The sequence below is a fragment of the Triticum urartu genome, chromosome 6A (genome assembly GCF_056163025.1).
Source record: "Triticum urartu cultivar PI428250 chromosome 6A, HENAU_Tu73, whole genome shotgun sequence".
In the NCBI taxonomy this organism is placed as follows: Eukaryota; Viridiplantae; Streptophyta; class Magnoliopsida; order Poales; family Poaceae; genus Triticum; species Triticum urartu.
Genome location: NC_141878.1, coordinates 17479175 through 17622347, shown reverse-complemented (window position 1 = coordinate 17622347; position 143173 = coordinate 17479175). Strand labels below are relative to the sequence as shown.

Sequence of the window (143173 nt, the reverse complement as noted above, 5' to 3'; positions counted from 1 at the left end):
CAACATAGCCTCCATGATATTTAGGTTCATGGTGGATTATATCCTACTCATGCTTGCACTCAATGTTTATTAATTTTAATGCATGTTCATGACTGTTGTCGCTCTCTAGTTGGTCGCTTCCCAGTGTTTTTCTAGCCTTCTCTTGTACTAAGCGGGAATACTGCTTGTGCATCCACTTCCATAAACCCCAAAGTTATTCCATATGAGTCCACCATACCTTCCTATATGCGGTATCTACCTGCTGTTCCAAGTAAATTTGTATGTGCCAAACTCTAAACCTTCAAATGAAATTCTGTTTTGTATGCTCGAATAGCTCATGTATCAACTAGGGCTGTCTGTATCTTCCATGCTAGGCGGGTTATTCTCAAGAGGAGTGGACTCCGCTCCTCACTCACGAGAAAATGGCTGGTCACCAGGTTGCCCAGTTCCATGCTCGAACCAAATCAAAATAATTACAAACAAAACTCCCCCAGGACTGTTGTTAGTTGGAGGCACCCGTTGTTTCGGGCCAGCCATGGATTGATGCTTGTTGGTGGTGGGGGAGTATAAACTTTACAATTCTGTTTGGGAACTGCCTATAATGTGTGTAGCATGGAAGATATCGAGATCTCTCGGTTGTTATATTGACAATGAAAGTATGCCGCTCAAAATATTATTTATCTCTATTTCAAAATCGAGCTCTGGCACCTCTACAAATCCATGCTTCCCTCTGTGAAGGGCCTATCTATTTACTTTTATGTTGAGTCATCACCCTCTTATTAAAAAGAACCAGCTGGAAAGCACCGGTGTCATTTGCATGCATTATTATTAGTTTATATTGAGTATAACTATGACTCGATTTCTTTTACCATGAATTATAATGTTCGGTCAGTCCTTGATCTTCAGGGGTGCTCTGCATTTATGTTTTGCGGTCTCAGAAAGGGCTAGCGAGATACCATCTTGTTATATCATATTATGATTGTTTTGAGAAACTGTTGTCATCCGAGATTTATTATTATTGCTCGTTAGTTGATTATGTCATTGATATGAGTAAACATGAGACCTAAGTGTTATTGTGAATATGGTTAGTTCATAATCTTTGCTGAAAACTTGAATGATGGCTTTACATATTTACAACAACAAGAGCAAACAGAGTTTGTAAAAGTTTTTCTTTATCACTTTCAGTTTATCAACTGATTTGCTTGAGGATAAGCAAAGGTTTAAGCTTGGGGAGTTGATACATCTCCATCGTATCTACTTTTCCAAACACTTTTGCCCTTGTTTTGGACTCTAACTTGCATGATTTGAATGTAACTAACCCGGACTGACGCTGTTTTCAGCAGAATTGCCATGGTGTTATTTTTGTGCAGAAATAAAAGCTCTCGGAATGACCTGAAACTTCACGGAGAATATTTTTGGAATATATAAAAAATATTGGCAAAAGAATCAAGACCAGGGGCCCCACACCCTGTCCACGAGGGTGGGGCGCGCCTACCACCCTGGGCGCGCCCCCTGCCTTCTGGGCCCCCTGGTTCTCCACCAACCTCAACTCCAACTCTATATATTCACGTTCGGGGAGAAAAAAATCAGAGAGAAGGATTCATCGCGTTTTACGATACGGAGCCGCCGCCAAGCCCTAATCTCTCTCGGGAGGGCTGATCTGGAGTCCGTTCGGGGCTCCGGAGAGGGGAATCCATCGCCACCATCATCATCAACCTTCCTCCATCACCAATTTCATGATGCTCACCGTCGTGCGTGAGTAATTCCATCGTAGGCTTGCTGGACGGTGATGGGTTGGATGAGATTTACCATGGAATCGAGTTAGTTTTGTTAGGGTTTGATCCCTAGTATCCATTATGTTCTGAGATTGATGTTGCTATGACTTTGCTATGCTTAATGTTTGTCACTAGGGCCCGAGTGCCATGATTTCAGATCTGAACCTATTATGTTTTCATGAATATATGTGAGTACTTGATCCTATCTTGCAAGTCTATAGTCGCCTATTATGTGTTATGATCTGTTAGCCCCGAAGTGACAATAATTGGGATACTTACCGGTGATGACGGTAGTTTGAGGAGTTCATGTATTCACTAAGTGTTAATGCTTTGGTCCGGTACTCTATTAAAAGGAGGCCTTAATATCCCTTAGTTTCCAATAGGACCCCGCTGCCACGGGAGGGTAGGACAAAAGATGTCATGCAAGTTCTTTTCCATAAGCACGTATGACTATATTCGGAATACATGCCTACATTAGATTGATGAACTGGAGCTAGTTCTGTGTCACCCTATTTTATAACTATTGCATGAGGAATCGCATCTGACATAATTCTCCATCACCGATCCAATTCCTACGAGCATTTTACATATTGCTCTTTGCTTAGTTACTTTACCGTTGCCACTATTACAATTACTACAAAACTACTATTGTTACTTTTGCCACTGTTACCGTTACTTCCATACTACTTTGCTACTAAATACTTTGCTGCATATATTAAGTTATCCAGGTGTGGTTGAATTGACAACTCAACTACTAATACTTGAGAATATTCTTTGGCTCCCCTTGTGTCGAATCAATAAATTTGGGTTGAATACTCTACCCTTGAAAACTGTTGCGATCCCCTATACTTGTGGGTTATCAAACCCCATTCGAGATGGTGCCTAGATTGGATCTGGTGGTTCTGGACTCTGCGGCGGTTGGATGAATATTTCATCGACTCCCCTAGGGTTTCTGGAATATTTGGGTATTTATAGAGCAAAGAGGCGGTCCGGGGGGCACCCGAGGTGGTCATAACCCACCAGGGCGTGCCTGGGCCTCCTGGCGCGCCCTGGTGGGTTGTGCCCCCCACGGGGCACCCCCCGAGTGCAACCAGGGCCCATTGCCTTTCTTCTGGCCCATAAAAAATCATCGTGGAGTTTCATGGCATTTGGACTCCGTTTGATATTGATTTTCTGCGATGTAAAAAAAATGGAAAAAACAGCAACTGGCACTTGGCACTATGTCAATAGGTTAGTACCAAAAAATGATATAAAATGACTATAAAATGATTATAAAACATCCAAGCTTGATAATAAAATAGCATGGAACAATCAAAATTTATAGATACGTTGGAGACGTATCAACGAGGAACTCCGGAATAGTCCGGAGGTGAAGATAGATATACTGGACGAAGGGTATTGGAGTCTGGAATTTTTCTGGGGGTACCGGGTGATGACCAACGTCACCGAAAGGGGTTTCGGGGGGTCCGACAAGTGTTGGGGGGCCATGGGCCAAGGGGAGGGGCAAACCAGCCCACTAAGGGGCTAAGCGCCCCCACCCTCACCCCATCTCACATAATAGGAGGGTTGGGGGCGTTCCCCTAGGGTTTCCCACCTCCCGGCTTGGGGGGCAAGTCACCCTAGGGAAGATCCCATCTGCCCTGGCCACCGCCCCCCTAGGTGAAACCCTAGGGGCGCCTACCCCTCCTCCCTTCCCCTATATATAGAGAGAGGTAGAGATAGAGCAGTCGCACCCAAAGAGCACATCTCCATGCAACGGCATTTCCTCTCCTCTCCCTCGCATCCCTCTTCCTCTCTGTAGTGCTTAGCGAAGCTCTGCTGACATTCTGCCACCACGCCATCGTGCTACCGGAGGACTCGAGCTACTACTTCACCATCACTCGCTGGATCGAGGAGGTGAAGGCGTCATCAAGTTGTCAGTGTGTTGAACGTGGAGGTGTCGTCCGTTCGGCACTTGGATCGGGAGTTCGCGGAATGGATCTTGATTGGATCGCGAAGACGTTCGACTACATCAACTGCGCTTTTTAATGCTTCCGCTTAGCGATCTACAAGGGTATGTAGATGCAATCTCTCCTCTTGTAGATGGTCATCTCCTAGATTGATCTTGGTGAGCGTAGGAAATTTTTTGTTTCCCATGCAATGTTCCCCAACAGGTAGGAGTGGATAATGATTTATCTTGGATGTCAACATTGCGTTAAAATGATTGTGATGTACTATGATGATATGGTATCCTCCTCTGAATGTTCGAGTGGCTTGACTTGGCACATGTTCATGCATGTAGTTCAATCAAAATAACATAGCCTCTATGATATTTATGTTCATGGTGTTCATATCCAACTCATTCTAGTGTCAAATGTTACTTATGCATAATGCATGTGATACGTCTCCAACGTATCTATAATTTTTGATTGTTCCATGCTACTATATATTCTGTTTTGGATGTTTAATGGGATTTATTATACACTTTTATATTATTTTTGGGACTAACCTATTAACCCAAGGCCCAGTGCAAATTGTTGTTTTTTGCCTATTTTAGTGTTTCGCAGAAAAGGAATATCAAACGGAGTCCAAACGGAATGAAACCTTCGGGAGCGTGATTTTTGGAACAAACGTGATCCACATGACTTGGAGTGGACATCAAGAAATCAACGAGGAGGCCACGAGGCAGGGAGCCGCGCCTGCCCCCTGGGCGCGCCCCCACCCTCATGGGCCCCTCGTGGCTCCACCGACCTACTTCTTCCACCTATATATACCTACGTACCCTGAAACCATCCAGGAGCACCACGAAACCCTATTTCCACCGCCGCAACCTTCTGCACCCGTGAGATCCCATCTTGGGGCCTTTTCCGGCGCTCCATCGGAGGGGGCATCGATCACGGAGAGCTTCTACATCAACACCATAGCCTCTCCTATGATGTGTGAGTAGTTTACCACAGACCTTGGGGTCCATACTTATTAGCTAGATGGCTTCTTCTCTCTCTTTGGATCTCAATACAAAGTTCTCCTCAATCTTCTTGGAGATCTATTCGATGTATCTCTTTTTGCGGTGTGTTTGTCGAGATCCGATGAATTGTGGGTTTATGATCAAGATTATCTATGAACAATATTTGAATCTTCTCTGAATTCTTTTATGTATGATTGGTTATCTTTGCAAGTCTCTTCAAATTATAAGTTTGGTTTGGCCTACTAGATTGATCTTTCTTGCCATGGGAAAAGTGCTTAGCTTTGAGTTCAATCTTGCGTTGCTCGATCCCAGCGACAGAAAGGGAAACGACATGTATTGTATTATTGCCATTGAGGATAAAAAGGTGGGGTTTATATCATATTGCTTGAGTTTATCCCTCTACATTGATAACCCACAAGTATAGGGGATCGCAACAGTTTTCGAGGGTTGAGTATTCAACCCAAATTTATTGATTCAACACAAGGGGAGCCAAGGAATATTCTCAAATATTAGCAGTTGAGTTGTCAATTCAACCACACCTGGATAACTTAGTATCTGCAGCAAAGTATTTAGTAGCAAAGTAATATGGAAGTAACGGTAACGATAGCAAAAGTAATATTTTTGGGTTTTGTAGTGATTGTAATAGTAGCAACGGAAAAGTAAATAAGCGAAGAACAATATGTGAAAAGCTCGTAGGCATTGGATCGGTGATGGAGAATTATGCTGGATGCGGTTAATCATGTAACAGTCATAACATAGGGTGACACAGAACTAGGTCCAATTCATCAATGTAATGTAGGCATGTATTCCGAATATAGTCATACGTGCTTATGGAAAAGAACTTGCATGACATCTTTTGTCCTACCCTCCCGTGGCAGCGGGGTCCTAATGGAAACTAAGGGATATTAAGGCCTCCTTTTAATAGAGTACCGGACCAAAGCATTAACACATAGTGAATACATGAACTCCTCAAACTACGGTCATCACCAGGAGTGGTCCCGATTATTGTCACTTCGGGGTTGCCGGATCATAACACATAGTAGGTGACTATAGACTTGCAAGATAGGATCAAGAACTCACATATATTCATGAAAACATAATAGGTTCGGATCTGAAATCATGGCAGTCGGGCCCTATTGACAAGCATTAAGCATAGCAAAGTCATAGAAACATCAATCTCAGAACATAGTGGATACTAGGGATCAAACCCTAACAAAACTAACTCGATTACACGATAAATCTCATCCAACCCATCACCGTCCAGCAAGCCTACGATGAAATTACTCACGCACGGCGGTGAGCATCATGAAATTCGTGATGGAGGGTGGTTGATGATGGCGATGGCGACGGATTCCCCTCTCCGGAGCCCAGAACGGACTCCAGATCAGCCCTCTCGAGAGAGATTAGGGCTTGGCGGCGGCTCCGTATCGTAAAACGCGATGAATCCTTCTCTCTGATTTTTTTCTCCCAGAACACGAATATATATAGTTGGAGTTGAGGTCGGTGGAGCTCCAGGGGGCCCACGAGGCAGGGGGCGCGCCCAGGGGGCACGCGCGCCCCCCACCCTCGTGGACAGGGTGTGGGCCCCCTGGCCTTGATTCTTTCGCCAGTATTTTTTATTTTTTCCAAAAATAATCTGCGTGAAGTTTCAGGTCATTCCGAGAACTTTTGTTTCTGCACAAAAATAACATCATGGCAATTCTGCTGAAAACAGCGTCAGTCCGGATTAGTTCCATTCAAATCATGCAAGTTAGAGTCGAAAACAAGGGAAAAAGTGTTTGGAAAAGTAGATACGATGGAGACGTGTCATACATCATGTCATCTTACCTAATGTGTTACTCTGTTCTTATGAACTTAATACTCTAGATGCATGCTGGGTAGCGGTCGATGTGTGGAGTAATAGTAGTAGATGCAGGCAGGAGTTGATCTACTTGTCACGGACGTGATGCCTATATACATGATCATGCCTAGATATCTATCTATCTATCTATACCTCTATATCTATACCTATACTAATTCTAGACTCCCTACAAATTCCCATGTTAATTAGATTTTATGAGCCGTTAATCTAGCGTGGGACCAAGTTATTACGGTGTTGATTAACCCGTTAGAAATTGTCACCATAAGAAAAGAAAAAGAAATCCAGATCTAACCTCCGTGATTCTCAAAAAAAAAAACTAAGCTCCATGTACAGAGTCCAGGTAGGCAGCGTACAAACTCCCAAGTTAATCCAAAAAAAAAAGATCTAACGTCCGTGTATAGAGTCCAGGTGGCGTACAAACTCCCACGTCAATCCAAAAAAAATCTAACCTCCGTGTATAGAGTCCAAGCAGCGCGCAAACTCCCACATTAATCACAATTACCATGCAGTTCTTCCCAACTATGCCACGAGAGGGACTTTTCCTGGCCGTGCATGTAAACATATGTATATGTATAGCGCCCAGAGTTGCAGATCGAACGGGAGATGCTAGCCAACTAATATCCATATCTATGTTGGTCTTCTACGCCGGTGGCGGCAAGGTGTACGCCGGAGGCAGCGGCTTTTGCGGAGTGCATCTGCGAGCGGGCGGTTTGTAGGCGCTCGGCGGTGACAGCAGGATGCATGAACTGATGCACTGTTTTACACACCATTGAATTCATCATAGAATTCGCGGTGGATCAACCTACAATCAGAATAACACAATTGCATCTTCCTTCTTGGGCGGATGGAATTTTTTGTCGATGTAGTTGTTTCGTCTCCACACAACTTTCAGATTTAACCTCCCACCAACATGTATCCATACATCAGCCCCATAGGTGACCTGATTCGATCTTTAGATTAGGCATCGGCTAGCGTTAATGATGTTGTTGCTGATGTCACGAGGTTCTGTTTGTAGCTTTGCAATCAGCTTTTGCAGATACGGTTCTTAGATCGCGCAATAATTGTAGCCTCTACGTCGGGTGACTATAGTGTTGGTTGTGTCAGGCTTTTTCTTGCCGCTAGATTGCCGATCCACAATATACTTTTGTTTATTGCATAATACCTTGATTCCCTATAGGAGTGATTGAGAGGCTTCTCCTCTCATCAAGTACACTGATTTATTAGTTAGTTGCTATGATTTGATGGTTTTGCTGAATTGTTTGCTAGGTGCTCAATGAAAGGCCCACCTAAGAAAATATTATGTTCTTTTGTACCAGGGTTGCAAGGTAGAATAGGAGGAGAATTTGTGCAATAGCCTCCGACTCCTTGATGTTGTGCTGATTATATAGAGAACATATATTTGTGATGAAGTATTCACTCTAAGAATTGTTCAGAGGGAAAGGTATTCTTATATATAGTACATCTCATGCCTTGGCGGATAAGTTTTCATCTCCGGAGTGAAAATATTTCTGGTGTTCCGGTGTTTGTATTGGAGATAAGGTATTCTTTTTTTCCAAGGGACGAGAGAAGGTATTCGACTGTCTCTTCTCTCGGGTAAAACATTGCAGAGAAACCATCAGTATATTTGTAGTATATATGTTTTTCCTTCTCCTTGCTTTACGATCCCATTATAAAGGCGTTCTACATTTTATATGAGCTGGTGCATATACATCTTCCTATAGAAGTGTACGTTGCTAAGTTCTTTTCCTGTGATTTTAGTTTCCCTCTTAAGATAAGATGTCCATGATTTATAATTTGGATGATCTTTTTATCAAAATTCAGTTTTCCTCATATAAAGTAATTCGCTATTTCCTCACATGGAAAATGAAATATCAAGTACATTGGTTCACGAAGTCGTACTTGGTTCAGCCACAAACATGCCATGAACTAACTTTTGTTGAACCATAGGCCCCTTAATATAACATGCATCTTTACTTTCCATGGAGTCCCAAGTCCCAACTAAAAGACATATAATGATATCAACATTACATTATATTGGTTTCCTATGTTAACACACCCATTTTACTTGATTTTGAGAGAGCTTATACCAATTCTTTCTCTTCTATATAGCTTTTCATTAATGCATCATTTAAAAATAATATTTTTTAAAGATTTGATGTGTAAATAAAATAGCTAGCCCGTGCAGGAGCACGGGTTGACGACTAGTTCTCATAATTATGCACATTTCTATCAATTGCTCGACAATAATTTGTTCACCCACCGTAATACTTATGCTATCTTGAGAGAAGCCACTAGTGAAACCTATGGCCCCTGGATTTATTTTCCATCATATAAGTTTCCAATCTATTTTTACTTTGCAATCTTTACTTTCAATCTTTATCATAAAAATACCAAAAATATTATCTTATCATCTCTATCAGATCTCACTTTTGCAAGTGGCCGTGAAGGGATTGGCAACCCCTTTATCGTGTTGGTTGCAAGGTTCTTATTTGTTTGTGTAGGTACGAGGGACTTACGTGTGGCCTCCTACTAGATTGATACGTACCTTGGTTGTCAAAAACTGAGGAAAATACTTACGCTACTTTGTTGCATCACCCTTTCTTCTTCAAGGGAAAACCAATGCATGCTCAAGAGGTAGCAGCATGTTCATGACCGTTGTTGCTCTCTAGCTGGCCGCTTCTCAATCTATTTGCTAGCCTTCACCTGTACTAAGCGGGAATTCTTCCTGTGCATCAAAAATTTTAAACCCAAGTTATTCCAGATGAGTCCACCATATCTACCTATACATGGTATTAACTTGCCGTCCTAAGTAAATTTGCATGTGCCACCTCTAAAAACTTCAAATAAATATCTTTTTTGTGCGCCTGGATTGTTCATAGAGCGACAGGAGGTAGTCAGTATCTTCCATGCTAAGCGGGTTATTCTCATAATGAGTGTTTATTCACTCGTCATCGCACGAGAGGGGCGGTAATAGGGATTCCTAGTCCCAACCTGCAAAAAGAATAGAGCTTACAAATAATCAAACAAAAACTCCTATGGAGTATTAACCTTTTCTTTATCGCTTCAGAACTGCAGCTAATGTGTTTAGCATGGAAGATACCGATAACTAATGGTTGCGAAGTAAACAAGAAGGGTGCATTTCCCAAATTTTCATTTACCTCTGTTTTAAAATTTTGAGCTCTGGCACAGCTGCAAATCACTGCTTCCCTCTGTGAAGGGACTATCTATTTACTTTTATGTTGTGTCATCACCTTCTAAACTAAGTGCCAAAACCTGAGAGCACTGTTGTCATGCTTATGCACTATGTGTAGCTAATGTTGGGTGCATCATGACTAGATCTTTTCTACCATGAATTACAATGTTTAGTCGCTGCTTGAACTTTGGAGGTGATCTGCATTTATGTTTTGCGGTCTTAGAAAGGGCTAGCGAGATACCACTATTGTCATATTATATCATGGTTGTTTTCACAACGTGTTGTTGTTTGAGATATCTTATTATTGCTCGCTAGTTGATTATGTCATAGATATGCCACTACTAGGGAAAAGCTTATAGGCAGACGCTTACTAGTAGCGCGGGTTTATAACCCTCGCTACTGCTACTTACTAGTAGCGCGGGTTTTTACCCCTCGCTACTACTAAGTTGATACTAGTAGCGCGGGTTTTTAACCCTCGCTACTACTAAACGGTCTCTACCGTGCCCTCCCGAGACATGCCATAGTAGTAGCGAGGGGTGCAAACCCACGCTACTACTAAGTTGATAGTAGTAGTGCGGTTTTATACCCCTCGCTACTACTAAGTACGAGGTAGGTGAAATCTCCATATCCTCGGCCGAATCCCTCCTCTCTACCTCACTTTCCCCCTCTCTCACTTTCCTCCTCTCTCCCTCACTTTCCCCCTCTCTCCATGGTGCTCCTGCCCAAGAACATCTCCTCCTCCATGGCACCCAACGTCTTCCTCCTTGCATCGCTGGTCTCCAGGAGCTCGCCCATCTTCCTACTTGCCTCCATGCAACCACGGCGGAGCACCTCACCACCGGTGAGCAGCCCTGATGCGCCCTCCATCTCCTTCCTTTCTCCCCTGTTTCTCTTTTTCCCTCTCCTTTGGTTTTACTCACCTCCCATGCCCATGCCTGCACAGGTTGTCGACATGGCTAACCAGGAGCTCTCCGCCTTGACCGCGAAGAGGATCCTCACACCGTCGTCTTGCTCTACACTGGATCCGACCCTCTCCAACAGCCGTCGCCGGATCTGGTCTGCCACTACCCGTCCACACCTCCGGCGATGCCTGTCGTCGCTGGATCGAACCAATGACACCATTGACAACATGCACGGGGTCGAGATTTTTTTTGGTTTTTGAAATTAATAGTAGTAGCGCAGGTCACAGACAGGCGCTACAGATAGTTAGTAGTAGCGCGTGTGGAATCCGCGCTACTACTAACACACGTACTAGTAGCGCAGGTGGCACCCGCGCTACTACTACGAGTTAGCTGTAGCACCGTAGTAGTAGCGCGGGCACCCGCACTACTACTAGTCTTTTACCCGCGCTACTACTAGGCTTTTTCCCGCGGTCTCTACTCATATGAGTTATTATAATTTTTAAGAGTTATTGTCGACATGGTTAGTTATAATCTTGGCTAAAAACCTGGGTGATGTTTAAGCTTATTTATGAAAACAAGAGCAAAAGAGTTCGTAAAAGTTTTTCTTTTTCACTTTCAGTTTATCAACTGAATTGCTTGAGGACAAGCAAAGGTTTAAGCTTGGGGGAGTTGATACGTCTCCGTCGTATCTACTTTTCCTAACACCTTTCCTCTTGTTTTGGACTCTAATTTGCATGATTTGACTGAAACTAACCCGGACTCCATGGTGTTTTTTTGTGCAGAAATAAAAGTTTTCGGATTGGAACGAAACTTTGCGAGGAATTTTTATACAAATAAAGAGAATTTCTAGAGCCAAGAACAACCGAAGGGGGCACCTAGATGGGCACAACCCACTAGCCCCCCCCCCCCCCCGTCCAAGCGCACCCAGGTGGGTTGTCTCCACCTGGTGGCCCCGGAGACCCTGAAACCAACGCTATAAAATCCTATTTTTTAGAAAGAAATCAGGGAGAAAGAATTATTGCGTTCCACGAGATGGAGCCGCCGCCATCTCCTGTTCTTCATCGAGAGGCCAGATTTGGAGTCTGTTTGGGGCTCCGGAGAGGGGCATCTTCGATCTTCGTCATCACCAACCCTTCTCCATCATCAATTCCATGATGCTCCCCACCGTGAGTGAGTAATTCCTTCGTAGGCTCGCTAGGCGGTGAGGAGTTGGATGAGATTCATCATGTAATCGAGTTAGTTTTGTTAGGGCTTCATCCCTAGTATCCATTATGTTCTGAGATTGATGTTGCTATGACTTTGCCATGCTTAATGCTTATCTCTTTGGGCTGTTTATGTTATCACCATTATATCTATGTTCTAGATCCGATCTTGCAAGTTATAGTCACCTACTACGTGTTATGATCCGGCAACCCCGGAGTGACAATAGTCGGGACACTTTCCTGTGATGACCGTAGTTTGAGGAGTTCATGTATTCACCGTGTGTTAATGCTTTGTTCTGGTTCTCTATTAAAAGGAGGTCTTAATATCCCTTAGTTTCCAATAGGACCCCGCTACCACAGGAGGGTAGGACAAAAGATGTCATACAAGTTCTTTCCATAAGCACGTATGATTATTTACAGAATACATGCCTACATTATATTTATGAACTGGAGCTAGTGTCGTAGCGTCCTAGGTTGTAACTTTCACATGATGAATATCATCCGCAAATCACCGATCCAATGCGTATGATTTTCATACATATTGTTCTTGCTAAGTAACCACTGCTGCTGTTACTATTGTCACTGTTACAAAACCATTGCTACCACTATTACCGTTATTATTGATGTTGCTACTACTATCAAAACTATCATACTACTATGCTACTGATCACTTTGCTGCAGATAATTAATCTCCAGGTGTGGTTGAATTGACAACTCAGCTGCTACTACTTACAAATATTCTTTGGCTCCCCTTGTGTCGAATCTATAAATTTGTATTGAATACTCTACCCTCAGAAACTGTTGCGATCCCCTATACTTGTGGGTTATCAGGCGTCAAGACCTACACGCATTGTATGCAACCCTTCGTTAAGACAAGAAAATATAACTTTGTGGCCGGTAACGATAATCACAACCACTTGACATATACAGTAAACATATAACTTTCTTACAATCATCGAAAGGACGATGGATGACTCAATTTGACAGTCAGTTACGGGAATAAATCTGAAGTGCCCAGCCACTGTCTCATCACAACCACTTGGGCCTCCTTTGATTTGGAGGAATCTTGTAAGAATTTCATAGGATAGGATTTCTATAGGAAAAATTCCTTTAGAGTCCTTTGGTTTGTAGGAATGGAATCCTAATCCTATGGATGAATTCTTCCTATCTTTCACATTTCATAGGAAAATAAACATTAGCCTAGATTCAATGAAAAACTCCTATGATGTCAATCAAAGGGCATCTCCTTTCCTATTCCTACTCATAGGATTTGAGATACATGTCATCTCATTTCCTATGACTTTCCTATTCCTATGATTTTTCTACCATATGAACCAAAGGAGGCCTTTACATATACAGTAAACATGTGACATTGAGGCGGTTTTTAGGTAGAATCAATGGGGAGAAAAATCAAAGATGGGAGAAAAAAATCAAAATAGGAAGGATTGGTAGGGAGGTTGGATGAAGGGCAGATGTATGACGAAACCTTAAGTTCTTTTTGAAGTAGTGAAGATATATCATATAACATCTTGCTGCTCCATGGACCATAATACATTGACGAGCAAGACATTGAACACATAAACCCTCAAGAAGTGGTAGGCAGGACGAAGCCAGCCACGTCGCCCCTAAATCTCCATGAACAGTGTTGCTGCCACCGCCTGTAAATTTCGTGCCCTGCCGAGGGCATTTTTGTCTTCTCATGTGCAGGGGTATAAATCTCAGCGACCGCACAAAGCACCGCGCGACGGAGAGCAGCACGAGGAAAAAACAGAGAAAAAGGGCAGCAGGGAGTGGGTGTGTCTCCCCCGTCTCCCCCGCGACCCTCATCCGTTCTTGCCGCCGCCGGCTCCTCTCCTCTCCCCACATCTCGTCTGCCTCCCTCTCCCTCGTCTCCTCTCTCGCACCGCCAGCCCCTTTTCTCTCTCGCCCCAGCCGTCTTTGTCCTCTCCTGCGCCGCCAGCCCCGGATCTGGAGGAGGAAGAGGAGAACCGGGCGTCTCGGCGGTGGCTCGACCGGCGGGCACGGAGGCGTGCTTCTCCGGTGGCGGCCAACAGCGGCGTCGGCGGCGCGGGTTGATTCACCGCCTGAAGCGACCAACGGCCAGCGAGGAAGACAACTTGAGGTGAGCCGCCACACCGGTATGCTCACCCTCCCCTATCCCTCTTTCCCCTCCTGTACTCCATCCCGATCTATCTCTTCATCTACCTTGCCTCTCTCTCAACTAGGTGCTTCTGCTTGAATCTCTTCAGCGGGGTTTCCAGCGCAGCAAGAACATGATGACCAAGTTCAACAGCCTCATATCACGCTACATTAGGTGATTCCCCTCTCAATTTTGATGTAGGCGTCTCTTTAGGGTGAACACTATTTATTGCAGTCCGTTTGACATATAAAGTACCTAAGAAGGACACACATCAGATATTGTTAGATGTTTCCACTTTTGTAGTTCCATAGATGAGATCTCTAAGTCACCAAAAAGGAGATTTCTAGCCTTCACAGGCCATGATATATCACATATTTGAGAATGGGCTTTCCATGTCTCCTTGTTATGCTCATTGAGACTTCAATCTGGGTGCAGGAGCTTGAGAGAGTCCGGAGGCCTTCCCAATCCAATGATGCCTCATCCTCTTCGCCACGTTGTCGCCCTGGCCACCTCTTCGCAGACCATGGGCAGCCTGACGTGAGTGCAGTTGACGGCTGGCCACTCCAAGCACTCTACTTTCCATCGACGCTGACAGCCACAGCGGGATGGATACAACCGCCAAGATGCAGAGTGGTTGTCGACGGCGGTGGTTTGCTGCCAAGCTGCAGGTGAGAAGGTGATGCGACGGTGATTAGTTTAACATTGATTTGTTTAATGCATGCCATTTTTGTTTGAGCATCTTCAGTATTAACTTGAGTTAATGGCTTGTCAGTTTGCTAATTGGAGTCTTCTGATTGTTAGGCAGATTGTAGATTAGTAAATCTTATGTGCGTCACCAGTTAAATCTCGAACGTTAGAGAATGATCCTGATAATGCACACTATTTTTTCTCATTTACAAATAGTTTTTTTAGGGGTCACACTTACACATGTTGTGTTCAGATGTTAATTGAACATTGGGTGAATTAAATATATATCTCTCAACTACTATTGATATTCATGGCTAAAACCAAATTTCTTATTCAAATTTATTGCCCATGTACATGCGGCGCTGCTTGTGGATCTCCACAGTTCACGACAACTTTGCTGCAACTCACAATAGAGCTCAGATGCCACCAAATATTGTTGCTGAGCTGAATAAATGTTGAAGAATCTTTACGGGAGAGAAAATTGATACCATTCAAATTTATAACACTACAAACCCGAAAACACATACACTATTTGTTATCCTAGAAATTCCATTCCTATAAAGAAAGGACTACCATTCATGGGTATGTAAGCCTTTGTATGTTTCTACTCCTGCATGAAAAAATGTGTTAATACTTGGTACTTTTCTTCTAACTGAAATATAGCTCCAGTTCAGATATTAGTTACTTTATGACTGCTTCTTAAATTTAGTACATTTGTTTTTTATGCCCTCTTTCTGGGGTTGAAAATATGTAAATCGATTCATCTTGAGCTAGCTTGTCATTGTGTTTCTAAATTGAAAGGTCTGTGATTGATTTTATATTCATCCAAACATGTGTGTGGTCTATTTCCTTTGCATGCGTCAGCATATGTATGTTGTTCTTACTGTCTTTACAATGCTTATTTTGTGAAGGACCCACTTGCCTGATGGTGATCGTGATGAAATATTGCTTTTTTCATACAAGTTGATGATACAGTTTGCACATGGCAAAAATAAATAAATTGTAACGCTATCTATTTTACCAGGTAAAAACAGCAGCATGTTTACAGGTGCATGTATCAGTTGTAGGCTACTAGAAGATGTGTGTGACGTAGATCACTAATGATGGTGCACAGATGACTTGATTAAATTTAGCAAAAGAAGTTGTCATTGCAAATCTCTTGATAGACATGCTATTTGCTAATGGTCGGCGTGCTTCAGTGGTAGTTAGTGCAATAGCAAGGTAGTAGTTGCTTATATGTCAGCATACATATCAACCATTAGGGATGCATCAGTTCTTTTCATTATAAATTTCTTATCTGTCATTTGCAGAGTGACCATCTATTAGTTATGCAGGTCGTGAGCGTGGTTGCAAATTATGCACTGCTCCTGCTGGTTACAAGCCTTCATCTCTACAAAAATATGCAGTGAGGTTGCTTGGTTCCTGACAGGGATTGATGTAGTTTGCTTCCCGTCAGAGATTGAAGTTCCTAGGAGATTACTATCGAGAAACTCAGGTTATCCATCACATATTTATGCAAATATCTCGGTAGAATTAGATGTCAGATTATATATGTTACTTACAAATTGTTTGTTTCCTTGAAAGTTACTCATTTTTGTTACCACCGTTGCACAAGATCAACTGTATTTCCATTTTTGTCATCCTTTTTCCGTGAGCTAATTTTGCAAGATGATCGATCAAACTACTCGGAAATGTATTGTACCCTTTAGAGCTCACATAATCTTTTGTACTTTTAGAATGATAGAATTTATGAATTTTGGGTGCAAATAACTCGCCATTTAAATTTGTAACTTGCGCCATTTGGTACAACAATATATATTTTCTTCATTCCAAATACTCTGCATTGCCTTTTTATTCTACCTTCTGAATATTACCGCCAAAAAAAATTCAGTTTATTTATGAATAACCAACCTTAACAGCAGGCTGCTAAGTTTATTTCTTGTTGTTCCAAAAGCCGTTCATTCAATTCTACATTTGTTGGAGTATTTGTTAAAGACATACTTAGGAAAATGCCTTTGAGACTGAGCTTTTGTCAGGATAACTACCTAACACTCATTTTGGCTTTGTGGAAATATGAGTTGCCAGGTTATTTGTTTTCCTGCTTGTCCTTTATCTTCTCTGGCTGGTTGGGCCAGGACTTTGAGTTTCTTCTTATAGGGAAAAATGTGTGCTTTTCCAGTATGTTGGCTGATAGCTTTTCTTCCTTTAGTGTTTCTTCATGGCCTTCTTGAAAAAAAATCTGAACGACTACCTAATGAGTTTGGTCTTGAGCCGTTGGAGCTATAGGCTGTAACATCACACGACCGCTTGCAGCCAACAAATAGTTGGTCCAGCCATTCTTTCAGGAAATATTGCTCCTTTGTATCCTTTTCGGTTCTCATTCCACTTGGTCTGCACATTGAATTGGGGATGTCCAAGCACTTGTGAAATTGACCACGTGCCACTAATGTCGGGTGCGGTGCTGTTCTAACTCCCATTGCTGGATTGCTCCTTGGCCACCAGTAGTAATAGTAGAATAGTCAAGCCCTGATGTCAACTAGATTTGTGCCCTTGCACCTCAAGGTTCCACTCCCTCGTCTGCCCCTTCCCCTCTCTCCTTTTCTATACGTACACCTGTCTTTTTAGTTGAGTAGTTCTATTCTTGTGGTAAGAGCATCAATTAGTACAGACTTTGCCATTTATGCAAGATGATATATATGTTGTTGTCTAGCCTACTCACTGAACCACTGCGATCACCGGAGACAAGGAAGAAACAAGAGAGAGAGAGAGGACACGAGGTTTCCCGGCGCACAAACGCTTCCGGCCGCATGAACATCCCCTTTTATTTCCGGCGAGCTCGAACTCTGCCACACGCACACCACCCCACCGTGAGCGCACATACACTCCCAGAGGCTACATCATCTCTCTCTAGCTACTTTAGCTTTACCACCTGCCAGCACCTTAAGTAGTAGACGTGCACATACACAGCTCATGCACCGGCCACTAAGCCATGCCCACACGCATTAGCTAACCACTAACTACATGCACGCCCACGCACGTCCGCACTACATGCACGCCAACGGCTTGGCTGACCCAGCTGCTCCACTTACGGCGGCACGGCACGAATGACCTGGCCAAGTCTTCGCGTGAACCATCCAGCCACGAACGGCCAGCTCCGTGAGTCCAACCACGAGCGCACGCGTCAAGATTAATGCTGTCAATTTCCTTCCTAATCTTGACATGCCTTGCCGTCGACCGTCGTCATGAACGCCTTCGCTTGACATCATCACGCGCCTCCGCGCCCGCTGCGACGTGGCGTGTGCTTACCGTCGCCGGAGTTGATGCAGCTCGCGTCGTTGTCGTCGTCACAGCCATGAGCCTGCCCGTGGACCCGACCTGGCGCACCGACGCCGGTTGCACCGTGCTCCGTCACAACTCCGGCGACACACGCCTGGCGTCCCTCTGTGCCCCGCACGCCCCGCGCGCACCCGACGCCCCCGATAAGCCCGACCTCATCAGTGCGTCCCGCACGTCCCGCGCGCATCCGACGCACCCTACGAGCCCGACCTGCACTAGTGCGTCCCGCGCGCACCCGACGCGCCCGACAAGCCCAACCATAGCAGTCGCTCACGGCGCGCCCGCGGTCCCAACGCGCCCGACGTGTCCCGTGCGTATCCATAACACGCACCGCTCGCGCCCGGCTCGCCGCTGCGGCTTATTGCCCTGCACCGCCACGGCCTCCATGCCGCCATGCAATGCCTCCACGCCGCCACGTCGTGCTGCGCCCCGCGCCACCACGCAGCGCCTCGGCGGCCTCCGCGGTCGCCGCACGTACGACGTCACCGCCCGTCGCCTCCACCACGCGCCATGACAGCCACAGCGCCGCCCACCTTCATGGGCCGACACACGGCCCGGAGCTCCATCGCGCATCTGCCGGCGAGCGCCGCCATCGCTGCCATGCCTCCGGCACGGCAAGCACGCCCAAGACACCAAGCTTTGATACCAATTGTTGTTGTCTAGCCTACTCACTGAACCACGGCGATCACCGGAGACAAGGAAGAAACAAGAGAGAGAGAGGACACGAGGTTTCCCGGCGCACAAACGCTTCCGGCCGCACGAACAGCCCCTTTTATTTCCGGCGAGCTCGAACTCTGCCACACGCACACCACCCCACCGTGAGCGCACATACACTCCCAGAGGCTACATCATCTCTCTCTAGCTACTTTAGCTCTACCACCTGCCAGCACCTTAAGTAGTAGACGCGACATACACAGCTCATGCACCGGCCACTAAGCCATGCCCACACGCATTAGCTAACCACTAACTACATGCACGCCCACGCACGTCCGCACTACATGCACGCCAACAGCTTGGCTGACCCAGCTGCTCCACTTACGGTGGCACGGCACGAATGACCTGGCCAAGTCTTCGCGTGAACCATCCAGCCACGAACGGCCAGCTCTGTGAGTCCAACCACGAGCGCACGCGTCAAGATTAATGCTGTCAATATAAAGCTTGGTTCAAGATGCTATTCGCTGGTTTGTACAATATTTGTCCCCTTATTTCTGATCTTTTTAGTTTCAGTTTCTGTTGCCGCAGACTAGCAGTTCGAATGCAGAGCTACATCAAAGATCCGCGTCAAATAATTAGGCCAATATAAATAACAAAATTTGGGCATAGTATCGTAGTCGCCTCCATCCTATAGCATCTTAGCTCTCTGTACATTTTGATTGTTCATTTTACTGGCTCCTTCATTTTTGTCTGCTAGCTCAATGATTTGTCATTGTTATAATTGGTTCTTTTCTGTCACTGCTGGTCTTGATCAGATACTGGTGGCATCCGATGGGACAAATTCGGCTGGTCTCTATCCGAGAGGAGAGATCCGGGGAATGTGTGTTGAGGTATGTTAACTCGTCAGAGGAATGCCTCTTTATTTGGTTCCCCTTATTTTATTTATTGCTGCTGGAGCTTCTGTGGTTTCCACTGAAACATATATACTACTTTTGGAGGTAGAAAACGATACGGCTTTGTTTGTACTGAGGCCTGAGTCTGATCATTAGGCATCAATTTCTGGATTACTTTTCAACAAATTTGATAAGTTGGCTGTTCTTTGGTATCCATTTTCGCAACTGGTGAATAATGCTAGATGTATGTAATACAGGCTCTCATCATGTTGGTACATTGTGAATGTTCCATCAAGTTGTGGATGGCTCTGAGGCATGTGACACCAATGATAGATACTCCTGCTGTGTCATGAAGCATTAAGTGCTACAAAAATATTTCACAGGGGTAATTGTTTCTATTCTTTACCAATCTACCATGTCAGATGTTGTTTTATTATTGTTTGTTCTTCGTAGGCATAGCCTATTAATTATTCACTTGTCCGTAGGTATGTATCATGGCTCTAAGTCACGCACATGAGATTTGAGACTTTTTTGGGGGCTAATGATAAATATTGTTGGTGATAAGGAGTGTATGCTTATGTGTTGTACTTTTCATTATCCAATATATGGTTAATATTTATCATTGTCAAAAGAGTGCACCTCGGGATAATGGCTGCGAAATATTTTTCCTATATTATTATGTACTTCAACCTTTTCATATTTCAAAGTGGTTGTGAGAATGGCTATGAAATTGAAGAGGCGGCCAGAGGAGGTAGTGAGGGAGCTGCTCCTTCATCCTCCCCTCCATACTGTCGCTAATACATTATTTTCTCTCATAGATTTAAAGTGATTTTCTCTGTTGTTGCAAAGAATGGTTATTTAAAAAGCTGCAACCCAGTAACTTTGATTTTCACAGGCTACTCTGCCTTCTGCGTCTACCTTGCTGTATAAGAGACCAGTCAGCACTATGTATACCAATGATAACCACACACATGAATTCTGATTTGTGCACAAGGAAGCTCACAAATTTGTGTCCATCCTTTTCGTAGTAATCATATGGCTTGCATATTTTATCAGACTGATCATAGTCACGAAGATCAGACAGATAATATTAGGTAGAGAAGATCAGAAGAAACATTTATATCATATTTTTTTATGATTTTTCTGTAGAAAAGGTACCATGGGTTGATTGTGTTGGATCCCATTACTATATGATGTATTTGACTGCTATTCCTAAGAACTGCTCCTGGACACAGTGCTCTATGTTGACATGCCTTACATTTTATCGTTTCGCCTATCTGTATATTTACTCGGATCTTACATTTTTGTATTTTTGTCAATGCAGGTGTGTTCTTCCTACTATAAAGCAACATGGATTTCTTTAAATTAAATTGTGCATATTGTGGAAAATAAATCTTCTGTGTCCATAGTCATGTTCATGTATGTTCTGAACTGAGACAAATATTCTTCATTGTCTATGCTTTTTCCTTCTGTTAATGATGATAGTGCAGCTCTCCATCTTATTAATTCCTTACCCATTCACTTGAAATATTGCCTAAATATTATTGTTTTTGTAGTTGGTTTAGCAGCCTGACTTAGATCTTCTACATTGCCCATAGAGACTTCAAAAGTGTAGTCATATAGAGAATCTTCAAAAGTGTAGTCATATATTTCACTTGATAAATTCCAGGACATTAATCTATACTGCTTCTATGTGTTTCAGCTGTCACCAGTCCATGGTGAAATAAACAGGAGAATACATGCTTGCAGAAGTTGTCAAGAGGCTCCATTTAACCATCAAAGACCATGAGACCTACCAATCGAGTGATAGAGATGGACACAATCTCTCCTTGTGGAAGAACAATGTATCAATTGCCAACAAATCCAAACATTTCATCCTATCTTACCATGTAGTACTAACTTAACTGCAATGTATCGCTTGTGTCAAAAACTATTTGAATCGCGTATTTGGCTATCTATGATATCAAATCTTTATGTTCTTTCAATATCATGTACACTCGAAAGCAAGGCCATTATATGATAAAAACCCACTTGCACTCCTAAGTTTATCAAAATAATTGCTTTCAGTTCATAGTGGGCTTTCGCCTTTCCTACACAACAAACAATCCAAAATATTTCTATATTGATTCATAGCACTTGATAAACAAATATACATCAAAACTGTATGCTAAAAAAAGGCAAAGAGATCTCTTTTAGTTCTTGGTTCAAGTTTGTCTTGCGCGCCAAATGGCGCGACAGGTCATCTAGTTACTACTAAAAGTAAAACAAGCAAGACAATAAAACATGATTCGCCGCTCCATGGATCCATAAGGGATGTACAATGGTTGATAAGATAGTCTTATCTTAAATCTTACATGTAATTTAGAGATGACAAAAAAGGATGTCTACAATGGGTCATTTCTTAGCCTTATGTTCAATAACTAGTCATTTCTAAAAACATGGTGAGACATATTGTGCTAAGAGATCATCTTTTGTCTTCTCTTAAATAAGAGAAGACGAGCCTTTTCTTACGAGTTCTCGCTCCTCCACCTCATCATTTATCCTACGTATCACTCCTAAGATAGCACCATTGTACATGCCCTAACACATTGACTCGTCCAATTTTGTGTATTGGATGTCTGCATTGATTGCACCCAAAATATGACAAAAAGACACAAATTGCGGTGGAACTCATATTATTAATTTTCAGATGATACATGTATACATCGATTGTTGTATTTTTTTAAAGCAAGTCAAGCGTGTCTTACTACTAAAAATAAAACAAGCAAGACATTAATACATGATTCATAATGCGAACGTTTAAACAAAGCATGCATGCATGAGAATTAGCATAACGTGGTATCTCAATGCTGCTATTTTGCGTGCATGGTAGTATGTACATGATGTTGCGCGTGAATAGGTGTTTAAGGAACCACTTAGGCACCATTTTTGCCGGCGGCCTGCTGAGAGATGGCCCCGTACTGCATTGCATCAGCCTCAGATTTCGCGGCATCCTTCTTAGCGGGTGCTGCCTCTTCAGGTCTGGTGGCGGTTTCAGCCTTCTTGATGGACTTCTCGGCAGCAGCTATGCGAGCATCTGCCAAGGTACCGGCAGCTTCTTTCCTGCTAGGGGAGGTAGAAGAACTTGTACCAGCTACTTGCTGAGAACTGACACCATACTTTGATGCAGCAGCGGTAGACTTGGCTGCAGCTTGCTTGGCATTCGCGGCCTCTTCAGGTGTGGTAGCGGTTTCAGCCTTCTTGGTGAACATCTTAGCAGCATCAGTGGTGCCTTCTTTCCTATTGGGGGAGGTAGAAGAACTTGTACCAGCTGCTTTCCGAGAGATTGCATCATACTTTAATGCATTGTCAACAGACTTTGTTGCGTCTCGCTTGGCAGCCACGGCCTTTGCAGGTGTCTTGGCGGTTTCGGCCTTCTTGATGGACTTCTCGGCGGCGGCATAGTGTGCGGCGGCTAAAGTACCGGCTGCTTCTTTCCTGCCTAGGGAGGTAGAAGAACCTTTACCATTTGCCTGCTGAGAGATGGCATTGTACTTTAATGCAGCAGAAGCAGATTTTGCTCCATCTTGCTTGGCAGTCGCGGCCTCTTCTGGTGTGGTGGCGCTTTCAGCCTTCTTGATGGACTTCTCGGCGGCAACAACACGTGTAGCTGCTAAGGTAGCGTCAACCCCTTTCGTGCTGGGGGTAGCCATCTTCAATGTGTTCTCCTCCGCAGCGCCATAGGTCTCGGCTGGCCTTGTGGCCGCCACCGCCACAATGGTGGTGAGAAACAACATGGCCATGACATTCTTTCCGTTGGCCATTAGTAATTTCTCAAAGTGGTATTTTAAGCGCGCGGAGGATTTGAAATGGTGGAGACACATGATTCATAGAGGTGATAGGCTTTTATAGAGACAGTGTGAGGTCATGACTCTCCCATGAATGTGAGGTCATAAGGGGTCAACAATGAATGTGAGGTCACCAGAGCCCCAGAAAGGTATGTGGTAACCCATTTGTGGAAGCATGCATGCTTGTATGCGTGTTTTGCGTTTTCTTTTCTAGTTTCTCTCTATGTATGGACCGTGGGAACAAAAATAGTTTTCTAAGTGCGAGCTCAGATGCTCTCGAAATCCAGGCCTTCTACTCTTTTCGAGATTGTTGTAGGTACCATTACGTGACTTCCAGCCCAGACCAGGAGGTCCTTCTCGTCGTACTGGAATGGGAGCCCCTAGGGACGCGCGTGAACTCTGAGGGACACCATGCACGACTGTAGGTGCATGTGTATCCGTGTGGTGCATTAATGTGGTGGCAAGTGACGTGACATGAAACAGCTTGTTGCCATGGTGAGCAAGGTGTGACATGAGCAACGACCACGAGAAGTCGTCTCCAATGTTGAAGTCAACCACGTAGATGAATGGGTTGTCCATGATGGCTTAGGATGACCTGGTTGGTGATGAAGCACACAAACTTCACGAAGGACGCTACCTCTTGTAGCATCTAGTAAGCTAGCAATCTGTTGGCCGACGTCGGTCGTGGATGACATTCGGTGTGCGTACCGACGATCCTACACCACAGGCCCCAACTGGAGCTACACAAATCTTTAGGCCATGACTCGGATTCAAAGTTTCAAAGTCATGCCACGGGCAGCAGAGTGAGCCACGACTTAGATGAATGCAGACGATTAGGTGCCATGGATCAGAATCCAACCAAGATGGCACCGTCTGTCCTTCGTTCGAACCCTCCTCGTGTGCTACACGATAGACCCACATGTATCGCACTATTCATGCATGTATAGTTCGTTTTGGGGATTTTCCACTCCCTAGCAATGCCACCTCATGCCCCATTTCCCGAATCTCCATGCAGCAATGAACAAACATAATAGCAAGTGCATCTAAGCTTAGGCACCTAAATCACTGCTCCCACGTGGGATGCCTCCACTCTGGCTTGCCACATGGATCTGGCTGTCGTCGTCGCCTCCTCTAAGCTACCTCAAGCTCCTCCTTCACGCGGTTGGCCCCGATGAGCTCTCTTTGCCAGAAGAGGTGGATGAGTAATGCCTCCAAGACCGTGCACCCTCTTTTCCCCTGCATCCACGTGTATGAGGCCCCCTTCCCCGAGGTCCACCACCATCACCGAGTGCGTCCCCGAGCCCTCGACACAATATCCACCAAGCCCACTACCGATGTTGTTGAGTTCGTCCTACGGCCCCCTTCTCCGACATCCTTTAGTGTGGCCTGAAATCACATCAGCGTCGCGTGGAGTCACCCATCACTAATTCTCCTGTCGTCAAGAAAGGCGATTTCCCTGATCAGCTCTCCTCCCGTGCTCTAGTGCTACGTGTTTGTTGCTATTGCGGGCTTGGACGGCAAGGTCATAGAGATGGAGGCACCAGCAGCATTGGCGGTCATTTCTTCTTCTACACAACAAGATGATGAGATGTGGCCAATGGCGCCCACGCAATGTCACTCATGATAGGTCCCCTATGCAGTTTCTTCGTTGGTCGGCTTTCCTTTTCGCTGGCTTCATGTGATGTTATAAAAAGTAGATGTACCACTTGATACTTTCGCCAACTTCTCTTCTTTTCTTTTTCCCTCGGTTATACGAGAGTTATTGATCTACTATCGCTCCTCACATTCGGTCAATCAATAGAAACAACAAGAGATTTGGGGGGATTTGCCTAGGGTTCGGCACCAACAGAGGTGCGAGATTGAGCCAGCCATGGAGCCGGGTCACGACGGCTAAGGTTTAACCCTTTGAAAAATGAGATGCCTCTACTACCAACAAATCATTGCCTTTACTAGGTGAATGGCCGTGCATTGCAACGGGGAACATTCATGAATCCGTGAGTGATATATTCAGGTGATGCTATCAAGAATCAATCAACTTTACGCTCTTGTTAGAACATCGTACATGTGCAATGTATGTATTTCTGCCAACATCTTGCAATGTTTATCTGACTATTTTCAAGGCTGGTCTGTATGCTGGCATGTCTCCTCACCTTGAATCTACGAATATGCCCAGAGAGGGTTTGCTATCAAGAATATTTAGTTCAGTCAAGTAGTAGACGCATTTTCTTAGCACTGCAATAAAAAGTGTTTTTGTCATGACAATAAATTGCAAGCACAAAAGGAAAGGAACCATTTTTTACCTAATAACCCAACTTTTAAGTAAACTTTGAAGAAAAGGCTCATGAACCACAAAATTGAACAATGTTTAAATGAGTCATTGTTCTTCAGTTTTTTTCATTAGAAACAGGGTGACAGTACGTGTCACTTAGCAGCAAGATTGCAGCCACTATAGCGTCCTTCAACATGTAGCACTTGAAAACTTCCCATCAAACAATGGCAAACTTGACTCACAATGGCATGCTGCGGGTGCCTCGGCTCATCAAGAGTTCTGCCCACATCCAAGAGTTCGGAAGACAAGAAACTTTTCCGCAGAAAAGAAGAAATACTCATAAGAAATATCTAAGGACATCATGATTTACTCATTATGTAAAATATCATCCCTTTTGAGGGTCACCAAGTCTACGTTTTACTCGTTGGACCAAAGAAAATATTGATTACAAAAATTCAGATTGCGAGCTACCTGATCACAAGACTACTTAAAGTGTGAGGAAATTAAACTGACGGAAGCGTGAAAGGCATACAATGGATTGTACCAGTAAATTATATCCGATCATTCTTTGTAAAATAGTAAATATGATAGCCACGATATAATCACCGTATATAGTCTCCTCAGGTTAATGAATGCATCTAGTCCTCGTTGTAATGTAACAACCACACAAGATCAGGGAAGAGAAAAATACCATGTCCAACTCTGGACCTTGATGGGCTTTGTCCTGCCCATTCATCTTTTCCAAACCTATATAACGCATGGCTGTTCCAAATCTGTGTATCCCATAGATTCATGAGAATGCAATTAAAAGGAAATGAAATTGCATCGCTCCCTCCAAGGACCATCTAGGGAGACCACACGATTGTCCTTTTAATGGTTCTTATGAGCTTCTTTTCTGTGAGAAATCATTCGATCTATTCATTTTCAATCATGACAATACAATAAACAATAGGAATAATAAAAATCACATCCATCCTTAGACCATCTAGCAAAGACTACAAGCATTAAAGCGAGCCGAAGACGCGTCGTCGTCATCGCCCTTCCCTCGCCGGAGCCGGGCGGAACTTATTGTAGTAGACAGTCAGGAACTTGTCGTGCTAAGGCCTCGTAGGACCAGTGCACTAAAATAGCAACCCCCGCCGATGAAGAGACCCATAGATCGGAAGGATCCAATCTAGCAACACACAAACGTAGACGAACAAAGACCGGGTCCGAGTAGATCCACCAAAGACAAACCACCTACCGAATCCTGCGAGATCCACCGGAGATACACCTCCACACACTCTTCGACGATGTTAGATGCGCCATCGAGACGGGGGCTAGGCGGGGAGAATCTTATTCAATCTTCAGGAAGCCGTCGTTGTCTTGCCCTCCTTAATTAGCAACACACAACCCTAACAAAATTCAAAGAAACATCTAAAAACGAAGCCCTCTGGTAAGGGATGAGATCCACCATGTCCCCATGGCCCTAGGGCCACCGGAGACGAGGTGGACCGGCAGCGGCGCCAGCGGGAGGCATAGGAACCCTAAGCTTTTTTGGAGAGGAAGCGACGGCTATGGTTCCTCTGAGCTACCTATGCACCGAACTACAACCCTAAAATTATTATAAAAATTGATCATTTACAACATTTATATAAGATGCATAATTCGATGAGCAAAGGGACAATTATGGGTATGAATAGTATCAAATTCAAATGTGACGTCAAATATTAGATGTTGGTACGGTCTACGTTGGTCTTTTTATTTCTCGAGTAGCACATCTACTTTAGGCTTCGAATTTTAAGAGGAGCATTGATCGACCCACTTGGCTGACCATCGCATCTCAACTGACTCCATATAGATCTCTAGACCATAATTAGCAGGGCACGATTACTATACGTGCCGTGCCGTGCCGGCCCGCGTGCTGCGCCCCCAGGCCAACGGGCCGGCACGATGGCCCGTTTAGCACAGTGGGCCGCATATTTTTAGCCTGTTATTTGACGCATTGAGCATTTTTTAGCTTATTTTTACATGTTGGGCCATATATAGATGTATAAAAAAAATAAAAAAACATAATCGGGCCGTGCCGTGCCGGCCCGCATGCCCAGCCTCCAGCACAGGCACGGCCCAGGGCGTGCCACGTGCCGGGCCTAGCTCGTTTAGCCCGTGTCATGCCTGGCTCAAGGTGGGCCGTGCCGGCGTGCTCACGGGCCGGCCCGAAAAAACCGGCCCATTTGGCCAGCTATACTCTAACGACCAACCACTAGCTAGACTAAGAAGGTTGATCGATCATCAATGGGATGCTAATTGTTCTTAGATATACTACTAACTAGAAGGGTTGTGCGCGCTTTGCTGTGCCATTCATGTTGTTGGGTATCTTAAAAAAACTAATCACACTATTTCACAATATAAGGTGTATTTTTTTTTGAAAAGCCAAACCTTTTAAGTTTTTTCAAATTTGAGAGAAATATATCAAAATTCATAAGATTAAATCAGTATTTATAGATTCATCATGAAATGAATTTCCATACTTTTTTTGTTTAATATTGTGGATGTTGATATTTTTGCTCTGAACTTGGTCAAAGTTAAAGAAGTTTTACTTTCTACAAAATTAATACCCTTCATATTTTATAACTGATGGAATATTAAGTTAGGCGGGTGGGGAGATGACTGTGTCATCCGCTAACCAACCTATATTTATGTGGGAAAATTTCTGCGTCGGTGGTTGCATGTACTATATTGATACTACAATATCACATGGTGACGTTTCTTTTTTCTATGTGGTGGAAGGGTGCATGGGATTGATATGTTTTTATAGGTCAGTTGCAGCTGATTGATTTGAAAATCATTGGCCCACTCAAAATCGTCAACCAAATCAAAATTGAATACCTCAATTGAATGAAAGAGATTCAAATTTTTGGAATATAGTGAATTAAAAGAATTCAATTGGAGAGGTTGAGAAATTGTTGACCCAGTCAAAATTGGATGATCAATCTATATTGAATACCTTAATTAATTGTGAGGCCTTAAAAATTAGGAAGCATATTGTATAGTATAATAGAATTGGATTATGAAGCTTTGAGAAATTGTTGATCCAATCAAAATCGGATGATCCAATTCTAATTGGAGACCTTAATTGAGTGTGGGCTTTTTAAAACTAGGGAGCTTAGTGTTATAGAGGATTCGTGGACACGATGCAATTTATCTCGACTCTAGGATAGCTATACACATAAAACTAAAGAATAATAACCTTCTCAATTCTCACCTTGCAAAAGTTAGAAAAGATAGGTAGGAGTCCACTGAAAAAGGCAACAATGTCAATGTGAGAACAGAGTGAGGTGGGGGAAAAGAGGCTAGAATGAAGAGAGAGAAAAAGAAACATGAACGCACACAAAATGCTAAAACAAACATAGTTCACATATGATTTTTTTTACTTGTAGAAATCATACTTTCAAGTTTTGAGAAAATATATATCCGTATGAACTTTTCTGCTCCATCCGATCCATATTAATTAGATACATCCGTTTGAGCGACATATAATTTGGATTGGATTGGTTAGCAACCATAACCATTTAAAAAATCGGAAAAAGTAACCATTTACTACGTACAAAAAAAACATAGCCATTTACTCCCTCCGTTTTTATTTACTCCCCATATTAGTTTTGGTCAAAGTCAAACTTTATAAATTATGACGAAGTTTATAGTCAAAAATATTAACATGTACAATAACAAATCAATACCATTACATTCATTATTGAACATACTTTCACATCATATAAGCCAATTTGGCTCCCGGGCTCAACTGCACCCGCTCCGACGAAAAATATCAAAACAAATACTAGAAAAAATCAAAAAAAAATCCATTTTTTGTGTGGTGGATAATTTGATGCGTGGGGTTTGCTGCAAAGTTCAACTCGTTTGGACATTTGAACAGCTCTCTGCAAAAAGACAAAACCGGGGTCTGTAAAAAAGTTTATTGTTCATGAACTGTTTTGATCCGATTTGTCTTTTTTGCCGAGAGCTGCTCAGATATCCAAATGAGTTGAAATTTGGAGCGGACCTCACGCATCAAATTATCTACCACACAAAAAAATAGATTTATTTGATTTTTTCTAGAATTTGTTTTGAATTTTTTTCTGAGCGGGAGCATCTGAGCCCGGGCTCAGGTGCGGATTTTCGTTTGTTAGGGTAAATATTTATATTCTTTTCTATAAACTTGGTCAAACTTTACAAAGTTTGACTTCAGTCAACTCTAATATGCAAAGTAAATAAAAACGGATGAAGTACTATACCTACAAAAAAAATCATAGGATAAGTACAAGTCGTATAATAGCTTATTTTGTGATATAATCTTATCGCTCAAAGCCATTTTCCTTATTATACCGATTGCATAATGATTGCATGTAGATTTTTTGAAAAGTCAAATCTAACAAAATTTGACCAAGTTTCTAAAGAAAAACATTTACATCTAGAATGTCAAGCATATATCATTAGATTCATCATAAGATGTAGGTTCATATTTTATATATTTGATAATGTAGGTATAAGTAGTTCTCTTTATAAATTTGATCATAATTTGCAAAGTCCGACTTTCAAAAATCTATATGCACTACATTATTAAACGGAGGGGATATCTATTTTCCATGTGTATATGAAAGTTTCCATAAGGCTCAATGTATTATGTATGTTTTTTTAAATGTATTTTGTATGTTTGAAAGACGTAAAGACCCCTGGGATTCAGTGATATTGCAATTTGGGGAGCCTCCATTCGCATCGCACCTGCCATTTCCCATTTTTCCTCTCCACTCACAGCGGACCGGAAAATCTCTCCGGCGGCCGCCGCCGCCGAAGTGCCATCCTCTTCGATCTCTCCTCCTCTTCTCTTCCTCCGTTCCTCACCTGCCTCACCGGGGCGCCGCATCCCCGCCTCCGAAGCACCATCCCATTCGCACCCGCCTCCATAGGGAATCAATCTCTCTGCCGCCGCCGCCATGCTCCGCCTCCATGGCTGCATCCTCGTGCGGCTCCTCTCTTCCCCCGCCACCTCTCAGGGCCCCCCTCTCCACCGCCCCCTCTCCGCGGCCGCCGCGCCCGGCGTTTCCCCAAACCCTAGCTTGGTCGTCGACGACTACCTCGTCTCCACCTGCGGCCTCACCCGACCCCAGGCACTCAAGGCCTCCGCCAAGCTCTCCCACCTCAAGTCCCCGTCCAAGCCCGACGTCGTCCTCGCCTTCCTCGCCGGCCTCGGCCTCTGCGGCGCCGACGTCGCCGCCCTCGTCGCCAAGGACCCGCTGTTCCTCTGTGCCAAAGTAGAGAAAACTCTAGCCCCCGTCGTCGTTGGGCTCACCGGCCTCGGCCTCTCGCGTACTGAGATCGTGCGCCTCGTCGCGCTCTCCTTCGCCCACTTCTGTTCTAGGTCCATTGTTTCCAAGTTGCGGTACTACCTGCTCCTATTCGGCTCCTCGGAGAACCTCTTCCGGGTGCTCAAGCAAGGCTACCTCGCCGGCGCTGACATCGAGGGGATGGTCAAACCCAACGTCGCGCTCCTACGGCAATGCGGGCTAGATGATTGCAATATCACCAAGTTGTCCCTCCGTGCGCGGGGTGTCCTGAGCAATAAGCCAGAACGCGTCCGGGCGATGGTGGCATGCGCCGAAGGCCTTGGCATGCCTCGTGGCTCGGGGATGTTCAGGCACACGTTGGATGCTGTCAGATTCCTCAGCAAGGAGAAGATCGCCGCCAAAGTGGCCTACTTGAATAAGATGTTCAGGTGGTCAGACGCTGAGGTGAGCATTGTTGTGCGTAATGCTCTGTGTCTGCTGAGGAAGTCAAAGGAATTACTGCAGCGCAGGTCTGATTTCCTCATCTCTGAGGTGGGGTTGGAACCTACCTACATTGCTCAACGGTCAGTAATTATCAATTACAAGCTGGAGGGCTGGATCAAACCCAGGTACTACGTTGTAAAGTTTCTCATGGAAAATGGATTGCTCAAGTGCAACCCAGGCTACTGCTATACCGCTTTCAAGGTGAGAGAGAAGGTATTCATGGAGAAGTTCATTTCCCCTCACACGGAAGTTGCGCCGCACCTCGCCGAAGACTATGCAACAGCTTGTGAAGGGGTAGTGCCGGCTAGATTCAGATTTACATGAACCAAGGACTGGAGAGCAAAAGAGATGTAGATTCAATTTTCTCATTCATGAGGTGCCCGAATATGGTCTTCATCTTTTCATAAGTATCTACGGCATCCTCTTCAAGAAAGCCTTCTTGAAATATAGAATCTAAGACATGCTTACACGAAGAAGGTAGGGCAACATAAAAGCTCTTCAAGTAAACTTCAATTTGGTATTGGGGCACATAGTTAGCCCGGATCCTTAACAGTCTATCCCAAGCATCTTTCAAAGATTCATCGACTAAATAACAAAAAATTCCGAAATCATCTTCATCAAAATTATTAAGACTCTCATTGACAACTCCGGCAGGTTTTACCATAACATTATTTATGAGTTTAGATAGAATAGAAGGATCGTCCAAAGTACTAAAACTCGGGAGAGAACCCCCAACTCTTTTTGGTTTCGACATGGCGAAGGAAAGGCGAGCGGAAAAGAGGGCGAATAAAACGGCAAGGCTGAAGTGGGGGAGAGGAAAACGAGAGGCAAATGGCAAATAATGTAATGCGAGGGATAAGAGTTTGTGATGGGTACTTGGTATGTTGACTTTTGTGTAAACTCCCCGGCAACGGCGCCAGAAATCCTTCTTGCTACCTCTTGAGCACTGCGTTGGTTTTTCCCTTGAAGAGGAAAGGGTGATGCAGCAAAGTAGGGTAAGTATTTCCCTCAGTTTTGAGAACAAAGGTATCAATCCAGTAGGAGGCCACGCTCAAGTCCCACGCACCTGCACAAAACAAATAAGAACCTCGCAACCAACGCGATAAAGGGGTTGTCAATCCCTTCACGGTCACTTACGATAGTGAGATCTGATAGATATGATAAGATAATATTTTTAGTATTTTTATGATAAAGAGAAATAAAGATGCAAAGTAAAATAAAAGGGTAATAGGAAAGGCTAAGTGTTGGAAGATTAATATGATGGAAAATAGACCCGGGGGCCATAGGTTTCATTAGTGGCTTCTCTCAAAAGCATAAGTATTATGGTGGGTGAACAAATTACTGTTGAGCAATTGATAGAATTGAGCATAGTTATGAGAATATCTAGGTATGATCATGTATATAGGCATCACGTCCGTGACAAGTAGACCGACTCCTGCTTGCATCTACTACTATTACTCCACACATCGACCGCTATCCAGCATGCATCTAGAGTATTAAGTTCATAAGAATAGAGTAACGCTTTAAGAAAGATGACATGATGTAGAGGGATAAACTCATGCAATATGATATAAACCCCATCTTGTTATCCTCGATGGCAACAATACAATACGTGCCTTGTTGCCCTGCTGTCACTGGGAAACGACACCACAAGATTGAACCCAAAGCTAGGCACTTCTCCCATTGCAAGAAAGATCAATCTGGTAGGCCAAACCAAACTGATAATTCGAAGAGACTTGCAAAGATAACCAATCATACATAAAAGAATTCAGAGGATATTCAAATATTGTTCATAGATAAACTTGATCATAAATCCACAATTCATCGGTCCCGACAAACACACCGCAAAAAAAGATTACATCGAATAGATCTCCACGAGAATCGTGGAGAACTTTGTATTGAGATCCAAAGAGAGAGAAGAAGTCATCTAGCTAATAACTATGGACCCGAAAGTCTGAGGTAAACTACTCACACATCATCAGAGAGGCTATGGTGTTGATGTAGAAGCCCTCCTGATCATGCCCCCTCCGGCAGGACGCCGGAAAAAGGCCCCAAAAGGGGATCTCATGGGTACAGAAGGTTGCGGCGGTGGAATTAGGTTTTCATGGATGCCCCTGATGGTTTGGGGATACGTAGGTATATATAGAAGGAAGAAGTACGTCGGTGGAGCAACATGGGCCCCACGAGGGTGGAGGGCGCGCCTAGGGGGGTAGGAGCGCCCCCTGCCTCGTGCCCTCCTCGTTGATTGCTTGACATGGACTCCAAGTCTTCTGGATCACGTTTGTTTCAAAAATCATGTTCCCGAAGGTTTCATTCTGTTTGGACTCCGTTTGATATTCTTTTTCTGCGAAACACTGAAATAGGAAAAAAAACAGCAATTTGGGCTGGGCCTCCAGTAAATAGGTTAGTCCAAAAAATAATATAGCAGTGTATAAATAAGCCCATTAAACATCCAAAATAGAATATAATATATCATGGAACAATAAAAAATAATAGATACGTTGGAGACGTATCAATTTCCCAAAATTTCATTTACCTCTGTTTTAAAATTTTGAGCTCTCGCATCGCTGCAAATCACTGCTTCCCTCTGGGAAGGGACTATCTATTTACTTTTATGTTGTGTCATCACCTTCTAAAATAAGTGCCAAATCCTGAGAGCACTGTTGTCATGCTGATGCACTATGTGTAGCTAATGTTGGGTGCATCATGACTAGATCTTTTCTACCATGAATTACAATGTTTAGTCGCTGCTTGAACTTTGAAGGTGCTCTGCATTTATGTTTTGCGGTCTTAGAAAGGGCTAGCGAGATACCACTATTGTCATATTATATCATGGTTGTTTTCACAACGTGTTGTTGTTTGAGATATCTTATTATTGCTCGCTAGTTGATTATGTCATAGATATGCCACTACTAGGGAAAAGCTTATAGGCAGACGCTTACTAGTAGCGCGGGTTTATAACCGTCGCTACTGCTACTTACTAGTAGCGCGGGTTTTTACCCCTCGCTACTACTAAGTTGATACTAGTAGCGCGGGTTTTTAACCCTCGCTACTACTAAGCGGTGTCTACCGTGCCCTCCCGGGACATGCCATAGTAGTAGCGAGGGGTACAAACCCACGCTACTACTAAGTTGATAGTAGTAGCACGGTTTTATACCCCTCGCTACTACTAAGTACGAGGTAGGTGAAATCTCCATATCCTCGGCCGAATCCCTCCTCTCTCCCTCACTTTCCCCCTCTCTCACTTTCCCCCTCTCTCCATGGTGCTCCTGCCCAAGAACATATCCTCCTCCATGGCACCCAACGTCTTTCTCCTCGCATCGCTGGCGTCCAAGAGCTCGCCCGTCTTCCTCCTCGCCTCCATGCAGCCCCGATGCGCCCTCCATCTCCTTCCTTTCTCCCTTTTTTCTCTTTTTCCCTCTCCCTCTCCTCTCCCTCTCCCTTTGGTTTTACTCACCTCCCATGCCCATGCCTGCACAGGTCGTCGACATGGCCAACCAGGAGTTCTCCGCCTTGACCGCGAAGAGGATCCTCACACCGTCGTCTTGCTCTACACTGGATCCGGCCATCTCCAATAGCCATCGCCGGATCTGGTCTGCCACAACCCGTCCACACCTCCGGCAACCCCTGTCTTCGTTGGATCGAACCAATGACACCATTGACAACATGCACGGGGTCGAGATTTTTTTTTGGTTTTTGAAATTAATAGTAGTAGCGCGGGTCACAGACAGGCGCTACAGATAGTTAGTAGTACTGTGTATAGAATCCGCGCTATTACTAACACACGTACTAGTAGCGCGGGTGGCACCCGCGCTACTACTATGAGTTAGCTGTAGCGTCGTAGTAGTAGCACGGACACCCGCGCTACTACTAGTCTTTTACCCGTGCTACTACTAGGCTTTTTCCCGCGGTCTCTACTCATAAGAGTTAATATAACTAGTCATCAACCCGTGCACCCACACGGGCTAGTGCATATTTATTTTTTATGATTATGACACTATAATATGGACAATTTGAGGACAACTACAATAATATTTTAAATGTGTAATATGTTTTTAAGTGATCTGACGGAAAGAGGGATTACATTGTTTGATCAATATATGATTAGATCATACATAGTTCTCAAATATGATTACATTGTTTGAACGTGCATGAATTATCATTATTTGGACGTCCCATGTCTCATAATTCTCAAATATGATACATAGTTCACATTAATATTAAGAACTATTGGTGGGCAACATAGTTGCAAATGTGAAGTTCGTTTTACGTGCTATTTCCTTTGGACGGAAGTATCTTTAAATTTTCAAAATATATATGGGAATCTGTGTTTAATTTTAACAAATCGTGAGGTCCGATGAAATTAAACACTTTGTTTGAGTCTGGTAGTTTGCAAAGATTAGTAAGCTATTCTCATCTGATGTTTTCTATGCTTCTTCATGAAAAAATATTTTATCAGCCACAACTTTGTTGGATATGTTTTAGCTCGATCCATGCAAAGACGTATAATTTTATCAAGATGAGAAGGCAATCATCTCCATTCATCTTTTGGTCACCAAGAACGAACACATGCGCATTTTCTGATTGGTAATATATGTGATTCCCTTATCATAGAAACACATTTGCTTACATTACATTCGCTACAGAACCAATTAATTCCACTAAGAACAAACAGTTATCCTCACTTTATTTCTCTCAATACTGAAGCCAGATGACAGTAAATTTAATGTCCGATTTTGCTCTGTGGTATATTGCCCTTTATTTCCATAATGTTTGATATATGCCTAGAATTTATTACACATGCCTGTGGTCAATCATGAATTCAATGAGAGAATAATATATTGAACTGGGGATTCTTAAATATGTTGGTGTGAGATGTATATTTAATCACTTAACAGTTGACTGAACAAATATTGGATATATGGTGTACATATCTACTCGGGAAAATATGATAACTTTGTCAGGGATCATCCATAAGGATGGCTCATTGTTTTTCTTCTTTATTTGTATACAAATTTCTGGCTGATTTAAAGATGTTGTTGTCAGTTCTGACCAATCAGTTTTTCCATGCACGTACACATATGTATAAAGCATTGTGCAAAAAAATAAATTAAATAGAAGCATTAGCCGAGACTACATTGCCATTGCCTTGGGTGCGTCCAGAAACAAATAATCAAATATAACTATGCACTACTCCAGTATACACTACATGATGCCATTGCAGTACCTTTGTTGCCTGAATGGCACTGGCTGCACACTGAAACATGCGCACCCATGAGCAGCTCTCGTCAAGGCAGTCCTTGTATGTTGTCGCTGATCTACCACAAATATAAATATCTTTTGCTGAAGATAATCACACCATGCAATCCTGAAGATCATATCAAAACTCAGCATTCATATCAACAGGAAGAGAGAGAAACGTGATGTCTTTCCCAAAAATAGTAGTAGTATTATACGTGAAGAGAAGAATAAGTGCATAACTGACAATATACAATGATTTGCTAACTACTACGATGAGTTGTTTGGAGTGTTGTTTCATGTCCTGAACATTACAATTTTGCTAATTCAGTACGTACAAAAGGCAAGAGCTTCAAAGAAACTAACAGTACAAATGTCTCCAAACTTAGTTGCTAATAAGATGAGATTGATGACTTCCAATCAAAGTAATTCACAGGATCCACACTGATATATTTTTCAGTAAATATTTTCATTGTCCTTGATTGATCAAAAACTTATTTCTGCCTACCCGCACAGAGCTGATTCCTATGACATGATGGGAACTATATCAAAAGCATGTGTGCAGACCAGGAAAACATCCAACAAAGCACAAACATGATCCGGCCTACCTGATCTATTGATCCTGGACAGTATGTAGTAGCCAAACGGGATCTGTAGGAGCATCAAGGAGATGGAGGAGTTGGGCGCTCTCAAGCTCGCGATATAACTGAACCCAACCAAATATCATCATAGTTGGATGGATGCCTTTCTAGGGTTCCACTTTCGGCATTCTGGACCACACCTGATGGTTCTCATCCCCTCCTGCTAACATATAATCTGGTAAAGAGAGGTGCTGCAAGATTAAAAGGGAAAAGGCCATTTTTTCTTGATGGGATGAACTCGACAAACCGGATAACACATGAGGGATTTAGGAATCTGGATTATGTACTGGCAGGGTAGGGCGGGATTGCTGGGAGATGAACTCGAATTGGATTTAGATTTTGAGTTCGGTGCCATGCCACCACAACTCCACCGCAATTCCTCCACTTTTTTTTAGAAAAGGAGGATGACCCCCGGCCTCTGCATCTGGGCGATGCATACAACCACTTTATTAATTATTCTCACAAGACCTTACAAAATCATACAACAGCAAGACTAAAGCCACCATCTAAGCAACAACTGTCGCAACACCTATCCAATTGATGAAGGGGCGCTGATAGCCTGGGCCTAATACCAAACAGACATCGCAGCCAAACCTAAACATCTAAGACCTGAGGTCCCAACCAGGACGCCTGCCTGGTATGGGGCACCTACCAGTCCGGCGCACTCCTCAACCAGGACGCCTGCCGGGTATGAGGCCGCCGCAGCCACCTGCCACGAGTCCATCTTTAGAGCTGTACTATTGCATCTACTGTGCCAAGTCTCTCTGCCATCGACGTCACCACATCGAACTCCGAATCTGCACTGCGCCACGCCGTCAAGATCCGTCGCCATCAATGTATGGATGAAGCACCGCTCCACCAAAGAAACCGTCCGATGGTCCCGCGAAGCAAGGCGTAGCACCAAGTAGAAGGCCGAAGCGCACCGCCACCACGCCACCAGCAGCCCCGCCACCAAGAGTTGTTCCCAGCCGCCGCCTTCAAGAAGGAGCACGACACCAGGGTGCCGTCGACGCCCAGACCAGGGGAACAAAAGCTTTCGCCATAGCTCGAGGAGGAGGCGGAAGGGAGAGGATCCACCCCAAAGCCTTCAGGAAGGGGATCGGCGCCAAAGGTGTCGACTTTGGGGAGGCCGCCGCGCCAGCCAGGGGTTTCCCCCGAAACCTCACCCGCATGCTAGATCCGCCAGGCCGGCCATAGGGGACGCCGAAAGCCGCCGCCAAGGACCGGCGCCAGCACGGATCGGGACAGATCGAAGCAGGGGCGGATCTTCTACATGGAGCCATGACGGATTGCGAGGAGCCGCCACTGCGCCAGCGTCCGCAGCCCCCACGCCGCCCGCGCGGCCGTGGGAGGCTGCCCACCAGAGCCCGCCGGCACAGCCTGCGGGCTGCACCGCGCCCATCGGCCGGGGCCGCCGCCCCGGGGAGCCAAGGCCCTCCAACTGAGAGGAGGCGCAATTCCTCCATTTGGTAGCCTCAGGTATTGTTTTCATCCTCCATTCTTCAAATTATCTTGGATACACGTCCTGATCTGATGCATCAACCATCCTGAATAGCATAAGTTGGAATAGGAAAAGATCTAAAGGTTGGAGTGGTGGGATACCTGGATTGAGTCATGTTTTTCAAGGTAGATTGCAGTATGGATGGATGGCTGTCGAGAATGGCATGAAAAATATGACCTGGAGAGATACAGGAGGAGGAGCGGCGCTAGGGCTTGATGGATGACGGACCAATTGGTCAGAAGTTTGGTGAAGAGAGACAGGAAGAAGGAGACGTATTTTTTTGATCCGTTTTGTGAAGGGGCATACGTGTGGGACAAATCGCGAGGACTCTTGTACTTCATCCGGTGGCTGCAGATGAATAACACGTTGCGAATCAACCTGTGGTTGAGTTGGTTAGGTGGATAGTGGTATCCCCAACCCACCAGGGTTCAAATCCTGGTGCTCGCATTATTCCTGGATTTATTTCAGGATTTCCGGCAATGCGCTTTCAGTGGGAACTGAATTGCTTGAGGACAAGCAAAGGTTTAAACTTGGAGGAGTTGATATGTCTCCGTCGTATCTACTTTTCCTAACACTTTCCTCTTGTTTTGGACTCTAATTTGCATGATTTGAATGAAATTAACCCGGACTGGCGCTGTTTCCAACAAAACTACCATGGTGTTTTTTTGTGCAGAAATAAAAGTTTTCGGATTGGAACAAAACTTTGCGAGGAATTTTTATACAAATACAGAGAATTTCTAGAACCAAGAACAACCGGAGGGGGGCACCTGGATGGGCACAACCCACCAGGGCCCTCCCCCCCCCTCCAAGCGCACCCAGGTGGGTTGTCCCCACCAGGTGGCCCCGCAGGCCCTGAATCCGACGCTATAAAATCCTATTTTTCCAGAAAAAAATCAGGGAGAAAGAATTATCACGCTCCACGAGACGGAGCCGCCGTTGTCTCCTGTTCTTCATCGGGAGACCAGATTTGGAGTCCGTTTGGGGCTCCAGAGAGGGGGATCTTCGATCTTTGTCATCACCAACCCTTCTCCATCGCCAATTCCATGATGCTCCCCACCAGGAGTGAGTAATTCCTTCGTAGGCTCGCTGGTCGGTGAGGAGTTGGATGAGATTCATCATGTAATTGAGTTAGTTTTGTTAGGGCTTCATCCCTAGTATCCATTATGTTCTGAGATTGATGTTGCTATGACTTTTCCATGCTTAATGCTTATCGCTTTGGGCCGTTTATGTTATCACCATTATATCTATGTTCTAGATCCGATCTTGCAAGTTATAGTTACCTACTACGTGTTATGATCCGGCAACCCCGGAGTGACAATAGTCGAGACACTTCCCTGTGATGACCGTAGTTTGAGGAGTTCATGTATTCACCGTGTGTTAATGTTTTGTTCTGGTTCTCTATTAAAAGGAGGCCTTAATATCCCTTAGTTTCCAATAGGAGCCTGCTGCCACAGGAGGGTAGGACAAAAGATGTCATACAAGTTCTTTCCATAAGCACGTATGATTATTTACAGAATACATGCCTACATTATATTTATGAACTGGAGCTAGTGCTGAATCGTCCTAGGTTGTAACTGTCACATGATGAATATCATCCAACAAATCACCGATCCAATGCGTACGATTTTCGTACATATTGTTCTTGCTAAGTTACTACTGCTGCTGTTACTATTGTCACTGCTACAAAACCATTGTTACCACTGTTACCGTTACTATTGATGTTGCTACTACTATCAAAACTATCATACTAATATGCTACTGATCACTTTGCTGCAGATAATTAATCTCCAGGTGTGGTTGAATTGACACTCAGCTGCTAATACTTACAAATATTCTTTGGCTCACCTTTTGTCGAATCTATAAATTTGTATTGAATACTCTACCCTAAAAAACTGTTGCAATCCCCTATACTTGTGGGTTATCAAGCATCAAGACCTACACGCATTGTATGCAACCCTTCGTTAAGACAAGAAAATATAACTTTGTGGCCGGTAACGATAATCACAACCACTTGACATATACAGTAAACATATAACTTTCTTACAATCATCGAAAGGACGATGGATGACTCAATTTGACAGTCAGTTACGGGAATAAATCTGAAGTGCCCAGCCACCGTCTCATCACAACCACTTGGGCCTCCTTTGATTTGGAGGAATCTTGTAAGAATTTCATAGGATAGGATTTCTATAGGAAAAATTCATTTAGAGTCCTTTGTTTTGTAGGAATGGAATCCTAATCCTATGGAGGAATTCTTCCTATCCTTCACATTTCATAGGAAAATAAACATTAGCCTAGATTCAATGAAAAAAATCCTATGATGTGAATCAAAGGGCATCTCCTTTCCTATTCCGACTCATAGGATTTGAGATACATGTCATCTCATTTTCTATGACTTTCCTATTCCTATGTTTTTTCTACCCTATGAACCAAAGGAGGCCTTGACATATACAGTAAACATGTGACATTGAGGTGGTTTTTAGGTAGAATCAATGGGGAGAAAAATCAAAGATGGGAGAAAAAAATCAAAACAGGAAGGATTGGTAGGGAGGTTGGATGAAGGGAAGATGTATGACGAAACCTTAAGTTCTTTTTGAAGTAGTGAAGATATATCATATATCATTATGCCGCTCCATGGAGCCATAATACATTGACCAGCAAGACATTACTACTAAAAGTAAAACAAGCAAGACAATAAAACATGATTCGCCGCTCCATGGAGCCATAACACATCGAGTCGTCCAATTTTGTGTATTGGATGTGTGCATTGATTGCACCCAAATTATGACAAAAAGAAACAAATTGCGGTGGAACTCATATTATTAATTTTCAGATAATACATGTATACATCGATTGTTGTATTTTTTTAAAGCAAGTCAAGCGTGTCTTACTACTAAAAATAAAACAAGCAAGACATTAATACATGATTCGTAATGGGAACGTTTAAACAAAGCGTGCATGCATGAGAATTAGCATAATGTGGTATCTCAATGCTGCTATTTTGCATGCATGGTGGTATGCAGATGATGTTGCGCATGAATAGGTGTTTAAGGCACCACTTAGGCACCATTTTTGCCGGCGGCTCGCTGAGAGATGGCCCCGTACTTCATTGCATCAGCCTCGGATTTCGCGGCATCCTTCTTAGCGGATGCTGCCTCTTCAGGTCTTGTGGCGGTTTCAGCCTTCTTGATGGACTTCTCGGCAGCAGCTATGCGAGCATCTGCCAAGGTACCGGCAGCTTCTTTCCTGCTAGGGGAGGTAGAAGAACTTGTACCAGCTACTTGCTGAGAAATGACACCATACTTTGATGCAGCAGCGGTAGACTTGGCTGCAGCTTGCTTGGCAGCCGCGGCCTCTTTAGGTGTGGTAGCGGTTTCAGCCTTCTTGGTGAACATCTTAGCAGCATCAGTGTTGCCTTCTTTCCTATTGGGGGAGGTAGAAGAACTTGTACCAGCTGCTTTCCGAGAGATGGCACCATACTTTAATGCATTGTCAACAGACTTTGCTGCGTCTCGCTTGGCAGCCACGACCTTTGCAGGTGTCTTGGCGGTTTCGGCCTTCTTGATGGACTTCTCGGCGGCGGCATAGTGTGCGGCGGCTAAAGTATTGGCTGCTTCTTTCCTGCCTAGGGAGGTAGAAGAACCTTTACCATTTGCCTGCTGAGAGAAGGCATTGTACTTTAATGCAGCAGAAGCAGATTTTGCTCCATCTTGCTTGGCAGCTGCGGCCTCTTCTGGTGTGGTGGCGCTTTCAGCCTTCTTGATGGACTTCTCGGCGGCAACAACACGTGTAGCTGCTAAGGTAGCGTCAACCCCTTTCCTGCTGGGGGTAGCCATCTTCAATGTGTTCTCCTCCGCAACGCCATAGGTCTCGGCTGGCCTTGTGGCCGCCACCGCCACAATGGTGGTGAGAAATAACATGGCCATGACATTCTTTCTGTTGGCCATTAGTAATTTCTCAAGTGGTATGTTAGGCGCGCGGAGGATTTGAAATGGTGGAGACACATGATTCATAGAGGTGATAGGCTTTTATAGAGACAATGTGAGGTCAGGAAATCTCTCCCATGAATGTGAGGTCATAAGGGGTCAACAATGAATGTGAGGTCACCAGAGCCCTAGAAAGGTATGTGGTAACCCATTTGTGGAAGCATGCATGCATGTATGCGTGTTTTGCGTTTTCTTTTCTAGTTTCTCTCTATGTATGGACCGTGGGAACAAAAATAGATTTCTTAGTGCGAGCTCAGATGCTCTTGAAATCCAGGCCTTCTACTCTTTTCGAGATTGTTGTAGGTACCATTACGTGACTTCCAGCCCAGACCAGGAGGTCCTTCTCATCGTACTGGAATGGGAGACCCTAGGGACGCGCGCAAACTCCGACAGACACCATGCACGACTATAGGTGCATGTGTATCCGTGCGGTGCATTAATGTGGTGGCAAGTGACGTGACATGAAACAGCTTGTTGCCATGGTGAGCAAGGTGTGACATGAGCAACGACCATGAGAAGTCGTCTCCAGTGTTGAAGTCAACTACGTAGATGAATGGGTTGTCCATTATGGCTTAGGATGACCTGGTTGGTGATGAAGCACACAAACTTCACGAAGGGCGCTGCCTCTTGTAGCGTCTGGTAAGCTAGCAATCTGTTAGCCGACGTCGGTCGTGGATGACATTCGGTGTGCGTACCGACGATCCTACACCGCAGGCCCCAACTGGAGCTACACAAATCTTTAGGCCATGACTCGGATTCAAAGTTTCAAAGTCACACCACGGGCAGCAGAGTGAGCCACGGCTTAGATGAATGCAGACGATTAGGTGCCATGGATCAGAATCCAACCAAGATGGCACTGCCTGTCCTTCGTTCGAACCCTCCTCGTGTGCTACATGATAGACCCACATGTATCGCACTATTCATGCATGTATAGTTCGTTTTGGGGATTTTCCACGCCCTAGCAACGCCACCTCATGCCCCATTTCCCGAATCTCCATGCGGCAATGAACAAACATAATAGCAGGTGCATCTAAGCTTAGGCTCTGAAATCACTGCTCCCATGTGGGATGCCTCCACTCTGGCTTGCCACATGGATCTGGCTACCGTCGTCGCCTCCTCCAAGCTACCTCAAGCTCCTCCTTCACGCGGTTGGTCCCGGTGAGCTCTCTTTGCCAGAAGAGGTGGATGAGTAATGCCTCCAAGCCTGTGCACCCTCTTTTCCCCTGCATCCACATGTATGAGGGCCCCCTCCCTGAGGTCCACCACCATCACCGAGTGCATCCCCGAGCCCTCGACACAATATCCACCAAGCCCACTACCGATGTTGTTGAGTTCGTCCTACGACCCCCTTCTCCGACATCCTTTAGTGTGGCCTGAAATCACATCAGCATCGCGTGGAGTCGCCCATCACTAATTCTCCTGTCGTCAAGAAAGACGAATTTCCCTGATTAGCTCTCCTCCCGTGCTCTAGTGCTACGTGTTTGTTGCTATTGCGGGCTTGGACGGCAAGGTCATAGAGATGGAGGCACCAGCAGCATCGGTGGTCATTTCTTCTTCTACACAACAATATGATGAGATGCGGCCAGTGGCGCCCACGCAATGTTCACTCATGATAGGTCCCCTATGCAGTTTCTTCGTTGGTCGGCTTTCCTTTTCGCCGGCTTCATGTGATGTTATAAAAAGTAGATGTACCACTTGATACTTTCGCCAACTTCTCTTCATTTCTTTTTCCCTCGGTTATACGAGAGTTATTGATCTACTATCGCTCCTCACATTCGGTCAATCAATAAAAACAACAAGAGATTCGGGGGAATTTGCCTAGGGTTCGGCACCAACAGAGGTGCGAGATTGAGCCAGCCATGGAGCCGGGTCACGACGGCTAAGGTTTAACCCTTTGAAACATGAGATGCCTCTACTACCAACAAATCATTGCCTTTACTAGGTGAATGGCCGTGCATTGCAACGGGGAACATTCATGAATCCGTGAGTGATATATTCAGGTGATGCTATCAAGAATCAATCAACTTTACGCTCTTGTTAGAACATCGTACATGTGCAATGTATGTATTTCTGCCAACATCTTGCAATGTTTATCTGACTATTTTCAAGGCTGGTCTGTATGCTGGCATGTCTCCTCACCTTGAATCTACGAATATGCCCAGAGAGGGCATTTGCTATCAAGAGTATTTAGTTCAGTCAAGTAGTAGACGCATTTTCTTTAGCACTGCAATAAAAAGTGTTTTTGTCAGGACAATAAATTGCAAGCACAAAAGGAAAGGAACCATTTTTTACCTAATAACCCAACTTTTAAGTAAACTTTGAAGAAAAGGCTCATGAACCACAAAATTGAACAATGTTTAAATGAGTCATTGTTCTTCAGTTTTTTTCATTAGAAACAGGGTGACAGTACGTGTCACTTAGCAGCAAGATTGCAGCCACTATAGCGTCCTTCTACATGTAGCACTTGAAAACTTCCCATCAAACAATGGCAAACTTGACTGACAATGGCATGCTGCGGGTGCCTCGGCTCATCAAGAGTTCTGCCCACATCCAAGAGTTCGGAAGACAAGAAACTTTTACGCAGAAAAGAAGAAATACTCATAAGAAATATCTAAGGACATCATGATTTACTCATTATGTAAAATATCATCCCTTTTGAGGGTCACCAAGTCTACGTTTTACTCGTTGGACCAAAAAAATATTCATTACAGAAATTCAGATTGCGAGCTACCTGATCACAAGACTACTTAAAGTGTGAGGAAATTAAACTGCCGGAAGCGTGAAAGGCACACAATGGATTGTACCAGTAAATTATATCCGATCATTCTTTGTAAAATAGGTAAATATGATAGCCACGATATAATCACCGTATATAGTCTCCTCAGGTTAATGAATGCATCTAGTCCTCGTTGTAATGTAACAACCACACAAGATCAGGGAAGAGAAAAATACCATGTCCAACTCTGGACCTTGATGGGCTTTGTCCTGCCCATTCATCTTTTCCAAACCTATATAACGCATGGCTATTCCAAATCTGTGTATCCCATAGATTCATGAGAATGCAATAAAAAGGAAATGAAATTACATCGCTCCCTCCAAGGACCATCTAGGGAGACCACACGATTGTCCTTTTAATGGTTCTTCTGAGCTTTTTATCTATGAGAAATCTTTCGATCTTTTTATTTTCAATCATGACAATACAATGAACAATAGGAATAATAAAAATCGCATCCATCCGTAGACCATCTAGCAAAGACTACAAGCATTAAAGCGAGCCGAAGACGCGCCGTTGTCATCGCCCTTCCCTCGCCGGAGCCGGGCAGAACTTATTGTAGTAGACAGCCGGGAACTTGTCGTGCTAAGGCCTCGTAGGACCGGCACAATAGAATAGCAACCCCCGCCGATGATGAGAACCATAGATCGGAAGGATCCAATCTAACGACAGACAAACGTAGACGAACGAAGACCGGGTCCGAGTAGATCCACCAAAGACAAACCACCTACCGAATCCTGTGAGATCCGCTGGAGACACACCTCCACACACTCTCCGACGATGTTAGATGCGCCATCGAGACGGGGGCTAGGCGGGAAGAACCTTATTCAATCTTCACGAAGCCGTCGTTGTCTTGTCCTCTTTAGCAGGACACAACCCTAACAAAATTCAAAGAAATATCTAAAAACGAAGCCCTCCCGCTGGTAAGGGATGAGATCCACCGTGTCCCCATGGCCCTAGGGCCACCGGAGACGAGGTGGACCGGCAGCGACGCCACGGGAGGCATGGCCGCATAGGAACCCTAAGCTTTTTTGGAGAGGAAGTGACGGCTATGGTTCCTCTGAGCTACCTATGCACCGAACTACAACCCTAAAATTATTATAAAATTGATCATTTACAACATTTATATAAGATTCATAATTCGATGAGCAAAGGGACAATTATGGATGTGAATAGTATCAAATTCAAATGTGACGTCAAATATTAGATGTTAGTACGGTCTACGTTGGTCTTTTTATTTCTCGAGTAGCACATCTACTTTAGGCTTCGAATTTTAAGAGGAGCATTGATCAACCCACTTGGCTGACCATCGCATCTCAACTGACTCCATATAGATCTCCAGACGACCAGCCACTAGCTGGACTAAGAAGGTTGATCGATCATCAATGGGATGCCAATTGTTCTTAGATATACTACTAACTAGAAGGGTTGTGCGCGCTTTGCTGCGCCGTTCATGTTGTTGTGTATCTTAAAAAACTAATCACTCTGTTTCCCAATATAATGTGTATTATATTTTTTAAAATCAAACATTTTAAGTTTCATCAAATTTGTAGAGAAATATATCAAAATTCATAAGATTAAATCAGTATTTTTAGATTCATCACGAAATGAATTTCCATACTTTTTTTGTTTAATATTGTGGATGTTGATATTTTTGCTCTGAAGTTGGTCAAAGTTAAAGAAGTTTGACTTTCTACAAAATTAATACCCTTCATATTTTATAACTGATGGAATATTAAGTTAGGCGGGTGGGGAGATGACTGTGTCATCCGCTAACCAACCTATATTTATGTGGGAAATTTCTGCATCGGTGGTTGCATGTACTATATTGATACTACAATATCATATAGTGACGCTTCTTTTTTCTAGGTGGTGGGAGGGGTGTATGGGATTGATATGTTTTTATAGGTCAGTTGCAGCTGATTGATTTGAAAATCATTGGCCCACTCAAAATCGTCAACCAAATCAAAATTGAATACCTCAATTGAATGAAAGAGATTCAAAATTTTGGAACATAGTGAATTAAAAAAATTCAATTGAAGAGGTTGAGAAATTGTTGACCCAGTCAAAATTGGATGATCAACCTATATTAAATACCTTAATAATTATGAGGCCTTAAAAATTAGGAAGCATATTGTATAGTATAAAAGAATTGGATTGTGAAGCTTTGAGAAATTGTAGACCCAATCAAAATTGGATGATCCAATTCTAATTGGAGACCTTAATTGAGTGTGGGCTTTTTAAAACTAGGGAGCTTAGTGTTATAGAGGATTTGTGGACATGATGCAATTGATCTCAACTCTAAGATAGCTATACACATAAAACTAAAGAATAATAACCTTCTCAATTCTCACCTTGCAAAAGTTAGAAAAGATAAGTAGGAGTCCGTTGAAAAAGGCAACAATGTCAATGTGAGAACAGAGTGAGGTGGGGGAAAAGAGGCTAGAATGAAGAGAGAGAGAGAAAAAAAAACATGAACACACACAAAATGCTAAAAACAAACATAGTTCACATATGATTTTTTTTTACTTGTAGAAATCATACTTTCAAGTTTTGAGAAAATATATATCCGTATGAACTTTTCTGCTCCATCCGATCCATATTAATTAGATACATATGTTTGAGCGACATATAATTTGGATTGGATTGATTAGCAAGCATAACCATTTAAAAAAATCGGAAAAAAGTAACCATTTACTACCTACAAAAAAAGCATAGCCATTTACTCCCTTCGTTTTTATTTACTTTGCATATTAGTTTTAGTCAAAGTCAAGCTTTATAAATTTTGACAAAGTTTATAGTCAAAATATTAACATGTACAATAACAAATCAATACCATTATATTCATTATTGAACGTACTTTCGTATCATATAGATTTGTTAGGATAAATATTTATATATTTTTTATAAACTTGGTCAAACTTTACGAAGTTCGACTTCAATCAACTCTAATATGCAGAGTAAATAAAAATGGAGGAAGTACTATACCTACAAAAAAAATCACAAGATAAGTACAAGTCGTATAATAACTTATTTTGTGATATAATCTTATCTCTCAAAGCCATTTTCCTTATTATACTGATTGCATAATGATTGCATACAGATTTTTTGAAAAGTCAAACCTAACAAAATTTGACCAAGTTTGTGAAGGAAAACATTTACATCTAGATGTCAAACATATATCATTAGATTCATCATAAGACAAGACGTAGGTTCATATTTTATATATTTGATAATGTAGGTATAAGTAGTTTTCTTTATAAATTTGATCATATTTTGCAAAGTCTGACTTTCGAAAATCTATACGCACTACGTTATTGAACGGAGGGGATATCTATTTTCCATGTGTATATGAAAGTTTTCATAAGGCTCAATGTATTATGTATGTTTTCTTTTGAAAAAAAAATGTATTTTGTATGTTTGAAAGACGTAAAGACCCCTGGGATTCAGTGATATTGCAATTTGGGGAGCCTCCATTCGCATCGCGCCTGCCATTCCGCATTTTTCCTCTCCACTCACAGCGGACCGGAAAATCTCTCCGGCGGCGCCGCCGCCGCCGCCGCCGGCGAAGCGCCATCCTCGCCGGTCTCTTCTCCTCTTCACTTCCTCCGTGCCTTCACCTGTCTCGCCGGGGCGCCGCATCCCCTCCACCGAAGCACCATCCCATTCGCACCCTGCCTCCATCGGGAATCAATCTCTCCGCCGCCGCCGCCGCCGCCATGCTCCGCCTCCATGGCTGCATCCTCGTGCGGCTCCTCTCTTCTCCCGCCACCTCTCAGGCCCCCCCTCTCCACCGCCCCCTCTCCGCGGCCGCCGTTTCCCCAAACCCTAGCTTCGTCGCCCACGACTACCTCGTCTCCACCTGCGGCCTCACCCGAGCCCAGGCACTCAAGGCCTCCGCCAAGCTCTCCCACCTCAAGTCCCCCGCCAAGCCCGACGCCGTCCTCGCCTTCCTCGCCGGCCTCGGCCTGTCGCATTCCGAGATCGCGCGCCTCATCCCGCTCTCCTTCGTCCACTTCCGCTCCAGGTCCATTGTTTCCAAGCTGCGGTACTACCTGCCCCTCTTAGGCTCCTCGGAGAACCTCTTCCGGGTGCTCAAGAAAGGCTACCTCGCCGGTGCTGACATCGAGGGGACGGTCAAGCCCAACGTTGCGCTCTTACGACAGTGCGGGCTAGATGATTGCAATATCACCAAGTTGTCCCTCGCTAAGGGCGGAGTCCTGAGCAGCAAGCCAGAGCGCGTCCGGGTGATGGTGGCATGCGCCGAAGGCCTTGGCGTACCTCGTGGCTCGGGGATGTTCAGGCACGCGTTGGATGCCGTCGGATTCCTCGGTGAGGAGAAGATCGCCGCCAAAGTGGCCTACTTGAAGAAGACGTTCAGGTGGTCAGACGCTGAGGTGAGCATTGCTCTGCGTATGGCTCCGTGTGTGCTGAGGAAGTCAAAGGAATTACTGCAGCGCAGGTCTGATTTCCTCATCTCTGAGGTGGGGTTGGAACCGTCCTACATTGCTGAACGGTCAATAATTATCAATTACAAGCTGGAGGGCCGGATGAAACCCAGGTACTACGTTGTAAAGTTTCTCATGGAAAATGGATTGCTCAAGTGCAACCCAGGCTACTACTATACCGCTTTCAAGGTGAGAGAGAAGGTATTCGTGGAGAAGTTCATTTCCCCTCACACGGAAGTTGCGCCGCACCTCGCTGAAGACTATGCAACAGCTTGTGAAGGGGTAGTGCCGGCTAGATTCAGATTTACATGAAACAAGGACTGGGTTCTCACCATGCCTGCGAAGCTGGTAATTCACATTAGTGCTTTTTGCCTAAATAAATGTTGGGTTTCTGCTGTATTATGTCTGCCACATGCTGGTTTGGTTGTTGCCAATGCCTAAGGAAACTGATAATTTAGTTCCTGAGCCTTCAGGTGTTAATGTTGTCATTAGGTAGACAAGAAAGCATCGCTTACAATCTCTGAAATGAGAGCCATGAATATATTTGTCTTTCCGACATCCATTTAGGATAATGGAAACTGAATATGTGGGTAGACCAATTTTCTTTTGAAACCAGAACCCATGAACCAGAAAACAAAAGGACTGTACCACATCCGTTGGATTGTGAAGCTTTGAGAAATTGTAGACCCAATCAAAATTGGATGATCCAATTCTAATTGGAGACCTTAATTGAGTGTGGGCTTTTTAAAACTAGGGAGCTTAGTGTTATAGAGGATTTGTGGACACGATGCAATTGATCTCAACTCTAAGATAGCTATACACATAAAACTAAAGAATAATAACCTTCTCAATTCTCACCTTGCAAAAGTTAGAAAAGATAAGTAGGAGTCCGTTGAAAAAGGCAACAATGTCAATGTGAGAACAGAGTGAGGTGGGGGAAAAGAGGCTAGAATGAAGAGAGAGAGAGAGAAAAAAAAACATGAACACACACAAAATGCTAAAAACAAACATAGTTCACATATGATTTTTTTTTACTTGTAGAAATCATACTTTCAAGTTTTGAGAAAATATATATCCGTATGAACTTTTCTGCTCCATCCGATCCATATTAATTAGATACATATGTTTGAGCGACATATAATTTGGATTGGATTGATTAGCAAGCATAACCATTTAAAAAAATCGGAAAAAAGTAACCATTTACTACCTACAAAAAAAGCATAGCCATTTACTCCCTTCGTTTTTATTTACTCTGCATATTAGTTTTAGTCAAAGTCAAGCTTTATAAATTTTGACAAAGTTTATAGTCAAAAATATTAACATGTACAATAACAAATCAATACCATTATATTCATTATTGAACGTACTTTCGTATCATATAGATTTGTTAGGATAAATATTTATATATTTTTTACGACTTCAATCAACTCTAATATGCAGAGTAAATAAAAATGGAGGAAGTACTATACCTACAAAAAAAATCACAAGATAAGTACAAGTCGTATAATAACTTATTTTGTGATATAATCTTATCTCTCAAAGCCATTTTCCTTATTATACTGATTGCATAATGATTGCATACAGATTTTTTGAAAAGTCAAACCTAACAAAATTTGACCAAGTTTGTGAAGGAAAACATTTACATCTAGATGTCAAACATATATCATTAGATTCATCATAAGACAAGACGTAGGTTCATATTTTATATATTTGATAATGTAGGTATAAGTAGTTTTCTTTATAAATTTGATCATATTTTGCAAAGTCTGACTTTCGAAAATCTATACGCACTACGTTATTGAACGGAGGGGATATCTATTTTCCATGTGTATATGAAAGTTTTCATAAGGCTCAATGTATTATGTATGTTTTCTTTTGAAAAAAAAAATGTATTTTGTATGTTTGAAAGACGTAAAGACCCCTGGGATTCAGTGATATTGCAATTTGGGGAGCCTCCATTCGCATCGCGCCTGCCATTCCGCATTTTTCCTCTCCACTCACAGCGGACCGGAAAATCTCTCCGGCGGCGCCGCCGGCGAAGCGCCATCCTCGCCGGTCTCTTCTCCTCTTCACTTCCTCCGTGCCTTCACCTGTCTCGCCGGGGCGCCGCATCCCCTCCACCGAAGCACCATCCCATTCGCACCCTGCCTCCATCGGGAATCAATCTCTCCGCCGCCGCCGCCGCCGCCATGCTCCGCCTCCGTGGCTGCATCCTCGTGCGGCTCCTCTCTTCTCCCGCCACCTCTCAGGCCCCCCCTCTCCACCGCCCCCTCTCCGCGGCCGCCGTTTCCCCAAACCCTAGCTTCGTCGCCCACGACTACCTCGTCTCCACCTGCGGCCTCACCCGAGCCCAGGCACTCAAGGCCTCCGCCAAGCTCTCCCACCTCAAGTCCCCCGCCAAGCCCGACGCCGTCCTCGCCTTCCTCGCCGGCCTCGGCCTCTCCGCCGCCGATGTCGCCGCCCTCGTCGCCAAGGACCCGCTGTTCCTCTGCGCCAGCGTGGAGAAAACCCTGGGCCCCGTCGCAATTGAGCTCGCCGGCCTCGGCCTGTCGCATTCCGAGATCGCGCGCCTCATCCCGCTCTCCTTCGTCCACTTCCGCTCCAGGTCCATTGTTTCCAAGCTGCGGTACTACCTGCCCCTCTTAGGCTCCTCGGAGAACCTCTTCCGGGTGCTCAAGAAAGGCTACCTCGCCGGTGCTGACATCGAGGGGACGGTCAAGCCCAACGTTGCGCTCTTACGACAGTGCGGGCTAGATGATTGCAATATCACCAAGCTGTCCCTCGCTAAGGGCGGAGTCCTGAGCAGCAAGCCAGAGCGCGTCCGGGTGATGGTGGCATGCGCCGAAGGCCTTGGCGTACCTCGTGGCTCGGGGATGTTCAGGCACGCATTGGATGCCGTCGGATTCCTCGGTGAGGAGAAGATCGCCGCCAAAGTGGCCTACTTGAAGAAGACGTTCAGGTGGTCAGACGCTGAGGTGAGCATTGCTCTGCGTATGGCTCCGTGTGTGCTGAGGAAGTCAAAGGAATTACTGCAGCGCAGGTCTGATTTCCTCATCTCTGAGGTGGGGTTGGAACCGTCCTACATTGCTGAACGGTCAATAATTATCAATTACAAGCTGGAGGGCCGGATGAAACCCAGGTACTACGTTGTAAAGTTTCTCATGGAAAATGGATTGCTCAAGTGCAACCCAGGCTACTACTATACCGCTTTCAAGGTGAGAGAGAAGGTATTCGTGGAGAAGTTCATTTCCCCTCACACGGAAGTTGCGCCGCACCTCGCTGAAGACTATGCAACAGCTTGTGAAGGGGTAGTGCCGGCTAGATTCAGATTTACATGAACCAAGGACTGGGTTCTCACCATGCCTGCGAAGCTGGTAATTCACATTAGTGCTTTTTGCCTAAATAAATGTTGGGTTTCTGCTGTATTATGTCTGCCACATGCTGGTTTGGTTGTTGCCAATGCCTAAGGAAACTGATAATTTAGTTCCTGAGCCTTCAGGTGTTAATGTTGTCATTAGGTAGACAAGAAAGCATCGCTTACAATCTCTGAAATGAGAGCCATGAATATATTTGTCTTTCCGACATCCATTTAGGATAATGGAAACTGAATATGTGGGTAGACCAATTTTCTTTTGAAACCAGAACCCATGAACCAGAAAACAAAAGGACTGTACCACATCCGTTGGATTGTGAAGCTTTGAGAAATTGTAGACCCAATCAAAATTGGATGATCCAATTCTAATTGGAGACCTTAATTGAGTGTGGGCTTTTTAAAACTAGGGAGCTTAGTGTTATAGAGGATTTGTGGACACGATGCAATTGATCTCAACTCTAAGATAGCTATACACATAAAACTAAAGAATAATAACCTTCTCAATTCTCACCTTGCAAAAGTTAGAAAAGATAAGTAGGAGTCCGTTGAAAAAGGCAACAATGTCAATGTGAGAACAGAGTGAGGTGGGGGAAAAGAGGCTAGAATGAAGAGAGAGAGAGAGAGAAAAAAAAACATGAACACACACAAAATGCTAAAAACAAACATAGTTCACATATGATTTTTTTTTACTTGTAGAAATCATACTTTCAAGTTTTGAGAAAATATATATCCGTATGAACTTTTCTGCTCCATCCGATCCATATTAATTAGATACATATGTTTGAGCGACATATAATTTGGATTGGATTGATTAGCAAGCATAACCATTTAAAAAAATCGGAAAAAAGTAACCATTTACTACCTACAAAAAAAGCATAGCCATTTACTCCCTTCGTTTTTATTTACTCTGCATATTAGTTTTAGTCAAAGTCAAGCTTTATAAATTTTGACAAAGTTTATAGTCAAAAATATTAACATGTACAATAACAAATCAATACCATTATATTCATTATTGAACGTACTTTCGTATCATATAGATTTGTTAGGATAAATATTTATATATTTTTTATAAACTTGGTCAAACTTTACGAAGTTCGACTTCAATCAACTCTAATATGCAGAGTAAATAAAAATGGAGGAAGTACTATACCTACAAAAAAAATCACAAGATAAGTACAAGTCGTATAATAACTTATTTTGTGATATAATCTTATCTCTCAAAGCCATTTTCCTTATTATACTGATTGCATAATGATTGCATACAGATTTTTTGAAAAGTCAAACCTAACAAAATTTGACCAAGTTTGTGAAGGAAAACATTTACATCTAGATGTCAAACATATATCATTAGATTCATCATAAGACAAGACGTAGGTTCATATTTTATATATTTGATAATGTAGGTATAAGTAGTTTTCTTTATAAATTTGATCATATTTTGCAAAGTCTGACTTTCGAAAATCTATACGCACTACGTTATTGAACGGAGGGGATATCTATTTTCCATGTGTATATGAAAGTTTTCATAAGGCTCAATGTATTATGTATGTTTTCTTTTGAAAAAAAAATGTATTTTGTATGTTTGAAAGACGTAAAGACCCCTGGGATTCAGTGATATTGCAATTTGGGGAGCCTCCATTCGCATCGTGCCTGCCATTCCGCATTTTTCCTCTCCACTCACAGCGGACCGGAAAATCTCTCCGGCGGCGCCGCCGGCGAAGCGCCATCCTCGCCGGTCTCTTCTCCTCTTCACTTCCTCCGTGCCTTCACCTGTCTCGCCGGGGCGCCGCATCCCCTCCACCGAAGCACCATCCCATTCGCACCCTGCCTCCATCGGGAATCAATCTCTCCGCCGCCGCCGCCGCCGCCATGCTCCGCCTCCGTGGCTGCATCCTCGTGCGGCTCCTCTCTTCTCCCGCCACCTCTCAGGCCCCCCCTCTCCACCGCCCCCTCTCCGCGGCCGCCGTTTTCCCAAACCCTAGCTTCGTCGCCCACGACTACCTCGTCTCCACCTGCGGCCTCACCCGAGCCCAGGCACTCAAGGCCTCCGCCAAGCTCTCCCACCTCAAGTCCCCCGCCAAGCCCGACGCCGTCCTCGCCTTCCTCGCCGGCCTCGGCCTCTCCGCCGCCGATGTCGCCGCCCTCGTCGCCAAGGACCCGCTGTTCCTCTGCGCCAGCGTGGAGAAAACCCTGGGCCCCGTCGCAATTGAGCTCGCCGGCCTCGGCCTGTCGCATTCCGAGATCGCGCGCCTCATCCCGCTCTCCTTCGTCCACTTCCGCTCCAGGTCCATTGTTTCCAAGCTGCGGTACTACCTGCCCCTCTTAGGCTCCTCGGAGAACCTCTTCCGGGTGCTCAAGAAAGGCTACCTCGCCGGTGCTGACATCGAGGGGACGGTCAAGCCCAACGTTGCGCTCTTACGACAGTGCGGGCTAGATGATTGCAATATCACCAAGCTGTCCCTCGCTAAGGGCGGAGTCCTGAGCAGCAAGCCAGAGCGCGTCCGGGTGATGGTGGCATGCGCCGAAGGCCTTGGCGTACCTCGTGGCTCGGGGATGTTCAGGCACGCGTTGGATGCCGTCGGATTCCTCGGTGAGGAGAAGATCGCCGCCAAAGTGGCCTACTTGAAGAAGACGTTCAGGTGGTCAGACGCTGAGGTGAGCATTGCTCTGCGTATGGCTCCGTGTGTGCTGAGGAAGTCAAAGGAATTACTGCAGCGCAGGTCTGATTTCCTCATCTCTGAGGTGGGGTTGGAACCGTCCTACATTGCTGAACGGTCAATAATTATCAATTACAAGCTGGAGGGCCGGATGAAACCCAGGTACTACGTTGTAAAGTTTCTCATGGAAAATGGATTGCTCAAGTGCAACCCAGGCTACTACTATACCGCTTTCAAGGTGAGAGAGAAGGTATTCGTGGAGAAGTTCATTTCCCCTCACACGGAAGTTGCGCCGCACCTCGCTGAAGACTATGCAACAGCTTGTGAAGGGGTAGTGCCGGCTAGATTCAGATTTACATGAAACAAGGACTGGGTTCTCACCATGCCTGCGAAGCTGGTAATTCACATTAGTGCTTTTTGCCTAAATAAATGTTGGGTTTCTGCTGTATTATGTCTGCCACATGCTGGTTTGGTTGTTGCCAATGCCTAAGGAAACTGATAATTTAGTTCCTGAGCCTTCAGGTGTTAATGTTGTCATTAGGTAGACAAGAAAGCATCGCTTACAATCTCTGAAATGAGAGCCATGAATATATTTGTCTTTCCGACATCCATTTAGGATAATGGAAACTGAATATGTGGGTAGACCAATTTTCTTTTGAAACCAGAACCCATGAACCAGAAAACAAAAGGACTGTACCACATCCGTTGGATTGTGAAGCTTTGAGAAATTGTAGACCCAATCAAAATTGGATGATCCAATTCTAATTGGAGACCTTAATTGAGTGTGGGCTTTTTAAAACTAGGGAGCTTAGTGTTATAGAGGATTTGTGGACACGATGCAATTGATCTCAACTCTAAGATAGCTATACACATAAAACTAAAGAATAATAACCTTCTCAATTCTCACCTTGCAAAAGTTAGAAAAGATAAGTAGGAGTCCGTTGAAAAAGGCAACAATGTCAATGTGAGAACAGAGTGAGGTGGGGGAAAAGAGGCTAGAATGAAGAGAGAGAGAGAGAAAAAAAAACATGAACACACACAAAATGCTAAAAACAAACATAGTTCACATATGATTTTTTTTTACTTGTAGAAATCATACTTTCAAGTTTTGAGAAAATATATATCCGTATGAACTTTTCTGCTCCATCCGATCCATATTAATTAGATACATATGTTTGAGCGACATATAATTTGGATTGGATTGATTAGCAAGCATAACCATTTAAAAAAATCGGAAAAAAGTAACCATTTACTACCTACAAAAAAAGCATAGCCATTTACTCCCTTCGTTTTTATTTACTCTGCATATTAGTTTTAGTCAAAGTCAAGCTTTATAAATTTTGACAAAGTTTATAGTCAAAAATATTAACATGTACAATAACAAATCAATACCATTATATTCATTATTGAACGTACTTTCGTATCATATAGATTTGTTAGGATAAATATTTATATATTTTTTATAAACTTGGTCAAACTTTACGAAGTTCGACTTCAATCAACTCTAATATGCAGAGTAAATAAAAATGGAGGAAGTACTATACCTACAAAAAAAATCACAAGATAAGTACAAGTCGTATAATAACTTATTTTGTGATATAATCTTATCTCTCAAAGCCATTTTCCTTATTATACTGATTGCATAATGATTGCATACAGATTTTTTGAAAAGTCAAACCTAACAAAATTTGACCAAGTTTGTGAAGGAAAACATTTACATCTAGATGTCAAACATATATCATTAGATTCATCATAAGACAAGACGTAGGTTCATATTTTATATATTTGATAATGTAGGTATAAGTAGTTTTCTTTATAAATTTGATCATATTTTGCAAAGTCTGACTTTCGAAAATCTATACGCACTACGTTATTGAACGGAGGGGATATCTATTTTCCATGTGTATATGAAAGTTTTCATAAGGCTCAATGTATTATGTATGTTTTCTTTTGAAAAAAAAAATGTATTTTGTATGTTTGAAAGACGTAAAGACCCCTGGGATTCAGTGATATTGCAATTTGGGGAGCCTCCATTCGCATCGCGCCTGCCATTCCGCATTTTTCCTCTCCACTCACAGCGGACCGGAAAATCTCTCCGGCGGCGCCGCCGGCGAAGCGCCATCCTCGCCGGTCTCTTCTCCTCTTCACTTCCTCCGTGCCTTCACCTGTCTCGCCGGGGCGCCGCATCCCCTCCACCGAAGCACCATCCCATTCGCACCCTGCCTCCATCGGGAATCAATCTCTCCGCCGCCGCCGCCGCCGCCATGCTCCGCCTCCGTGGCTGCATCCTCGTGCGGCTCCTCTCTTCTCCCGCCACCTCTCAGGCCCCCCCTCTCCACCGCCCCCTCTCCGCGGCCGCCGTTTCCCCAAACCCTAGCTTCGTCGCCCACGACTACCTCGTCTCCACCTGCGGCCTCACCCGAGCCCAGGCACTCAAGGCCTCCGCCAAGCTCTCCCACCTCAAGTCCCCCGCCAAGCCCGACGCCGTCCTCGCCTTCCTCGCCGGCCTCGGCCTCTCCGCCGCCGATGTCGCCGCCCTCGTCGCCAAGGACCCGCTGTTCCTCTGCGCCAGCGTGGAGAAAACCCTGGGCCCCGTCGCAATTGAGCTCGCCGGCCTCGGCCTGTCGCATTCCGAGATCGCGCGCCTCATCCCGCTCTCCTTCGTCCACTTCCGCTCCAGGTCCATTGTTTCCAAGCTGCGGTACTACCTGCCCCTCTTAGGCTCCTCGGAGAACCTCTTCCGGGTGCTCAAGAAAGGCTACCTCGCCGGTGCTGACATCGAGGGGACGGTCAAGCCCAACGTTGCGCTCTTACGACAGTGCGGGCTAGATGATTGCAATATCACCAAGCTGTCCCTCGCTAAGGGCGGAGTCCTGAGCAGCAAGCCAGAGCGCGTCCGGGTGATGGTGGCATGCGCCGAAGGCCTTGGCGTACCTCGTGGCTCGGGGATGTTCAGGCACGCGTTGGATGCCGTCGGATTCCTCGGTGAGGAGAAGATCGCCGCCAAAGTGGCCTACTTGAAGAAGACGTTCAGGTGGTCAGACGCTGAGGTGAGCATTGCTCTGCGTATGGCTCCGTGTGTGCTGAGGAAGTCAAAGGAATTACTGCAGCGCAGGTCTGATTTCCTCATCTCTGAGGTGGGGTTGGAACCGTCCTACATTGCTGAACGGTCAATAATTATCAATTACAAGCTGGAGGGCCGGATGAAACCCAGGTACTACGTTGTAAAGTTTCTCATGGAAAATGGATTGCTCAAGTGCAACCCAGGCTACTACTATACCGCTTTCAAGGTGAGAGAGAAGGTATTCGTGGAGAAGTTCATTTCCCCTCACACGGAAGTTGCGCCGCACCTCGCTGAAGACTATGCAACAGCTTGTGAAGGGGTAGTGCCGGCTAGATTCAGATTTACATGAAACAAGGACTGGGTTCTCACCATGCCTGCGAAGCTGGTAATTCACATTAGTGCTTTTTGCCTAAATAAATGTTGGGTTTCTGCTGTATTATGTCTGCCACATGCTGGTTTGGTTGTTGCCAATGCCTAAGGAAACTGATAATTTAGTTCCTGAGCCTTCAGGTGTTAATGTTGTCATTAGGTAGACAAGAAAGCATCGCTTACAATCTCTGAAATGAGAGCCATGAATATATTTGTCTTTCCGACATCCATTTAGGATAATGGAAACTGAATATGTGGGTAGACCAATTTTCTTTTGAAACCAGAACCCATGAACCAGAAAACAAAAGGACTGTACCACATCCGTTGGATTGTGAAGCTTTGAGAAATTGTAGACCCAATCAAAATTGGATGATCCAATTCTAATTGGAGACCTTAATTGAGTGTGGGCTTTTTAAAACTAGGGAGCTTAGTGTTATAGAGGATTTGTGGACACGATGCAATTGATCTCAACTCTAAGATAGCTATACACATAAAACTAAAGAATAATAACCTTCTCAATTCTCACCTTGCAAAAGTTAGAAAAGATAAGTAGGAGTCCGTTGAAAAAGGCAACAATGTCAATGTGAGAACAGAGTGAGGTGGGGGAAAAGAGGCTAGAATGAAGAGAGAGAGAGAGAAAAAAAAACATGAACACACACAAAATGCTAAAAACAAACATAGTTCACATATGATTTTTTTTTACTTGTAGAAATCATACTTTCAAGTTTTGAGAAAATATATATCCGTATGAACTTTTCTGCTCCATCCGATCCATATTAATTAGATACATATGTTTGAGCGACATATAATTTGGATTGGATTGATTAGCAAGCATAACCATTTAAAAAAATCGGAAAAAAGTAACCATTTACTACCTACAAAAAAAGCATAGCCATTTACTCCCTTCGTTTTTATTTACTCTGCATATTAGTTTTAGTCAAAGTCAAGCTTTATAAATTTTGACAAAGTTTATAGTCAAAAATATTAACATGTACAATAACAAATCAATACCATTATATTCATTATTGAACGTACTTTCGTATCATATAGATTTGTTAGGATAAATATTTATATATTTTTTATAAACTTGGTCAAACTTTACGAAGTTCGACTTCAATCAACTCTAATATGCAGAGTAAATAAAAATGGAGGAAGTACTATACCTACAAAAAAAATCACAAGATAAGTACAAGTCGTATAATAACTTATTTTGTGATATAATCTTATCTCTCAAAGCCATTTTCCTTATTATACTGATTGCATAATGATTGCATACAGATTTTTTGAAAAGTCAAACCTAACAAAATTTGACCAAGTTTGTGAAGGAAAACATTTACATCTAGATGTCAAACATATATCATTAGATTCATCATAAGACAAGACGTAGGTTCATATTTTATATATTTGATAATGTAGGTATAAGTAGTTTTCTTTATAAATTTGATCATATTTTGCAAAGTCTGACTTTCGAAAATCTATACGCACTACGTTATTGAACGGAGGGGATATCTATTTTCCATGTGTATATGAAAGTTTTCATAAGGCTCAATGTATTATGTATGTTTTCTTTTGAAAAAAAAATGTATTTTGTATGTTTGAAAGACGTAAAGACCCCTGGGATTCAGTGATATTGCAATTTGGGGAGCCTCCATTCGCATCGCGCCTGCCATTCCGCATTTTTCCTCTCCACTCACAGCGGACCGGAAAATCTCTCCGGCGGCGCCGCCGGCGAAGCGCCATCCTCGCCGGTCTCTTCTCCTCTTCACTTCCTCCGTGCCTTCACCTGTCTCGCCGGGGCGCCGCATCCCCTCCACCGAAGCACCATCCCATTCGCACCCTGCCTCCATCGGGAATCAATCTCTCCGCCGCCGCCGCCGCCGCCATGCTCCGCCTCCGTGGCTGCATCCTCGTGCGGCTCCTCTCTTCTCCCGCCACCTCTCAGGCCCCCCCTCTCCACCGCCCCCTCTCCGCGGCCGCCGTTTCCCCAAACCCTAGCTTCGTCGCCCACGACTACCTCGTCTCCACCTGCGGCCTCACCCGAGCCCAGGCACTCAAGGCCTCCGCCAAGCTCTCCCACCTCAAGTCCCCCGCCAAGCCCGACGCCGTCCTCGCCTTCCTCGCCGGCCTCGGCCTCTCCGCCGCCGATGTCGCCGCCCTCGTCGCCAAGGACCCGCTGTTCCTCTGCGCCAGCGTGGAGAAAACCCTGGGCCCCGTCGCAATTGAGCTCGCCGGCCTCGGCCTGTCGCATTCCGAGATCGCGCGCCTCATCCCGCTCTCCTTCGTCCACTTCCGCTCCAGGTCCATTGTTTCCAAGCTGCGGTACTACCTGCCCCTCTTAGGCTCCTCGGAGAACCTCTTCCGGGTGCTCAAGAAAGGCTACCTCGCCGGTGCTGACATCGAGGGGACGGTCAAGCCCAACGTTGCGCTCTTACGACAGTGCGGGCTAGATGATTGCAATATCACCAAGCTGTCCCTCGCTAAGGGCGGAGTCCTGAGCAGCAAGCCAGAGCGCGTCCGGGTGATGGTGGCATGCGCCGAAGGCCTTGGCGTACCTCGTGGCTCGGGGATGTTCAGGCACGCGTTGGATGCCGTCGGATTCCTCGGTGAGGAGAAGATCGCCGCCAAAGTGGCCTACTTGAAGAAGACGTTCAGGTGGTCAGACGCTGAGGTGAGCATTGCTCTGCGTATGGCTCCGTGTGTGCTGAGGAAGTCAAAGGAATTACTGCAGCGCAGGTCTGATTTCCTCATCTCTGAGGTGGGGTTGGAACCGTCCTACATTGCTGAACGGTCAATAATTATCAATTACAAGCTGGAGGGCCGGATGAAACCCAGGTACTACGTTGTAAAGTTTCTCATGGAAAATGGATTGCTCAAGTGCAACCCAGGCTACTACTATACCGCTTTCAAGGTGAGAGAGAAGGTATTCGTGGAGAAGTTCATTTCCCCTCACACGGAAGTTGCGCCGCACCTCGCTGAAGACTATGCAACAGCTTGTGAAGGGGTAGTGCCGGCTAGATTCAGATTTACATGAACCAAGGACTGGGTTCTCATCATGCCTGCGAAGCTGGTAATTCACATTAGTGCTTTTTGCCTAAATAAATGTTGGGTTTCTGCTGTATTATGTCTGCCACATGCTGGTTTGGTTGTTGCCAATGCCTAAGGAAACTGATAATTTAGTTCCTGAGCCTTCAGGTGTTAATGTTGTCATTAGGTAGACAAGAAAGCATCGCTTACAATCTCTGAAATGAGAGCCATGAATATATTTGTCTTTCCGACATCCATTTAGGATAATGGAAACTGAATATGTGGGTAGACCAATTTTCTTTTGAAACCAGAACCCATGAACCAGAAAACAAAAGGACTGTACCACATCCGTTGGATTGTGAAGCTTTGAGAAATTGTAGACCCAATCAAAATTGGATGATCCAATTCTAATTGGAGACCTTAATTGAGTGTGGGCTTTTTAAAACTAGGGAGCTTAGTGTTATAGAGGATTTGTGGACACGATGCAATTGATCTCAACTCTAAGATAGCTATACACATAAAACTAAAGAATAATAACCTTCTCAATTCTCACCTTGCAAAAGTTAGAAAAGATAAGTAGGAGTCCGTTGAAAAAGGCAACAATGTCAATGTGAGAACAGAGTGAGGTGGGGGAAAAGAGGCTAGAATGAAGAGAGAGAGAGAGAAAAAAAAACATGAACACACACAAAATGCTAAAAACAAACATAGTTCACATATGATTTTTTTTTACTTGTAGAAATCATACTTTCAAGTTTTGAGAAAATATATATCCGTATGAACTTTTCTGCTCCATCCGATCCATATTAATTAGATACATATGTTTGAGCGACATATAATTTGGATTGGATTGATTAGCAAGCATAACCATTTAAAAAAATCGGAAAAAAGTAACCATTTACTACCTACAAAAAAAGCATAGCCATTTACTCCCTTCGTTTTTATTTACTCTGCATATTAGTTTTAGTCAAAGTCAAGCTTTATAAATTTTGACAAAGTTTATAGTCAAAAATATTAACATGTACAATAACAAATCAATACCATTATATTCATTATTGAACGTACTTTCGTATCATATAGATTTGTTAGGATAAATATTTATATATTTTTTATAAACTTGGTCAAATTTTACGAAGTTCGACTTCAATCAACTCTAATATGCAGAGTAAATAAAAATGGAGGAAGTACTATACCTACAAAAAAAATCACAAGATAAGTACAAGTCGTATAATAACTTATTTTGTGATATAATCTTATCTCTCAAAGCCATTTTCCTTATTATACTGATTGCATAATGATTGCATACAGATTTTTTGAAAAGTCAAACCTAACAAAATTTGACCAAGTTTGTGAAGGAAAACATTTACATCTAGATGTCAAACATATATCATTAGATTCATCATAAGACAAGACGTAGGTTCATATTTTATATATTTGATAATGTAGGTATAAGTAGTTTTCTTTATAAATTTGATCATATTTTGCAAAGTCTGACTTTCGAAAATCTATACGCACTACGTTATTGAACGGAGGGGATATCTATTTTCCATGTGTATATGAAAGTTTTCATAAGGCTCAATGTATTATGTATGTTTTCTTTTGAAAAAAAAATGTATTTTGTATGTTTGAAAGACGTAAAGACCCCTGGGATTCAGTGATATTGCAATTTGGGGAGCCTCCATTCGCATCGCGCCTGCCATTCCGCATTTTTCCTCTCCACTCACAGCGGACCGGAAAATCTCTCCGGCGGCGCCGCCGGCGAAGCGCCATCCTCGCCGGTCTCTTCTCCTCTTCACTTCCTCCGTGCCTTCACCTGTCTCGCCGGGGCGCCGCATCCCCTCCACCGAAGCACCATCCCATTCGCACCCTGCCTCCATCGGGAATCAATCTCTCCGCCGCCGCCGCCGCCATGCTCCGCCTCCGTGGCTGCATCCTCGTGCGGCTCCTCTCTTCTCCCGCCACCTCTCAGGCCCCCCCTCTCCACCGCCCCCTCTCCGCGGCCGCCGTTTCCCCAAACCCTAGCTTCGTCGCCCACGACTACCTCGTCTCCACCTGCGGCCTCACCCGAGCCCAGGCACTCAAGGCCTCCGCCAAGCTCTCCCACCTCAAGTCCCCCGCCAAGCCCGACGCCGTCCTCGCCTTCCTCGCCGGCCTCGGCCTCTCCGCCGCCGATGTCGCCGCCCTCGTCGCCAAGGACCCGCTGTTCCTCTGCGCCAGCGTGGAGAAAACCCTGGGCCCCGTCGCAATTGAGCTCGCCGGCCTCGGCCTGTCGCATTCCGAGATCGCGCGCCTCATCCCGCTCTCCTTCGTCCACTTCCGCTCCAGGTCCATTGTTTCCAAGCTGCGGTACTACCTGCCCCTCTTAGGCTCCTCGGAGAACCTCTTCCGGGTGCTCAAGAAAGGCTACCTCGCCGGTGCTGACATCGAGGGGACGGTCAAGCCCAACGTTGCGCTCTTACGACAGTGCGGGCTAGATGATTGCAATATCACCAAGCTGTCCCTCGCTAAGGGCGGAGTCCTGAGCAGCAAGCCAGAGCGCGTCCGGGTGATGGTGGCATGCGCCGAAGGCCTTGGCGTACCTCGTGGCTCGGGGATGTTCAGGCACGCGTTGGATGCCGTCGGATTCCTCGGTGAGGAGAAGATCGCCGCCAAAGTGGCCTACTTGAAGAAGACGTTCAGGTGGTCAGACGCTGAGGTGAGCATTGCTCTGCGTATGGCTCCGTGTGTGCTGAGGAAGTCAAAGGAATTACTGCAGCGCAGGTCTGATTTCCTCATCTCTGAGGTGGGGTTGGAACCGTCCTACATTGCTGAACGGTCAATAATTATCAATTACAAGCTGGAGGGCCGGATGAAACCCAGGTACTACGTTGTAAAGTTTCTCATGGAAAATGGATTGCTCAAGTGCAACCCAGGCTACTACTATACCGCTTTCAAGGTGAGAGAGAAGGTATTCGTGGAGAAGTTCATTTCCCCTCACACGGAAGTTGCGCCGCACCTCGCTGAAGACTATGCAACAGCTTGTGAAGGGGTAGTGCCGGCTAGATTCAGATTTACATGAACCAAGGACTGGGTTCTCACCATGCCTGCGAAGCTGGTAATTCACATTAGTGCTTTTTGCCTAAATAAATGTTGGGTTTCTGCTGTATTATGTCTGCCACATGCTGGTTTGGTTGTTGCCAATGCCTAAGGAAACTGATAATTTAGTTCCTGAGCCTTCAGGTGTTAATGTTGTCATTAGGTAGACAAGAAAGCATTGCTTACAATCTCTGAAATGAGAGCCATGAATATATTTGTCTTTCCGACATCCATTTAGGATAATGGAAACTGAATATGTGGGTAGACCAATTTTCTTTTGAAACCAGAACCCATGAACCAGAAAACAAAAGGACTGTACCACATCCGTTTCCAGTAAATATATCGATATGATTTGCTTCTGCTCCAAATTTTATGTTTCCATTTTCATTGATTTGCCTTTTGTTTTCCATCATCTAAACAGTTCAGTTTTTTACTTCTAGGCCATGCTTAGAAAATAAGTTTCTATTGGGTGCCTTTTGATATCTTTCCCCTTATGCTTCTAAGATTGATTATCTTTGTTCCTATATCCTGTAGCTGATTTTACTACGCTGAGACAATTTTCGAACATGAAAAGGTAACCTATTTGGGACTGAAGCATGATCTATGATGAAACACTTTTGCATAAAAACTGCAAATGTCAACCGCTGATGATTGGCAAGATTAACAATACCATATGTTCAGTTAAAACAAAAATTACTGTAATGCTCATTGATGAGTATTAATTCCCAGTCCAGCAATTCATTTTGCAATTATAGTTTCCGTGCCTTGTTAGGGATTAAAAATATGTACATTTGTCAGTACCCATCAATGTTTATCTCCGTGAACATTCAAAGTTCTGTGGTAAGAGCAAGGAGTGTTTCAGATGTGGGTATTGTAGCTGGATTTTGTTTTGCGATTGTTGTGTACTCTGTATCCACCTTTGGTCACACATGTGATATGAGAACTGAGATAAGCCTTGGAGACTATGCTGACGCTTGCAGAGGGGTAGTTCCGACTAGATTCAGATTTACATGAACCAAGTACGGGCTATGGAAATTAATTATGTGTATGATATGACAGAGTTCTCACCATACCTACGAAGCTGGTAATCACATTAGATCTTTCGCCTAAATAGATGTAGATTTTGTGCTGTAGAATGCATGCCAATTGCTGGTTTGGTCGTTGCTAATGCCTAATGAAACTGACTATTTAATTCTTGAGCCCTGAGGTGTTAATGTTGTCTTTAAGTAGAGAAGAAAGCATCGCCATTTTTTAGGATAATGGACGTTGGATGTGTGGGTAGACTCATTTTATTTTGAAACCAGCACCTAGAGAAGAGAACCAGAAAGGAAAAGAACTGCCTTGCATTGTTTTCCAGTAAATATGCTTTCCAGAGATTTTCTTTCACTCCAATCTGTTTTCAATTTATTGTTTTTTGCTTACCACCATATGTTAGTTAGTAGTAACTCTGCAGCTCTTCTATCGGAAATATGCTTAGGAAATATGTTTCTATTGGGTGATCTTCTATGCCTCTTGATTTCTTTCCCTTTATCATTGTAAGATATATCCTGTAGCTGGTTTTACTCCGCTTAGAAAACTTTCGAACATGAAAAGGCAACTTATTTGAGACTGAAGCATGATCGATAATGAATTAGTCTCATCATTTTACACCTGCCATTGATCATCAAAACTAAACCAATGGAGATGGCATGAATTAGACTTGTGATTTCTGCTACTCAGTGCTCACATATGCGAGTACCTCATCACAAAACCACATTTATTTATTTATTTCTGCTGTTGTATCTCATCACAAAAACTACATGTATATTGATTTTGCAAAGCTTGAAAGGTGACATGAGAGCTGAGATAAACCTGAATGAAAGATCCCCAACAAGGTGAACAGTTCCACTGGCAGCCTGCTTCGAGGACAAGTTTTTGTAAGGAGAACCGTGGATCTTGACACAGGGTGCGCAGTTTGCTTCAACAGAGGATGGCTGCCACATATTCCTCAGATGTGGGATGGCTGGATGATGTCGGAGCTACCGCAGCCTGAAAGACATCCCTGCTTTATCTCTTTGATGAAAGCGCATTATCAGGGAAGGGGTTAATTGAAGTGGCGTGGAAGCTTTGACCATGAACCGCGACCGGAGATCTGGCTCCTGCTCTGGGTTTGTTGCAAGCACAAGAAACAAGTTGAATGCCAAAGGAAAGGGAACTGGAGAAGCTCGGATGATGTTCGCCTGCCATCAGGTACACTGCCAAGCAAATCGGTGGGGTGGCGTTCATTTCGTCCTTGCTAAGCATTTGACCCCCTTGGTTACTGAAAGGAACTAAGCTGGCGTTTTTCGCCCATTCTGTTGCTACTAATCCCTCCGTCCGGAAAAACTTGTCCCAAGCTTGTTCCTCAAATGGATGTATATAGCACCACCATTTGAGGGGCAAGTTTTTTCGGACGGAGGGAGTACTAGAGTAGCGTAGCATCATCGCCTGCTATCTCATGCCTCTGTCTTTTCCTGCACTTCTCGTTCTTAGCTCTGGTTTTTGGCTTGTAAGAGAACATGTTTCACAAAGGTGAACTAAATTTAGGCTTTTTCAGGTCTGATGGCTGCTAACTTACTGCAAGGAAGACGCACTCTGGGCTCTAGTGTGTGCGTGTGTACGTTCAATACTCTAATTTGGATCGATCGCTATGGACAATGGTCATGCCAGCTTTAGTTTGGTGTGCAGAGAGTAATAATCTTCTGCAACTTATTACCCACAACCTGATACCAGTCTTCCTTCTACCTTCCCGCTGTTTTACATTGATTATTTTTGCCCTTGCATCACTTGATAACCTGTTGGCACGTTGCACTTGTCTACTGCACATATATATAGCGGAGAGAGTATCAAGTGAGAACAGAGGAGGAATAGCTTGCAATGTGAATTGACGGCGAATTTAAATCTGGACAGTCAGAATACCGGCAGGATGGGGCTATGGCATTGGCAGGTCACGAAGAAACAAAAGTATTTTACAATTTTTTTGCAGGAAGTATTTTTATGTATGTGTTGCCAGAATCTCCCTCGGCTCGGCAAGAATCGACGCAGATCCTGGCACCAAGCTCCATACTACAGCAGCATGACATCCTTGAAATTTTCATTAACTTGAAAGTTATCTTTTCTGGTCCGTCCGTTTCATTTTATTCTGCATAATATTATGTTTGTCTTGATTATGCTGCGTATTAGACTAGTCGTGCCTTGCAAAATTTGCATTGGGCATTGTCCCATGATTTCCCACCCTGTTCTTGTTCCCTGCTGCTGCCACTAAAACGTGTCTAGATACATCCGTATTTAGTCAAATCTAAGACAAGTAGATAGGCTTGAAAGTCACTCTGGACAGTCAAAATACATACTGGCACATAATGATAATGGGGCTAGAGACAGAAGTATTCTACAGTTCCAACTCATCAAAAATAAATAAATAAAAAGAAGTATTCTACAGTTATGCGCCTCTCCTTATTAAAATTTTCAAAAACTCAAGCATAATTTTTCTTTACTACTAGATTTCTTAAAGTTCCTAGGGTTTCCATCCAAGCCTGCGAAATCAAGCAGCAGCAGGCTAGTAATAATAATATCCATAATATGGCGACGCCATGCCCCTACGAATAGGTACGTCTGAATCGCCAAGAGACTCCTTGGCGCGCTGCTGCCTCGCGGCGCTCTCCTTGACGTCGTCCAGGACGGACGGCGACTCGAGCACCAGCTGCATGAAGCCGACGGTGAGCACCACCTCGTTGAAGTTCCGGCGCGCCGCCACGAAGTCGACGCACTCTTCCCGGAGCTCGGCGCAGTTGTACGTGCAGGCCCACCGCAGCATGTCGACGACGGTGTCCGTCGACATGCTGCCCAGCAGCCTCTCGGCGCACTCCCGCTTGAGCCCGTCGAGCGCGAACCTGTCCGCCGCCACGAGGAGGCGCCGGAGCGCCTCGAGGTCCGGGGGATCGGCATCGTCGTCGGGGAGCGCGTCCGTGTAGATGAACCGGAGCATGGCCTCGAAGGTGCCGGGCTCGATGTCCTCCAGGGTGATGGAGGCGGAGGAGGACTCGAGCATGGCGCCGAATAGCTGCGCCTCGAAGACCGGGGAGCGGGCGGCGAGGAGGGCGCGGTGGGCGCGGAAGGTCTCGCCGGCGACCACGAAGGAGACGTCGGTCCAGGCGGCGAGCCCTGGGTCCAGCAGCCGGCCGAGCTGGCGGCCGATCTCGGGGCGGTCGGGCTCCTCCCGCGTCACCCTCACCCTCCACATGACCGTCAGCCCGCGCTCGATGGGGATGCCGGTGTAGTCGCCGATGAACTCCGGGGAACCCGCACGGCCGCTTCAGGCCGTGGTTGCCCCGCGTGTAGACGTGCCCGCACTCCGCGTGGTGGGACGGCGGAGAGCCGTCGCCGTGCGCGGCGAAGGCGGTGAAGGTGACCGTGAAGGGGTCGGCGTCGGCGCGGCTGGGCTTGCCGACCAGCTCGAGGTAGACGGAGATGAAGCGGAAGGGCGCGGCGACGTGGCTCGGGTCGCCGTGCGGGTAGCAGGCCAGCCGCCAGCAGTGGCCGCCGGCGGGGACGACCTCCGAGTAGACAAGATTGTGCAGCGAGAAGTTGATCTCGAACGCCATGAAACCGCCGGAGCTCGCCATGGCTGGCCGATCGAGATCGGCCGATGATGGTATGGACTCGACCGATCGATGCGATGCGCCTCGTGTCTCCTCGTTGGAATAAATAAATAGGCGGCCTGGTTCTCAAATCCCAACCGACATGATGGAATTTGGTTTTTTTTTTTGAGAAAAATGCCCAAGCTTTATTCATCTAGTTGGACATTAAGAGGGATACATAAGGGGTACATGATGGAATTTGGTGGGAGTACGTCGGCTATGCATGCCAGGCCCAACCTGCGGAGACCAGTAGGAACAATCCAGAGTTTATTTTAAATGGGCCCGATCGAGAGTTGGGGATAGATAGAGGAGGGTTAACATTTGACAAAGCATAGGCTTTCATACACCCCCTTATTTCTGTATCAAGATTCGTGCGAGCACTTTTGTCTTTTTTGTTTCTTCCAGATAAAACAACAAATGAACTCCAAACTTTGAAGGACAATAAAACATTCTAACTGAAATGTTGGAAAAAGAAATTTCACGTTTTTTCGTGAAACATATATACTAAAACTAATATTGTTTATCCAAAAAAATATCATTTTGTATATTTATGTCGTACCAAAAAAATCTGAAAGTTTTCTTTCCGCACTGTAGTAAGAATGTTTTGTTGTCCTGCAAAGCTTGAAGTCCATATAGTGTCTCGTTTTGAAGAAACAAAAAGGAGAAATTTTCATGTAGAAGTTAGTTGTGTAGCACAGATCTCAGAGCAACACTATAGGGTATGGATAGGAGGTGTCCAGAAGCCTGAGCTTTATAAATCCACATTCGATAGAGGAGAGCTTTGGGTCAATCCAGAGTTCTTTCATCTTCTAGAGTTGGGGATAGATAGAAGAGAGCTCGGCTAAATTTGCTCTTGATCTCCCTGAAGGACGCCATCTTCGGCTTCTTCAGCCTCCGGACATTCAATGTATTTTTATGAACGTTTCTTATGATCAATAAAGTGAGGCATATTTAGCAAAAAAAAATGAATTTCCTTTATCTTTTTACAATATCTTTTTATTATGTTTTGCTGCCTAGTTTTATTCGGGTTTTTTCCATTTATTTCAGTTTTTTGGTTTTGTTTCTTCCTTCCTATTTTCCTTTTATTTTGTTTTTCTATCATGGTTTGCTCTAGATTTTTTTTCATTTTTTTAAATTCTTTTTCTAGTTTTATATTCATTTTTTAATAGGCTATCTATTAAGTTCATGAATATTTGTTGGATTCGCGATCATTTTTTGAACTTGTGAACTTTTTTCCAAATTCATGCAATTTTTATGAATTCCTGAACATTTTATTATTTTGTACTTTGGGAACATAATTCGAACTCCTGAACTTCTATCAAATTCATTGAATTCATGAATTTTTGTGAATTAATGATGAAAAACTGAATTCATGAACTCTTTTTGAATTCATGAACATTTCTTGAACTCGTGAACCTTTTTTAAAATCTGTGAACATTTTTTGAATCCGTAGACTTTGTTGAGTTTATGATCCGTGACTCCGTTTATTATATTTCTTGAATTCATGAATTTTTATATCTCGTGAGATTTGCAAATTCAAAAACCTCGATCAGGCCCTAGACTCGAGGGATCGGAGTCAAGGATCTCCAGGAATATAAGAAACGGTTTTCGGCCAGATCCGGGGGACGCGAAACAGAAGAGCATATAGAGGGAGATCCAATCTCGGAGGGGCTCCCTCCCCTACGATGCCATGGAGGCCATGGACCAGAGGGGGAACTCTCCTCCCATCTAGGGGGGGGGGGGGCAAGGAAGAAGAAGAAGAAGGGGGGCTCTCTCCCCCTCGCTTCCGGTGGGGCCGGAACGCCGCCGGGGCTAGGATCGTGACGGGGATCTACATCAACAATCTTGCTACCATAAACACCTAACTTTCTTGTTGACACAAACTCTTTTACTAAACACCTAACTTTTATTATCTTGCAAAGTACTTCTAGTTTTATTCTTGCAAAGTAGTTCTAGCATCACAACTACAAAATAGTTTCATACTTGTTTCCGATAAAGCAAACGTCAAGTGTGCGTAGAGTTGTATCGTGGTCGATAGAATTTGAGGGAATATTTGTTCTGCCTTTAGCTCCTTGTTGGGTTCGACGCTCTTATTTATCGAAGAAGGCTACAAACGATCTCCTATACTTGTGGGTTATCACCTAGCACTCCGAGGCCTCGCGTACCAAGCAACACCTTCAGGAAGGAATGCGACGACGGCACCGCTGCTGCCCAGACAAGTCCTGGGGATTCCCTCGGTACGCGGATGGCAGTGGGGAAGCGGTATCACCGACGCCCCTCAGGAGGGCCCGGCGGCTGCGCCGGTGGCGAACGAGCCGCCAGAGATTTCTCCCACCCCGAAACCACCACCGCCATCCCAAACAATCGGAAGTGCACCTCCCAACATGCCGCCCACCAGCCTGTGCCACCACGGCCACCGCACCAACTTCACCTTCTCACTGAGGACACCAACATGAGACCTGGAGGTAGGACGAGGAGACACCGGGCTCGGGGGCAACCGCAACGCAGCCGACGGGAGGGGACAACCTCCACCGCCGCGCGGAGCCGACCGGACATAGCGACAAGGACCTGCCAGGCCACCATCGGCCCGGCCTGACCCCAACGGGTCCGTACAGTCCCTGCTACCATGCTACAGCACGCCAGCCATTGGAGCCATCACCACCGCGGACCCGTCCCAGCCCTGATCTGGGCCGAGCGGGCGCCGCCGGCCAGCCGCTCACCGTGCGGCCCCCGCAGCCAACGGCCACGCCGCCACATTGAGGGCACTCAAGGCCCGTTGAACCCCGCCGCCGAGCCACACCGCCGCCAGCCGAGCAGCACCGCCGCCGGGCAGGAGGGAGCCTCGACTCCCCCTCCAAAAGCGCGGGGAAGGGACGTCTGCCGCCGCCGGCGCCACCCGGGCACGCCGGTGGCCTCAGCCGGCGGCAACAAAGGGGGATGGAGGAGGAGGGGAGGGGGCGCTCCGCCTCCTCGGGGGGCGACGAGAGCGTGGGGGGGGGGGGAGGGAGGAGGAGGGGGAGAGGAAGGCGGGACGGGGTGCGCCTCGTGAAGAAATCCTTGCACAAAGGAGGAATATGTCACCACTGCGTCTGCCTTTTGTTGTCGTTCCTTTTCTCTTTTCAGAGACCATGCCACCACTGTTTCTTCAAAGTTATATGCGTGAGGGTAACCTAGTAAGTTCATGCCAATGTGCAATGCATGTATGATGCTACAGTTCTGAATCTAGTTGGTTGTTGTTCAGATCCAAAATTATGGATCTCCAACGCCGCCTCTAACAAATTCACTTGAAAATCAATAGCGGTGAAAGAGATAAAGAGATAAAAAGGAAAATTTCGAAAGTGATGGTGCACTTTTGAGATCATTGCTCGACTCGGTGATCTTTGCGATGGAGGCAAGCAATATCATCATTTTACGACAAGATTATCCTCACTTCTCTGGTCCCATTTTCTCGTTACGTAATTTAAACTGACAAATATGCGTTGGAAGCATGTCTTCCGGAAGAAACACAACATTGTTTTCTTCCCAATTTTTTTCCAAGAAATAGACCAAAGACATGTGACATGTGTTTGCATAAATCCCGGCGCCCTGTGGACATGTGGTCCATGCATTTTCATTGCATAGGTATGTAACCAGTACCACCATTTCCACCGACCGTGAAGGTAGTAAATATATTTTTTCAAGTAAATAAAAAAGAAGGAAAAGCTGTAGCATGCTGTGAGCTCTCAAATGGATGGCCCATAATGTGTTCCCCAAAACATGTGTGGTGCTTGCGCTGTCACCATTGACCAAATCCTGTCCACTCCATGTAGGCAGGAAACAAGGAGGAAAACAGGAGCTGCCGTGCTGGGAGATAAATAAAAGGAATAGCTCAAAAGGAGAGCCTTTTGGTTCCACCCTCCCCTCCCTCCTTGTGTTGTAAATTGTAATTGCATTGCGAGCAGGCGTCGCCGTGGGCGGGGCGCGGCGAGTGAAGCGGCCCAGATCAATGGTAGATCAGGCAAGGCCGGGCGAAATCGCGAGGGCGACACGAGGGGGGAACGGGATCTTTGCCTTGGTGAAGGTAACAATAATAATCCATCGTCCGTTTTTATACGCGTGGTGTTGGTTCGTGTGCTTGCAATCTTGAAAAATCCAATGGTTTAATATCCCTATTTGCTGACATTGCTACACGCTGCCCGTTTGGCGTCGCTGGTTGTCATGGCGGTCTTATTTTACCTTGCATGCGGAATAAGCAATGCGGAACCATGGCGAATTGTTTGTTTGTTTGTTTGTTTGTTACAAGATCTACCGTAGTTTAAGAAGAAAAGCACATGAACGAAGGAAGCAGCATTTTGATGAGCCCGGGAGTGAACATTAACGCGATTTAAAATAGAAAGCAAATTCCAAAAATTCCAAAAAAAAATCATGGTGGAAGATGTTTGAGTGCGTGACGTCGGTGCTAAATTCGGAGATGTTTGAACATTCGAGGAGCTCATGACAAAAAAAGACACAAATTCATGTCCGAGAGAAACATTTGAAAAACAACACTGTTCACGCCTGGATTTTGTCTTTTTTTTGCCGCGCGCTACTCACATCACCAAATTTTGCACGAACATCACGCACATACACATCTTTCTTGCTTACAAAAAGAAATCGGAATTTTTTTAATTTTTGTTCGGTTTTAAATCTCGTTGGATTTTCGATGAAGGAATCCAAGCTAGATCGTTGAATCGTCAAAAAAAAGGGGGAGATTGTTTTTTCAGAAACCAATGCCAAGAAAGCAGCAATTTGCAAGCGCCGGTTCCCTCTCATCTTCTTTCTCAGCCCGTTGGTTCCAGTTCCACAGATTGACCAAAAAAGTCCGCCGGGGAGGGAGGATGAGGAGGATCCATGGACATTTTCGTCGGTGCAATTAACGGACGGCCCCATGTGACGGTGGACAGACGCGGGGAGGCGGCCTTTTCACACCACCCCCATTTTATTCCTCTGTGTCGGCGTGGGTGGTGTTTGGCATCACACCACTTCACTCCCCACTCCCTGCTCAGAGTGCTCACCTGCCCGCCCCGCTCGCCGGGCCGTCGTTGAAGAGCTCGCTCGCGTGAATAAATAGAGCTTGGGCTCACCGGAGACGGAGGCCAGCTCCCCCGCCTCCTTCTTCCTCTTCCGTCCCGGCGCGCTGAGCTCCTACCCAGGAGGAGAGGAGAGGAGAGGACGGTGGCTTCTTCCCGACGGACAGGTCTGCCGGCTTGCTCTACTGTTTGTTTGCTTGTTTGTTTCTTGTTGGGGTGGGTCGTGCGTGGTGTGGGTGGCGAGTGGATCCGATGGCCCGGCGGGCGGTGGCTCTGCCTCGCCATTTTTGCTCTGTTTTCTTCTCTTGTAATAAGCGCTCTACGGCTCTAGGATTCACGTGCGGTGCTTGGAGCGGCTCTCCTCCCCTCCCCTTCCCCGTCCGTTGCGGAGAGCCAGATCTGCTCCGTTGCTTGCGATTTCTCCTTCTTGGTCTGCGCTCCCCGATCCGATTCCCCGCACCCCAAATCTTGGTAGGTCCGCGCTCATGTTCATGATTGATCCCTAGCCGCTTTGTCCTGTTCGTCGGCGGCGGAGGCCGGGGCAGCCGCAACGGAGCTGGATGTGGCTGCGGGGGGCGGGCCAGGAGGCTCCGCCTACGTGCATGTGCGCGCGAGAGAGGGAGAGGGAGAGGCGCGCCGGACAGATCGGCTCCTTCATATGCAGCCTTGTCCAATGCGTGAGGCAATTCATGGATTGAGACCGAGATTCAGATACTTCTTGCTGCTCGTGCTCTGTTTTCGTGCGCTCAGAGCCGCCGCCATTGCATACATGTTTCATTGTCATCCCTAAATTACACGCAATGTTTAATTAAGATAAGACTTATCATATCAACCATTGTACATGCCCTTAGTTTAGCCACCGGACCGGCGACCTTCTCGAGCAGCTGCGGCGTTCATGTACTAATTTGTGCTTCGTTATTTCGGGGGGTAATCTTAGTTGTTCAGTCTGCTTAGTGTGGAGCTGCATGTGCTTGGAGCCTTGCTGTATGTCTTTCTCCTAGTCTTGGCCGTGCGCTCGGTTGGTTTATCAGCACAGTTCAGATGCGCAGCCAATAGTTCAGTAGTTACAATTTTCTGGCAGTTTCCAGCGGTTGGTTGTATTTTCGGTGTATAGTTAGTTAGGGGTAACTTTCTGCCCTGTAATGCTGTTATTTCTTACAATTTTCTGTCAATGTATATTTTTGGGTGATATAATTTCCTGCCCCTCTATTTGCAGTGTTTCTATTGTGTAGTTGTTCTGTCAGGAAAATAGGATTTTGTCTCTGATGTTCCGAATTTCCTCTTTTCCTGAAATTTTGCTTCACCGTTCATTGTAACTTCAATAGTACTTCTGCGGCTGTTGCTGATCGTCTTTCAAGTTTATTTTTGTACTAGTATTTGAGCTCTTTCCATCATTTACTGTTATGTGGAACTCTTTTTACAGTCCAAATGACCATGATTTACCGTGTCCAGTAGTTGGGTTTTAAGTTTGCTTACAGCTCTAGTACACTTACTGAGGACTTGTATTCTTGCTTTTTAGTCAGTGTAAATTTGGTATTCTTTGAGTTTTGTTAATCCTATGATCTGTCGCTCTGTCAGCCTTTGTAATTTGCGCCTATGTTCTGTTACATTACAGTGCCTGATGAGGTTAACTGTAACTCCCTTTCTTTAGAAATGTAATTACTGTAGTAACACATGCATTTTCATTGTCTATGTTGAGTAATTTCATACTCTTATTCCTTTTATAATTTCTTTCCTCTATGTATATGTATAGCACACAGATGTAAATGGCTGTTGTGTGCTTTTTTGTTTTTTATTGTAATTGTTTCAGCGCAGACGACCATGATTAATTGTTTAATAGCTGTTTGCTTTATCTCTAATAGTCAGTGTGTGTTTTCTTCGGAAGTAACTGGTCAAATGTTCAGTGTGTATGTCTGAACTTGAATATTGCAATGCATTTGAACTACAGTAGTTAGTACTTTTAGTTTTTGCTTTGTAATTCACTGCAAATCTGAAGTTGACTGCTGCTCTATCTAGTTTTTCTGTTAGTGTTCCCTTCTACATTACCATTTTTAAGTTACACTATTCAGAGCTTGTAGTTTACCTTAAGCTTCAGACTTGTGTTTGCCCTGTGACAAACATGTGTTTCTTTTTCAGTTTTACTGTTCTTTCAGTTCAAATGTATGCACAGTTCCAGTCGGGCTCTTTTTACAGAGTTCATTTGCATCTCTTACACTTCCCAGTAGTTCTATTGTTGCTTCTGTTGGAAACCACCGTACTAACACTCGTTCTCCAAATTTGCAGGAGCCATGGCTAAAGATTACCCAGCATCTCCTAAAGCCCAGCATCTGCAAGAATCCAAGAAGCAGCGTCTCACCTACGTACTTGTGGTGAGCGCTCTCTGCGTTGCCTTCTACGTGCTCGGGGCATGGCAGAACAGCACCATGCCGAATCCTGTGGCTGATTCGGCAATCAGCCGAGTTGACTGTGATACCGTGGCGCAGAGAGACGGCTCGGTGCCGTCTTTTGCGCCTGCATCTGAGAATGTGCTCGATTTTGATGCGCACCACCAGCTGAACCTCAGTGACACAGAGTCTGCGGTGCAGCAGTTCCCTGCCTGCCCGCTCAATCAGAGTGAGTACACGCCATGCGAGGACCGGAAACGTGGCCGTCTGTTTGACCGGGACATGCTGATATACCGTGAGAGGCACTGCCCGGGCAAGGACGGGCAGATCCGATGCCTCATTCCAGCGCCACCAAAGTACAAGAACCCCTTCAGGTGGCCGGAGAGCAGGGACGTCGCTTGGTTTGACAACATCCCTCACAAGGAGCTCAGCATTGAGAAGGCCGTGCAGAACTGGATCCGAGTGGAGGGGAACAAGTTCCGGTTCCCCGGTGGTGGCACTATGTTTCCCCATGGCGCTGACGCGTACATTGATGAAATCAGTAAGCTCATCTCGTTGTCGGATGGGAGGATCAGGACGGCGATCGACACGGGCTGCGGGGTATGACAAGGATCTTGTTGGAGAAAATCTTCTGACTTCAGGTTTATGTATGTTGTTACGATGCTGATGCTTTTGTATTATTGATGAAGGTTGCTAGCTTTGGGGCTTACTTGCTGAAGAGGAACATCATTACCGTGTCGTTTGCGCCGAGGGACACACACGAAGCTCAGGTGCAATTTGCACTGGAACGTGGTGTGCCTGCCATCCTCGGGGTGATGGGATCAATACGGTTGCCTTATCCATCTAGGGCATTTGATCTGGCTCATTGTTCACGTTGTCTGATTCCTTGGGAAGGACATGGTGAGCACTTCATACATCTGAAATTTTCTCTAATATGTAGATCCTTAGCTTTTTCAAGCTGTTCTTGAGTAAGAGTGAACTGCCTGATTGACTGATGTTGTAAATAAATAAATCTTCAGATGGACTGTACCTTGCCGAGATCGATAGAATTCTAAGGCCAGGGGGCTACTGGATTCACTCGGGCCCTCCGATCAACTGGAAGACGCACCACAATGGGTGGAAGAGGGCCGAGGAAGACCTCAAGCGGGAGCAAGACAAGATTGAGGATGTCGCGAGGAGCCTTTGCTGGAATAAGGTGGCCGAGAAGGAGGATCTCTCCATCTGGCAGAAGCCCAAGAACCACCTTGAGTGTGCCGACATAAAAAAGAAGCATAAGATGCCCCATATCTGCAAGAGTGACAACCCTGATGCTGCCTGGTATTAAATTGCTTCTCGAATTGTTATCATACTGTTGGTAGTTATCTGTCTGTCTTGCTCTGAATTTTTTTTTATCATACTGTTTTGTATAGGTACAAGAAGATGGAATCCTGTCTTACTCCATTGCCTGAAGTAAGCAACCAGGGATCAATCGCCGGCGGAGAGGTTGCGAGATGGCCAAAGAGGGCATTCACGGTGCCCCCAAGGGTTAAGAGGGGCACGATTCCGGGGATAGATGAAAAGAAGTTTGAGGATGACATGAAGCTGTGGGAGAAGAGGTTGGCGTACTACAAACGCACCACGCCCATAGCACAGGGGCGGTACAGGAATGTGATGGACATGAATGCAAACTTGGGCGGTTTTGCCGCTTCCCTGGTTAAGTACCCTGTGTGGGTGATGAACGTCGTTCCAGTTAATTCGGATAAAGACACCCTTGGAGCAATTTACGAGCGAGGGTTCATCGGCACTTACCAGGACTGGTGTGAAGCCTTCTCGACGTATCCGAGGACCTACGACCTTTTGCACGCCGACAATTTGTTCAGCATCTACCAGGACAGGTAAGGAAACATGCATGTTTCAGTATCTATTTTAGTTAGTGATCCTTAATCAGTTCTACTTACGTTTACTCTATTGTTCCATCACGGTGTGTTTTAGTTGGTGATCCTAGATCGGTCTAACTTACGCCATACGATTGCATCAGCTTATCAAATTGTGTTTTAGTTCTGCTGTGTAGTTTGTTACTGATTCTGATAAGATATTTTAGTGGTTGCTCCGCATCATTTTCCAACCCGTAATAGAGGGGAACCAAAAATAGTTATTGCCACAGAGATAATCAGAACCATGTTCACCCCATATTAAGTGGTAGACTTGAAAAGGAAATGATAAGACTTCTATGCAGATCGGTTCGGTTGAGTATTATCACTTAAAATTCGACTGATGCTTACTCCTGCTGACACTTGTCATTGTTAGACCATTACTTTACTCATGGCTATGGTGTCACAGTATAGTTTGCTGTTTATACTGTCTGTAAGTATGTAACATAAGATCATGGTTTAAACGCAAGAACTTGTATGCAGACCTGGGAGCACGTTGTGATAATATTCAACTGATGCTCACTCCTGCTGACACATTTGATCCTGCTGAACTCTGCAGGTGCGACATAACGGACATCCTCCTGGAGATGGACAGGATACTGAGGCCCGAGGGCACGGCGATCATCCGCGACACGGTCGACGTGCTCACCAAGGTCCAGGCCATAGCCCAGCGGATGCGGTGGGACAGCCGCATCCTGGACCACGAGGACGGGCCCTTCAACCAGGAGAAGGTCCTCGTGGCGGTCAAGACGTACTGGACGGCTGACCCATCGGAGCACAGCTGAGCTGCAGCTCTCTGAGCTCCGAAATGGCTTGTCCGGTAACTAGGTGTGACGCGATGATGGCGTCGGTTTTCGCCATCTCGGTGTGTGTGTGTGTGTGTGTGTGTGTGTGTGTAGTAAGCAGTGTGTGACCACGTGCGCAGTCGCTTGTTCCTCTCGCCTTTTTTGTCTAATTCTTTGTAGTTCAGGTCGAAATGGAAACCAAAAGAATACGTCGAGCAGATCATAGGTTCTTTTTAGCTTGTACGACCAGAGATTGTTACTATGTAGTACTAAGATTGACTTACTGGAAAAATAGGCCTTTTACTGAGCGTGCTTGTGTAGTGATATAGTGGCAAAGTTCTGCGTCTTTCGAGTTCATAGATTGTGGCGGTTGCAGAATCAAATTTGCGTGTGTTTCATCTTCAGTACACTCAGGTTTAATTTTTTTTCCCCTTCTTTTTTGACACGGGGTGCGGTATTTCGAGAAACCAGGCATGGTCTTTTCCTTTTTGATCTGAACTAATCATGGTTTGGTCTTGTTTTGAATTCTCAAATCTGGAGTCACAGAAGAGGGCGATTGAGCATAACTTGGCCCATAAACAGGTGTTCAATAGTACTCTCGAAAAACAGGTATACATACATCCACATTTGGTTCAATACTTGACGAAACGAAAAGCGAAAAGCAATGATAGGAAGAGAGAAAGGGGGGAGCGAGTTGGGGCGAAAATCGTCACCTGGAGCTCGCCGTGGAAGCGCTAGCTACAGGGCGAAAATTTGCTACCACCTACTTGACATTCTACGCCCCCTGTTTGCAAATGTAAGACAACCTGTTGGTTCAAATTAAATTGCGAAAACGTCTTATATTTTGGAACGGTGCTAGGAAAGAGCAAGGCCAAGTTCAGCAAGCAACACAAAATCACATGCCCAACAATAACCCAGATAACTTTGGCCATGTTAGAACCAAACAAGTGTTTAGCTGTTTTCTCAGATTATCTCTAGTAAGAATCGAATTACGGCACAACTGCCACATGAAAATCTTTCCATATCTTGTTAGCCCCAGCTATGTCTGTTTCCAACCAGCTATTTACAAATTTCATAGCAAAATCTCGCTTCTTATCAAAGGCTCGGGTGAGGAGTTCAAATTAACATTCTGAGCACCAACAACTATGCCGTCCCATTGATCAAGTAAACCACCTACCAGTCTACGCCGAAAATGAATTCAGAAATTCCCAGAGCAATGGCGCAATCTTGCCCGTAATCTCACTAGGTTACCAAGGAGTGATTAAGTATACATGTGTTGCAGATTTTAAATACAAATATTTAACAAATTAGAACAGACGATGCTTCACACAGCCTGAAAAATGCAATACGGAATTTTACCATGTTCCGCTATATGCAATAGGCAAAGGAATCTGACACGCACCGCCATACACAGCTTGCCCACTGGTCTTTTTTCTTCCAAAGCAACTTAGTTATGCTGAAATGGCTTGAACTTGAATAATCACTCATCCATAACACTCACCGATAACACAATTCCTTTCACTTAAAACGGCCTTAACAATAAGCAAATGTTACAATGCACAACTGATCACGCTTTGGTCCAGGAGAATGACAAGTTTAATACAATCTCAACATCAAGACGATAGCTCATCAGCCATGCCCGGAACTTGTAGTTTCATCAGGTTAGTTCACTTTACAAGCATCACAGAACATAAGTTACGACATGAGACACAGCAATTGAATCATGCCATAGATTCGCTGAACGGGGCTTCTGGGGGGCAAGGACCAAAATTGTGAATTATCAAATGTGCACCAACAAATGCAGGGCCTGGTTGCATCATATGAACTGTCGCTTATACTCTGACTTGGATGGTTGTGGAAAAATGGCAAAAGGTAAATTAACGTGCAGAAAAGGGATGATCGGGAATTTTGAAAAAATAGTAGGTAACAAGAATTCAATTTACCTGTGTCCTACTCTTTTGAATCAATTGCACCAATCCTTGACGGTGGCCAAATCTGAGAACAAAAAACCCTGTCAATACTGACCAGCAAGAAAAAACTGAGTGACAAGACTCCAAGGAGGATGGCCCCCAATACTCATGGAGATGCTGTCGCATTTCACATTTGGTTAATGCATTTTAACAAATTAGTTGCTGGACCTGGAATTAGACCCTAAATCTTAGATTTGCTAATTGCTAACATAAACAAGTAGTACTAGTAGTAAATAAAAGCAAGATAGGCCCCAGCCCACATTGAGTGAGTAAACACTAAACATTGTTCCAACTACCAGCTGATGCAAAATGAATTTTATCGCTTACGAGATTCAAATGAATTTACACATATAATTTGATATCAAGTGTGTGAAAACGATTATCAGCAAGACAATGCAGTAGCTAAATAACATTATTAACTGATAAAACAAAATTTCTCAGTTAAAACCAACACTCATTTAATCTCTGATTTTATCCTGGTAATTTTGACTGTACAACTGTCCAGCTTAGAAAAAGGCCTAATAGACAGAGGCGCCTGGTGTCTAAAAAAATCTAAGCAGACTTCAGTATTCCTGGTAAACTTTACAGTATCAAAGAACGGTTGTGATATTATTAAGGGCAATGCTGTCCCCCGCACGTAACTAGAATGAGAATTTCTTTAGTGCCACTAAATCAACCAAAAGCAGAGCACTCAATCACCCAACTGTGCATTATGTTGGGCCTAGAGCAACAGTAGGTATTTCATAATATTGAGTCAGCACATGTCTGCTGTACATGATAATCATTAGTCAAATTTGGTGAATATTGCAGACCATAGTAATTAAACCTCGAAGTATACAAAGACACTGAAGCACCTGAAACTCTGTTTTGGCCAATAAAATATTATGTTACCATTAATTTCCCTAACATTCACAGCATATAATGAAGATATAACATGACAGCTGCAGTTTAAAATCGGTTACTCAAAAAATTGAAGTTCAAAACCATCACTAGTTACATATTTAGACAGACGCCAAATCGAGTTAAACTGTAGATATAAATCTTACAACAGGGTACAGAAGCACACCAAAGCTTCATCAGGTTTTTTTACTAAGCTAACGAGGAAGCAAAACAGAGAAGTCGGTTACTCGACATACCCGATAGGACATCTTCCCTTTTACGAGACCGTAAGGCACCGGTCCGAACTGCCTCGAGTCATTAGATGAATAGATATTGTCACCCTGCACCCAAATATGACCTTGTGGTACCTAAAATTACACAATTCATCAGGCATCCAAAAATACCATCAGCAACTCGGTGGCACCGTTTCTGATACTGATCAGATACCAGAGTTGCCATAAATCTAGGAAATCTGAAATCAAGAGTCTGTCAAATCTAGAGGACATAAGCCTGGAAATCTGAAATCCAATTCAATCCGGTACTCTCAACTCACCACGACGGTCTTGGTGGCATCGCTGTTGCCGGCGTCGACGGGGTAGGTGACCTCGTCGCCCTCCATCCCGAGCACGCGCTTGGCGACGATCTTGCGCGGGTCCTCCGGCGAGAGGAGGAGCACGACGTCCCCCGGCCCCACCCACCCGCGCCGCGGGCTCACCTTGTCGGTCAGCAGCACGTCCCCCGCCATGTTGAGCGCCGGCAGCATGCTGGGGCCCCGCGGCTGCAACGCCAAGGGTGAGAGCACGTCAGAGAGAGAGGGAGGGGGAGGGGGAGGGGGAGGGAGAGGGCGCGTACGAAGGCGACGCCGAGGACGTGCTCGCTGACGACGTGGACGGCGCAGAGGCCCTGCGCCGTTAGCAGGCCGACGGAGAAGGCCTCCCCGGCGATCTGGCGCCACGGGATGCCGGCGAAGCGCCGCACGAAGCGGGACATGGCGGCGGCGGCGGCGGGAGGGAGGGGGGCTCGGATTGGGATTATTTTTTTCCTTTTGTTTTGTTTTCTTATTAGGGTATAATCTTCGGATCCCTGGCGTGGGCCGCAAGCTCAGATGGGCCGATGAGACAGAGAACGATATGGACAAGTTGTGCCTCTCCAGGATTGTCTCGAAAAAAAAACGTTCTAGCTCTCTAGGAGAAACAAAAAAGTTCACAACAACTAAATACTATATCTTGTTATTATATACAGATTATAATCCACCAAATATCTTGTTATTTACAGATTATTATAGTGTGCAAAGGCGTTGTTTACGGTCTAATAACGGTTTGCGATTTCGTAGCACTGTTCGGCATTGAAATAGTATACATATATGGTTCAGAATTTGAAAAACAATTGTGCTCGGTGGCCCGCCCAACATTTTATTTGTAGCTTCGCCACTGCCTGGCCAGACTTTTTTCTACGTCTCCCGGATCGTGCGCACTATCTAGGCCACGGTTTATGACTGCTACGGCGTATACATGAAAGATGGAATTTGGGATAATCATAGGAAAATTGTTTAAGAACCAGGTCAAAAAAGTAATGTTGCACATCTGTTCATATGCTCCTAGCGCACTGTTATCACACTCCACAGCTCGTAGAAACTGGTTTTGTGAGTTTCTTTTTTTTTTCTCCCTGCAGAAAAAAAGAGTTCCTTTATTTTTGGTTCGCTATTTAAGAACATTTTTTTAAAACTCCATGCGCAAAATTTGAAAACGCATGAATTTTTTAATATTGCATTTATATTAGTTTCTTGTCAAGTACTCCCTCTGTAAACTAATATAAGAGCGTTTAGAATACTAAAATAGTGATCTAAACGCTCTTATATTAGTTTACGGAGGAAGTATTAAAAAAATCTTCGCGTATTGAAAACTGCTCACCATGTATTTGAAAAACTATTCTTCGTGTGCTAAAATATGAGAACATTGTTTTAATTTCATGGACACTTTCTGAAATTCATAGACATTTAATATATATATGGAATATATCTAAAAATAGAAGAAAAAAAGAATTGAAAAGGAAATAAAACATATAAAAGGAGAAATACAATCTCTAGAAAAACGACAACAGAAAACCAAAATGAAAGAAAATTCTAGCAAAAAGAACCAGGAATAAAAATCATAAAAGAACCAAAGAAGTGAACAGAAGGGCAGGAAGGGAAAATTGGCAACATGAGCCGACCAATGTGTGATTCCTCTACGCGTTTGTCTGGCATATTGGTTGCAATTATCATACTGAGTACAATCATCGTCTCAAGACACTCACCTATCTGTGGTGTGTCCTATTCCTCGCATAGGTCGCTGGATAGTGACCATGTACTTGTGTCACCAAGGAGGAGAGCCACTTGGCAAAGCTAGTGGTTGGTTTCATCCTAGGCGTGTGTGTGCATGTGTGTGTGTGTGTGTGTGTGTGTGAGAGAGAGAGAGAGAGAGAGAGAGAGAGAGTGTTTTCTTGAGAGAAGAAGATAAAGAGAAACCACAAGAGAGTTGTGAGGGTAGAAGAAGAGCGGCGCTGCGAGAGGTGCCGCCAACAACAAGTGTAGTTGGTATAGTAATGATGGTTGAAGTCTCGAGGGAGAGGAATCTGCAATGAACGATACAGATAAAGGGTGGCACGTAGCTCGAGCCCGAAACCCACACTCAATCTACAGGTCTTCGGAGGTCATGTATAGGTTGAGCCGCACCCTTTTTTTTTGGGGGGGGGGGCATTGGCCCCCTTACCCCTAATGAAGCTCCACAAGTTTTCCAAGTGCATCAAATCAAAAAGGCCGTAATTGAGATGGAGTTCTCGTCCTAGTGGCTAACAAATGTCCGTCAAACTAGAAGAACAGATATTTGTGCTTTGAATCTTAATTCGTACAACCCAGACGCATGTTTCCAAGTCGTGGACAATAAGCTTGTCCACTAACACAATATCTGCAACAATCCAATTGTTAATCCAAAACGACAAGATTCAGTCATGCATTTTAGTTGTTAAGACAACAACTGCAATATATTTTTATGGAGTTTGATGATCAAAGATGACAAGTGAGCAACAAATCTTGTGCTAAGAGTTGCTTTACTATACCTCCAAGTATTGTTACTTGTCTTCTCGTGTTCCTAATCGCTTGCAATGCAAAGCACAGACAACTCACCCTATAAATGGAGGTCTAGAAACTTTTAACCGGATAGGAAACCACAAGGTAATTAAACACGGCTGCAAGATCGGGATCTGCGATGGAGTTCCCATAATCCATGATCCTCGTCGTAAGGTGCTGGCTTAGGTACACCGCAGTGCTAATTAACTGCCTCTACACACTCCACATAGATCTGTGCAGCCCATCTGCTACGCCCCGCACCGCGCAGAGGAATCCGAGAGGTGGCATGCCCGCTTAGGGCATCTAAACTTTCATGCTTTGCGCAAGCTCGCGTCCCACGATATAGTTCGCAGCCTGCTGCACATTTCTTAGGTGGATCAATTGTGTGACGCATGCCTCGCCGGTAAGCAGCGCCATACACCATTTTCCAAGGAGGCGAAGTGGCGTGATCCAAAGGTGCTGGACCTGGTACATGCTGATTTTTGCGGCCTGGTCACGCCACCGATACCCAGTGGGAAAAAGATGTTTCTCCACCTCGTCGATGATCGCAACCTCTTCATGTGGCTGCCGATGCTCGAGGCAAAAGATGAAGCCGCGACGGCCATCCGTAGATTCAAGGTTGGCATCGAAGTTGAGTAGAAGAAGAAGAAGAAGCTCCGCGCCCTGCGCACCGACCTAGGCGACGAGTTCGACTACAATGACTTTGTGGCCTATTGTGTGGAAACGGGTGCCAAGCGGAAACTCTATGTGTTGTACTCGCCACAGCAAAACGACATTGGGGTGGCAGAACTAGATGATCATCTCCTTGGTCCAGAGTATGCTTAAATCCATGTCAATGCTGTCGTGTTTCTGGGGAGAGGCAGTCGCTACGGCCATTTTTCTCTTGAGCCGCTCACCGAAGAAAATGTTCGACGGGCTAACATGGATGAGGAGAAGCCGCACGTCCACTTCCCGCGGGTCTTCGGTTATGTCGCGCACATGAATATCACAAAGCCACATGCCAAGAAGCTTGATGATGGTGTTTCTTGGGTATGAGGTGTTGGGATATCCTCCTCATGTGGGCTGTGAGGAGATGACCATTTGAGGCCTTTTAGGCAGCCCAAAGAGGTGCATGAGCCCACTACCCATTAGGGTTATGACCTAGGGTCATTTTGGAATTTGCACATGAGTGGATGGGGATGCTTTACCCTCCATCCGGTAGCCACCACCAAGAGTGACGAAAATCAGTTCATCCTCCAAGAGAGAAGAAGAGAGAAAACCAAGAGAGCAAGGGAAGAAGAGGAAGATTGAAGGAAGAAGCAAGGGAGCTCCTCCCCAAGGTTGTGATGGTCCAGATCCACTACCTTGTCTCCTTCAAGCTTCGGTTCCACCATCTTTGGTGAGATTGTTCCAATCCCTAGTTCTTGAACCCCCAAATCTTGTTGTGTTCATCCAAGATAAATCTTGATGTATGAGATCCTCTAGTGCTTTCTAGAGAAGAACTTGTTGTATCCCACATTTGATAATAGTGGAAGAGGATTTGGGTGGCTTCGGCCCGTGGTTTTCCCCCCTCCAGTTGAGGGGTTTTCCACGTAAAAATCTGGTGTCTCTTTGCTGATGCTTGGTGCTGTCCAGAAACTTACTCCTACCACAAGACACTAGACTGAGGAGTGTCTTGCCTGCTGAGTAACATTTTCTGCCTCCATATATGCTGCTGCATATGTTTCCTTCCGTGCTAAGCAACGATCCTTGAATTAGTACATGATGTGGTGCTGAGATTACTTGTTTCTGCTGCAGTTATCAATTAACCACAAGTGCATTTGTGTGCTAATTCCCAACAGAGTGGTATCAGAGCCTTGGTTGCTTAGAAGGTTGCAAATCACAGTTGCTTGATTGTTGCTGGAAGTGCTGCTCACAATAGCTTTGGAAGAAAGCGCTACTACAAGTGGCATGATAAAACTTGATTCTTCCAATTACTCATTATGGAAGCCCATGATGGAAGACATCCTTTATTGCAAGGATTTGTATGAGCCAATTGTGAAAGACAAGATACCCACATGTGTCATCAAAGAAGAATGGAGAGTGTTGCATAGAAAGGCAGTAGGTATGATTCGGTTGTACATCAACCACAATATTTTCCACCATGTTGCAAATGACACAAATGCTTATGAGATGTGGCAGAAGTTGGAGTCTATGTATGAGAGGAAGACATCAATGAACAAAGCCTCGGTGATCAAAAGACTTGCAAAGCTTGAGTACCGAGATGGCACAAGTGTGATTGAACACTTAAATGTCTTCCAATGCCATATAAATCAACTTTCAGCCATGAAGATCAACTTCGAGGATGAGGTGCAAGCATTATTGCTGCTGAGTTCCATGCCTGATAGTTGGAACACGCTTGTTGTGTCACTTAGCAATTCAGCTCCGGATGGGAAGCTGACTTTGGAGATGGTGAAGAACAGTATGCTGAATGAAGAAGCCAGAAAGAAGGAAAAGGGTGATGCCTCTTCTTCTGATGCGTATGTGGCTGAAACCCATGGGAAGAATGAGAACCGTGGACGCATCAATACTAGATTTCAGCAAGGCAAAAATAAATCCAGGGGGAGATCAAAGTCAAAACAGTGAAAAGATATTACTTGCTTTCATTGTGGAAATCCGGGACACATAAAGAGCGAGTGCAGGAAGTATAAAAGAGAGCTTGCAGAGGGGAAACTCACAAAGAAAACCGAGCAAAAGGCTGAGAGCAGTTCAGCCATGACCGCAACAGATGAGGACTATCTAGTCATTGAAGATGAAGATTGCTATAGTGCCGTTCGTGATGATGCCATGAGTTGGGTTGTGGATTCAGGTGCGTCCTTCCACATCACATCACACAAGGAGTATTTCACATCTTACACTAGTGGTGTTACTGGCCAAGTGAGGATGGGAAATAGTGGTTCATCAGCAATTGTTGGCAAGAGCTCTATATGTATTGAAACAAACACACGTTGCAGATTGGTGCTTGATGATGTGAGGCATGTTCCCGACATAAGGCTGAATTTGTTGTTAGTGGGCAAGCTTGATGATATCAAACATCCTAGTTATTTTGGTGAAGGAAAGTGGAAGCTCACCAAAGGCTCTTTGATTTTGGCTCGAGGAAGTAAGCAAGGTAATCTCTATGTGACTAAAACTAAGTTGTGCAATGAGGTGTTGAATGTTGCTGAAAAAGACACTTCAGTTGAATTGTGGCACAAGAGGCTTGGACATATGAGTGAGAAGGGCATGCATGCTCTTGCTCGCATGGAGTACCTCCCTGAGTTGAAAGGTATATCCTTGAAACTCTGTGCACATTGTTTTGCTGGCAAACAACATAGGGTTGCATTCCGTACACTCCCTCCACATCGTGCAGAAAATGTTCTTGATATTGTGCACACTGATGTTTGCTCCATGACTGAAAAATCTCATGGTGGAGCATTATACTTTGTGACTTTTATTGATGACCATTCTAGAAAAGTTTTTGTGTATGTGTTGAAACACAAATACCAGACGCTTGAAGCCTTCAAGGAGTTCCATGCCAAGGTCGAAAGAGAAACCGGCAGGAAATTGAAGTACGTGAGATCAGACAATGGTGGTGAATATCGAGGTCCTTTTGAAAGGTATTGCAGAAATGTTGGCATCAGGCTTGAGAAGAGTCCACCAAAGACACCTCAGCTCAATGGTCTTGCAGAGAGAATGAATAGGACACTCACAGAGAGGGTCACAGCTATGCTCTCTCATGCTCATTTACCTAATTCATTTTGGGCTGAAGCATTGATGAATGCTATATATGTGGTTAACCTATCTCCCTCAGTTCCTCTTGCGGGTGATATTCCTCAGAGAGTTTGGTCAGGGAAGGAGGTATCATACAAGCACTTGAAGGTCTTTGGTTGCAGGGCATTTGTACATGTTCCAAGGGACGAGAGATCCAAGCTTAATAGCAAGACAAAGCAGTGCATCTACCTCAGCCAACCAAGTGAAGAGTTTGGCTACAGGTTGTAGGATCCAGTAAATAGGAAGATTGTGAGAAGCCGAGATGTGGTGTTCATTGAAGATGAAACAATAAAAGATATTGGGAAACCAGAGAAGCCACTGACCAACACACCTCAGGTTGACATGGATCCAATCCGTCCTCCTCTCGTGCATGACAATCATGGGGGAGATGATGACACTGAAGACAGTGGAGATGCAACTGATCAAGGCAGTACAAGTCAAAGTGGCGAGCATCCATCAAGTGATGATGATGATGAAGTTGGTAATGATGATGCCAACGAAAATCCACCTGATTCACCACGAGTGCAGCAGCAAAGAAGAAGTGAAAGAGGTCACATTCCTTCTTCTAAATATCCACCACATCAATATGTGTTGATGACAGATGCAGGTGAGCCCTCATGCTATGAGGAGGCAGTGTCTGATGAGAACAAGGAAGAATGGTCAGAAGCCATGCAGGATGAGATGAATTCCCTGTATGAAAATGATACTTTTGAGTTGGTGAAACCGCCAAAAGGCAAGAAAGCACTCAAGAACAAGTGGGTGTACAGAGTGAAGACTGAAGAAAACACCTCACATCCAAGGTACAAGGCCAGATTGGTTGTGGAAGGATTCAGTCAGAAAAAAGGAATTGATTATAGTGAGATACTCTCTCCAGTGGTCAAGATGTCTTCGATCCGAGTTGTGCTTGGCATGGCTGCCACCATGGACTTGGAAATTGAACAACTTGATGTGAAGACTGCATTCTTACATGATGACCTAGAGGAGGAGATATACATGGAGCAGCCAGAGGGATTTATGGTTGCGGGCAAGGAGCACTTAGTTTGCAAATTGAAGAAGAGCTTGTATGGCTTGAAGCAAGCTCCTCGGCAGTGGTACAATAAGTTTGAGTCTTTTATGACTAGGCTTGGTTACCATAAAGCACAACCTGATCACTGTGTCTTTACGAAGAGGTACGCCGAGGGTGACTTCATTATTCTCTTGTTGTATGTTGATGATATGCTGATTGTTGGAAATGGCATAAAGAGGATTGCTCTCCTCAAGAAGGCATTGAGTAAATCATTTGCCATGAAGGATTTAGGACCTGCTAAGCAAATACTTGGCATGAAGATCTCCCGTGATAGATCAAAGAAGCTGCTTTGGCTCTCACAGGAAAGATATATTGAGAAGGTACTTGAAAGGTTCAATATGAAAGATGCAAAATCTGTTATCTCTCCGCTTGCAGGCCATCACAAACTGAATTCAAAACAACGTCCTGCAAGCAAGAAGGAGAAAGAAGAAATGAGGAAAGTACCTTACCAATTTGCTGTGGGCAGTTTGATGTATGCCATGGTATGTACTAGGGCTGACATTGCCTATGCAGTTGGAGTTGTTAGCCGGTTCATGACAAATCCAGGTAAAGCTCACTAGGAAGCAGTGAAGTGGATTCTCCGGTATCTCAAGGGTACTTCTACATCTTGTCTATGCTTTGGAAATGGTGATCCTGTATTGCAGGGCTATACAGATGCAGATTACGCAGGTGACAAGGATCGTAGGAAGTCCACATCCGGATACCTGATAACTTATGCAGGGGGAGCAGTGTCATGGCAATCAAGATTGCAGAAATGTGTTTCTACATCAACTACAAAAGCTGAGTACATTGCAGCAGTTGATGCCGGCAAGGAAGTTTTGTGGATGAAGAACTTCTTGCAAGAGCTCGGCATGAAGCAAGAGAAGTATGTTCTGTTTTGTGACAGTCAGAGTGCTATTCATCTTGCCAAGAATTCAAGTTATCACTCTCGAACCAAGCACATTGATGTGAGGTACCATTGGATTCGATATGTTGTGAGTTCCAAGTTGCTGAAACATAAGAAGATCCATACCGACGACAATGGTTCGGATATGATGACCAAGATATTGCCAAATGAGAAGCTACAAGTATGTTGCAAGGTAGAGGGCATGTCGGTGCCCCCCTCATGAGTCGGAGGGGGAGATTTGTTGGGATATCCTCCTCATGTGGGCTGTGAGGAGATGACCATTTGAGGCCTTTTAGGCAGCTCAAAGAGGTGCATGAGCCCACTACCCATTAGGGTTATGACCTAGGGTCATTTTGGAATTTGCACATGAGTGGATGGGGATGCTTTACCCTCCATCCAGCAGCCACCACCAAGAGTGACGAAAATCAGTTCATCCTCCAAGAGAGAAGAAGAGAGAAAACCAAGAGAGCAAGGGAAGAAGAGGAAGATTGAAGGAAGAAGCAAGGGAGCTCCTCCCCAAGGTTGTGATGGTCCAGATCCACTACCTTGTCTCCTTCAAGCTTCGGTTCCACCATCTTTGGTGAGATTGTTCCAATCCCTAGTTCTTGAACCCCCAAATCTTGTTGTGTTCATCCAAGATTTAGAAATCTTGATGTATGAGATCCTCTAGTGCTTTCTAGAGAAGAACTTGTTGTATCCCACATTTGATAATAGCAGGGGCGGAGCCAGAAAATTTGGCCGTTGGGTTCACTCCATGACTAGATGTCAGAACTTGGTACTAGTATGCGAAGTGTAAAGTCTAAGTTTAAATTATCTTACTACAAAATTATAGCACCCAAAAACAGTATAATGAATAGAAATATGGTATCACATATCACACGTCGTGTTGCATTAAAAACTAAAGAGTGCAAGACATACCGGTTCAAAAAAACTACAAAATCATTTGTTTACATAAATAACTTTATAGCTTCAGATGTAGCTTCTCATCTTCCTGGCACATTGAAAAAATGACAAGTTAGTTTGACAAGTTTAGATTAAGTATTATCAAGCAAAAGAATCTTGTAAAGGTACTCACATTTTAGAGTGTCCCCTTTCGATCTTTCATCGCCTTAAAAATATTAAATACTGCATCATTGGTAACTGTGGAAAATATATCTTTCTCCACATAGCAAATTAGGCAATCGCTCATGAACTGATCACCCATTTTGTAGCGCAATTTTTTCTTGACAACATTCATAGCTGAAAAGCATCTCTCCACTGATGCTGTGGCAACTGGCAATATCAATACTAGCTTTAAAAGATGATAGACCAAAGGAAACATAACATGCTTATTTGTTTGCACCATTAATTTAGCAAGATCGGCAATTCCATCCAAATTGGCAAACCTTTCATCTGCTCGCACATTGTCAATGTAAGTGCGAAGTTCAGGACCAAGATCATCCATTTTTCTTGAATCAAAGTCATTTGGATAAAACTCGGCTAGCTTCACTAAGCTGTCCAAGTTGAAAGCAGCAAAAGAGTCTTTGGGGTTGAAAGAAGCCATGCGCCCAAGCAATGCAAAATTTACCTCATTGAAGCGGTCATCAAACTCTTGAAGCTGCCAATCAATAACAGAATTAAGACACTCAATTCGGTAATGTTGAAGGTTTGTCTTATTGGTTTTTTGCCGTGGTTTGTGCCGATTAACATATTGCTCCTGCATATTTGCATTCTCAATGTGATGCTCTTCACAAAATGAATATGTCTTCTCAAGAAGTGAGGCCCATCCATTATCCCTTAGTTCTTGCAGCTCATTTCTTGTTGACTTCACACATGAGATGGCATTCAAGATGTCTTGATCCTTCCTTTGTAAAGACTGTGACAAAGTATTTGCATTTCCCAATATATGCAACATCATGTGCAAATAGAAAACAAAATCAAATGCCTCAAAATATGCTACAAGACCACGTGCCTGACATTTCTTATCACTTTTGCCTTCCTTCTCAACATATTTCAGAACAGACATAACTGATGGGAACAATTTCAATAGACTTGAAAGGGTCCTGTAGTGTGAGCCCCAACGTGTGTCACCGGCTCTTTGAAGAGTTTGTTCCTGATTTAACCCTGTGCCAGTGGTAATCTGCCCACAGCCTATGGCTTTTATTACCTCCTCTCGATGTTTCTCTCTAATCATATCCTTTCTTTTGCAAGAAGCTCCAACCACATTGAATAAAACGGAGATCATATAGAAAAAATCTGCAACATCGTCATGCTTCTTTGATACTGCCACAATAACCAACTGGAGCTGGTGAGCAAAACAATGCACATAATATGCTGACTTATTCTCTTGCATAATCTTTGCTTTTAAGCCATTAAACTCACCACGCATGTTGATAGCCCCATCATAACATTGGCCTCTGACCTGATTTATGCTTAATCCAATTTTCGTGAATAATTTTTAAAGAGTGGCCTTGAGACAAGTTGCTGATGTTTCCTTCACATGTTCAATCCCAACTAACCTTTCAATGATAAATCCACGCTTGCTAAGATATCTCAAAACAACTGCCATTTGCTCTTTGTCCGACACATCAGCAACCTCATCAATCAACAAACTGAATACGTCACCTCCAATTTCTTCAATAATAGAATCTAAAGTTATCTGCACAAAAGATAATTAACTCATTAGACAACATTTTTCTTGTAAGAAAACATAAATAATAGGCACTAAAATTTAATGTTACCTTTGCAAAAATAATTTGCAATTTCCTTTTGAATATCTCCACATACCCACTTACAGTTTTTTGGAGCATTCTTAAGAACTACATTCCGTATAGCTTCATTTTGGTTTGCCAAAGTATCTACCAACTCTTGAAAATTTCCCTTATTTTGTGACTCCTCTGATTCGTCATGGCCTCGGAATGCTAAGCCTTGATGCAACAAGTATCTCACCGAATCAATGAAAGCATTAAGACGGATTCGATTTTGCTTTTTTGTAAGATCAGTTTGCTTATCCATAGCAACATGAATTGACTGTTCTTGATTCATCAAAGCATCACATCTTTTTACTGCCACATTATGAAAGCTATTAACATTACCCTTATCCTCATGAGTATCAAGTCTGCTTTTCTTGTTCCAACCGTTCCAACCGTTAATAGCAAATGCATCACTCCCGGCTTGTCCTTCATTGTAATCTCTGAAAAGGTAGCAGCACAAACAGAAGGCCTTATGCACTTTGTCACTATACTCAAGCCAACGACCATAATCATTAAACCAATCTGGATTAAATCTCCGTTGAGTATCTCCAATCTCCCTCTGCGGGTAATCAAAATTAGACGGTGGCCTGTAAGGTCCCCTCGTTAAATATATGCGCCTAATCTCATCTTGCTTCTTTGGATTTATTGTGTACTCTGAAATTCTCTTCCGTTCAGCCGGATCATAAGGCAACTCATCTAACTTAATTTCTGTATGAATAGTAGCCTTCGAAAGACCAGCTGCAGTACTATTTGGTGCACTTAGCCTACGTCTAATGGGTGACCTTGATGTGCCTGCATCATTCTCTCGATCTAGTGACCGAGTTTTCTTCGAAAAATACCGCTGCATAGCCTAGATCAATGAAAGTCCATGGAGAAAAAATTTAAAAAAAACTAGGGCAAAAAATCACTATGGCACTGGGCAATTAGGCTACAACTATAGAGATGAGGCAATTAAAACATACATAAGAGAGATGAGATGAGGCAATGTAATCTAATTACCTCAAATGCGGCCGCCCGAGAGGCGGCGTCTCGCTCGCGATGAGGCAGCAGGAACACGAACAGGCTAGAGAGATCCGATGTGAATTGGAAAAGGAAAAGAAGACGAGGCGTGCGGCCGCGTAGGTGACTAATCACGGTGATTAATTACGGCAAGGAGTCCAGGACTTCTGATGGGCTGTTCACTTTTGGGCCTTTGTTTAGTCGCTCATGTGACAACCTTTTCGTTGATGGGTTCAGTTACAATTTTTTATTGGGTTCACCTCAACTAAGTATGCACCTACATGCACGTACCGAGTAAAATCCGTTGGGTTCATTTGAACCCAACCCTTGTACGCTGGCTCCGCCGCTGGATAATAATGGAAGAGGATTTGGGTGGCTTCAGCTCGTGGTTTTTCCCCCTCAAGTTGAGGGGTTTTCCACGTAAAAATTTAGTGTCTGTTTGTTGATACTTGGTGCTGTCCAGAAACTTACTCCTACCATAAGACACTAGGCTGAGGAGTGTCTTGCCTGCTGAGTAACATTTTCTGCCTCCATATATGCTGCTGCATATGTTTTCTTCCGTACTAAGCAACGATCCTTAAATTAATACATGATGTGGTGCTGAGATTACTTATTTCCGCTGCAGTTATCAATTAACTACAAGTGTATTTGTGTATGAAGACGGCGGGAAGACGTACGATGTATTTGAGCACGTGTACGTGATGAGGGACGTCATCTTCGACGAAGAGCAGAGCTGGAACTGGGGCGCCGATACGTACGACGACGTCGACAACAGCCTCACGGTGGAGTACTTGGTTCCGGGTGTGCTGGCACCTACACATGAGCTAGGAGCGGCGACATGGCATGCCGGCCATGCTGGTGACCACACCCACACCCATGCCGCAGATGGTATCCAGGCCAGTCTACGCCTCTCCAGCTTCAGCTTCGGGAGGTGTAGAGTTTTTCACTCCACCACCAGACGCCTCACCAGCACTGCCCAGAGACGCCTCGTCGCTATAGAATGCTTACGAACCTGTTTGACATCACTGGCGAGGTGGAGTTGGAGGCTGAGAAACTCTACCCGGCGGTCGGCGACGAGCTGGTTAACTTCGCGGAGGCGGAGCCGTCTGACAGATGGCGCCGTGCGACGCTCAAGAAAATGGGCTCCATCAAGGAGAACGCGACATGGTCTCTAACTAACCTCCCTACAGGACACTAGCCGATCGGATTGAAGTGGGTCTTCAAAGTAAAAAAGAACGCTGCCGGAGAAGTAGTGCGGCAGAAAGCCAGCCTCGTCGCCAAAGGCTACGTGCAACGTGCCGGGGTGGACTTTGATGAAGTATTTGCACCGGTGGCGCGCTTGGAGTCTGCCCGCCTGCTGATTGCTCTCGCCGCGAGTCATGGGTGGGAGGTGCACCACATGGACGTAAAGTCTGCGTTCCTCGAGCATGAACTTAATCTAGGTAATGAATACATAAGAGAGGGTGGGGTTTTATACCCACACGCACTGACATGCTAGGCTGCGCTCCGACGCACCCTCTCACCCACTTGCCACGTCCCGTGCGCCCGTCGCGCACGCACACGGTCGCCGCGGCCGATTCCTATGCCCGACATGGTCACCTCTCCCTAGTCTTTCGCCAACTAACCCATGCACACACGCATGCTCCCTCGGGCACACACGCACACACCCGAGCCTGCCACGGGCCGGACCTGATGCGCCCAGCGCGCGCGCACACGCACGCACGCATCCGAGCCCGCGGTGGCTTATTGCCTAACAAATCCGAGCACGCTGTCTCTGTCCGTGGAGAGACAGCCTTGCTAATGGTTGGATTATATGCCAATGATTTGCTGATTATAAGCGCTCATCAAGGCGATGTTGATCGGTTCAAGCAGGAGATGCTCATGCTCTTCAAGATCCTCGGCAGGCTAAGCTTTTACGTTGGCATCAAGGTACATCTAAGGCAATGGCTTCATCACCATGCATCAGGCTGTGTACGCTGCCAAGATCCTTCTAATTAAGGACAACGTTGTTGGAAATATGAGCAAATTACTACAAGATTTAATCCGAATAAATAGAAGATAAATCATGACCACAGCAGCAGAGATTAAACTAATCATGCGAACTAGCATAGCAGATGAACATATCACATCTAGGGCACATATTAGAAGCATGAATTCTATCACGATCTCGAACAGGAAGGATAGAATCACATACGGTGCAGCGGGTGCAGCACCGCCGGCGTTGACGTTGTCGCCCATGTCGTCGAGGACGAGGTCGAGGTCGGGGAAGAAGTCGTCGTTCGCGAAGTCGTCGCTGCCAGCAGTCGCGCGAGTGCGCTCCCCAAAAACCTGATCGCCCCTCTCTCGTACAGGATCACGAGAGGCGGGGTTCCGGAGGCCTGCTGTCCCTTCTCGCGGTGCACGCCGGAAGGAGGGATGGAGAAGACTTGCTTGGCGGCGCAATGATCTGGAACGGTGGTGAGAAACCATACGAAGCGGCGGCGGCTCGGCTCGGCTCAATCCCGCAACCCGCGGCGCGTCGTGACGAGGCGTGGCGTGGCGAGGCGAGCGAGGAGGAGGAGCGCGCGTGTAGGTCTCCTCTTCTCATACTCATACAAGTGGTAGAAGAGCTCACCTTATAAAAAGGTGCAACTCTCTCAACTTCCGGGGTGGGACTAAACTTTAGCCTGACTCACTCCACTCACATGTGTGCATGAATGGGGTAAGAGAATTTCAGAATTTTAGTTGGGCTTTGGGCCAAAGGCCTACTAGCAAAATTTCAACAATCCCCCACAAAGTCTCATTGGCACATCTCATCATTTAGTTCCAAAACATTGTTTTATATATCGGTGCTTAGTGGAGACTGTGAAGTTGAACTTCCACTTAGAAATTTATGCTACACTAGATCACAACTTAAATAGTGGACTATGCCTTGAACTACAAGTTTTCTGTGAAACTAGTTTCACACAAATTCTTGACCGATACTGGGCTGCCGCAAGGCTTCCCCGCGGGTGGAGCATATACGTCATACTCCAGGGCCTTTCATAAATTTATTAGAGAACACCCAATTCTCACAGACTGCGACGTTAACAGTCAAATTCATATAGGTGTGTTCCTCAGAAGATGTTCTGCAGGACAACATCTCTGCTTACCCGAATAAGCCACTTGTAACACATTAAGATAAGTATCAACCTGTCATGCAGATCAGGAGAGTATTGCATCTTCACGGAGTGGGATAATTAATATAGGGATACTCTCCTCCCAGCTGACCAACAGCTTGTCTCCCACTTCTACTTCACGGGATCTCCGATCACATAGAGTGGTTTACCACTATGGACAACTCATGCGGTGGGTCTCAAACCCATCTCCATCGATGCATTATCTATCACATTACGTGATAGACCCTTTGTGAAGGGATCTGCCAAGTTTTTTAACGTTTGGATATAATCCAACGTAATAACTTTGGAGTTCCTCAATTTTCTGACAGATTTTAGTCTCCTCTTCACATGCCTTGAGGACTTCATATTGTCCTTAGAACCGTTTATCTTGATGATCACAGCTTGATTATCACAGTTCATCAGGATAGGGGGTATCGGTTTTTCAACCATAGGTAAGTCCATCAAGAGTTCACGAAGCCACTCTGCTTCAACAGTGGCAGTGTCTAATGCTGTGAGTTCTGCTTCCATAGTTGACCTCGTTAAGATGGTCTGCTTGCAAGACTTCCAGGAAACAGCGCCACCACCAAGTGTAAAAACATAACCACTTGTGGCCTTAATCTCATCAGCATCAGATATCCAGTTTGAGTCACTATAACCCTCCAGTACCCTTGGATACCCGGTGTAGTGAATCCCATAGCTCGCGGTGCCTTTCAAATAGCGCATAACTCTCTTAAGCGCATGCCAATGATCATCTCCCGGTTTTGACACAAACCGACTCAGCTTGCTCACAGCAAAAGAGATGTCAGGCCTCGTGGCACTCGCCAAATACATAAGCGAGCCAATAATCTGAGAATACCTCAGTTGATCTCTAGCAATCCGTCGATTCTTTCGAAGCAACACACTAGCATCATATGGAGTTGGAGAAGGCGTGCAGTCGCTATACCCAAAACGACTCAAGACCTTTTCCACATAATGAGACTGAAGCTGTGTGATCCCACCATTCTCATCTCTCAACAGCTTGATGTTTAAGATAACATCAGCTACTCCTAGATCCTTCATCTCAAAACAGCGAGATAAGAAATCCTTAACCTCCTTGATTAAATCAAGTTTGGTTCCAAAGATCAATATGTCATCGACATACAGACAAAGAATAACTCCTTCGCCCCCACCATAGAGATAGTACACGCACTTGTCACCATCGTTTACTACAAAGCCAGCAATAGTTAATGTTCTTTCGAACTTCTCATGCCACTCCTTAGGAGCTTGTTTAAGGCCATATAAAGACTTTAATAACTTGCACACCTTTCTTTCTTGACCAGGTACTACAAAACCATCTGGCTGATCCATGTAAATTTCCTCCTTCAACTCTCCATTGAGGAAAGCCGTCTTAACGTCCATTTGATGAACGAGAAGACCATGTGAGGCAGCCAGTGATAGTAGCACCCGAATTGTGGTCAGTCTAGCCACGGGTGAGTAAGTATCAAAGAAGTCTTCACCTTCTTTCTGGGTATAACCCTTGGCCACAAGCCGTGCCTTGTACTTTTCAATCGTACCATCAGGTCTAAACTTCTTCTTGAACACCCACTTACATCCTACAGGTTTGCACCCATAAGGACGGTCAGTGATCTCCCAGGTACCGTTAGCTAAGATGGAATCCATCTCGCTACGTACAGCTTCCTTCCAATAGTCAGCATCAGGAGATGCATAGGCTTCTGAAATAGTCCTGGGTGTGTCATCCACGAGGTACACAATGAAATCATCACCAAAAGACTTTGCAGTCCTCTGTCTCTTACTCCTCATAGGAGTTCCATTGTTACCCTCAACAGGATTCTCAACGTGTTCCATCGCAATGGTGGGTTCAGGAATTACAGTGAATTCCTCACTAGATGGAGTAGGTATCTCCTGATTTGATGAACTCGACATATCCTTCATAGGAAATATGTCCTCAAAGAAAGTTGCATCATTTGATTCCATAATCGTACCAACATGCATGTCGGATACCTCAGATTTTATTATCAAAAATCTATAGCCGATGCTATGAAAAGCATAGCCCAGAAGAACACAATCCACGGTTTTTGGTCCAAGCTTGCGCTTCTTGGGAATTGGTATATTGACTTTCGCCAAACAACCCCAAGTACGTAGGTAAGAGAGTTTCAACCTTTTCCTTTCCCATTCCTCAAATGGAGTCATGGTCTTATGCTTTGTGGGAACTCGGTTTAGGACATGACACGCAGTCATTAGCGCCTCCCCCCACCATTCCTTGGATAGACCCGAAGTGTCTAACATGGTGTTAACCATATCAGTTAGAGTTCGGTTCTTTCTTTCGGCTAACCCATTTGACTGGGGTGAGTAGGGAGGCGTCCTCTCATGGATTATACCATGTTCCGCACAAAACAGATCAAATTCATTGGAAAAATACTCTCCACCACGATCGGACCTAAGCCGTTTAATTTTTCGATCAAGTTGGTTCTCTGCCTCAGCTTTATAGTTTTTAAAGAAAGTCAAAGCCCCATCTTTTGATTTCAGAAGATACACATAACAATATCTAGTGGAGTCATCAATCAACGTCATGAAGTATCTCTTTCCACCTTTTGTCAACACGCCATTCATCTCACAAAGATCAGAATGTATAAGCTCAAGTGGCGCCAAGTCTCTTGCCTCTGCAGTCTTATGGGACTTGCGAGGTTGCTTAGCTTGAACACATACTTGGCACTTGGAGCCTTTGACAGTAGAGATTTTCGGAATTAAATTCATATTGGCTAACCGCGTCATGCAACCAAAGTTAATATGACAGAGTCGTGAATGCCAAATATCAGACTCATTATTGTGGCAAACATTATTAATAACTTTAGTGCAAATATCTGACAAAGATAGACGGAATAAGCCTCCGCACTCATAGCCTTTTCCAACAAATTGTCCACACTTAGAAATTACAACTTTATTGGATTCGAAAACCAACTTAAAACCATCTTGACATAAACGGGAACCGCTAACGAGATTTTTATTGATGGACGACACATGATGAACGTTCTTCAGACGCACAGTCTTCCCCGAAGTAAACTTCAGATCGACCGTACCAACACCTCGAACGATGGCATGTGACCCGTTCCCCATCAGCATGGGTGAAGTCCCTGTTGCCTGGTAAGAAGAAAACATGGAGGCGTCAGCACAAACATGTACATTGGCACTGGTGTCAATTAACCAATCAGGGGATTGAAATACTGAAAGGATGGTAGGGAAAATACCGTACCCTGATTCCTTCATATCAGTATCACCGATGACAACATTAGCGGACTTGCCGCTCTTCTCATGTTCGCGCTCCTCAAAGCGGTTAGGACACTTCGGAGTCCAGTGATTAGGATCACCGCAGACATGGCAAAGTCCCTTCCCCTTCTTATGAGAATTCTTCTTGAAGTTGGTAGAATGTGATGGTTTGTTCTTTGTATCAAACTTGCCTTTGCCCTGAGTTTTGTTCTTATTGTTTTTGAACTTGTTGGGCTGGGAGTTCTTCTTCTGTACTATGTGGGCACTAGAACCTCCCTCAGCAACTCGAGCACGTGTGTCCTTTGCTTTCGCCTTCTCTTCAAAATCAAGAGTACCAATGAGATCCGCAACGGAAAACTCCTGTATCTTGTGTTTCAGGGAAGTAGCAAAATTGTTCCACGAAGGTGGAAGCTTGGCAATGATGCCTCCGACAACAAATTTGTCCGGCAACACACACTTGAAGTACTCAAGTTCTTTTGCGAGCGACTGTATCTCATGAGCCTGCTGTACAACAGGGCGCTCATCAGTCATCTTGTAGTCATAGAATTGCTCCATGACGTACAACTCGCTGCCGGCGTCCGAGGCACCAAACTTGGCCTCGAGCGCAGCCCACATGTCCTTGCCGTTGTCAAACGACATATACGAATCCACAATGGAGTCATCAAGAACACTCAGAAGAGGGCCTTTAAAGAGGGTATCGATCTTCTCAAAAGCTTCCAGCTGTGCTGGATTAAGATCGCCCTCAGGCTTGCCCTTGGTGGCATCATAGCAGCCCATGGTCTGAAATCAGTAGACCGCAAGGGTGATCTCTCCGCTGCATCCTACTTCACCAAGATGAAGGGCATCGCTGACGAGCTTGCAGCCGCCGTCAAGCCACTCGATGAGGACGACGTCGTCGACCACATCCTGCAAGGACTCCTGCACGAACCCGACTACAATGGGTTTGTCTCTGCAATCTCCACCCGCACGGCTATCGAGCAGCCGATCGGCCTCAACGAGCTCTTCTCGCTGCTGCTGTTGGCAGAAGCCCGCATCGCCGCCCAGACTGCGTCCTACTCCGCCAACCTCGCGGCCAGGGGCGGTGGTCACGGCGGTGGCAACTACAACAGCCGCCCCGGTGGCGGCAATGGTGGCGGCGGTGGTGGTGGCGCCCGCGGCTTCAACAACAACAACAATGCGGGTAGCTACAACCCGGGCGGCGGCGGTGCGCCGCAGCAAGGAGGTAGTGACCGCGGTAACTGCGAGAAGTGTCAGATCTGCAAGCTGGAAGGACATGGAGAGTGGCGCTGCAAGAAACGCTTCGACCGCGGCTTCAACAACAACGTTCGCAACCCTGCAGGTAGAGGAGGTGGAGGTGGAAACCGCTCGGCCAATTCTGTTCACTCCTATGGGGTGGACACGAACTGGTACCTTGACACCGGTGCAACCGACCACATGACCGGAGAGTTGGAGAAACTCGCCGTTCGCGACCGCTACACCGGCACAGATCAAATCCATACTGCAAGTGGACAAGGTATGGACATTGCGCACATTGGTCATTCGGTTCTCACCACCCCTCATGGCTCCTTAAAACTTAACAATATCATTCATGCACCACAATCTGATCAGAGTCTTCTTTCTGCCTACAAACTTATTAGAGATAACAATGCTTTTCTCGAAGTTTACCCTGAAATTTTCTTTGTTAAGAACCGAGCCACCCGGAGAACCGTTCTTCAAAGCAAGAGTAGAGGTCGCCTATTTCCCGTGTCTGGTCGCCATGATGCACCTACCCGACAAGCTCTCAGTGTGGTCAAGCCATCTACATCAAGATGGCACAAACGCCTAGGGCACCCTGCTCTCCCGGTGGTCCAGAAAATTCTTTGAGATTTTAGTCTTCCAGTGTCCAATAAAAAAGATCACCTCCTTATGTGTGATTCATCTCAAATGGCCAAGAGCCATCAGCTCCCTTATGCTCGTTCCACTAGTGAGTCAAAAGCTCCTTTAGAGCTAGTTTTTTCCAGGTGTTTGGGGTCCTGGACCCGTCTCTGTTGGCAGGAAAAAAATACTATGTTAGCTTTATTGATGATTTTAGTAAGTTCAGTTGGATCTACTTGCTTAAGAATAAATCTGATGTTTTTGCGAAGTTTCATCTCTTTCAACAACATGTTGAACGTCTTTTTGATCGCAAAATCCTTGCTATGCAAATGGACTGGGGTGGCGAATACCAAAAACTCTATTCGTTTTTTGAGCGCATAGGCATCATGCACCATGTGTCGTGCCCCATGCACACCAGCAGAACGGATCCGCTGAACGCAAACATAGGCACATATTGGAGGTTGGCCTTTTCTTGCTCGCTCATGCCTATATGCCTCTCAAGTTTTGCGATGAGGCTTTCCTCATGGCTGTCTATCTTATCAATCATGTCCCTAGTCGAGTCATTCATAATCAAACTCCACTAGAGCATTTGTTCGGCACAAAACCAAACTACACTTTCCTTCGTATTTTTGGTTGTGCCGTTTGGCCAAACCTACGCCCCTTCAACAAACACAAGCTCGAATTTCGCTCTAAGCAATGTGTGTTCATAGGGTATAGTAGTCTTCATAAGGGCTACAAATGTTTGGACGTGTCTACTGGCCGTGTGTATGTCTCTAGAGATGTAGTGTTCGATGAACAAGTTTTTCCTTTTGCACAACTTCACCCAAACGCCGGCGCCCAACTCCGAAAAGAGCTTGTTCTTCTTCCCTCCCACCTTCTCCCATCTCCACAATTTGTTCCTGGGGGGTGCAGAAGAACCTAATGATCATGTGTCCATGTCGCATAATGCCTTTGCTGAAAGTGTGCAGGAAAATATGGAAGCAACAGGTGAAACCGGCTATGATTTTATGCTGGACTCGGACTCCACAGGGGCAGCCATAGATGATCCCGGCTTCGATCCCCGTGTGGATTCCGGCAGGCGAATCCCCTCGGGATCTGCCGTGTCAGGCGTAGGAGGATCGCCTGTGGAATCCGCGCCCGCCTTCGATTCGTCGCCCAGGCTGGACGACCCCGCAGCGGGGCCAGGTGGGCCTCCCACACGTGGCTCTGGTCGGGCGCTGGACGCCTCGGCTCAGCGGGCCGCTCCCGCGGTCGGGCCAGGCGGGCCCCTCGCACGTGGCTCTGGTCGGCTGCCGCTGCAGGAGGGCGCAGCTGGGTCCTCTTTGCGTGGCCCAGGTGGGGCCGCGTCCTCCGATGCGTCCCTGGATGCACCAATTGGCAGCGTGGGAGAGGCGGCTGGCTGCGCCGGCGCATCTCTACAGGAGTTGCACCCCAGCGGATCTTCTGTTGCTACTGGATCCGATGTGTCATCTTCATCCAATCGGCTCCAACAGCACCTTTCTCGCCCGGCTTCGCCTCCTCCTGAACGCTCCCGCACCAGATCACAGAGTGGTATAATTAAACCCAAACTTCACAATGATGGCTGTGTACGTTGGGGTTCTTTTTGTGCCACAGGTGAACCACAAAGTGTGAGTGAAGCCCTTGGTGATCCACGATGGAAGGAGGCCATGGATGAGGAATTTGCTGCCCGTATAAAAAACAGAACTTGGCATCTTGTTCCACCAGCTAGAGGGAGGAACATTATTGACTGTAAGTGGGTCTATAAAGTAAAAAGGAAATCTGATGGTACTGTTGACAGGTACAAGGCACGCCTAGTAGCCAAAGGGTTCAAGCAAAGGTATGAAATTGATTACGAGGACACATTTAGTCCTGCAGTAAAGGCTGCTACTATTCGGTTGATCCTTTCAGTTGCAGTGTCTAGAAATTGGTGCATTCGACAGCTAGATGTTAAGAACGCGTTCTTGCATGGTGTTCTCAAAGAGGAAATGTTTATGAGACAACCTCCTGGGTATGAAAATCAAAAATTTCCACGTCATGTTTGTAGGCTTGATAAGGCACTGTATGGACTGAAACAAGCACCTAGAGCTTGGTACTCACGCCTGTCATTGAAGTTGCAGTCACTAGGTTTCCTTCCTTCCAAGGGTGATACATCATTATTCTATTACCATCGTCATGGGATTACTATTTTTATGCTCATTTATGTTGATGATATTGTTGTTACAAGTTCCTCATCTAAAGCAGTTGAGGCCTTTCTCAAGGACTTGAATAAGGAGTTTGCTCTCAAAGACTTGGGTAGTCTTCATTTCTTTCTCAGGATTGAGGTGAAGATTGTGCCAAATGGTATTGTGCTTTCACAAGGAAAGTATGTGCAAGAAATTCTTCAAAGGATGGGGATGAAAGGTTGCAAACCGTCGTCCACACCATTGTCTACCTCTGAAAAATTGTCTCTTCATGATGGGGAGGTACTTAGCGCAGAGGCTGCCACCAGGTATAGGAGCATTGTAGGAGCTTTACAATATTTGACATTGACTCGACCAGATATTTCTTATTTAGTCAATAAAGTTTGTCAGTTCTTACATGCCCCTACTACTGTACATTGGACTACAGTAAAAAGGATCCTAAGGTATCCGCAAGGAATTAAGGATCATGGACTCAGACTTGGCAAATCAGATTCAATGCTTGTAAGTGCTTTTTCAAATGCGGATTGGGCAGGTTGTCCTGATGACAAAAGGTCCACAGGGGGGTTTGCAGTTTTTCTTGGCAGTAACTTGATTTCGTGGAGTGCTCGTAAGAAACCCACTGTTTCTCGATCAAGCACAGAGGTAGAGTATAAGACTTTAGCTAATGCAACTGCTGAAGTAATCTGGGTTCAGAACTTGTTGACAGAATTGGGTATTCATCATCCAAATGCAGCCTCACTTTGGTGCGATAATCTTGGTTCTACATACCTATCTGCCAATCCTATTTTTCATGCCAGGACAAAGCATATCGAGATCGATTATCATTTTGTCCGCGAACGAGTGGCTGACAAGCTATTGAATATCAGGTTTATTCCTACTGGTGATCAGGTAGCAGATGGTTTTACCAAGCCACTCACTCTGCGGCAGTTAGAAGCTTTCAGGCACAATCTCAACTTGGATAGTTGTGATTGAGGGGGAGTGTTAAACGTTGTATTCTCTATATATACACGGTATATGTATAAACCATGTATATTACGTTGTAGGCGTGCGTATGTCTTGCGTGTTGGTTAGGCAGGTAGGATCGATCTCTCCTGATGTTGTAGTTATCCTGTAGATAGATAAGATCGATCCTAACCTCCCGAAACCTCTCTCTGTAATCTCGATGGCCTCGTGCCCTATTTAACACGCACGCGTCCCTACCTAGGGTATACGCTTAACCCATCGTTTCACAGGTCAAGCACCAGCCCGCCAGCAGATGCGGCGCTTTCCCGGAGCCTTGTTGGCATGCTCCGCTACCTGGTGCGCACCCAGCCGGATATAGCATTCATGGTCGGGTACGTGGCAGGCACCCGCTTCCATGGCTGCCGGTGCAAGGAGGCCAAGGCGAAGCCGAAGCTTCATCGTTGGATTCAGTTCAGTGATGCAGATATGGGAGGAGACATAGATGATAGCAAGAGCACATCGCGAATGTTGTTCTTCTACGGTTCATCCCCGATCAGCTGGCAGCCTCAAAAACAGTTTTGAGTACTCTCATGGTGCGAGTCGGGGTTCATAGCTGCCGTTCCTACCGCCTGTTAGGGAGTTTGGATCGGCCGTCTTCTCGGTGATCTATTGAAGGAGGACCCTCTCTAGGCTGAACTTCGCGTCGACAACAAATCTGCAGTACAACTTTGCAATAATCATTCAATACATCACCGAGAAGACGTCCGATCCAATCCTCAAGTATATAATAGTGCATTTTTCGGGAATATATAAAGTATATAAAGCATGTTTTTTTTGACAAAATCTGCACACAATTTACAAAAAAACATGCTTTTCTATATTATGCAAGAATAGGTATATAATAGTGCATTTTTTGGGAAAAATATGTTTCCTGAGAAAAAATGAATTAGTGGCATTGGTATTAGTAAACTTAAAAATGAATTATTTTTTTTACACATAATAAAAATAATCAAGCTTTGTAAGGAAGAATGAATTAGGGGCACTGGTATTACCCTTTAAGAGAAAACAAAACTTGCACACAACTTTGCATTGAAACTATACCTTTTGTAATACTAGTAGATGCCCACGTGCAACGCACGTTAAATATTTAGGCAATAGATTGCACGCGGATTTTAGGTATGCTATTATTTGTGTGTTAATTCTGTGATTAGTGCAATATTTGGTATGATATTAATTGCACATTAAACATGTTTAATACTCGCCATTGGAGCAGTCTAGGTCGTTGGATTAACTTAGTTCGATGGCTGAGATTAGTTGGATCTGCCCATTTGGGTCTTTTTATATTGGTATAGATGCAAAGAATAAGCATATAATATTGCATTTTTACACTCTAGTATAATTTACACACATATTGTATTGTACTTGAGTGTATATGTTCACACTCACCCAACATCCAAAAAATACCAACATAGAAGAAGAAAACCGAATGGAAAAGAAAACATAAACAAAAGAAAAACTAATACAAATAGAAGAAATAGGGAATGAGTAACGGGCTTCAAGGCCAATAGAGAAACCTTCAGCCCTGGAAGCCATGAAAATTGACAAAAGAAAAAAAAACAGCCCAAATCTTGACAAAAAAAATCAACGGTTAAAAAATTGACTTACCCAATAAATTTCAGGCAACTTACATAGTATTCTTCTGAGATGTGCACAATATAGCAAAAAGAAACTACTGATCCAATCGTCAATGTTCTAGACTCGTAATCTTAATTTTATTTCATATTATAATTTTCGTGAAAGAATAAAGTAAAAAATAGCAATATGTTTTTGGTCTTTTTCGGCTCTCATTACATGAAATACTTACAACTCCAAAAATCAAAACTGTACCCTGCAAGCCACTCAAAAAATGTAAAACAGCTCAGCGCTGCTGGGAACTTGGATAGATTGCTATTAGTGCAACAACAAGCAGCTCCAGGTCCATCTCAGCGACAATTGCATGCCAGCGATGGGATCGTGTAAACAATTTTTCCCCTTGGCCTTTTCCGACACCGTACCCATCATTTCAATATATCATAGTGCACTGTGAAACCCATATGTTAATGCTTACAACAAAGGCACAATATCTATGCATACAACAACAGTGATTGCAATCTGAAAAGTAGGTAATCAAGCATACATCCAACATACACTGTAGTCTTATATAGCATGATCCCGTTTAAACTTGTTTTTGCGCAAGTGCTGGGACAAGAATGAGATTTTCCTTGCGACCCACTGTGACGCCGAAGGACTCCGTCATATTGATTTTTACTGTCCCTGCAGGTAGATCCCAGTTGAAGTGGAACATGAGATTTGCCAACATTATCTCAACAGTGGCCATTCCAAAGTTCATACCTGGGCACACCCTTCGTCCAGTACCAAAAGGCAAATAATGAAAATTGTTTCCCATGTAGTCAGGAATCATGGTGCTTCCAACATTTTCCATGAAGCGCACGGGCATGAACTTCTCTGCGCTCTCCCAGTAGGCAGGGTCCCTTGCTAGAGCCCATCCATTGATGATCACACGGGTACCAGATGGTATGGTGTATCCCTATACGTCGCAGTCAGCCGTGGAGAGGTGGGGCACGGAGAGCGGCACGGGACTGTGTAGCCGGAGCGTCTCTTTGATAACACCCTTGAGGTAGATCATGCCACTCAGATCCTCTTCTGTAACCATTTCCTTCCCCTCTGCTACGCTCCTCACCTCAGCTTGGAGCTTGGTCATCACCTCTGGATTTTGGATTAACTCAGCCATTGCACAATCCAGCACTATGAATGATGTCTCCGTTCCACCTATGAACATGTCCTGCAAAAATAGAGACCACCATTTTTACATTTCAGTATATCAGTTATGTTTAACTAGTCGACAACCCGTGCATCCGCACGGGCTAGTCATTTTGACAATAGCTCCATGGAATTGCGGAAACATTAGTTATACATAGTGAAATGGAATTAATTGCAAATTCAGAGACTTTGTATTAAGCTCTTGAAAGTGTACTATTTAAAAGACGGTAGTTTCTTTTAGTAACGGTACATTCATGTAACATTCCCAAGCAGTTCCTCTATTTGTTAACTCTCCAAGTATATTGGAAATATAAATATAATTGGGGGAACACATAATATTACAAATAAAATGAATAAACAAAACTGCTTTTTACTTTCTTTAATTTGGTGCATAATTATTGAATGCTAGAGAGATAAGTATGGTGTATATAATCCTGCCGTTTTGCCAAACAATTAAAAAACATGAGTCCAGCATATGTTGGAAAACACATGATTTCTTCCTGCATACTTGTTCTATTTTATCCAGGTGGAATTGTTGAAAGATAGCATTTATGTGTTCTCATCGATATACATTTGCTCATATGTACATTGGTCTTAAAGTTGTAACTATGAAAACAAATCAGGATCATAAAACTGAAAAAAAACTAAAATTGAATTCAATTATCAAAAGCTTTAGTACAGAATAAAAAGCTACACAAATTTTTTAGGCAATTGTCCACACACATCAGATCTCTTCCCTTAACCCATTTCTCGAAGCTCACAGATCAAGTGGTTTGCAAGATTTTTTTTTTGAAAGACATCTATAATGAACTAAAATGTAATAGCAATTTTAGTAAAAAAAATTGTTCTTCTTAAAATGAACCCATGCACCCAAAGGAATGTAATTTCTTATTAGAGGAAGAAACAAAAAATCTTGGAGGTACCAAATATGTGTGAGTAAGCAAAAATGCCATCTTGCTTTGTAATTGAAAGAAATAATAATAGTCTAAAGTAGACATATATAAAAGCGTACCAAGAGGGAACTCCTCTGGAAGTTGTTAAAGCAAAAAATTCTATTGACTGGATGCTGCTTTTCTAGGTTGGCGGTGCAATGTTGATGATTCCTGCCAAGCAAGATAATTATTTCCTCCGTTCCTAAATATAAGTCCTTTTAGAGATCCCACTGCGAACTACATACCGATGTATATAGACATTTTTTAGAGTGTAGGTTCACTCATTTTACTCCATATGTAGCCCGTAGTGGAATCTTTAAAAAGACATATGTTGAGGAACGGAGGTAGTAGTATTTTTGGACTAATTATGGAGAATGAAAAAGATAATTAATGCTTAGTACTTAGTGTCTAGGCCTTTAATTTTGACATTTTGATTGAGGGGTAGTAAGATAATTTGCAGAAAAAAGGAGGTACCACGACAATCATATTAGAAGATAGCCTAGAAACAGATATGACTAACATTGTCGGGAAGAACTAATCCTTATAAGATTAGAAGAGAATGATACAGTAACCTCGGAAAGGTTTCCCGATGTACAAGTATACCTCTCTTTGCATAAAAAATTCTTCAACTTAAGACGTTGTAGAAAAACTGAAAATATGAGATAAGACGATCAACTACGCTGAAAAAAAATTCTAAGCTAAAGCATGCCTCTAACTTAACAAAGGGCCACATGCAGCACATGCTACTGTATGTTGACGCTCAAAAATGGCATGATCGCAAATAGTAACTTGAGACTATAATGAGATGATGTCAAATTCATGATTTCATGTCACCATTGGATGACTCTCTTCAAGCCGATGGGAATAAATATATAGATGGTCCAAAACGGAGCTCGGATGCAAAAGTTATGACAATCTTAGAGATGCTTGTATTGACAGCAGATTAGAAAATGGCATGAAACCTAACCAAGATTTCCTCTGATGGAAAAAGTTACAACTGCAAAGTTCTTCGTCTCGTCGAAACGGATGATTTTGATATAAAGATCGTCCCCATCCGAGTTCGCATGCAAAAGTTACAGGCAAAACAGTACGCTGCAGCAATGTTTGGCCGGATCATCCGGGCCGGCGTCCGGATCATCTGGGTAATTGGAGCATCAAGACACCAGAAGGTTGGCGCTGAAGCCGGATGATCTGGGTCCAGTCCCGGATGATCCGGATGGAGGCCGGACAGTCCGGGTAGAAGTCCGGACGTCCGGACAGTTTTTTCTGCTGCAGATGTTAGAAAACGGCCCGAAACACCCTCCAGATGGCCTCAGATCAAAAAGTGTTCAATAGCAAAGTTGTGCGTCTCGTCGAGGCGGTTGATTTTAATATAAAAATCATCTTAATCCAAGTTCGTATGCAAAAGTTACAGTCCGATTAATGAGCTGCTGTCAGAAAACTTGGTTAGGCCGGATCATCCGGGCCTTGAGCCGGACATCCGGGCCGGAGGTCGTGAATACTCCGTGTTTTATTAGGTTTTGATGATTTGGACGGCTAGGAAAGTCCTTTTCTTGTACGGGAAGTCCATCCGCCTCTTATATAGATAAGAGGTGACGGCCGATTGAACAACACACAATCGACAAAATCATCTACCACTTTTTATCTTTTATCTTTTCTTCTTAACCCTAGTTCTTCTTCTTCCTCGTTATTCGTTCGTTCTTCTTCATTGTAGGGCGGCAAACCTCGAGGCCCTAGGGGCGGTCAGGCCGACCTCGGGCAACCCATAGCCGCCGCGCGCCCTGACGGGGTCCCTCCCGGGCGTGTGGGGTCTCAGGTCCTCAAAAGCACTCGCCGGATTGTCTTGCGTACCGCGCTTTCGGACGGGTCTCCTTCAACGTGAGCTGCGGTGCATCACCCCCGGCGTCGAGGGTACACGGTGACGTGTTCATGTGCGAACACACTTTTTGGCGACTCCGCTGGGGATCAAGCTTTGAACGGTCTCCAGCCCGTTCTTGCTACGAAGAGATCGTCATCTAGGGTTTGCAATCTACAAAGGTAATATGAATACCCAATTCCCTACTGTAGATGCAAATAATTCATATGGTGTTACTAGATCGTTCAATGATTATACTGTATCGGCCAGCCCTAGTTTTTTCAATAATGCATCTAATTACGTGCATAGGCCGATTCAAAGTAATTTACATGTTTCAACTTCTTATGATACTAGTACATGCAACATATGTATCCCAACTCCCATGCATCGGCAACCCCACAAATTTATATGCCGATGAATAACATGATGAGTCCGGTTAATCAAGTTGAGACACCCTATGTAGGAACTTCCAATGGTATGCAGCAAAGTGTTTCAAGTTTTTATTCATCAGCAAATAACTTGCAGTATGTTAATCCAAACTTGCCGGTGGATAAGGGAATTGGCCATGTTACTACTAGTTATTTGGCCAATTACCCTCAAACATCATATGCTACACTTAATGCTACTAATTGTTCGGCACCATACGCAACTGTTGATGTCCATAATTCGGCTCCGCACCTTCATGGTCATGGACGAATAAGTGAAACTTCTGTAGGAGCACAAATGCCTTCACCTACTACCAAGGCATATCATGTACCCCCTACACAATTACAGAATTTCGGCAACATCTCATTGCCGAAAGAGTCTAAAAGCATCGGGGGGCAACCATATCCAGACTGGGTGGTTGAGAACAATCTTACGTTCTCTTGGGATTTGTGCAACTCCATTCGACAGGAACTAATAGAAGGAGGGAAGCCTCATGATTTTGCTGCAGTAAAAGCTAGAGTTGTGCAAATGATGCAGTCGCCCAGTGTTGTACCATCTAGTGTACCCCCTAAACAATTGCAAAGTTTCGGCACCTCATTGCCGGAAAAGTCTGAAAGTATTGGGGGGCAATCTCATGAGGAGTGGATGGAAATTGAGATGAAAAGGTTCAAAGCTCGCCAAGCTGAGATGTGGGCTAAAATTAGACAAGAGCGAGAAGCCTTGCAAATTCAAAAAGATAAAGATATTGATTCGGGTAACAAAGAAAATCCAGTTATTGAAAAAGCCGAACCAAGTAGTATATATTCTGAGTACATCAAATCCAAAGAAGCAAGCATTATTGAGAAAGGGCATGGCAAGCATAGGAAAACAGCGGTGCTTGATTTTTCTGAAGTTAACGGAACCTACTTCCTGCCCTATGAGTTTCGTGCCATAAAAATTGATGAGCTTCAAGAACAAGAACAAGTGGCCGAAGAAAGCTTGGTGGACGAAGTTCTTCGAACTAATGATGCACGAAATCAAGAGAAAGATGATGACATGGCGTGGGGGAGCTATCCGAAGGCGGAGCAAGATATTCTTCAAGTCACACCACCATCACGCTCTCCCAACATATTTGAAGAGGTATGTCTAGCAATTAATTTACCTGTTTTCAGATTTGGTCATGAAGAAGGGTAATTATATTAGAAAAATCTTCATAATAAAATTCATAGCCGAATGGGTGATACAAAATCTGAATCATTCGTTTGCTTAACTCCAAAGCCGTTCTCACAGCAAGATCGGCTAGAAAATAGAAGTTTTGCCTTCAATTCAAGCATGTGTGATCAAATATTTGATTTGTTGCTGAAAAATAATTACATAACAATTCTTGATCACCATGTCAAGCCATCAATTCAAGGACGAATGTATTATAGGTTGCACCATTCGTTCAAACATAATTTTGAGGATTACAATATGTGTCGTCAAATAGTTAAATCGGCCATTGATAAAGGACGATTGAAATTTGTTGAGACACCAAGAGATGACCAGTCTATTCCGATTGGTCCCGATGGCAGAAAGTTTTTGCATCGGCTGCTTCAAGCCGATCCATTTAAAGAGAAGGTAAAAACTACAGGTGATGGGATCGAGCTTTCAAGTAAAGAAGTTGTCGAAGAGCATAATGAACATAATCTTGAGGGAAAGAATTCCATCAAAGCTACAATGGAGACGCCAAGGACTGGGGGGCAACAAGAAAATCCAATGATCAATGAAAGCAAACCAAAAGAAAACAAAGGCCGAAATAAGCGCAAGCGTAAGAGATCAAAAATCACCTTCGCTGAACTATTGGATAAATATCAAAAGAAGAGTGAAGAGAAGAATGCTTATCGGCCAAATCATGCAAAGAAACCAAGATCATCCCCAAGGCGCAAATATGAGGATCGGTATTGGCAAAGTGATAATTTTAATGCAACATATTCATATCCTTATTTTTGGCCGCCAATGCCAATGCCGTGGATGCCCCCCTATGTTCATATATATCCATATTCATCATGGGACATGTATGATACAAGGGCACATTCTCCATCGTATTTTAGACCATCTCACCAATACTATGCAGCTCCAAGAAGATCAACATTTGAACAATCACGTGTCAAAGACCGTTTCAATCATAAGGATTCGGTCCAGAGCTCAAGGAAGAAGAAAGAGGTGGTAAAGCAAGTTTACCGCGTGAAAAGAGATGGTCGTAAGTGTGCTAATTTAGATTTGATCTCAAATAACAAAGAGCCAATTAAAGTGTTGACATTGTCTACAAAAGGCAAAGAAGTGAAGCAATCAATTGATAAAAATCAGAGTGTCAAATCTGAAGAAAAGAGGTTGAGGGTGCACAAGGCCCAAAACAAGTTGCCATTGGTTGAAACAAAATCACAGCCGACATGCCCACCCAGCTTATCATATTGGCAAAAGAAGAAATTACAAAATCTTAGCGCACAAGAGCTGAGACAGAAGAATATGTCATGGGTTCCCAAGAGGACCAATCATAACAAACATGATTTGCATGCTTCTATTGCAACAAGTACAATAAAAGTGAAGAAAGAGGAGGACGGAAGCAACAAACAATTAAGACGAAGGTGTGTATCACAACATCAAAATCTTCGGTTAGCACATCATCCATTTTCTTCAACCATGTCATTGATGCCGTTGCCATGGAATTCATCCCTAGGTATGATCAATTACCCTCCATGGATTCATTTTGATCCATGAATGCAACATAATTTTCTATATCATGAGAGGGTATTACCAAATCACTATACATTTGGTTAGTTTCATTTTTGTTGCTAATACAAAGGGGCCGAAATATTTTATTGCCATTTTATTTGTTTATTTCGGCTATACATGCTTTAGTGGATGAGTTCTACTTGGATCTCATGGTAATGGCCGATACTTAACTATCATCCTAAGAAACTATCTAATCATGGCCGGTGTGGAATTCTAACATCGTCCTTAGTACAATTGGAGACCGAGACAAGGTACATGTTATGATATTACCCTTGTCTTTCTAATACTATAGAGATTATTTTCGATGTTTAATTTCATAACAATGGCCACGGTGTAAGTGTTGTTTATATATCTCCATATGGTGCTATTTTGTGAAGCCTCATGCTGCTTAAAATATTTTTGCACAATAATCAAAGCCGAATATGAAATTTTATTCGGTTTGGAGCTTTTGGTTGCCATAGGTGATATACATATTGAGGCTTTCAGTGATTCGTTACAAGTAGTATAACAAATATCCAAGAGTTATCAATGTTTTGACAAATCACTTATAGTTTATCTTGAGGTATGTCTAGATGCAAAATTTACCTTGGGTTGCTTTAAAATTGTTCATATTTCTAGACATGACAATTCAAGAGAGTTGGCACAGCAAGCATCCGGCTACTATGTTAATCATGGTGTATTGCATTTCTATCAATAACCGATGCATAGTCTCGTCACCAGAGGTAAGGCCGAACTGAAGTCCACCGCTTCGGCCACTAATGAATTTTTTATGCAGGCGAAAGTAAGGATTTGAGAAAGTTTATTGTTGATTATCTGCAAAATTCTAGCAAAAGGGTGAACAATATGGTTCAGAGAACGACCTTGAGATACATATCTATGGAACTTTATCATTGGATTTTTAATGAAGTTGAAAAGGATTCACCCAAGTTTGCATCAAGGATTCAAACAAATAATGGCCGATATATATTTATCGCCCTAAGCACATGCAAAGTGGCCGATGGAGTGTTGACATCGTCCTTAGAACCAACACGGTACAAGTTATTTTTCGGCACGCTACCTTTGCCGAACACTAGTAGAAAACAGGGCTTTGGTCCAGGCCGGGTCAGCCCATTAGTCCCGGTTCAGTCTAGAACCGGGACCAATGGGGGCATTGGTCCCGGTTCGTGAGCCCAGGGGGCCGGCCGGGCCACGTGGGCCATTGGTCCCGGTTCATCTGGACCTTTTGGTCCCGGTTGGTGGGACAAACCGGGACCAATGGGCCTCGCTCTTGGCCCACCACCATTGGTCCCGGTTGGTGGCTTGAACCGGGACCAAAGGCTCCCCTTTAGTCCCGGTTCATGCCACCAACCGGAACCAATGAGGTGCCTATATATACCCCTCGCGTAATAGCAGAGCACACTGCTCTGTTTTTTTCTGGCCGAGGGGGAGAGGGCTTGGTGGTGCTCTAGCTCACCTCCTATGCACACGAGGTGTTCGATGGAATGCCCGAGCCACACTACTTAAGCTTTCTCCTCTCCAAGCTCCATTTTCCACAATATTTGTCTAGGTTTAGTGGAACGTCACGCCCCGTCCCCGTCTTCACCGCTGTCGATCACCCGCGCCGAGCTCATCGCCGGCACCACCGTGGTGAGCCTCTTGTTCTTATCTTCTTTCTGAAAGGAAAAATATTCTTACTTGTATGTTCACATAGATACTTGTATTATGTTCTTACTTTTATTATTGCATCTTATATAGTGCGATGGTTTTGGTATCCGCCCCCGTCGGCCCTCGTCCTGTCTATGATTCGGATGTGGTATATATATTATCTTTATAACTATTGGTTCATTTATTGTTTATGAAAATTATGCCGACCAACGTGACATAGATTTTATTTATGTAGGATGTATGTGAATCGGAAATGCCAACCAACCCTATTGTCGAGAGGTTAAATTTAGTTGAAGAAGAAAACAATTTGTTGAAGGAAAAAATAAAACAAATTGAGGAGGAGAAGATGATATTGGAGTTGCATGTTGCGGATGTCGTCGATGGTCACAAGATCAAGATGGATGCAATGCGCTTGAAGATTAGAAAGATTAGAAAATATGCCATTCATACCGAGGCTTGGTATCATTATGCCGTTGGATCAATTGTTACCTTGGTTGCGATTATGATCGCATTTGTTTTCGCATTGAAATGTTTTACATAGTTTCAATGTATGGTTTAATTAATTAGATGCTCTGGAGAGCTATATGTTGTTAGATGAGAACTATGTATGCACTTTGGTTTTAATGTGATGATGAACTTCTATTAATTTGGACACTTAATTATATATAATGCACGCAGATGAACCGACAATGGATGTACGGTGATAGACACACCTGTGAGTACATTAAGGGTGTGCATGAGTTTCTCGATGCGGCTGAGGCAAACAAGCAGAATGGTTTTATGTGTTGTCCATGCACTGAATGTGGGAATACGAGGTCTTACTCTAACCGGAAAATCCTTCACTCCCACCTGCTTTACAAGGGTTTCATGCCACACTATAATGTTTGGACGAGGCACGGAGAAATAGGGGTTATGATGGAAGACGGCGAAGAAGAAGAGTACGATGACAACTATGTGCCCCCTGAATACGGTGATGCTGCAACGGGAGGAGCTGGTGAAGATCAAGAGGAACCAGACGATGTGCCCAATGATGCTGCAATGGGTGAAACTGCTGAAGATCAAGAGGAACCAGACGATGTGCCCGATGATGATGATCTCCGCCGGGTCATTGTCGATGCAAGGACGCAATGCGAAAGTCAAAAGGAGAAGCTGAAGTTCGATCGCATGTTAGAGGATCACAAAAAAGGGTTGTACCCCAATTGCGAAGATGGCAACACAAAGCTCGGTACCGTACTGGAATTGCTGCAGTGGAAGGCAGAGAATGCTGTGGCTAACAAAGGATTTGAGAATCTACTGAAAATATTGAAGAAGAAGCTTCCAAAGGATAACGAATTGCCCGACAGTACATACGCAACAAAGAAGGTCGTATGCCCTCTAGGATAAGAGGTGGAGAAGATACATGCATGCCCTAATGACTGCATCCTCTACTGCGGTGCATACAAGGATCTGAACGCATGCCCGGTATGCGGTGCATTGCGGTATAAGATCAGACGAGATGACCCTGGTGATGTTGACGGCGAGCCCCCCAGGAAGAGGGTTCCTGCGAAGGTGATGTGGTATGCTCCTATAATACCACGGTTGAAACGTCTGTTCAGAAACGAAGAGCATGCCAAGTTGATGCGATGACACAGTGAGAACCGAAAGAAAGATGGAAAGTTGAGAGCACCCGCTGACGGGTCGCAGTGGAGAAAAATCGAGAGAAAGTACTGGGATGAGTTTGCAAAGGACCCAAGGAATGTATGGTTTGCTTTAAGCGCGGATGGCATTAATCCTTTCGGGGAGCAGAGCAGCAATCACAACACCTGGCCCATGACTCTATGTATGTATAACCTTCCTCCTTGGATGTGCATGAAGCGGAAGTTCATTATGATGCCAGTTCTCATCCAAGGCCCTAAGCAACCCGGCAACGACATTGATGTGTACCTAAGGCCATTAGTTGAAGAAATTTTACAGCTGTGGAATGGAAACGGTGTACGTACATGGGATGAGCACAGACAGGAGGAATTTAACCTAAAGGAGTTGCTGTTCGTGACCATCAGCGATTGGCCCGCTCTCAGTAACCTTTCAGGACAGACAAACAAAGGATACCACGCATGCACGCACTGTTTAGATGACACTGAAAGTATATACCTGGACAAATGCAGGAAGAATGTGTACCTGGGCCATCGTCGATTTCTTCCGACCAACCATCAATGTTGAAAGAAAGGCAAGCATTTCAAAGGCGAGGCAGATCACGGGAAGAAGCCAGCCATGCGTACCGGTGATCACGTACTTGCTATGGTCAATGATTTACATGTAATCTTTGGAAAGGGTCCCGGTGGACTAGCTGTTCCGAATGACGCTGAGGGACAAGCACCCATGTGGAAGAAGAAATCTATATTTTGGGACCTACCCTACTGGAAAGACCTAGAGGTCCGCTCTTCAATGGACGTGATGCACGTGACGAAGAACCTTTGCGTGAACCTGCTAGGCTTCTTGGGCGTGTATGGGAAGACAAAAGATACACCTGAGGCACGGGAGGACCTGCAACGTTTGCACGAAAAATACGGCATGCCTCTGAAGCAGTATAAAGGTCCTGCCAGCTATGCTCTTACGAAAGAAGAGAAAGAAATCTTTTTTGAATGCCTGCTCAGTATGAAGGTCACGACTGGCTTCTCGTCGAATATAAAGGGAATAATAAATATGCCAGAGAAAAAGTTTCAGAATCTAAAGTCTCATGACTGCCACGTGATTATGACGCAACTGCTTCCGGTTGCATGGAGGGGGCTTCTACCGGAAAACGTCCGATTAGCCATTGTGAAGCTATGTGCATTCCTCAATGCAATCTCTCAGAAGGTGATCGATCCAGAAATCGTACGAAGGCTAAGGAGTGATGTGGCGCAATGTCTTGTCAGTTTCGAGTTGGTGTTCCCACCATCCTTCTTCAATATCATGACGCACGTCCTAGTTCATCTAGTCGACGAGATTGTCATCCTGGGGCCCGTATTTCTACACAATATGTTCCCCTTTGAGAGGTTCATGGGAGTCCTAAAGAAATATGTCTGTAACCGCGCTAGGCCAGAAGGAAGCATCTCCATGGGCCATCAAACATAGGATGTTATCGGGTTTTGTGTTGACTTCATTCCCGGCCTTAAGAAGATAGGTCTCCCTAAATCGCGGTATGAGGGGAGATTGACTGGAAAAGGCACTCTTGAAAGTGACTCAATAATATGCAGGGACGGATATTCTTGGTCTCAAGCACACTACACAGTTCTACAGAACTCTACCTTGGTGACCCCGTATGTCGATGAACACAAGAACAGTCTGCGCTCCAAACACCCGGAGAAGTGCGACGACTGGATTACATGTGAACACATCAGGACTTTCAGCAGTTGGTTGGAAACACGTCTCAGAGGTGACAACACTATTTGTGATGAGTTGTACTTGTTGTCCAGGGGACCATCTTTGACTGTATTGACTTACAAAGGATATGAGATAAATGGGAATACATTTTACACGATCGCCCAAGATCAAAAGAGCACCAACCAAAACAGCGGTGTCCGCTTTGATGCAGCAACCGAGAGCGGAAAGGACACATATTATGGTTACATAGTGGACATATGGGAACTTGACTACGGACCTGATTTTAAGGTCCCTTTGTTTAGGTGCAAATGGGTCAATCTGTCAGGCGGCGGGGTACAGGTAGACCCACAGTACGGAATGACAACAGTGGATCTGAAAAATCTTGGGTACACTAACGAACCGTTCGTCCTAGCCAATGATGTGGCACAGGTTATCTATGTGAAGGACATGTCTACCAAACCGAGAAAAAGAAAAGATAAGGAAGCGAATACATCATACGATGAGCCAAAGCGCCACATAGTTCTTTCAGGAAAAAGGGACATCCTGGGAGTGGACGGCAAGACAGACATGTCTGAAGATCATGAAAAGTTTCATGAAATTCCTCCCTTCAATGTCAAGGCTGACCCAAGCATCCTGATAAACGATGAAGATTATCCATGGTTACGGCGCAATAAGCAAATGACACAATCGAAGAAAAAGTGAAGACTTTCTCCCGCAACTATTATGATGATACCATGCCAACTTTGTAACACACGAGTATGCTATGCCAACTTTTTCAGAATTCATTTGAAAACTATGAATTTAGGTCGAATTTTCTCTGTAGGTGCATCTATGTTCATTTTTTAGTAAAGTTAATCACAAACTTGTGATTCACACAAATTTCAAAGAATTCAAATTTTAACTATTCAAATTTGAAAACTAATGGCACTAACAAAAAGTTTATAATTTTTCTAAAACTAATGGCACTAACAGAAAGTTTATAATTTTCAGAGTTCATTTGGAATTCATTTGAAATGCTTTTCAATTTCAGGGTCTTATAGCTCAAAAAAATCAGTAAATGCATGAAAAATAACAAATGAAGTCAGAAAGGGTTGAAAATTGATGATGTGGCTTTGAATGGTGCATTTTGAACACAGAAAAATATGGAGTTCAAATAAGTTCAAGAAAATGAAATTCCTTTGTAACAGATGATCTTTCGTCCGAAACCCTGATACTTCGAAAGAGATTGTCCGTTTTGTACACGAAGTGCATCCAGTTTTTGCCGTAACCATCTCAACTTTGTTGCACATGCTATGTGGGTGAAATGATAATACCATGCCAACTTTCAACCTTTTCGGAGTTCATTTGAAATACTTTTCAATTTCAGGGTCTTATAGCTTAAAAAGCAAAAGGAATCAACTAAAAAGTTTTTATAAACCTCTAGTATTTTTGAAACTAAACTTATATAAAATTTATGCAACTTAAATTCAGAAAGTATTTTTTGTTCAACACATTAATAGCAAAAAAAATTTAATAGCAAAAAAATAACAAAATTTGTTTTTAATTAAAACAGATATTAAAAATAACCTAAAATTACCAAATAGAGTATAATGATAAAACACTGTAATATTAAGTAGCAGGAAAAAGAATCACTCAAAAATCTAACTTCATAGTAAAGTTATTCATAAACTAGTGATTCACATACATTTTAAAACTATAAGTATTTAGTACAAATAAAAAATAAAAAGCAAAATGAAAAAAAAAGAAGAAAACAAAAAAAATTCAAATTTTAAAACTAATGGCACTAACAGAAAGTTTATAATTTTTGCGACCTAAAAGAAAAAAGAAATCACTAAAAAACTATAAGTATTTAGTACAAAAAAAAAGCAAAAAAGAAAACAAAAGAAGAAAACAAAAAAAATTCAAATTTTAAAACTAATGGCACTAACAGAAAGTTTATAATTTTTGTGACCTAAAAGCAAAAAAAAAATCACTAAAAAACTATAAGTATTTAGTACAAATAAAAAAGAAAACAAAAGAAGAAAACAAAAAAAAATCAAATTTTAAAACTAATGGCACTAATAGAAAGTTTATAATTTTTGTGACATAAAAGCAAAAAGAAATCACTAAAAAACTATAAGTATTTAGTACAAATAAAAAAATAAAAAGCAAAAAAGAAAACAAAAGAAGAAAACAAAAAAAATGCCACCTACTAGGCCTCCACGGCCTCAATACGACTAGAAACCCTTCTATGGGCCAGGATTCAGGCCCGCAGAAGGCCCAGCAGGCCCAACAGGCATAGCAGTGCACAGATTAGGCCCGTAAGCCTGCAGTTGAGAGGAGCTCGAGTGGGTGGGCGCAGCAGCGCTTATAAACCACTGCGAGCCCCTCTCAACTAGCGAGGTGGGACTAAACTTATGACCACACAGCGCCAGCACAGGACATTTGGTCCCGGTTGGTAGCACCAACCGGGACCATAGGGGGGCATTGGTCCCGGTTGGTGGCACAAACCAGGACGAATGCCCACCTAGGCCTCTTTTCAGCAGCCCAAAGGGCGGGAAACAGAGGCCTTTGGTCCCGGTTGGTGGCTCGAACCGGGACCATAGGTAGGCATTCGTCTCGGTTCATGCCACGAACCGGGACCATAGCTGCCTGTATATATACCCATCACTTAGCAGTTTCAGATTTCATCGCCATTTGCCCCCTGACGACGCCGAGCTCATCGACGCCGCCAGGCTGCCCGTGCTCGCCGTCGCCGCCCCGAGGTCGTCGTCGCCGTCACCGCCCGCTCCTCGTCGCCGCCGCCGCCCGCTCCTCGAGCCCGCCCCCGAGCCCTTGCCGCCCTCGAGCCCTTGCCGCCCTCGAGCCCGCGCCACCCTGGAGCTCGCCGTCATCCCCGAGCCCTCCTCCCCGAGCTCACGTCGTCCCTCGAGCTCGCCGTCGTCCTCCCCGAGCCTGTGCCGCCCCGAGCCCGTGCCGCCCCTCGAGCTCGCCATCGTCCTCCCCGAGCCCTCCTCCCCGAGCCCGTGCCGCCCCGACGCCATTCGCCGCCCTCGCCGCCACCCTCGCCGACGCCCTCGCCGCCCCCGCTGTCGCCCTTGCCGGTCAACCTCGCTGTGAGCCGCCGCGCGCCACCCCGGTTTATCATTTTTTCATTTTTTTGTTCGTATATATAATGTATATATGTATGTGGCTATATGTATGTATAGATGTTCATATATGTGTATTATTTTTTTTGTTCAGAGCATTTTTTGTTCATATATGTATTTTTTTGTTTATGTGTATTATTTTTTTGTTCATATTTTTTTTCATAGCATTATTTCCATGTATATTATGTGGCTATGTATGTATAGACGGATAGCATTTTTTTCCATGTATGTATGTCATTGTCGATATACCCCCTCCCCGTTAACTTCGACAGGAGGGGGGTCGATATAACCCTCCCCGATAACTTCGACATGAGGGGCGGTCGATATACCCCCTCCCTGATAACTTCGACATGAGGGGGGGTCGAGAACTAGTTTAGGGGGTCGAGGGTTGAGAACTAGTTTAGGGGGTCAAGGGTCGAGAACGTCGGACATTCATGAGAGAGGCGAGGAAGAAGGGGAAGAAGAGGGAGAAGAAGAGGAGAGGAAGAAGAGGAAGTCTTCTCCTCTATTCTTTCTTCTCTTCTTTTTTCTTCTTCTTCTTCTATATGTATTAGTTTTTTATTTAGGTTGTTAATTAGTAGATATTAATTTTGTTCATATATGTATGGATGCATGTGATATGTATGTATGTATGTATGTATGTATGTATGTATGTATGTATGTATGTATGTATCGGGTATGTCGTTGTCGATATACCCCCTACCCGATAACTTCGACATGAGGGGGTCGAGAGGGGGTCTAGGGTCGCCGAGGGGTCGAGGGTCGTCGAACATGAGAGGAAGAAGAGGATAAAAAAAGAAGAGGAAGAGGATAAAAAAGAGGAGAAGAAAGAATAGAGGAGTTCTTCTCCAATATTATTTCTTCTCCTCTTTTTTTTTTCTTCTTCCTCTTTTTTTATCGGGAACGAGGGTCGTCGAGGGTCGCCGAGCGGTAGAGGAAACCCTAAATAGCAAGTATCGTCGGTGTGAGATACATGTGGCCGTCGGTGTCGGACATTATATCCACGTCCCACAAGTGATGCGGGCTTCGACGCCCACGTCACTTGTGGGACGTGGATGTAGTGTCCGACACCGACAGCCACATGTATCTCACACCCACGATACTTGCTATTTAGGGTTTCCTCTACTGCTCGGTGACCCTCGACGACCCTCGTTCCCGAGGAAGAAGAAGAAAAAAAGAGGAGAAGAAAGAATAGAGGAGTTCTTACTCCTCTATTCTTTCTTCTCCTCTTTTTTTTCTTCTTCCTCTTCTTTTTTTATCCTTGAAGCGTTGTCGAGGCCACCCCAAACCCTAGAGAAGCAGCATCGAGGCCACCCCAAACCCTAGAGAAGCAGCGTCGAGGCCACTAATTAATATTAGTTCTACGTTTGCCACTAATATATCCATCTGTCATGTTTGAATAATAATTTCCATGTTGTCAATATTTGTAGAAACTATGGACATCGCCCGAGACGAAGTACAAGAAGAGTCATTGGGGGACATAATCGCACGAGGAAGTGATGCCGTCTGCTCGTTGTTTCTCAATGACACCGATGGTCTGGAAGCAGCTGGCTATGATTATCATGGCTCCGGTGACCTAATGCCGGTGCAAGAAGGAGACCGTGAGGATGGCTCCGGTGACCCAATGCCGGTGCAAGAAGGAGACCGTGATGACGTCTCCGGTGACCGAACCGAGTCCGGCCAGGTATATATATTAGTTAAGCTTCTGCTGACTAGCTAATTGATGCATTCATTGTTTTGGTATGTACACATATTAATTAAGTCTTTGTTCTTTTTTCTAGCCCTCCGGATCGAGCACAACTTCGGTAAAGAGACGAGGCCTGAAGAAAAAGTTGAGCTCGGATGAAAAGTTTGAGATCATAGCAATCGCGCCTGACGGCCAACCGATTGAACCCCTCCGGACAAAGAGCGCATTTGTTGCTCAGTGCGGGGTTTTGGTTAGGGACAAGATCCCGATCAGCATCCAGCAATGGTTAAAGTCGGCTACAGAAGACCCTGAGGTGTCTTATGTCAATGATATGCAGAAAAATGATCTTTGGACTGAGCTGAAGTCAAATTTCACCCTACCGCCAGAGGATGATCCGGAGAAGCCAGTTAAAGAGCAATTAATCAAGTCTTTTGCTCTTAAGAGGATGGCAGAACTATTCAGGAGGTGGAAGAAAGAGCTGAATAAGTTTGTCGAAAATAAAGAGACACCAGAATTCAAGGGCAGATATGAGAAGATCAGAGATCACTGGCCCGCATTTGTGGCCCACAAGACATCAGAAAAGAGTAAGAAGATGTCGGCGACAAACAAGCAAAATGCTGCGAAGAAGAAGCATCACCATCGCATGGGGTCAGGTGGCTACCTTGTAGCCCGGCCTAAGTGGGCCAAGACTGAGAATGAGCTGGTTGATAAAGGGATCGAACCAGAGACAATTAACTGGCCAGACCGTTGCCGGACTTGGTTCTTCGGGGCTGGCGGAACCTTGGACCCTGTATCAGGGAAGTGCATTTGGACGAACGATCAAATGGACATACCAGTCAAGAAGCTTCAGCAGTATATCGAAGCAGCGCAGCAAGGGACGTTCTTTCCAGACAGAGAGAACGACGAGCTCACAATGGCCCTCGGGAATCCTGAGCACCCTGGACGGACACGAGGCACGCCAGGCTCCATTCCGTGGAAGGTTGGGTTTCCAGACGCAGGCAGTTACAAATGCCACAAGAGGAGGAAAAAAGTGCAGCAAACCCAAATGCAGGCGCTGCAAGCAAGGGTACAAGCGATAGAGGAACGAGAAGCAAATCACAGCAAACGAACTGCCGAAGCTTCCCCCGAAGCTTCCCCCGAAGCTACCCCGCCATCTCAGCGGAGAAGCAGTGTGGCTTCCACCGAGCTACTTCAGCCGGAGCATGCCTTGACGGCTCCTGCCAGCTATCCCGTGGATGCTATCACGGAGTCTCAAAATTGCCACCTTATGACGCAATGGATGAATTTGAAGGTCAAGGCGGCCGTTGGCTCTGTTTATCCTACTGAACCCGGCGCAACTTTTCACTGCCGACCGATTCTAGAAGGATATGCTAGGGTGATGGTGGATGAAATAACGGAGGGATTTGAGGACCTCCAGCTTGACCACCCTACCGGTGAAGGGGAGACTAGGCTGGGTTCTGCTCTGAAGACTCCATGCCTATGGCGGAAGGAGCTCATCAACCTTCCGAACTGGACGCCTCCGCCTCCTCCTCCTCCTCTGGCAAGTCAGGGCACTCCGCCTCCTCCACCGCCTCCTCCTCCGGCGAGTGACGATCAGGGCACTCGGCCGACTCCTTCTCCGGCGCGTGGCGGCACTCCGCCTCCTTCTCCGCCTGCGCCGGCGCGCCCGAGCAGCCAACCTCCTCCTTCTCCGCCTCATCAGCAAGGGCGGAAGAGACCTGCCGCCGCTCCGGCTGCTTCGGCACGTCGTAGTCCTTCTCCTCCGCCTCGTAAGCAAGTAAAGAAGACAACCGCTCCGTCTGCTCTGCCGGCGTCTAGCAGTACAGCCAGAGGCGGGAGGACATACAGATTCGGTCCTTCTCTGAAGATTCCAGAGAAGTTACCATATGAGAGGACCCCGGAGGAGAATGCCGAGATCGCACGAGAATAAGTGAGGAACTTCTTTGAAGGGGTGAAAGCAAAGAAACATCCACCTCCGGAGGAGAAGGTAGATCCGGTGAAAGTGAAGCGTACTTTGGCTGCCCTGACAAAACCACCCAAGTCTCCGCCGAAAGGAAACTATGAGCGCATTATTGGAAAGGAATTTGTCGAAGCGGAGCGGTCGGGAAGTACTGTCAGTGATCAAAGGCTGAAAGAACGATGAGCTGGGAAACAAATTGCACAGCTCGGTGAACAAGCGAAGCAATCGTGCCCCCCGCTCAAGGTGCCTAGCGACATCGTCGCTAATGATCCGAGGATGGTGCCTGGTTATAGCAATATTGGAGATTACCTGCCCGACAATGTTCATTATGATTTCATGGAGGTGCAGATACAAAGATACGAGTACGGGAAGTCTCTCGTCAAAGATGAAAGATCTCTATCAACGATGATGCGAAGATTGCATGATTGGTACTTGAAAATTTGCAGAGAGTCTGGGGAAGGAGTACTTTGTTTGTGAGAGTTAAAAAGGAGCATGACCTCGTTGGAATTGATCTGTTGTTTGTTCCATTTGAGGAGTTCTTTCAGTTTTCAATCAATTGGCCCTCGATAAAGCAACGGTCACCTGCTACTGTCTGTAAGTAGTACTACTTCTATCATTAAGTCTCTCTATATATCTCAACTCTTTCATTGCATGTATTTATAATTATCCTCACTATATTATGCAGATTGAAGATCGCCGAATTGAAGAAAAGACAAGTCGGTGATATTGGGTTCATTAACACATATCTCATAGATGAAACTGAGGTTAAATTTCATCCCGCAGATACCGAGGCCAACTTGCTACGATCGTTGGTAATAAATGAAAACAAAGATATAATACTCTTTCCTTACAACTTCAAGTGAGTGTTACTGTCTTGTGCGTATTCGGTTTCCCTTATATATTAGTCAAGGTTATAGTAATGTAATTGATGAGTTATGCATGCGTGTGCAGTTTCCACTATATTCTCCTAGAGATTAAGCTTGAGCAGGGACTATTAACCGTCTTAGACTCAAGACGAAAAGATCCCCAGGACTATGCGGACATGACTCAAATGCTCGAGAAGTAAGTTAAATCGATCATTATCCACCACATCAGCAACTTTGTTCATTTCCTGATATATCAAGTAATTGTTTTCTTTGTCTGGCAGGGTTTGCAAAAATTCACCAAAAAAGCTCCGGGACTCCCGAAGAAGCTGCAATTTAGACATCCGAAAGTAAGTACTATAGTAGCATGTTCCGCGCATCTCCTATTGATTCAAGCGTTTGTTTCATCAATACCATTTGGCATTCTTGCTTATCAGTTTGATTGACCTCTATTTCTTGTAAAGTGGTTGTGATAGGAACAAGGGAATAATTTCTGTGGATACTACATTTGCGAGTCCATCCGCCACACGACCTGTGAGCGGGGCTACACTGACGAACAACATGAAGTGCGTAAATAACAACATTCACAATTTTATTTTATTACCATCATTTGTGTTGAGTTTCATTCATTCATATATATATATATATATATATATATATATATATATATATAGATTTTCTACAAGTGCTTGCCACAGAACTAGTTAAGAGTTTCAACGGTGCAAAAGTTCTCAAAAATTCTGAAAAAAATACTGAACCAGCACACCTATAATATAACATGATCCAACAGAGGGATTAAAGAAATACGACTGTATGTGTCTTGGACAAAAAAACAAATAGTTCAGTATATAATTATGTCGCAGTGAGCTGAAATGCTTATTATTTTTGGCTAGGACACATAAATGCATATTTTGACAATCCCTCCGTTGGATCATCTTATTACATTAGAGAGATGCTCCCATATTTATTTCATATTTTTTGATAACTTTTGAACCGTTAAAAGTTTAGGGACACTTAACTAGTTCTGTGGCAAGCTATGGTACACACAGTTTTACCTATATATATATATATATATATAGACCCCCTTCTTCAAATTAGATGTTTCGGAAGCGGGATGAACTCCTAGCACCAGCTCGCATGCGAGTAATTCAAGAGGAATTGGCGGCATTATTTCTTGACCACGTGATCGCTGAAGACGGAGAATACTATGTGGACCATGAGTCCGTATGTTAGGATATTATATTTGTAAGAGATAATTATTGTATATATGTAGCCGGTAGTGTCGGATAGATATACGAGAACTTGTTGTTCGACCAATCTCTCGGAGAAGGAGAGGTGGTCGATATCACTTCTCTCTGTATGCATATATGTTCATGACGATCTTTTGTTTCCTTCGTTTGCTTACTAGCTAGCTAGCGTGTCTAGTCCACTCTATACGTATGTATAGTACGTAGCGTCGACCAAGCACGGACATAAGAGAGGACACCTCTCTATTAATTATAGCTAGCTAACACAATATATGAAACACCTAAATTAACCTCCCAAAACCCCCCAACCCCCCCCCCCCCCCCTTCAAAAAAAAAACAAAAACCCCAGCCACAGAAATGCTGACGCGTGGATTTCTATTGGTCCCGATTGGTGCCACCAACCGGGACCAAAGGCCCTCCTGCCTGGGCTCCGCGCACAGGCCACGTGGAGGCCCATCAGTCCCGGTTCTGGATTGAACCGGGACTAAAGGGACAGGGCATTAGTACCGACCCTTTAGTCCCGGTTCAGGAACCGGGACAAAAGGCCCTTACGAACCGGGACAACAGGCCCTTTTTCTACTAGTGGAAAAATAGGTGGGCATGTCTTGACGCTCAAAAATGGCATGATCGCAAAGAGTAACTTGAGGCTATAATGAGATGATGTCAAATTCATGATTTCATGTCACCATTGGATGACTCTCTTCAAGCCGATGGGAATAAATATATAGATGGTCCAAAACGGAGCTCGGATGGAAAAGTTATGACAATCTTAGAGATGCTCGTATTGACACCAGATTAGAAAATGGCATGAAACCTAACCAAGATGGCCTCTGATGAAAAAAGTTACAACTGCAAAGTTCTTCGTCTCATCGAAACGGACGATTTTAATATAAAGATCGTCCCCATCCGAGTTCGTATGCAAAAGTTACAGGCAAAACTGTGCGCTGCAGCAATGTTTGGCCGGATCATCCGGGCCAGCGTCCCGTCCGGATCATCCGGGTAATTGGAGCATCAAGACACCAGAAGGTTGGCGCTGAAGCCGGATGATCTGGGTCCAGTCCCGGATGATCCGGATGGAGGCCGGACAGTCCGGGTAGAAGTCCGGACGTCCGGACAGTTTTTTCTGCTGCAGATGTTAGAAAATGGCCCGAAACACCCCCCAGATGGCCTCAGATCAAAAAGTGTTCAGCAGCAAAGTTGTGTGTATCGTCGAGGCGGCTGATTTTGATATAAAAATCATCTTAATCCGAGTTCGTATGCAAAAGTTACAGCCCGATTAATGAGCTGCTGTTAGAAAACTGGGTTAGGCCGGATCATCCGGGCCTTGAGCCGGACATCCGGGCCGGAGGTCGTGAATACTCCGTGTTTTATTAGGTTTTGATGATTTGGACAGCTAGGAAAGTCCTTTTCTTGTACGGGAAGTCCATCTGCCTCTTATATAGATAAGAGGTGACGGCCGATTGAACAACACACAATCGACAAAATCATCTACCACTTTTTATCTTTTATCTTTTCTCCTTAACCCTAGTTCTTCTTCTTCCTCGTTCTTCGTTCGTTCTTCTTCATTGCAGGGCGGCGAACTCGAGGCCCTAGGGGCGGTCAGGCCGACCTAGGGCAACCCATAGCCACCGCGCGCCCTGACGGGGTCCCTCCCGGACGTGTGGGGTTTCAGATCCTCAAAAGCACTCGCCGGATTGTCTTGCATACCGCGCTTCCGGACGGGTCTCCTTCGACGTGAGCTGCGGTGCATCACCCCCGGCGTCGAGGGTACACGGTGACGTGTTTGTGTGCGAACACTGTATCCACGATTTTGTTCTTGTGTCTTTCGTCAAACATAGATGTCAGTAATTCACTACTGTTGATGGACAACAGAAGGCCATAGCTTACAAAATATGATCATACCAACGGTTAGAATTATTATCATAGTCCAAATGACGCATATTTGATTAGGATTTTTTTTCTAGTCCAAATGACAATTCCAGTTTTGTTCTGGAAACGTATATCTGATGGCCATATTATACTCTGGACTCCGGAGACGCTAAAACAAAAACTGAACTATAAACCTGGCCATGCTGGGTCAAGTAGAAAGGAGAAACCTCTCCTAGAACATGCACCTGGCAACATGGGCAGATGGTCAGATCGCACCACACCCCCCACTGTGTTTACATGAGAGATATCTGATCAATGTTGACATGTAGGAATGAACTTGTAACTCTAGTGATCTTCTTTCATATGTGGTATAACCTTTATTGATGCTCCATTGCCCCGGGAGGCCGACACCCTTTCCTGCTAGTTGTGACGTGACATTGAAGATCAAGAAACTTAATTCCAATGATGTTTAATATCCTAAAATCTATTTTGTAAATCTTCAAAGTATGTCCAACTGTGATAGACTCATATATCTTGAAGACTTGAATAGTTGCCTAATTTACTATATATAGGAAAAATAGATGGCAAGGCTAGCAACGACTTGTGGTGGCAGCAGCTACAATCAGATCTAAACTAACAGCACATTAGTCGACTCAAACCATACCAGCCTGCTGAGAGTTTTAGAATAGTAAAAAAAGACAGGGAGGTTTTTTTTGTTCTATGAATCGATCTACACCATAATAGTTCGGTCCCACCAGATTAACGGCTCGTAAAATCGGTCCCATCAGATTAACGGTTCGTAAAATCTAATTAACGTAGGAATTTCTTGGAAGTGCCTAATTAGTATAGGTATAGAAGATAGATAGATAGATAGATAGATATAGATAGATAGATAGATAGATAGATAGATATAGATATAGATAGATAGATATAGATATAGATAGATAGATAGATAGATATAGAGGTATAGATGGATAGATTTATATGTATCCAAATATGCGGTTATTTAGTATGACATGCATACCACCAACACGGCCTTGACGTTTTCTCTCGTGAGGTTGTACTCTTATTGAATGGAGAGCAACACATCGATGAAATCTGTCTCTCCGCCTTGTTTGATTTCATGGTCCAACATCATGTTCTTGGCGTGGTCGTTGATGATCTCATCAAGCAAGTCATCCCATTTCTTTTTTATTCTCTCCGCCCTAGCACACACCATCCTCCTTGCTAGTGGCGGAGCTTGGGCTAAAATCATGGGAGGGGGGGGGAGGGGGGGGGGGGGGGGGGGGCGGTTGCCCCCATGAAGCTCCGCCACTGCTCCTTACCACGTCCAGCCTTGCCAACTTGGGGAAGTAATCCTCCAGGTTGAACCCACCTATTAGCATCGAGCTAGTCTCTACCAGCTCGCGGAATAACTCGTTTCGACCGCCACCTCTGAAGGACTTCCCCGACACAGCATGGCTAACAATATCAGTGGTGAACGAGCTAAGCAGCTTACTAAGATCCACTGCAGCGCTCCTGGCGGCTGCCTCGCGGATCCTCGCCATAGCGTGTTGTACCTGTCGATCATTCAGCCATGGATGAGTGGATGATCAATAGTGGTCAACGTATACCATGAATTGCAAATTTCCATACCGAAAAACAAAGTCAACACTACTTGGACCTCAGTAACCACTAACCACCACAAGGTTTGTTAGTAGTAGCCTCTCTAGTCGAAAATATATCAACGCGGAGTCAAACTTCTTCTCTATGTTTGACGATTAATATATTGAAAACTCGCTATTAGTTTGTCTTGGAAAAAATATACTTTCGCGATATAAAAAATTTCTATCCATATTAATAGAAAAATCTTGTTCTTGGTGACATTGCAGAAACTACTACTCAGAAACCAATTACCTCTTTTTCCCGGGCAAGACGGTAGGAGCCAACTTTCTTGAAACTGAGAAGATGTGTTGCAACGATCTTTCTTATCTGGCGCCAGTGATCCCCGTATGGGGAGAAGACCATATCAGTTGATCCATAGAAGAGGATGTCAGTCATGGTGGACTGTACCCGGGACGCAAACGCATGGTCGTGCGTGCAAAGAACTGCCATGGCTGCACGAGCGGACGACACAACAAGGCTGGGGACGGTGCCAAGGCGTAGAAGCATGACATCGGGGCCATGCTTCTCGGCGAGACTGCGGAGGGAAATGTGGGGCAGTGAGCCCACGAGGGCAGTGAGCCCACGAGGTGGAGGTGGCCGATGAGAGGGAGCTTGTAGGGAGGCGATGGGAGTCTGTGGAGCAGCTTGTCTGCTCTCCTTGTGGTTGTCGTGGACGTGGCAAACCGAAGGATGAGGAGGAGGAGGACAAGAGGGCATACGATGAGCACAAGGACTTCATGCTCATGGAAGCTGCGAAGAACTTGAGCCATGGCTAACTAGCCTGTTTAATGTACTTAGAAAACTTTCTAGCTAGCTAGTGCGATGGCTTGGTGTTTGATTTTCCCCGTAATTTATAGCCCAAGTCCTGCTACTATTTTATAGTTTTTCTTGAGAATTCCTAAAGTATCATTTCTGTTGTCCTCTGTGATGATTTCTCTAGTGGATGGGAACATCTCCTCTGTGATAAATTATAGCCCAAGTGATGCTACTATTTCTATAGTTTTTCTTGGTGTTTGATTTTGAGATACACGAAGTGTCACACCGGCGTCTCGTAGTGGATGGGAACATCTCCTCTCACTGAACGAACATCGTCGAAAAGTCTGAAATAAATCTAGAAAATATAAACACCAATGTTAAGTCTAGAATTCAAACTCTGATGGGTTAGGAATACTACTGTCCTCCTAATCTTTCAATCACGGATTAGTCCGTGAAATCGATTTGGAGTTGATTCCCTCCTTGTGCGTCATAGAGAAATCCAATTTGTGTATCGCACATGTGACTCTACCATTGATTGAATGCCTGGATGGAATCACAAAACATCGGATGCTTGAACATAGCTTTTTTCTTTAGTGTACCATGTCTGTACTTCTTAGCTTCTTTCTTTGGATGCTTTTAGGTGCCTCCAAAAACAAATGAATCCACAAGAAAGAACCTCTTCGCTCTAGCTTGTGCCCCAATCTGACTTCTCTTCCATCGGGCTAGCTCACCAAGACCGGCCATAGACCTTGTTTGGATACTCTAACTTAGCTAGAGGTTAGAGTTAGTTTTTAACTCATGATTGGCCCTGAACTAACTCTAGCCAAATAGGTGTTTGGAAGACAAGATTAGATTGACAATAAATGCACAAGGAGAACTAGCTCCAATTAGCACCACTTGGGTGGGATAGTTTTTTTTAGGTGAGTTAGATGTAACTAGCTCAAACTAGCTAGCCCTCATGTTCGGATACTTTAGAGCTATTTGAGCCCAAACTAGCTCAAACTAACTCTAACCAATGAATTCAAACATGGCCATAGTTATAATAAGAAGGCAAATGATTAAATACAGCTTCGGGCGGCGGAGCGCGCATCATAGGATGTAGGCAGATCCTACATTGCGGCTAGCTGCTTGTGCGCCGCGAAATTCTTTTGGAGAGCACTTGCTGGTGGCCCCATGCAGCCTACACCACATGCCATGGACGTGAGGAGCTGCAAACAACGCCCGGGGGGGGTGGGCTCAGCAACGAAGGAGATCTTTTGCTAGAACCGGGGCTCAAATTTGTTGGAACCGGCAAGCCGAGTTGCCGCGGGCTGCGGCGGCGAACGATGATGACTTTTTTTCTGTAACAGTTGTCTGCGTTTGCTATGACCAGCAGGTGGTTTTGCTGCGATCAGCAACCTAGGGAGGTACCGCCGCCCCTGAAGCTGCGTCCTGTCGTTAACCGGAGTTGTGACCATCGCCATATTGACTGCAACCTGTGGGCGCTCGGTATTGTATGCGTGGGGCCAACGAGAAACGCATGGCAGGTAGTGATCGCCGGCGAGGGCGATGATTGGTATCGCGGGCGGCGAACCGGCGGCGTTGAAGGCGGTGCTTCGAGGTTGCGCGTTCGCTCGTCCATGGTGGGTGCCGGCGGGTCACTGCTCTCTTTTTCCGCTGGCACCCTCAGATTTGTTTTTAAGAAATAAAACACATGAGAAGCCCTGATCCAACGGCCATACGTGCATGCATCCAACGCCTGTGCGGTGACCGGCCTAAATTTGGCCCGGCCGACAGGCGGCTAGCAATGGCCTGTTAACAAACAATTCGTAACATGCTACCCTAGAACTAATGCAAACCATCGACCTTTCGACACTGCATGTTGTACGAGGACAGTGGCAGGGGAGGAGGCCATGCATAGTCTCAAACAAATTGATAAAATTTGATCGGTACCAGAAGCAGGCGTTAAGTTCCTATCAGCTACCTGCTACCTCGTCTAGGAGTCAACAGTTGTCCAGCTCCAAATATACTACTCCCTTCATTTCATAACATAGTGCGTCCGCGCTTTTTAAGATTCAAGTTTAACCGTAAATTTAACTACCAAACCGACTGTGACGGGAGCAAAACTTATCCCACTGAATTTGTATTTTTGATATGAATTCAATGATATAATTTTTTTCTTTCACCGCAGTTGGCCTCGTTGGTTAAATTTATGGTTAAACTTGAATCATGGAAAGCGCAGGCGCACTATATTATGGAACAGAGGGAGTACTACGCTCCCCGTACGAATCTTTCGTATGATATAGCTATATAACAAAGGGCGTATTAACGATGTAGCTATAATAATCTATGCTCTGTTGTACGGGGAGATTCTTGTGCAAACCTTTACAAAATTCCTAGTACTAGACTACTAGTTTATACTAGACCTAGATGGCTACTGTGTCCACATGGTGGCCGATCAAATGCAGATCTCAAGACACATGGGAGAATGCGTACATGATTTATGAGATCCACTCGGCATTATTTTATGCATGATTAAGTACACTAACATGTTACATGGATGTGTGGGGTGAGTATTAAGGATGGTTACATTAGACATTTGAAATGACAATGTCGACTGATAAATGATGTATGGAGTACTTGTTTCGCCATAGGTAATTTAATAAATTGATACGCTAATCTACCCAGTCAGTGTCATGGTTACTTAGCCAACTACTAAAACAAAAATACAAATTAATACATCCCTTGAAATACAATATAAGGTGCCTTGGACATTAACATGGTCTACAAGGTTGTGTTTTGAACATTAGTTCTTACGGAAGTATGTTACATCAAATTAAAGTAAGTATGGACTAAAAGAATACATGTCATGACAGATCGATTGGTTTTGATACTGTAATTATCGGTAAGTATTGAACAATCTTCAAAATAGTTAAAAGTTTGGTTTCCATAGATGCTAGCCTTACTTGAAGACATGGAGTGATTAAATTACTTGGTCTTAGGTAGATTATCATTGTCATTCCCAGCTTCACATCCGAACAAAGTCTACTCGAGATTTACCCATGATTAGATATCACACTATTAGCTAAATTTTCAAAAAAAAAGGAAGATAGTTTCTCACCTTGCGTTTACATCCACAAGCTTGTTGCTTTCACAGCAGAAAAATGGAAGTGCTGGTCACAAAGAATTTATGTTGCTAGATTCTGAACTTCGCTAATGAAAATATCGGATATGTAAGTCGCCGTACATACGTTTGCGCAAGCGATTCGCCGACCACATGGTGGACGCCGGGGATGGGGGGTGGGGCGGTCGTCGTCCTCTCCGACGACGACAAGCACAAGGAGAAGGAGATCGACGTCGAAAAATGGCGCCGCATCTTCCTCGACTGCGGCGACGACAGGAGATCGACGTCGAAGAATGGCGCCGCATCTTCCCCGACTGCGGCGACAAGGACACAGGGCCGAACCCTAAGATCGGTGGTATGAAGCGGGCCAAATGGATAGCACTCTATAATAGTGATTAGAGTTTATGTTTAGGTTGTGTTTAAGCCAAAGATTAATTTAAATAGAATCTATGTTGAACTTTATGCAAATTTCGGTTGAATATATGCACATTATGTCAAATTTCGGTTGTTTAAATCGAATATATCTTGAACTTTATGCAAATTTGGTTTTTACTCCGTTATATATAGGGGATTAGATGGGTCCAGCCAAAACTTAGTGTAGTAAATATACTCCACTAAGGGTTTACTTTGCCGGATCCTCCACTATTTTGAGGGGTGAGCTGCCCTAACCAAGTCTGTACTTTTTCTGCCCCCAAAACAAATGAAGCCACAAGAAGAACCTATTCGCTCTTGTGAACCAATCTGATTTCTCTTGCATCAGGGTTGCTATGAGCACGCACCTTTTTCCCTACAAGCTGATTAATTAGCTTACCAAGGCCGGCCATCGTTATTTTAAGAAACAATTTATAAAGGATCCCAATAAATCCTGAACGTTCGGATTTTAACATTTCGAACGTTTTTTGATGGCAATTTTAGTTGATGTGAGGTGGCAACTTTAGTCGTTAACACATGACAACTTTGTCCCAGTTCATTTTTTGTTAAAAAATTACCATGTTTGCCAACATCACCTGAACTAAAGTTGCTATGAAAAACATTTAGGTTGCCATGCTTAAAATCCAAACGTTCGGAGTTAATAAGTTTCGTTCATAAAATACTCAACCGTTCGACACCGTATGTTGCACGAGGATAACCTTTGGCAGGGGAGGAGGCCATAGTATCAAACAAATTAATAAATCGGTACCAGAAGAAGGCGTTAAGTTCCCATCAGCTATCTTCTACCTCGTCCACTCATGATTATTCACATCATTAATAGTTTCTTTGTTATATAGCTATACGTAGTACGAAAGATTCGTACGGGAGCTTGTAGTATAATTTGAAGTTGGCCAACGTTTGACTCCTGGACGAGGTAGAAGATAGCTGATGGAGGTGTTTTATGGTACCTTCAAATGAATATAAGCCCTCCATTTACTCTAATCTGATGGATACGATTGTTTGGCACTCCAGTATAGATGTCTTGGAGTACTATCATTAAAAGTTGGAAAGTACCACCAGTTCGAGGGTAATTTGGTAATCTAGAATTAGATTGTTAATTCTCCACATCAACATGCAACCGGCGATTAAGCTGGGGACCCATAGAGCAGGACTTCTTCATATCCCCAAAACGAAATCAATACATCAGATCTCAAAAGGGAACGCGATGCGGTGAAATACAAGTATACAACTATTAGTAATTGTGTGATTGTTGGAATTGGAATGAACTGATTGCTAGATCCAGGGGAGGGCTGGGTCGCCGGGAGCACTTGCCGGCGGCTAGGTTGCCAATTTTTTATGCATGTGTGTGATCGGGCCTGGGGACTGAGAAGATTCCCCCGGGAGGATGTGCCACCGGTCATTGTGCACGATCAGAGGCGGCGGCTTGCGCTTGATCGGAAGAGATTTTTTTTCTTTTTTCAGGTGATCAGATTAGGAAATTAGATCAAGGAAAAATCTTAAAATTATACCTAAATTACGGAGACAAAAGGCCTAAAGTGCCCTCTGAAATTAACGGTGAGATTTTGTTGGTACTCCCACCTCCATGTAAGGAGTATCAGGGTATTGTAAAAAACCTCATATATTAATATCGCAGAGATATTAATTACATCCAGTCTCTGCAACAACGCAATGCCCAAGTGACATGACGGATGCACATTGCCAAAAAAAGAAGAAACTAAAAAAGAAAGGCTGCGTGCGAGTGAGAGAGAGAGAGAGAGAGAGAGAGAGAGAGAGAGGGGTTCGTCTAGGTTTTGTCCCAACATTGGAGGCTGACAAACTCTACCTGGTGCTCGCCAATGAGCTGGTTAACTTTGCGGAGGCGGAGCCGCCTGACATATGGCGCCGTGCGATGCTAAAGGAAATGGGCTCGGTCGAGGAGAACGCGACATGGTAACCTCCCTACAGGACATTGGCCAATTGGATTGAAATGGATCTTCAAAGTAAAAAAGAACGCCACCTGCGAAGTAGTGCGGCACAAAGCCTGCAACCCCTGCCATACTCCCATGGAGGTGCGGTTGAAGCTCTACAGGTCAAGCATCAGCCCGTTAACAGATGCGGCGCTTTACCAGAGCCTTGTTGGCATGCTCCACTACCAAAGGTTCGTGGATTCAGTGATGCAGATATGGGACTATGGGAGGATACATAGATGATAGCGAGCACATCGGGAATGTTGTTCTTCTATGGCTCCTGACCGGTCGGCTGGCATCCTCAAAAGCAGGTCATCACTCTCTCACCATGCGAGTCGGAGTACATAGATGCCGTGACGGCCGCCTGTTAGGGAGTTTGGACCGGCCGTCTTCTCGGTGATCTATTGAAGGAAGACCCTCTGTAGGCTGAACTTCGCGTCGACAACAAATCTGCCATACAACTTTGCAATAATCATGTGTTCCACGATCGAAGTAAGCACAATAGCACATTAATCTTAGGTACCTCTTCATTCGTGACTGTGTGAAGAATGGTATGATTGCAGTTGATTATATCAGTACACAGGAGCAGCCTCACAAAATCGCTCGGACATGCGCGCTTCTAGGAGCTGCACACGCAAATTGGCATCATCGAGATCATGCAGTCGAACATCTAGATTAGGGAGGTTTCACTGTTAAGTTTTAGTAACTCTAGCTGGTCATCTACTTTCGAGTGAGTTTTCAGTTAAGTTCAGTTAACCATCGCGAGCTCACACATTGTGTGTATGCCGATTGGATAAGTATAGGACTGACAGTCCTTCATCCGTAAATCACAGCTCACCTTGTCCAATCATGTGTTCTTCTTCAGCACAGATGCCGGCTGCATTCAAAAATTTGCTCTTATAGTATCCAGTACACAACAAACATTAATACAGAAAAGAACCGAGAGTCCAGTCAATTTTTTAAAATATTCAAGAACAGCGGCACATCAGTAACGTGATTACATACTAATCACAGATTTCACATATTGCCTAGCTAGGTCTGTCTTTTCTCCGTTCAATGGACTAAACTATGGTAGTATAGAGAGGTTAACTATTTCTACACATATAAAACTGCAAGGAAAAACATGAGTGTATTATACTCCGTATAAAGTACGTACACCATTTGTTTTTGCGGTTGCGTAGTGTCATTGATCTGCCCACTTAGCTAGGAATCCATGCACTCGATGTCAGGGAGGACTGTACAAATCGGTCGAAATCAGGATATACATATGTATTAGAGGTAAAATAAGATCTTTTGGATTCTAAGAAGTAATTATGGGATTTTCAGTTATCCACATATGTTTTTCTTCTTCAAACTATTATGTTTCTTTGATACCATTTGTTGAATTCAAACCTATTCTGTTTGTTTCACCATATTGGTCACGAGCTCACCATGTGCACGGAAAAAGAAAATCAATTGTAAAAACAATAGCCTGATGTGAAACCTGCCCCTAACTAACGCACATGGATATAGGGCGACTTGCATATCCGATTTTCAATCCGATTTTCATTAGCAAAGTTCAGAATCTGGCAACATAAATTCTTTGTGACCAGCACATTCATTTTTCTGCTGTAAAATCAACAAGCTTGTGGATGTAAATGCAAGGGGAGAAACTATCTTCCTTCTTTTCTTTGAAAATTTAGCTACATAGTGTGATATCTGATCATGGATAAATCTCGAGTTGACTTTGTTTGGATGTGAAGCTTTGAATGACAATGATAATCTACCTAAGACCGAGTAATTTAATCACTCCATGTGTTCAAATAAGGCTAGCATCTATGGAAGCCAAACTTCTAATTATTTTGAAGATTCTTAAACAATACTTACCGATAATTACTGTATCAAAACCAATCGATCTGTCATGACATATATTCTTTTAGTCCATACTTACTTCGATTTGATGTAGCATACTTCCCTAAGAATTAATGTTCAAAACACCCTTGTAGACCATGTTAATGTCCAAGGCACCTTATATTATATTTCAAGGGATGTATTAGTTTGTATTTTTGTTTTAGTAGTTGTGCTAAGTAGCCATGATACTGACTGGGTAGATTACTGTATCAATTTATTAAAATTACCTATGACGAAACAAGTACTCCATACATCAGTCGACATTATCATTTCAAATGTAACCATTCTTAATACTCAACCAACACGTGCATGTAACATGTTAGTTTAGTTTACTCAATCGTGCATAAAATAATGCCGAGTGGATCTCATAAACCATGTACGCATTCTCCAATGCCTCTTGAGATTTGCATTTGATCGGCCACACCATGTGGAGACACAGTAGCCATCTAGGTCAAGATCAAATAGAACAAGTATAAACTACTCCCTCCGTTCCGAATTACTTGTCTTAGATTTGTCTAGATACGGATGTATCTAGACTCATTTTAGTGCTAGATACCTCCGTATCTAGACAAAAAAAAATTTAGAATGAAGGCTCGTGAAGAGCCCGGCTTTGAATTAACAAAGCCATCAACCGGCCAGGAAATACAAACACACACAAACCCCACGACCAAACGATACAAGGGGACACTCTAGGAGGCTTACAACTCAACGGGTCACACAAGCTCAAAAAGAATACAAGAAAACAAAGCTCGAAGCTTGTCCTAGCCGAAGACTACAGCCAAACAGCCATCTAAGGGTGAGGCACACACGAGCACGACGAGGACCTGCTTGCAACAGAGTGTGGCAAGTGAGCCCGACCAACGCCCAAGTAGAAAGACATCACACATCCACCGTCTCTCTCGCCGCAGAGGGACCCTTCCCTCTCGCCATGGCTCGCAAGGCGCCATACCCGGCGGACTTGAGAGACTCTCACCCTAGAGCAGGGGACGTGCCAGCTTCGGGACCTGGAGCAGCCGCAGCACACACCACCACTTGAACATTCGAGCACTCCGCGACTGCCGCATCGCCACAACTTAGAACGCCGGAGAGCTGCAGGAAAACCATCAGGTGCAGCTACTGAAGAAAGGCAGCAGAGGCATCAAGTAAACCGGCAGGCCAACGAGGAGAACCTCGTGCCACCGCCGTCACTGGACCACCCAAGCCACCCAAGCTCCGACCTTGAACCCCTCACCTGAGCGCAACCCTCCCCAGGCGGCGCCCCCAAGGAAGACACGACGCACAGCGCGCCGTCGCCGCCCAATCCAAGCCGGATTTTGGGCTTTCACCCGGGAGGAGGAACAGGGGTGGAAAGGGGAAGGACCTCTGCAGCACCTCCAAGGAGGAGACGGCGTCGGGGACGTCGATGCTGCCAGGCCGGCCAAGCCGGCCAACGGTTTCCCGCGGCCCAGGACCAGACCACCGAACACCCACCCACATCATATCGGCACTCGGGAGGAGGCTGGCGAGAAGCGGCGGGGATGAGGGATACAGGGGAAAGGAGCCACCCGCAGATCTGACAAGGAGGGGAAGACCTCCGCGCCACCGCCGCCACCCGCCGTCGTCTCACCACCCGCGTGGTCGAGGCCGCCGGCTAGAGCACCCCGCGAACGACGCCGGCCGAAAGGCGCCGCCGCCTCGCCAAGAAGGGCCGCCGCCCCAGAT

General features: G+C 44.6%; 12 protein-coding genes and 2 pseudogenes across 18 annotated transcripts; 8 read left to right on the top strand and 6 right to left on the bottom strand.

Moving 5' to 3' along the window:
- Positions 1-22224: 22224 nt before the first annotated feature.
- Positions 22225-23436, bottom strand: LOC125531797 (uncharacterized). Its single transcript, XM_087527946.1, has one exon. It carries the CDS (start codon positions 23427-23429, stop codon positions 22482-22484), a length of 948 nt encoding a protein of 315 aa, XP_087384072.1. The 5' UTR covers positions 23430-23436; the 3' UTR covers positions 22225-22481.
- A 7196-nt stretch (positions 23437-30632) lies between these two features.
- LOC125513640 (uncharacterized) lies at positions 30633-31790 on the top strand. Its single transcript, XM_048678802.2, has one exon. The coding sequence runs from the start codon at positions 30633-30635 to the stop codon at positions 31788-31790; it is 1158 nt and encodes a 385-aa protein (XP_048534759.1).
- Positions 31791-41648: 9858 nt separating this feature from the next.
- On the bottom strand, positions 41649-42864 carry LOC125513643 (uncharacterized). The gene has a single exon (XM_048678806.2). The coding sequence runs from the start codon at positions 42857-42859 to the stop codon at positions 41906-41908; it is 954 nt and encodes a 317-aa protein (XP_048534763.2). The 5' UTR covers positions 42860-42864; the 3' UTR covers positions 41649-41905.
- Positions 42865-49065: 6201 nt separating this feature from the next.
- LOC147963278 (uncharacterized) lies at positions 49066-50515 on the top strand. The gene has a single exon (XM_087527996.1). It carries the CDS (start codon positions 49325-49327, stop codon positions 50363-50365), a length of 1041 nt encoding a protein of 346 aa, XP_087384122.1. The 5' UTR covers positions 49066-49324; the 3' UTR covers positions 50366-50515.
- Positions 50516-52061: 1546 nt separating this feature from the next.
- LOC147963277 (uncharacterized) lies at positions 52062-53541 on the top strand. The gene has a single exon (XM_087527997.1). The coding sequence runs from the start codon at positions 52243-52245 to the stop codon at positions 53389-53391; it is 1149 nt and encodes a 382-aa protein (XP_087384123.1). The 5' UTR covers positions 52062-52242; the 3' UTR covers positions 53392-53541.
- A 1591-nt stretch (positions 53542-55132) lies between these two features.
- LOC147963276 (uncharacterized) lies at positions 55133-56594 on the top strand. The gene has a single exon (XM_087528986.1). It carries the CDS (start codon positions 55296-55298, stop codon positions 56442-56444), a length of 1149 nt encoding a protein of 382 aa, XP_087385112.1. The 5' UTR covers positions 55133-55295; the 3' UTR covers positions 56445-56594.
- A 1574-nt stretch (positions 56595-58168) lies between these two features.
- Positions 58169-59646, top strand: LOC147963275 (uncharacterized). The gene has a single exon (XM_087528778.1). It carries the CDS (start codon positions 58348-58350, stop codon positions 59494-59496), a length of 1149 nt encoding a protein of 382 aa, XP_087384904.1. The 5' UTR covers positions 58169-58347; the 3' UTR covers positions 59497-59646.
- Positions 59647-61219: 1573 nt separating this feature from the next.
- Positions 61220-62697, top strand: LOC125513642 (uncharacterized). The gene has a single exon (XM_087528712.1). It carries the CDS (start codon positions 61399-61401, stop codon positions 62545-62547), a length of 1149 nt encoding a protein of 382 aa, XP_087384838.1. The 5' UTR covers positions 61220-61398; the 3' UTR covers positions 62548-62697.
- Positions 62698-64309: 1612 nt separating this feature from the next.
- LOC125513637 (uncharacterized) lies at positions 64310-68352 on the top strand. Of its 3 annotated transcripts, none has more exons than XR_015608163.1 (3): positions 64310-65631; positions 67441-67841; positions 68188-68352. XR_015608163.1 is itself a non-coding variant. In XM_087527943.1 (2 exons), the coding sequence occupies exon 1, from the start codon at positions 64447-64449 to the stop codon at positions 65593-65595; it is 1149 nt and encodes a 382-aa protein (XP_087384069.1). In that variant the 5' UTR covers positions 64310-64446; the 3' UTR covers positions 65596-65631; positions 68188-68352. The 3 variants fall into 3 exon arrangements, 1 of the variants encoding a protein (XP_087384069.1); XR_015608164.1 differs by having other exon boundaries at positions 67433-67841; XM_087527943.1 differs by lacking the exon at positions 67441-67841.
- Positions 68353-68492: 140 nt separating this feature from the next.
- LOC147963274 (BTB/POZ and MATH domain-containing protein 1-like) lies at positions 68493-71258 on the bottom strand. The gene has a single exon (XM_087527944.1). It carries the CDS (start codon positions 69868-69870, stop codon positions 69187-69189), a length of 684 nt encoding a protein of 227 aa, XP_087384070.1. The 5' UTR covers positions 69871-71258; the 3' UTR covers positions 68493-69186.
- A 2922-nt stretch (positions 71259-74180) lies between these two features.
- Positions 74181-80701, top strand: LOC125527287 (putative methyltransferase PMT17). Of its 3 annotated transcripts, none has more exons than XM_087527940.1 (6): positions 74181-74327; positions 77599-78299; positions 78389-78599; positions 78719-79016; positions 79109-79573; positions 80169-80701. In XM_087527940.1, exons 2-6 carry the CDS (start codon positions 77604-77606, stop codon positions 80392-80394), a joined length of 1896 nt encoding a protein of 631 aa, XP_087384066.1. In that variant the 5' UTR covers positions 74181-74327; positions 77599-77603; the 3' UTR covers positions 80395-80701. The 3 variants fall into 3 exon arrangements, with proteins under 3 accessions (XP_087384066.1, XP_048547775.2, XP_087384067.1); XM_048691818.2 differs by lacking the exon at positions 74181-74327 and adding an exon at positions 75147-75482; XM_087527941.1 differs by lacking the exon at positions 74181-74327 and adding an exon at positions 75585-75786.
- Positions 80702-81898: 1197 nt separating this feature from the next.
- Positions 81899-84290, bottom strand: LOC125527289 (mitochondrial ATP-independent inner membrane protease subunit 1a). 3 transcript variants are annotated; one of them, XM_048691820.2, is made up of 5 exons: positions 84096-84290; positions 83797-84021; positions 83501-83611; positions 82338-82389; positions 81899-82237 (listed from the first exon to the last, which is right to left on the bottom strand). In XM_048691820.2, the coding sequence occupies exons 1-4, from the start codon at positions 84231-84233 to the stop codon at positions 82345-82347; spliced, it is 519 nt and encodes a 172-aa protein (XP_048547777.1). In that variant the 5' UTR covers positions 84234-84290; the 3' UTR covers positions 81899-82237; positions 82338-82344. The 3 variants fall into 3 exon arrangements, with proteins under 3 accessions (XP_048547777.1, XP_048547776.1, XP_048547778.1); XM_048691819.2 differs by having other exon boundaries at positions 81899-82233; XM_048691821.2 differs by having other exon boundaries at positions 81899-82201.
- An 8857-nt stretch (positions 84291-93147) lies between these two features.
- LOC147963273 (uncharacterized) lies at positions 93148-94629 on the bottom strand (annotated as a pseudogene).
- A 14763-nt stretch (positions 94630-109392) lies between these two features.
- Positions 109393-134247, bottom strand: LOC125516360 (indole-2-monooxygenase-like; annotated as a pseudogene).
- Positions 134248-143173: the final 8926 nt, after the last annotated feature.

Coding starts and splice junctions, on each gene's coding strand:
- LOC125531797 (XM_087527946.1), bottom strand. CDS start 23,429: ATGTGTCTCCACCATTTCAAATCCTCCGCGCGCTTAAAATACCACTTT.
- LOC125513640 (XM_048678802.2), top strand. CDS start 30,633: ATGCTCCGCCTCCATGGCTGCATCCTCGTGCGGCTCCTCTCTTCCCCC.
- LOC125513643 (XM_048678806.2), bottom strand. CDS start 42,859: ATGAATCATGTGTCTCCACCATTTCAAATCCTCCGCGCGCCTAACATA.
- LOC147963278 (XM_087527996.1), top strand. CDS start 49,325: ATGCTCCGCCTCCATGGCTGCATCCTCGTGCGGCTCCTCTCTTCTCCC.
- LOC147963277 (XM_087527997.1), top strand. CDS start 52,243: ATGCTCCGCCTCCGTGGCTGCATCCTCGTGCGGCTCCTCTCTTCTCCC.
- LOC147963276 (XM_087528986.1), top strand. CDS start 55,296: ATGCTCCGCCTCCGTGGCTGCATCCTCGTGCGGCTCCTCTCTTCTCCC.
- LOC147963275 (XM_087528778.1), top strand. CDS start 58,348: ATGCTCCGCCTCCGTGGCTGCATCCTCGTGCGGCTCCTCTCTTCTCCC.
- LOC125513642 (XM_087528712.1), top strand. CDS start 61,399: ATGCTCCGCCTCCGTGGCTGCATCCTCGTGCGGCTCCTCTCTTCTCCC.
- LOC125513637 (XM_087527943.1), top strand. CDS start 64,447: ATGCTCCGCCTCCGTGGCTGCATCCTCGTGCGGCTCCTCTCTTCTCCC.
- LOC147963274 (XM_087527944.1), bottom strand. CDS start 69,870: ATGTGGAGGGTGAGGGTGACGCGGGAGGAGCCCGACCGCCCCGAGATC.
- LOC125527287 (XM_087527940.1), top strand. CDS start 77,604: ATGGCTAAAGATTACCCAGCATCTCCTAAAGCCCAGCATCTGCAAGAA. Junction 78,600..78,718: donor GATTCCTTGGGAAGGACATG/GTGAGCACTTCA, acceptor ATAAATCTTCAG/ATGGACTGTACCTTGCCGAG. Junction 79,017..79,108: donor GACAACCCTGATGCTGCCTG/GTATTAAATTGC, acceptor TGTTTTGTATAG/GTACAAGAAGATGGAATCCT.
- LOC125527289 (XM_048691820.2), bottom strand. CDS start 84,233: ATGTCCCGCTTCGTGCGGCGCTTCGCCGGCATCCCGTGGCGCCAGATC. Junction 84,022..84,095: donor ACGTCCTCGGCGTCGCCTTC/GTACGCGCCCTC, acceptor TTGGCGTTGCAG/CCGCGGGGCCCCAGCATGCT. Junction 83,612..83,796: donor ATGCCACCAAGACCGTCGTG/GTGAGTTGAGAG, acceptor GTGTAATTTTAG/GTACCACAAGGTCATATTTG.